This window comes from Symphodus melops, assembly GCF_947650265.1.
Source record: "Symphodus melops genome assembly, chromosome: 22".
In the NCBI taxonomy this organism is placed as follows: Eukaryota; Metazoa; Chordata; class Actinopteri; order Labriformes; family Labridae; genus Symphodus; species Symphodus melops.
In genome coordinates, this window is record NC_136712.1 from 17,389,535 (window position 1) to 17,503,475 (window position 113,941).

General features: G+C 42.7%; 7 protein-coding genes across 8 annotated transcripts; 3 read left to right on the forward strand and 4 right to left on the reverse strand.

Annotated features, from left to right (window-relative positions):
* Positions 1-983: 983 nt before the first annotated feature.
* On the reverse strand, positions 984-10,106 carry LOC306818021 (uncharacterized protein). 2 transcript variants are annotated; one of them, XR_013778117.1, is made up of 7 exons: positions 9,740-10,106; positions 8,848-9,074; positions 8,690-8,759; positions 8,455-8,545; positions 6,937-7,046; positions 3,588-4,255; positions 984-1,054 (listed from the first exon to the last, which is right to left on the reverse strand). XR_013778117.1 is itself a non-coding variant. In XM_079335357.1 (6 exons), exons 1-6 carry the CDS (start codon positions 9,879-9,881, stop codon positions 3,873-3,875), a joined length of 1,023 nt encoding a protein of 340 aa, XP_079191483.1. In that variant the 5' UTR covers positions 9,882-10,106; the 3' UTR covers positions 2,355-3,872. The 2 variants fall into 2 exon arrangements, 1 of the variants encoding a protein (XP_079191483.1); XM_079335357.1 differs by lacking the exon at positions 984-1,054 and having other exon boundaries at positions 2,355-4,255.
* Positions 10,107-41,053: 30,947 nt separating this feature from the next.
* cmah (cytidine monophospho-N-acetylneuraminic acid hydroxylase) lies at positions 41,054-54,587 on the forward strand. The gene is made up of 15 exons (XM_079335034.1): positions 41,054-41,063; positions 41,258-41,468; positions 43,335-43,426; positions 44,216-44,325; positions 44,503-44,693; positions 45,821-45,901; positions 46,010-46,076; positions 46,185-46,266; positions 46,676-46,813; positions 47,830-47,965; positions 48,128-48,271; positions 49,008-49,182; positions 51,841-51,957; positions 52,084-52,199; positions 53,954-54,587. Exons 2-15 carry the CDS (start codon positions 41,263-41,265, stop codon positions 54,069-54,071), a joined length of 1,773 nt encoding a protein of 590 aa, XP_079191160.1. The 5' UTR covers positions 41,054-41,063; positions 41,258-41,262; the 3' UTR covers positions 54,072-54,587.
* A 957-nt stretch (positions 54,588-55,544) lies between these two features.
* On the forward strand, positions 55,545-58,879 carry glipr1a (GLI pathogenesis-related 1a). The gene is made up of 5 exons (XM_079335214.1): positions 55,545-55,851; positions 56,665-56,898; positions 56,979-57,097; positions 57,343-57,407; positions 58,728-58,879. The coding sequence occupies exons 1-5, from the start codon at positions 55,681-55,683 to the stop codon at positions 58,862-58,864; spliced, it is 726 nt and encodes a 241-aa protein (XP_079191340.1). The 5' UTR covers positions 55,545-55,680; the 3' UTR covers positions 58,865-58,879.
* A 2,628-nt stretch (positions 58,880-61,507) lies between these two features.
* On the reverse strand, positions 61,508-66,593 carry krr1 (KRR1 small subunit processome component homolog). Its single transcript, XM_079335819.1, has 10 exons — positions 66,450-66,593; positions 65,559-65,734; positions 65,199-65,333; positions 64,895-65,020; positions 64,383-64,466; positions 63,674-63,730; positions 62,935-63,105; positions 62,620-62,697; positions 62,135-62,231; positions 61,508-61,981 (listed from the first exon to the last, which is right to left on the reverse strand). The coding sequence occupies exons 1-10, from the start codon at positions 66,523-66,525 to the stop codon at positions 61,836-61,838; spliced, it is 1,146 nt and encodes a 381-aa protein (XP_079191945.1). The 5' UTR covers positions 66,526-66,593; the 3' UTR covers positions 61,508-61,835.
* A 2,105-nt stretch (positions 66,594-68,698) lies between these two features.
* On the reverse strand, positions 68,699-73,746 carry LOC306818140 (NXPE family member 3-like; the record flags this gene model as incomplete). Its single annotated transcript, XM_079335515.1, is given in 8 exon segments — positions 68,699-68,843; positions 69,056-69,620; positions 69,698-69,862; positions 69,865-69,878; positions 70,164-70,459; positions 72,257-72,323; positions 72,325-72,615; positions 73,730-73,746. Coding segments are annotated over 8 exon segments (1,560 nt in total).
* Positions 73,747-76,009: 2,263 nt separating this feature from the next.
* Positions 76,010-88,820, reverse strand: LOC306817848 (uncharacterized protein). Its single transcript, XM_079335047.1, has 19 exons — positions 88,672-88,820; positions 88,533-88,588; positions 88,396-88,456; positions 87,066-87,220; positions 86,919-86,983; positions 86,714-86,807; positions 85,710-85,973; positions 84,840-85,133; positions 84,427-84,678; positions 83,108-83,413; positions 81,652-81,773; positions 80,628-80,847; positions 80,383-80,538; positions 79,059-79,249; positions 78,666-78,817; positions 78,323-78,580; positions 77,428-77,581; positions 76,468-76,600; positions 76,010-76,150 (listed from the first exon to the last, which is right to left on the reverse strand). Exons 1-19 carry the CDS (start codon positions 88,701-88,703, stop codon positions 76,026-76,028), a joined length of 3,090 nt encoding a protein of 1,029 aa, XP_079191173.1. The 5' UTR covers positions 88,704-88,820; the 3' UTR covers positions 76,010-76,025.
* Positions 88,821-89,931: 1,111 nt separating this feature from the next.
* Positions 89,932-101,597, forward strand: LOC306818279 (cAMP-regulated D2 protein). The gene is made up of 8 exons (XM_079335773.1): positions 89,932-90,847; positions 91,477-91,678; positions 91,997-92,130; positions 92,393-92,520; positions 92,792-92,910; positions 93,483-93,623; positions 94,200-94,372; positions 100,433-101,597. The coding sequence occupies exons 1-8, from the start codon at positions 90,362-90,364 to the stop codon at positions 100,883-100,885; spliced, it is 1,836 nt and encodes a 611-aa protein (XP_079191899.1). The 5' UTR covers positions 89,932-90,361; the 3' UTR covers positions 100,886-101,597.
* The last annotated feature ends 12,344 nt before the right edge of the window (positions 101,598-113,941 follow it).

The window sequence follows — 113,941 nt, forward strand, 5'->3', positions numbered from 1 at the left end:
AAAATACAGCAGCATAGAAATTGTGTCTTCCATATGTTGCTTTGTCCTTCAAACTGAATTCAACTCTTAGTTGGCATGAATGTTTGTTTTTTGTTTTTTTTAATCTCATGTTAGCTTTGATGTATTTCATTTATTCTTTGCACAACACTGGCTCACAGTATTTGACAGTAGAGGTGGTATCATTAGTCTCATCTTATTAACACATTTGTTTTAAAAGACATGCAGACAAACAGCATCACTTTTTTTTTGGTTTTATTTTCTACTGAGGCCGAGCAGAGTTTTCTCACTCAACCGCTGCATGAAAGTCACAACATGAAACACAGACAGGGTAAGAGCTGATAGAAAAAACATTTACATATCACATTAAGGCAAAGACGTGTGGTTTTTAATGTGTGGCAACACATTTAGAGTGGAAAGAAGAAAAACAGGAAGTGAACGCAAACGCCCTGCAGAGTCGAAGGTTCAAATATCATCATGAATAAGGCAATGATTCGTGGGCATGCTTTCAATTTGACCATAATCATTATAAATGAGTGGGAGGGGCTCAGTCTGTAGGGACTTGGGTGGGTAACCAGGGTCGCAGGTTAAAGTCCAGGCGTGGACCAAAAGTATGGATGAGGGCACTTTCCGAGAACTGCTGAGGTGCCCTCGAGCAAGGCAGTGAACACCTACCAGCTCTGACAAACAGTCAGTTCAGCCCCTCTCATGCTGACATATCCACAGGTCCTGTTTGTGCATGTGTGAGCGTAAACCAGAATCGACCTCAGGGAACATTAAGTATGCTTTCCTGCAGCGGCCAAACTGTTACAATTATTACACTTTTAACAACATTTTATGACATTTATGCTGAGACTAAAACGATCCAAGTCAATAGAAGACCTGAACTCATCTGTCACATGATTTAAATGAATGTACGTAGCTTGTGCTGTTGAAACCATCCTTACACTTGAGGACATTTCTCTATCTGCTTTAGCAGTAGCTGATGCTGCATGTCTGACCCAACCAAAGACAAAGCCTCCTCACCATTTCATGTCATCATTTAAAAAGGGTCCTCCTGAAACAAAAAGGCAAAATCACAACCGGTTACCTTCAGTAATATAAGTACCCCCCTAAAAAAAAAAAACATACAAAAAAACCATCTACATATAAGCGTGAAACAATAAACGGAAGCAGTTTGTGAGTTTTGTGTTGATCTCATGATTGTCAGTCTCTTTTCGTATGAATCAACATCACGAGGTCTCGAAGTGGAGACAAAGAAAAATGATAATTAATTAGACACGCATGCATAGTCGTGTTTGGATGTAAAACCGTGCCAGAAGTTCGAACGTCTACAATATATATTTGAATATTCTGTAGACTCATCCCATCCCACAGCATTAGTATAAGTAATCATATAAGTATGAGGAAAAATGTAAGACTTTAATGGATGGATGTTGTCATGAAATGATATTCTTCTCTGGTTTACTCGATTAGACAAAAGAGAAGCAGTGTGGGTGAAAACGGTAGCACATTTCCTCCACACAGGCAGACCCTTAAAAAAACCCTTTTCAATCCAAATATTCATTTTTCATCAATGGTTGTCTTCCATGCACTGTGTCCAGGTATATCCATATACTGCTTTTCCTGTTGCAGGTTGCACGAGGGCTGGAGCACATCCCAGCTTTCACTGGCCGAGAGGCGGGATCAAACCCTGGACTGTTAGCCCAGCCAATCACAGGGCTCAAAAACACACTCACGTTCAATTTAGAGTAACCGAGCACGTCTTTGGACCGTGGGAGGAAGTTTGAGTAGAGAGAGAGAACCCAGACATGCACGTGGAGAACATGCTCCACACCGAAAAGCTCATGCCCGATTTGATTTGAACCAGGAACCTTCAGACTGTGGGCCAACAGTGCTAACCTCAATTCAATTAAAAGAAAAACCCTGCACCACAGATCCAGGTAAGTTTTGTCAAACTATCTCCATTAGTCGTTTAACTGCATGAGACAAATGGACAGTAGTGAGTCTGAGTTCAACTGTGTTTGACAAGTTATTTGTAAAGGCAATAGGCAGGTGACTGTAGCCCACTCTAAAGGCAGAATGAGTAGAATTTATGGCTAAACGCAGGAACAAATGGCACCATTTAAAGTTAAAAGCTTCAGAGGTGAAAGTGAAGAGAGAGACTTGCTGCTGTTAGCGAGAGGGGAAAAAATCAAACCTCTTATCTCGTCATTACACAAAACATGAGCGCCTCACACCTTCTACCTTTTATGTAGTGTGTATATATATATATATATATATATATATATATATATATATATATATATATATATATATATATATATATATATATATATATATATATATACTTTAAATGTTTGGACTCAGCATGACAGCAGGTGCAACCCAAAACGATAAATAGTATTGTCAAAAACAGAGAAGATTAAAATGTTAGAAAAAGTGTGGTCTGAACTTTATGGGCTCTATTTTCATGTCAGCACAAAGTCGAATGCAGCTTAGGCCTTGTTATATGTAAATGTGCTTTAGGGACTTCAAGTCAGCGTACAGACTGACGTGTCCCCATTAGAGGGGGACATGTCGGGGTGGGGGGATCCCAGCTGTCACTGGGTCAGTCAATGACAGGGCTGACATATAGAGACAGCCAGCTAGACTCCCCCCTCACTTAAACAGCCTGTCTTTGGACTGTGTGGGGAAACTGAAGCACGGGGGGAATGTATGTAATATATGAAAGGGAATTGAACCAGGAACCTTCTAGCTGTGAGGCAATAGCCGTAACCTCTGCGTGTCCAGATAAGTCAAATCCTGTGGAAGTTTAACTGCTAGAGAGCAATGGAACATGAATTTCCTCCTTAGAGATTGATATAGTCAGTCTTCTCTTTGTTATGTTGACATGTGAACCCCTGTGGACAGATAAATAACCAATATGTTCACAGAGACACCACCTCCCACTCATGTCCTGGTGTTAATGAAAACACAATGGGTGGTGATAATTCAAGACCACTTGCACGTTTCTTCAAACCTGTCAGGAGATGATAAGTGAAGAGGAGGAGGACAAATACGATCATAAACATTAAGTCTGAAGCCCCACGTGATAAGTCCAACACCTGCCAACCTGTAACAGGTTCAATAAGCCCAACGAGGTGATCACACTCTGAGGTCATCAGCTGCTGTTTCCACGTCTGGATGTGAGCACACTCACAGAAGAGGGGCGGCGTTCGTAGCCAGTTACTAATCACAAACACGAACAAGTGTTCGTGCAGCAGCCAGCCAATCGACCTCCACAAATACATACAACGCACAAGGAACCACATAGTCAGGGCTAGAGGGAAAGAGCTGCACAATTCAGGGAGCACAACTTCTCCCAAACTCTTATGAAACACTCCTCCATCATCAGGAAGTAGATCCGACAATAATTAAAGGTGTGTATTCCAATAAGAGTGTTTCTGCAGCAAGATGGGAACCAAATAACACAAATCTCAAAACAAAATCAAAAATGGCTCCTGTCTTAGAAATAGATTGAAAGTCAGTATGTGGAGAGTGGACACAGTTTTTAAGGGCGCTCTGTTCAGCTTCGTTCACTGACGTACCGGGTCGAGAGGAGTGGAGGATGTTCATCTCTTCACCTGGAGTTAGCCCTCTCCCTCACATCTGCAAACTGAACCTGTACGTGCAACAACAGCAGACAGCAGTGGATATGTCCTGCGTGAAACATACTTTGTGCTGCATCATGAAAATAGAGCCCGTCGTCTTTCTGTTAGAGAGCATCATCTAAATGCAATATGTGCTCTGATGTGAATGCAAAAAGCCTTTTAGAGCGAAAGCTTTTCTGATAATAAATAATCACAATAATCTGTCTGTACAGTGTGCTGAGTTCATTCGGGCCTGTTGCGTCTCCTGAGGCCCGACGCCGCCTGCTCCGCGCCGATCTCCTCAATGTTTGTCTCACACGAGCTCTCTAACGAAGGCATCAGCTCCGACTCCTCCGACTCTTCCTCCCCATCTTCTTCTGCACCTCCGTCTTTTCCAACGTCCTCCTCTTCCCCTTCAGGCTTCTCCGGGCCGAGCTCCTTCATCGCCTCCCCTTCTGTTGCAGCTTCATCGTCCGCTTCCAAACGCTTTTCGTAGGCTTTCCCATGAGCCTCCGCTGCTCCTCCGCAGGTCTGCTCGTCTACCAGAGAGGCGTCTGCTGTCACCGAGCTTTCTCTGGCTCCGAGCGACTCAATGAGCTCGTCCAGATTACGCCCGCAGGATGCCTCTGAAAGTCAGAAAAAACAACTCCATATAGATAATCAACAGGGAATAAAGGCGTAACATCTCTACTACATGACAGACTGGCGAGATCAACTTTTACAAAAGCTTTTGGTTCGAGGACTTTTATTTTGACGTGAGTTTGGCTGATGCTTCTTTGGAAGCAGCGTTGACCATATTTGGAAGATATAGAGGAGTGAGGAGTCCGCTCAGCCAGCACCAGCTCGGTCGCCAAGGTGCATCAATTATTTTACACAACCATTGAATTAATCTGGATGATTATTTTTCGATGGCTGAAAAAGGCTTTAAAAATGTACGACGTGAAAGATGAACAGCTCAGCTCCTCAGTGCGTCCAAAGGTTGTCAAACTCTTTCATCGTTTTTGGTAGCACACGCTTTAGAGCCACACGTGCTCCAGATCTACGGCCAAATTATCAACCCGAAGCTGCAAAAGCGAGGGACAAAAAAAAAAGGTCGAGAAACAGCTGTGAATGAAAACACTGACACAAAACAGAGGAGAGAGACGGTTTGTGCTTCACAGCGTTTACGCTCTTTAAAACAAACAAACGCAGCCTGCTCTGCTTTCTGTCTTCACCATATCTCCTGATACGCCTCTTTATCTGCTAATGGGACCACGGCTTACTAAACAAGCATCCTGCTCAGCTGAAGAAGACTTCTGAGCCCAGTCTAAAAGCTTTCCTGGGGTAATACATCAACTAAGACGTAGATTCTCTCTTTCTAATGTGAAAGCACTCAGGAGCCTCATTCACACACGTTTTTCACTCTGACCTCATCTGAAGTTTCTCCTGCCAGCTTTCAGAGTCAGAGCGAGCAGCGCGGTATGATGCGAGAGACGGACATGTACATTCATCAGTCAGTGACCAGAGGCCGTCTGCATGATGTTATGTGTTCGCCAGGTTGATGTTCTCCGCTCTTTGGTGATTGTGTTGAGCGACAGACGGCACTGATAGAGACGGATGTTTAAACAACCAGACCAGAAGGATTTCAGAAGCAGTCCTCCGGAGATTCACTACAAATGTTCAGGAATGCATCATTTGCAAATGGAACTTTAACTACCACACAATTAAAGACACTTTCACATTGGCTGCATGTTTGATCACAAAAAGTTAGATCTTCATCTTATTAAAATAAAAAGGCCAGAAGTCAAGATCCTCTATGAGCAATGTTCTTTAAGTTTACTCATTAAAATCTGTGTGGAATTTATTTCCATGATTAAAAGAGAATAAAGAGCTCGTATGCATAAAGATGCTTTTTCCCTCTCGATTGTAAACACTCACTCTGCAGTGAAGTAACTCTCACACACTACAGAGAGGACGACAGCCTCTGATTTGAAGCCACTCTGCAGCTTTTCATTTGAACAGCGAGGCAGTGAGGTTCAATCGGAAATTGCACCCAAAGAGAGGACGATGGAAAGCTACAGGAAATGTGAAATAAACGGCCTGATGTCAGACGAGAGTAAGCGGTTATTCTGCTAATGAGCTGAGTGCAGTGGAACATTGTGTACATAAAGCACCGATTGTCAAGATGACCAACAAAGGAGGAGGAGGGGCGGAGTCTGCACAAAACAGAAAAAACACGAGCAGACGGTTAAACTTCTTTCATCCTGACTCAAACAGGAAGGTTTAAAAAGAAACGTACCGCAGTATATACGTGTATATATTTAGTGATAAACTGTGGCACTGTGTAGTGCAGCTCCAGTCTGTGCACGTGTCCATTCAAGGCAAACACATCAGCAGCAGGTGGACTGTGTTGGTTTTACACAATGACTCATTTCAGCGACGTGAACGACTGCACATTCAGAGCGCAAAACAACCCGCCGGATACAAAAGGAGTGTCAGTGTGCACAAGTCGTTAATCAGCCTAATGTTTGACCCAAGTCGCCCCCACACTTTAAATTAAAATAAAACCCATCAAACCAAAGAAAGATGCAAAGATTGTTTTTCTCCTGTTAAAGTTTAGTTTGAAGCCACATGGACACCTTTGTTTTGTAAGCTCAAACCAGGCGATAACAACACACTACATCACAGCCTGCACAGAAAATGGCCAATCACAATAAAATATGGGCGGGGCTACTGATATCAGCTTTGTCAACATCCATCATGGAGGAGAAACTCGTCGGCCCCGTCTGGTCAGGGTTACGAACGTCCAGGTCGAGAGCTGCTGCTAATACCACAACATGATTCCTTTACATTACAATATTTACTTTTAATAACGAAGCTATTAAAGGCGACATCCTTCTCATGTTGTCATATCAGGTCTCTAATTTAAAATACAACGTTGTGGTAAAGGTGTATTGGGAACGTTGCAGCTGTTCTTCTTTTTGAAAATTAGACTTCCACCACATTCATCAGATTAAAATGAGATGCAAACACTTTTCTTTACATGGATCTCAATGTGGCTGCGTTGGTAAAAATTCAAATGTTGGTTTATCACGACACGCAATACTGATGGCACGCCGACACGTTGTGCAAGTCGCGGCAGCAGCTTGAATCGCGGCTGCTCCTGGTCTGTTAGAACACTGTATGTTTGAGTGGCTGTGTAACAGAGTCACAGACAGACCACGGTGCAGCAGAGTGAATAGAGTTCATGCATTCATCAAGTTTGAGGGAAATATAGAACATGATTCAGTCAAAAGTGTGAACACGGTCAAAGAATGGATGTGCCTACCGTTGAGGTTGAGGGGCGGACAGTCCATTCCTCTCTTCTTCATCAGGTAGCGGATGGTCTGAAGTTGAGACATGATCTCGTTCTTCTGGTCCTGAGCCACTGACTTCACGCTGCAGAGAGAAGACGCACAAGTAGTGACAACACCGCCTCTTAGCAGGTGCTTAGCTTACCTGTCTGACTGCTGGTTAGGTTTTTGTTTCAAGTAGAGCCAGATCAATTATCACCCGATATCATGTCGGGATCGGCTGATTTCATCACAGATATTAGAAGACTTATTTACCAATTAAATAGCATTACATTTACGTTTCATTATATAACACTAGCAGTTCTCTTTTATCAGCCGATGGCACGAACCAGCCTGATCAAACTCCAGAGAGTCAAGCAATGACGCAAATACATGCACAGTTATTTGATAACTGCACTTGGTATCAACACATTAAAAGTGTCCATTTAAATCCACGTCGTTACAGATTTCATTGATTGGCTGATATATCTGTATCAGTAACTTGTAATGGTGCCATGTACGATATGAAACATAATTGTTGCTATTTAATGTATTGCACCAGAGTTAGCTTAGAGCTAGCTTACATCTGCAGTCCCTCTGCGATGTCGGTCAAACCAGCATGTCGCACCAAAATATTCTGTCCTCCCGACATGTTGCTCCAGCTGAGGAGGACAGTTGGGATCATTTACCCAATGGGGTAAATGTTTTTGCAATTATTTCTAAACCATGTAAGTTCAGGGCAATATTGTTCGCCAGCTAATCAGCGTAGCCTTCGACGTGGTCGACGGGATGGGACGATATGGTGCTGTCCTCGATATGTGGCTGTTGTTTGGTTGGCTGAAAATCATTCTGCCGGTGATCGAAGGAAATATGCTGGAAGAGTGACGTGGCGTTTTCTGATCGTTGGCAGTTATTGATTCATCGATCTGTATAGAATCTAAAGCACGGGGGGAGTTAGTCTGATAGAGGAGGAGGATTTTGGATAAAGGTTCAAGGGGACAGGGAAAAGGACGGGTTTGTCTTCATACCAGCAGGTGACTAACTAATAGCAAGTCTATTTCTCACAACTGAAAAAAACTCACAATTATTCTCTAACTACACACGTCAACCTACCGGCCTGATTGTCTTAAACTTCAAGCCCCTTGCTCTTTATTTTCTCCTTCAGCTTGAGAAAGGAAACAGACTTGACAAGAAGGAAATGAAGTGAAGGAAAGGTTGAACACACTTATTAGAGGAAGTGACGAAGTATGAAAGGAAATATGAAATATAAATTAAATTCTCTCGTTTTCTGACTACTCAAAGTGTTTCTACACCGCAGCTCTCTTCCACACATTCACACACTGATGGCAGAGGCCTGACAGTGACCTGATTTGAACTGCAGGCCTGACAGAGCAGAAGCGACAGCGACAGGTGAGAACAGGTGAGCGAGCTTCATCTTGCACGATTGTTTACACAAAGTAGAAAAGCCGCGGTCCACAGAGTGCGTGTGACGCCTGGCCGTGATTATGACTCACCAGTTAGTGAGCGGGTCGAGCTGCGTGAGGATGGAGTTCAGCATCCTCTCCGTCTGCGCTAACCTTTGTTCCAGCTCGTTCAACTGGTTTTCTGCACACACACACACACACACGAAAGAAAACCAAACACACGAAGAAAAACAACCACCCGTGAATTACTCTCTGTAACCAAATACATGTCTGACCAAAGAACACACACATGCAAACACAAAACTCCTGTGCATGCTATACACACCTGCCTCCACTGACTTTTTGGCTCCTTTTGTGATTTTGATCTTCTGTGCTTGGTCATCCGAGGACTTGATCTGTATGAGGCATGAACACACATTTTGCACATCATGTTGGCCCTTGAAACTATTCAATTCTGTCTATGTGTTTTGTGTCTTTAAATACCTTCAAAAACTTGTAAGCTGCAAACACTCCCACCCCGATGGCATAGAGAGGCATCAGTGTGAACACGTAGCCTTTGTTGTTGTTGTTGTTGGATTTGTACTTGTCGTTCTTCAGCTCTTGTTCCATCAGCTTCTTCATCTGCTGCATGTTCTCAGGGCTCTGAGGGGAACCAGGGGCGTTCGCGTTGATGGACTGATCTCTCACTGCGCCCGGACCCGGACCTGCTGCTGTGAACACACAATACCACGGCGGGACAGGCGGTGAGGAATCCTGGAGATAAAAACTCAACCTGGATAAAAGCTTTCTCAGAGCTTCACATGAGCTGAATGTGAAATCTCCCTGAAGAGCGTATTCACACTTGTCCCTCACAGCACAAGTTTCCCTTGTCAGAAGGTCTCAGGAGACGAGACAGGGAGCGACAAATGTGCAACAATCCGAGATGACGACAGAGCCAGAGTGCAGCAATAAACTCACACGAAATATGATCCTCCACCTTCAAAACAGCTCCCTCGGCTTTAGTACAAAATCTACAAATACAGATAGTAGTAGTAGTAGTTCTTAGTGCAGGTTAAAGGAAAGTAAACCTCTAAAAGTGAATGTTGCAAGAAGCTGCAGATGTAACTGTGACTGACCTGCATTATAAAAGTAGCATTCATATTGTGTAGATTGAGGTCTATTAGAGAAACATGTGCACACTAGATGAGTTTATATCGCGATAATAAATTGCTTTACGTATACTGGTGGAGAGGTCTTAAAGCAAAACCTCTTATCGTGTGTAAAATAGCACGAGCGCTCAGTAAAGAGGCGCTCGAGGCGCAACGAGCAGGCGCAGTGGACGCGTGTCGCTGCGTGACGCGTCCTTTTTAGGTGACAGTGAAGTTTTTTTTGTTACCTTTACGGCCGTAGCGAGGGTCAAATCTGGACTCCTTCGTCCCGGACCCACCGCCGACACCAAACATCCTGGGCAGGACGATAAACGTGAAGAGCACGGCCGTGAAAGCCAGGCCGATTTGATGAGATGTTGACAAAACCATCGTCTCGTGAGCACACAGCAGCAAGAGCGCGAGGAGGCCAACAAATGTGCTGCGCGTGAAGGCTGAAGAGTCCGGATACGGAGGTTCGAGCTACAAATACAAGGTAAACAACGTTATAGTAGCGAGCTGTATGTCGCCTCTCCTGTCTCCTCCTCAAACAGCTGTGCAGAACTGCGCCGCAGTGACGTCACTAACCGGGACTTCTGGTGTGGACCCTTTCAAAATAAAGCCATCAAACGTCGTCTTTCATGTATCTTGTTTGGCTGTGAGTTTAGCATACAAAATGAATACAAATAAAATAAAGAATCATAACAACTATAATAACAGCTATAATCATTATACTAGTATTATTATTTTATTTTCTTGCTTGTTTTGTGTGTTATTATTTTCTCCTTTGTATGGTTATGTTATTGTAGTGTGTGTGTGTGTGTGTGTGTGTGTGTGGGGGGGGGGGGGGGGTGGGGGTGGGGGTGGGGAGGGGTGTGTGTGAGTGTTGACATCAAGAAAAAAATCCTTAATTTCCTTAATGACCATTGTATGTCATGATACCTATTGAATTAATAAAGAGATATATTGAAATAATAATCCTAATAATAGTTGCCAATACTGTTTCTACTACAGACTGTATACAAATATTTGTTACAGTAAATAGTTATAGTAATTTTTGTTACGATGATCAACATAATACTCAGCTGTGGGATTGTGTCTGCCTGTCACTCCTAAAAAGTGTTTTCATGTATTTAAATTAGTTGTTTTATATGCTCTTAATTTCTGTTGTTAATTGGTGTGTTTTGTTTTAATGCTTGCTGTAAATCATGTTTGATTTAAACACTAAACATATAAAGATAACCTGAGTTTCTCTAATAAAATAAGATTTATTGCATTAATCTTGCAAGGTGAAATTCAGTTTATACACCTGTTAATGAACACGCTACATAGGCTGAAACTTACACACGTGGAGTCAGTATTGGAGAAGTGTCTGAGTGAGGGAGCTCTCCTGGGTTGTGTGTGTGTTTGTGTTTGTGTGTGTGTGTGTGAGTGTGTGAGTGTGTGTGTGTGTGTGTGTGTGTGTGTGTGTGTGTGCGTGCATGTGCATGTGTTCGTGTGCACTTCTGCAGTGCCCAGCAACATAAGAGGCACTTCTCGTTCCAATTTCCAAACTTGACCCACCCGCACCAGGACTTGAACCCGGCGGCAATCTGATCATTTAAAAACATATTTGAGAAAATGGCGGAAAAGTAGAATATAAACTGAATTCGTGAAATGGACATTTAGCTTGTATGGCACTTTTCTTCCATCCATCCATCTTTCCATATAATATCCATCCATCCACCTTTTTCTTAGTGTTTATCTTGGCTACTTTCAAACTATATTCTATTGACTTATATCAGATCTTATTTGAGATAGTTCTGTATTTTTGTCAAGTCAAATTCGTAAAAGATGAACACATTAGCCTGCTTGATTTCAGTGACATAGTTTTCTAAGTAGGGACTTTAATGATTCTAATGGATTACCATGTTCTGCTTTCTTGAGGGAAGAAAAACAAACATTTTAGCTCAATTTGGACCCTTGAGTGTAATTTTGGAAGCAGTGGCTTCTCCTAATGTCCTCTAATGTGGGAGGTTGTGGTGATCACACCCATTTGTGAATGCTAGAGACAACATCATATATCCCTTCCATCATATTTAACAAAACTAACAAGCAGCTGATGGAGATATTGTACCTTTGGTCATGTCAGGAAGTGGCCTTGGCTTTAAGTGTGGACATATAAAAATACCAAATTAATGAGCACTAACAGACCACAAGCATCACAAATACAATGGAGTACAATGGAACACTTACCATCTAGACGCTGATGAAGAAGACACAGGGATTGTGTGGTTTCTTATTTCATATAATTCATAACTTGTGTGTTGTTGTTTTCCTTTGTTCGTGGGTTCGGTTCCTGGCAAATCAAGAGAACCACCTCAGGTTACCGTCCTGCTCTGTGTCTATTCAAGCTGGCTCAAGTGAAGAAGAAACCCTCTCTGTGCTAATCATGTCCTGTGCAAATATTTGTCATACACTCATTTTGTTTATTCATAGAAAGTTAGATGAGAAGTTCAGTTTAGTCTCCTAAATAACCCCCTCAGTGAGAATGAGTGAGCTGTGCTAGCAGGCTTTACAAATGTGATAACAATAAACATGTCCAAACTGTATTGTTTATTCTTACAAAAGGTGTAAGAGGAATCAAAGTTTTACAGACGTAAGGCTGTACGCAAAGTGGCGACCTTTGGGAGTCTTTTAATTGTTGCTATCATCGTTCTGCTCCCCTTTAAAATATGATTCTTTCTCTACCGTAGGCGTCGTTCCTTCCTGCTGCTGTTCGTGTAACCCTCCACCTCCCCATCACCGCTATCTTCAGCAGCAGAATCATCCATCAATTCTTCATCCGACTCGGTCTTATCAAATCATCAGTTTCACCACCCCCAGTGTCCGGACTCCATGGGGGGATCTGTCCTAATGACGCTGAGAATTTCATTCTCCAAACTCATCATCCACCCCATAGAGTCCAAGAGCCAAAGACTTTCTGTCAAGTCACATTTTTCATATTGTCACTGTAATAATTTCTTAAGATCACTTGTCTCTAATGATTGAACTGTATTGTTTTACACCCCCCCCCCTCCCCCCTTCATGTCCTTGCAGCCCTGTGCTGCGATCACATTTTCAAGAAACTGTTGGTTTCTGATCTCACTTCTGCCTCCGTCATCAATTTCCTGCAGCAAGATAAACTGCTGTCACCTCTTTATTAGGAGTCTGCTAGTGACAGTTAGGTGACGACTATAGGTCACATCTGAAAGAGTGAGAGAGAGGTGAGGAGGGAGAAGGACGTGAAACTCAAAATATCCCACAGAGAAAAAAAGTTAGTAAAATCTTTTATATCAACGGGTCATTACAAACTGTAAATTCATATGATGTCACACTATTAAAACTGAGCCCGCTTCTATAAAACAAAAATTTTAACGTCACAGGTGAGACAAATGATAATGAGGTGCTATAATAAAATTGAATGCAAAACTGAGAAGAACTAACACAGCCTCATTTTAAAGTCATGATGACAATGTGGCAGAATCTAATTCAGATTAATTGTATATTTACTATACAATTTATTATTAAAGCTGTTGAAAGATCCCAGACCAACAGCTGAAAGCTCGGCTGACACTTTTACCCCCTCACAGGAGAATTTCCACTCAAGCTGAGTTCAGGCTGAACTTAGCTAATCACAAGAGTCTTATTTTAACTTTCGTAAACCTTATCATAAAAAGTTGATATATGTATTACATGCATAATGTGTACTTATAATATTGTAAGGAGTGTCATAATATTATGTGTTAGAATAGTTGGCGGTCATAAAACCGCTTGTGGAAGTGCAGGCTGTAAAACTTATTGGAGGTACTGGACTGCTCACATAGTGGGGTGCGTAGAAGTGCCCTGTTAGAGATAAGGGAGTGTCCTGCAGCTGCATGAGAAACACACAGATAACCATATATGTCTTGTTTATACTCCATTCTTTTTGAAGTAGCCCAAAATGTAAACTGAAACTGTCATGACGAAGATGTTGAGAGTAAACCATAGTATATAGGAGGGAAGCACAAGCTTCTCTCTGCTTCGGTCTTCCTTTTTGGGACTTGACTTTTGATCTACACTTGTTCTGCACCTGTGATCAATTGACTTATATTCTCTTTTATTTAGCTCTAGTCACTCATTGTGAGAATAGCACTCTTTTGTAGGATTTGTATTATTTTGTAATCTCTGTATTTCATCAATTGTGTTATAAAAGTCACATATATTGACTTCTCACCTGTGCGCCGACGTGAGTGGCCGCACTTTCTAGTAGCTCCGTCCCTGTCGTACTTGTCTGATATGTTATTCGTTTGTTTTGGCTCTGTGCCAACTTCTACTTTTATAGTTTTTATAGTACTATACTATATAGTTTTTATAGTACACCTTCAGTGTATAACTTTATGTATCCTATGGATACTTTTTCGTGCCTTCGTGGAAATAGCAGCGGAAAACTCTCTTATTCAAGGGAAACGCTGCTCTCGCTCCGGTCAGCGGGACAAGCCGGCATTGTTCACCCGATACCAGAGGAGCTGAGGCGGCGGTATAGAGGCTGTAGAGCCGGGGCTCTGGTAAGGGCTAAGCTCGCGGCTAAGCGATGGAGGTACAAGCCCTCGGTTCCGGTGATAGTTATGGGGAACGTAAACTGTCTAACCAACAAGACAGACGAGCTGGCTGCTCTTGTGAGGAACAACCGGACATTTAGAGAGTGCAGTTTAATGTGCCTCACAGAAACCTGGCTGACTCAAAACACCCCAGACGCTAACGTGGATCTACCGGGCTTTACTACAGTGAGAGCGGACAGAGACACGAAACGCAGCGGCAAACGGAAAGGAGGAGGACTCGCGCTGTTACAACAGATGGTGCCACCATGGACATGTTACTGTGAAGGAGGCAACGTGCAGCAAAGACATCGAGCTGCTGGCGGTGGGTCTCCGTCCTTACTACATGCCGAGGGAATTTTCTCACGCGATCGTGGTCTGTGTTTACATTCCTCCCCGGGCACACGCCGAAACTGCGTGTGACGTCATCCACGCGACCACCTCAAGATTACAAACGCTGCACCCGGATGCTTTCATCGCCATCTCAGGGGACTTTAACCATGTTACTCTGAACTCCACACTACCGGACTTTCACCAGTTTGTAAGCTGTCCCACCAGGAAGAACAGGACAATAGACCTCCTGTATGCAAACGTGAAGGACGCCTACACTGCCACCCCGTTACCACTTCTGGGTAAGTCCGACCACAACCTGGTCCTACTAAAGCCACAGTACAAAACTATGATCCAGAGACAACCGATAACTACACGCACCTTCAGAAAGTGGTCTCCTGAGGCAGAGGAGGCGCTCAGAGACTGCTTTGAGACCACTGACTGGAGTGCCCTACAAGAGACCCATGGTGATGACATTGAGGGGGTCACACACTGCACAACTGACTACATGAACTTCTGTATGGACGTTGTGGTTCCCACTAAAACTGTGCGCTGCTTCCCGAATAACAAGCCCTGGATCACCAGCGATGTCAAGGAGATCCTTAACAGGAAGAAAAGGGCATTCAAGGAGGGAGACCAGGCAGAGCTGAAGCGGGTGCAGGGGGAACTCAAGGTCAGACTCCGAGAGGCAAAGGAGGAGTACAGAAGGAAGGTAGAACAGAAGCTGCAGCAGAACAACATGAGAGAGGTCTGGGAGGGCATGAAGACCATCACAGGCTGCAAAAAGAAAAACAACAACGCAGAAGACGGGGACCCTGAGAGAGCAAACCAGCTCAACTTGTTTTTCAACAGGTTCGACAGCCCCGTCGCTGCAGCGAGTGCCTGTCCCCCCAGCACCCCTCCACACACCCCCTCCCCCCCTCTCACTCCCCCCAACACCTCCACCAGAACAGATACAACCTCCAGTGACAATCCATCCCCCCTCCCCCCCAACATCACCAGAGACCAGGTGAGCAAGGAGCTGAAGAGACTCCACCCCAGGAAGGCAGCAGGCCCAGACAAGGTGTGTCCCAGGATGCTAAAGGCCTGCTCTGCTGAGCTGGGGGAGCCACTTCAGCACATCTTCAACATGAGCCTGCGGCTCGGGAAGGTTCCTGTGCTCTGGAAGACCTCGTGCCTCACCCCTGTCCCCAAGAAGAAGAACCCCAGTGAGCCAGGCGACTTCAGACCAATCGCTCTGACATCCCACGTTATGAAGACCTTTGAACGGCTGCTGCTCCAACACCTCAGACCCCAGGTACAACACGCACAGGATCCACTGCAGTTTGCATACCAGGCAAAGGTGGGCGTGGACGATGCCATCCTCTATCTTCTACACAGGGCTTACTCTCATCTGGACAAAGGGAGCAGCGTGATGAGAATCATGTTCTTTGATTTCTCAAGCGCTTTCGACACCATCCATCCCCTCCTACTGAGAGACAAGCTGACCGAGATGAGGGTGGACTCGCACCTGGTGAGGTGGATCACTGACTACCTCACAGAGAGACCACAGTACGTCAGACTGAAGGACTGCACATCTGACACTGTGGTCAGCAGCACCGGTGCACCACAGGGGACTGTGCTCTTCCCCGTCCTGTTCACCCTGTACACCTCGGACTTCCAGTATAACTCTGAGCTCTGCCACATGCAGAAATACTCGGACAACACTGCGATAGTTGCTTGTGTCAGGGATGGACAGGAGGAGGAGTACAGGAACCTGATCGAGGACTTTGTGACGTGGTGCAGTGACAACCATCTGCAGCTAAACACCTCCAAGACCAAGGAGATGGTGGTGGACTTCCGAAGGAAGAAACCACATCTAGAACCGGTTTCCATCGGCGGGGTCGACGTGGAGGTGGTCAGGACCTACGGGTAACTGGGGCTGCAGCTGGATGACAAGCTGGACTGGTCGCCTAACATGGACACTACCTGCAGTTAAGGAACCTTAGAAACAAAGTGCTGACCTTCTAGAAACTAGTTACATGTGCATGTACAGAGGTGTTTGAGCTTATGCCAGAGGTGTGAGTACAGTCGTTAAACAGTCAATGCAGGAATGTAAATTGGCTCACCAACTTAAAGGAGCAGTGATTTGCATTAAGTGTCCTAGACAATAACCTGAAACCAGGAGTGCTTAGGGTGATTATCATTGAGTACCCAACTATTGGGGAGCAGATTAGCATTAAGTGTTGAAGACAATAGAGTGAAACTTGACCTAATTAGGGTGATCATGTCAGCCATTACAGATGTAGCATAACACAACAGTAGGATGAAACCAGACATGATTAGGGTGATTATCTTTAAAGTGACCAGTGCTCAGTAAGGTGACTATCAATATGCATTAAAGTGTCCAGCTGGGGGCTGACTCTGAGGTCAGCAGTGCAGATGAGGAATGAGAAAAAGTGAAAAAAGAGTCCAGGGATCACCGTGCGCTTCTTCCCTGCCGTGACAGTGAAGTGTTATACAGTCTTATTGCCAGGGGGACGAAAGAGTTCTTGAGTCTGTCCGTGGAGCACGACTGTGACAGCAGTCTTTCGCTGAACATGCTCCTCTGCCCGGTGAAGGTGCTGTGCAGAGGGTGGTGTGTGTTGTCCATGATGGAGAGCATTTTTTCCAGAGACCTCCTCTCTACCACTGTCACCAGTGAGTCCAGCTCTGTACCCACCACAGAGCCGGCCCTCCTCACCAGTCTGTCCAGGCGTGCTGCGTCCCTCTTCTTGCAGCTTCCTCCCCAGCACACCACGGCGTAGAAGAGGACGCTAGACACCACAGACTGGTAGAACATCTGCAGCAGCTTTTTGCAGATGTTGAAGGACCCCAGCCTTCTCAGGAAGTACAGACGGCTCTGTCCCTTCCTGTTTACAGGTCTCTTTTAACCAGCACATGTTTTTCTCTCCTCACAGGTTATGTACATTATGCTATATAAGTTTTAAGTCTAATTGCTAATGCTAACTGCACATGTTTAACATATAATTATGTTTATTCTTAGTCACATAGGGGCTGCTAAATCTTGTTTGGGGGATTATTGTATACAGAGGGGGGGGGGGGGGGGGGTGTATTGTAACTAATGTCTTGTGTCCTGCCTGTCTGTATACTGCTACTGGATGCCTTGAATTTCCCTCGGGATCAATAAAGTATCTATCTATCTATCTATCTTATAATAAAATAAAAGGAAACTTTCCATTGTAAGGACTTTCCAACAAAAACCCTTTTCCTTTTAGATCTTATATTTTCCTCTTGTTGGACCTCGACGGACCAAAGGGATAGAGGACTAAGGTAAGAAGCTTTTTGTCCCCATTGTTCCAATACCAGAGAGGAGCCATAGACTGGGGAGGGACACTCCGCTTTACAGTGGTTAGGACCCACTAGGGTGTGAGAGACCCAAGGAGAGTCCCCTCCAGGTAACGGCTGCAAAGGACGCCTTTCCAGTATTAACAGCCTATGATCTGACCATACAGGGGAATGACTTCATAACTGTAATAACTCAATAACTTTAAAGGTATAAAAGCTGATTAAACTGTGTATTTCTTTAACTGCTCCTAATAACCAATAGTGATGTTCTAGCTCAAGGCAGCAGCGATATCTTTATGAAAGGCAGTTATTGGTCCTCCTGACGAGATTCACACTCGGCCCAGACCAAGCAATCAAAGTGAGGCAGAGTAGAGTTTTCAAGGTCAAGTAGTAAATAAGAGCAACAAACTACGATATTAAAATAATTAATAAGATTTTTCAAAATATAACACTGAATGTGACCTAAATGTCTCATCTCTCAATGAAAAATTGGCAGAATTCACCATTAATTTTCCCCAAAACAATACAGTAAAATCTGCAGAAAATCACTGGGGTAATAATCAGGGCCCTTGGGTACCAGGTTCCATTGAAAGATCTTTGAAACATCTTTTAGATTTTTCAAAGTAAAACACTGAAAGTCACCAAAATTTCATGTCTTATTGAAAATTTAGCAGAATTCACCTTTAATTTTCTCAAAAAATTATACAGTAAAATCTGCTGAAAACTAGAGGGCTAATAGTCAGATCCATCAGGTACAATGATCCACTGAAAGATCTGTGTCACCTTTAACAGATTTTATATTAAAACATTTCAATATGACCAAAATATCATATCTCTCCTTGAAATTTGAAATGAATTAAACTTGAAATATCTCTAAAACTGTTTAGAATAATACATATCTCTGTCAACAGCCATAATAATTGTTTTAATTCACTTTTTATTTTATTGTCATGTCATATTTCGAAAATACGCGGCCGTTCTCTGCTTTTTGAGCACTCCAAGTCCCTGAATAGACGCGCATCGTATTTGCTGGTTTGACCGACGTTTTGCAAATGACAGCTCACTTGACCGCAGTGTATTGAATGTGGAAATATACGCGTGAGAAATGTCAAGTGTGGCGCGTGGTGTGAGAATGGGTCAAATTGCGTGACGCTTGGCAGCTCTGAAGCTAGTATAATTTTACATCAGTAATCTAACAATTGAGATCACCTTTAGACATGTAAAGCCTTTAGAACATTAATAAGCACGTTAATAAGTGGTGTAAAAATAAGTAAAAGTATGCCACTGTTACTTTACAACTTCACCTAAGCACAAGTAAAATATCATTGTAAAAAAGTAAAAGCAAGAAATCCATCATACAAGCGGATTATTAAAATGTGTTTTGGTCTTAATGACAAATTACACAATTAAATGTATGTAAATATTGGACTGGCAAAGATTGAAATGCAATCAATGCAAATATGACTACAATGAGCAATATTATTCATGATGGTTTAATTATATTTCTATATTTAAATGTTCATATATATATATTTATATTTACATGTTGTGCTTCGGTTCTATATTCCTACACTGCTGTTTGTTGCTACAACGCTTTAATTTTCTCCATCGTGGGTCAAATAAAGGATTATAGAGGTTACTGCTTGGTCATTTGTTTCTTTTATTCAGGATTTTTGGAGGACAGTCTACATTTTTTTTTCTTTCTCTGCATTGAGACAAAGTATGCCAAATATGCCAGAAGAATACTTGATAAGAAGCAAAAAAAAAAACACACAAAAAAAACGAGTGTTATATTTTGCTGAAGCCAACTTAATTACTGCTGTATTCATGTACCTATTTTCCATTAAGTTTATAAAAACACACATAAGAGTATTCTTATTTATATCACCAAATCATCTCAATCATCTTTTGGCGACAACGTTAAATAAAGACAATATTTGTATTAGATTGGCTTTTATTTTGAAGACCATGAATCCCAAACGACTTCAGGTACATCCGCTTTTAAACCATGAAGAAAGACGCGACACCGCCCCCTAGCGTTGTTAGCAGTACTCTACAGCTTGCTTTGACACACGGTGGACCTGATACGACACTTCATTTATTTATTTTTAAACGTATTTCAACTTTTTTGGACAAAAAAGTGAAAGAAACATGCCTTGTTCTATTATAGGAGGAAGTGTCATGGAAATGTTTACTCCATGTGTACTATATGCGTTGTACAAAGGTCTCATATAATCTGTCATATACAATATACCTGAAATGTCTTAGAATACTACATGCACAGTCCATTGGGTGTTTTGTTTTCCATCATTTCTCACCATTTATTCTCTATTTCACACTCTGTACATGTGGGAAGAGTCACCCAGACTCTTTCTCACTCGATTCCATCTCCTTCTCAGCCTGGGGAGATGGTAGATAGTCATGTAGGGTCTTATTCTCACACGAGGAGATAGATCGTGCCCTGCCAGGTGGGCAGTGGCCCTATGTGGTGATGGGGAGTGCCCTGTGTAATATGATGGACATGTATAAGTATTCATGTTAGCCTTTCTTCAGGGCCTTTTTCTCTCATTCACCGGAGAAGAGAAGGGTCTTCGAATGCTGATATTGCCGTCAAATAAATGTTTACTGGCACCAGATCAATCTTGGGGTTCTTTTTTGAATAGATCTTCTTCACTCTTTATGCTCACTTTTTGGGAGGGAGTCTGATGCAGGAGTTAAGTCATGATTTTTTTTTTTATTATTGTTTTCCTTACTGGGAGCAGAGAGAGAGAGAGAGAGAGAGAGAGAGAGAGAGAGAGAGAGAGAGTACACTGAAACAGATGCATCTCTCTTTCAAAAAAACAAAAAAAAAAAAAAAAACCCCCATCAAAATAGAAATTTAAAAAAATAATTGAAATGATGAAATCTGAAAGTATGTTAAAAAAAATAATACAAAAAACAAAGACATTACTGGTGTTAAAAATGTTATGGGGGGAAAACGTTTTTTAAACACACTAAACTTATCAGCGCCGTTGTTGTGCACTTAACATTATACGGATAATAAATGTTTGAACTGGTCAGTAACTTGAATTTCTTTTTAAGATGACTATGAAAAAAAATTGTGATAAAATCGCAATCGTGAAACTGAAAAAAAACGTGATGTGATTTCCCCCCCCCCATATATCCCACTTCTAATGGTGTGTTATTTCTATTCCATCCTATATATTTCTTATATTGCATGTTTTATCTTCTTCCATTAAAGTTTACTATTCAATGGTAAACTTGGAGGTGAGAAGTTTTGCTCTACGTACTAGAATCAGTACAGTCAAATACCTTGGCAATAAAATAACATTGTCATCCCTGATATCTATAAGCTCGCTCTCTCTCTCTCTCTCTCTCTCTCTCTCTCTCTCTCTCTCGCTAACAAACACACACATTACCACACCTACAGGTAATAAAACACGACGAGTATAGCCAAAGACAGTAAGCAGCTCTGCTCTACATCAAATCAAATCTAAATCTCCAAGTTCCGTGCATTTGTCATTATCATTATTATTATTATTATTATTATTATTTCTTTCTTCTTTTTTTTCTTTTTTTTTTGCCGTTATAACGTTTTCATTTAGGGTCAAGAAGGGACACAGGAGCAGCAGGTACAGCCTGACTGACCGCTTACAAGAAACCCCCACTGCAATACAAGCGGACGACATCCTCTCCGTCCTTCAGTCTCTGCAGCTCAACATCTCCTGTTTGTTATTCCCGGGACAGAAGCGCATCTGTTGAGGTGAGTGCTTTAAACACGCAGTTAGAGGGTAATTTATTTAGAATTCATGAATTTAAAACGGAATCTGCTGGAGGGAATAATAAAGTAAATTCAAGCTCTATTAAATGTGTAAAGCTGATGAAGTGACAGTTTTATTGTAAATCAATTGTCTCAGACACAATATGATCAGGAGCTTATGTGTTTTAAACGTGCCTTTGAAATGATGACGAATCCTCATGAGGAGATAAAGTTGTGTTTTTTCTCAAACTGAAAATGAAGGAAGCCAAACCTCTACCTACACTGTTATTTAAAGTGTAGGAAGATTCCAATGGTATAAAAGTGAAAAACACACTCCCTACTCCCGTTTGTTACCCAGCGCCCAGCACTCCACCACGGCCATCAAGCTCCAGATGATACTCTCACTACTTCAACTGCACAACCAGTTCGTGCCTTGTGATACATTTTGTAATAGGGCGGGGGCCTCAAAATAAAATTCTGCTTTGGGCCCCAATTTGGCCAGCAGCGGCCCATGGATACGAAAACATATTACTAAACTTTATGTAAATTTAAAATAGCTCCACTTGTTTGAGCATTGTTCTTGTTTTTACCCGACCCCCGGATGATTAAAAAACAAGTCCCGGGAGGCGCAATTCACTTGAGATAAATCCCCTTTAAACTGCATGCTGGTGCGAGAATAAATTAACTATAATTTCTCATAATTAGTAGTGAAGGTCAACATTAACTGCAGTTTATATCAATTTAATTATATTTAATCAGAAAACAACCTCCACAATTACCACAGATGTATTCTACTATCAGTTTACCAAGGGTGTAGGGTGTTGATTTTGACATTGGTGTGGACATAGCCACACCAGAGGAGCTACAACCTGGCCGGGGTTCCTCTGGCACCCGATAAATAAAATATTGATGCTATGAGCAGTGACACAGCATGATTAAAATCTAGAAGAGAAGTAGTATTTACCTACTTTTAATATAACAACTAGCTAAAACTTCAAATTAAATTAACCACCGTGTCCTTATTCAAATTCACCTGCTGCTGTGACTCTCCACTCTCTGATAATGGGGACGGCTGTACCTGTGTTGCCTTTTCTGTCACCTGACAAAGTAATAAATTAATCGCCATTAAGAGTTTTTATTTGTTTCAAAGTCTGTAAATTATTTGTTTTAAAGTCTGTAAATTGGCCAGATGGCTGATTTCGTGTTTTTGATCGGCGAATTTTGAGCCTTTGGGACACTGTGACTGTGTCCCAAAGCCGCACCCCAATCTACCTTAGCGCTCCGCTAACTTTTAGCAAGAAACTAGTTTTTCCCTAAATCCACAACCGGATCGACCACTACAATATTGCCCGCCTGAGAGAGAAAGACACGGTAAACACTTCGGCCATCCCAGAAACCACCTTCTATGCTGTTTCCTGGACACCGGACTGACTTCAGCTACCTGGCAAAACTCACTCGCTTCTTCCAGACACCCATTCATCTCAGCGGGCCCACTCCAGCTACCCCATCTGCCCCACATGGCTCCACTCATCTCTCCACATAACTGTGACAGCTGTCTTCACAAATCCCAGAAGATCGTGGAGCTGGAGCAGCGCATCGCCAATCTGTACTGGATCAAGGATGAAGAAGCTCTCCTCGACTCCGTAGTTGTCACAGCTGCCGGCCCACCGGGAAATCCTGCCGATTTGGACTCCACCATCGCAGAGCCTGGTGCAGGCTCTACAGTCTTGCCCCCAGCTGAGCTGTCAGTCTTGGCAGCTCAGCCCCGAAATGATAACATAGCCACGGCAGCTACATCCAGGATGTCCTCAACAGCTCCAGCTTCACTTCCCCTTTCGGAAGACCCGTGGCTGCTGCTGGGGGCCAAGCCAAAATGGGCGAACAACAGCGCAAAGGCTACTTTTACCTTCAGTCCAAATCCGAGGCTCAGAGCTAACAGCTCCACTCCGAACCGAGAGCCATGGTCCACAGTACATGGCATAAGGAGAGAGGGGTCCAGCCTGACACTTGCTCCACCTGGTGAGCTCCAACTGGAGAACAGATACAGCATCCGGAGCGTTAAAGAATTCCCTCCGCTCCAGTCGGGATGCTGGCCTTCTGACTGATCTGCTGCCAGTAGCCCAAGGGGCTGGGGGTTCTGCTCCGGGTCCCTCGCTCAAGTTCACCACCTCCCTCTCCCGCCGCAAGCTCGTAAAGGAAGCTGCTCTCAGGGCAAGGGGTTTTTTTCTGCCGTAAAGGCTTACGTGAGGCCCTAGCTAATGCGGAGGGCGAGACCTCACCTCTGCCACCAGCCCCCACAGAGCAGCGGTGCTCGCCTCCTCGCCCACGTCCCTTGTTCCCCCCAACTACTGCCATAGTGGGTGACTCCATAACCAGGAACATTCGCTTTTTTAATTCCACCACCTTCTGTTGTCCAGGAGCAACCGTCAAAAGATTTAGAGATAAACTCCCAGAACTACTGCAATCTTTCCCGCTCTCAATAAAACGTCTGGTCGTGCACATCGGAACCAACAATGTGGTCCGGGGTCAGTCTGAGCTGCTAAAAAGAGATTTTAACAGTCTGTTCACTGTCCCGAAAAACTGTGGGATGTCCATATTCATCAGCGGCCCTCTCCCCACACTCGGCCTCGGAGCAGAGCGGTTCAGTCGGCTCCTCCATCTCCATTCCTGGCTCCAGGCCGCCTGCACTATCCACGGTTTTTACTTTATAGACAATTTTAACTTATTTTGGAACCGTCCCTCCTTTTATCGTCACGACGGACTTCACCTGAGGAAACTAGGTAGCCGTATGTTAGCCGCCAATTTACAGCACACTGTACACACCATAACACACACACGTTTAAGCTTTACTTCTCATAGCGACTCCCCCTACAGGCTCCAGCTGTCACTACCCTTAATAGATAATGACCTCTACTCGTCACTCCCCAGTCAAACTGTCCCAGCTCTCTCAACTGTGCCACTGGGTAGATGCAGCGAGCTTGTCATGCATGGTAGGGCAGACAAACCTAATCTACCGCTCAATCCACTCCCGCACCCTCAGCAGTCAGTCTACAGCTACCATCTCCAACCATTTCTCAAAAAATAACTAACTGTCCTCCCAACAAACAGGTAAATTGGTTCAATAATTTTCCTGCTAATTATATTCCCATTCTCCCCATCATTACTACCAGACCGCCCTGCCCCTCCATCAGAAAACAAAAACAAGTCAAACGATCCCCGCACAACCTCTCCCTACTCCCCCGCATCGCACAACACGGTACACAGCAGCAAATCCTCAAGCTTGCTCTCCATAACACTCGCTCCATCAACAACAAAGCAGTCATTCTGAATGATTTTATCATGGATAATAACCTGGACTTCCTCTGTATCACCGAAACCTCACAGCCTTCTGGATTATTTCTCACTCAACCAAGCCACCCCCTCTGGTTACAAATACATCGATCGACCCCGCCCCATTGGTAGAGGTGGCGGTGTTGCTTCCATTTTCAAGAGCCACCTCAAAGTTAACCCTATTTCCACTCCTCCTGTTGAATCATTCGAACACATTGCTTTCAAATTACTGTCCCCCAACCCCCTTGTAATCACTATAATCTACCGCCCCCCCAAGCCTAACCCTTCCTTCTTCTCTGACTTCTCTGACCTCATTACTCATCTATCAGCTATCTCTCTCTCAGTCTTACTTCTAGGCGACTTTAACTTCCACATCGACAACAAAAACTGCAAGCACGCCTCTGACTTCCTTGACCTCCTTGACTGTCTAAACCTTACACAACATGTCTGTCTTGATAGTTACGTAACAAGACAATCCGCCAAGACACAAGAGGGCGCTTGAGAGTAGCGCATGGACTAAACCACTACCATAACATCCCCCTTTCTCAGTACGTTATGAGCAATAACGTTACATCAAAATTATTTCATTTTATTATTATTAATGTAAACATTGCATCTTATTTATGTGTATTGTTACCAATTAGGGCTGTAATAACAAACTTCTTTCTTAGCTTGTAAATAGAACTACTTTTTTGGGACATTTTTTGGGCGTAACATTTCTTTTATCTTGAACCATGAACTAACTATGAAGGTGGGATAGACTACCTGTACCTTCAGCTGAGTGAGGGGATTATTCTGCCCCGGGCTAGTCACTCAGTGTTTGAGAGTACCTTCTACCTAGGGTCCTAGGGTCGTTCTGCAGGACAGAACCAAGGGTGTCCTCAGGGTCGGTCTTAGACCCTGTGAATGTGACGAGATGACTCCGATTGTGTCTCAGGAGTCCTCTGGGGGTCTGAACCAGGTACGACCGTGGTGTATCCACACTGGCTTTAACTGTCCCATTTTCTTTCATGTCTGTAATCCAAACCTGATTTCCTGGGTGTAGTCCAGAAAGGTCATGTGGTCGGTGTCTGCTATTGAACCATTTCCACTGCTTATCTCTCTCCCTCCGTTCTCTCTCTCTCAGTGTAGTGATGTCAGTCCACCCTGGTTTGAGGCAGGATGGAAGGATGGGCACTGTAGTGCAAAGTTTTCTTCCCATCATTAGCTCTGCAGGGCTGTGGCGGTTAGCAAGCGGAGTGGCACGATATGCCATGAGGGCAAGATAGGGGTCGCTCTCTTTCTGCAAAAGGTTTTTCACTGTTCTCACGGCTCGTTCAGCCTCGCCATTGCTCTGGGGAAATCTTGGACTGGAGGTGGTGTGGGCAAAGTCCCATTCATAAGCAAATTTTTGGAAGTGCTCTGATGAGAACTGTGGGCCATTGTCACTCCGAACCTCCACAGGAATGCCGTGTCTTGCATAGATGGACTTCATGTGTTCAATCACTGCAGTAGAAGTAGTGTGTGTGAGCTGGGCTACTTCTATGCATCTGCTGAAATAGTCCACTAACAGCAGGTACTTGCTGTTATGGCTGTTATTCCATTCAAAAAGATCAAGAGCTTTGCTCTCTCTCTGGACTTTGCTGTCTGTGCTTTTGGGTTGTAGAGTGCCAAGTTTGGTGGTCTGCTCAGTTCTGACTTGATCATGTCAAATGCTTTTTGTTGTGCTTCACCCCAGCACCACATGTTTTTAGCACTCAGTGGCTGTGTTTTCTCTGCGAGGTGAGAGAGGTATTTTCCCAAATGATTAACCATCCTTAGGAACCGCCTCACACCACTGACGTCTGTGGGTGCCTCCATGTTGCTGACTGCTTTCACTTTTTCTGGGTCTGCTTTCACTCCAGTACTGTCAATGATCTGTCCCTGAAACTTAATGGAGGTTTTTTGAGAACTCACATCTCTCGCTTTTCAGCGTCACTCCTGACTTTTCGAGCCGCTTCAGAACTGCCTCCAGTCGTGTCGTGTCCCGTATTGGGCCTGCTGGTAGCATGTGTCATTCTCGTTTGAAAGACTCAGCTTTGTTAGGTCGACACATACACCTCCTCTTCTGATCGCTTTGGAATCGGGACCATCCCAGCACACCAGTCAGTGGGCTGCTCCACTCTTGAAATGACCCTAGCTCCTCCATGCAAGCTAGTTCCTCTTTGACTTTAGGTAACAGGGGTAGTAGGACGCGTCGGGGGGTTGTCAGAGCAAATGGCTTGGCATCTTCTTTAAGCTCGATTCTATATTCCCCCTCCATTTTGCCTAAGCCACTGAACAGTTTTGGGAAACGCTGCTTCACTGCCTCTACTGATGTGAGTGACACTGCCTCCACTCTAGCCACCAACCCAAGAGCTACACTTGCTGGGCGACTAAGTAATCCCTGTATCAGATCTGCTACCACATACACTGCCTGTACTGTCGAGTTATTGGCTGTGCTTAGGTTAGCTGTGAACTTCCCTTTAACTGCAAGAGGTGACATGCCCGCCCCATACAGTTTCAGTTTAGTTGGCTGTAGTTGTGGTCTCTGTGCTAGAGTATTGTACAGCTTTTCAGGGAGGACAGTTACGTCTGCTCCTGTGTCCATCTTGAGCACACAGTCTAGATTGTTTACTTTGACAGTAGTAACCCATGCATCATCTGACTTACCTGAAGCCACTGAGCCTAACAATGCAACCTCACTCTCACTGTCATCGTCATTACCTGCAGCCTGGATTTCTCTCACTGCTCCTGACCTACACACTCGTGCATAGTGTCCTTTTTTCTTGCACTGATTGCAGAATACATCTCTGGCTGGGCAAATGTGTTTGCTGTGATAGGGTGCCTTACCACACCTGTTGCATTGTTGAGTGTCACGATTTGTGTTTCTCTCTTGGGCTTGTTTCATTGTCTTTGGTGGTTTATTGAATGTGTTAGTGAAAGTCTTCATTTTTGCTTTGACACTGTCCACGTTGCAGGGGTTTACTTGTCTGAAGTTAGTTTTCAGAAGATCCTGCTGCTTCTTCACAAGCTCGCTTTGGCAAATTTTCATGACTGCTTTATCCAGCGTAAGCTCAGCATCCATCTATAGTGACTCCGAGAGCCACTTGTCACTTATCCCGACCACGAGTCTGTCTCTGATCATTTCGCTGTGCAGGGCACCATAGCCACAGTGCTATGCCAGGGCATACAATGATGTGATGAAACTGTCTGCAGTTTCACCTATTTCTTGTTGTCTTTGGTTAAACTTTGCATGTTCAAAAATTACATTTCTTCTCACAACAAAATGTGCCTCCAAACTGGCTACCATCGTGTTGTAATCACTCGCCTCCTCATCTGTCAGGTCCAAGGAAGTTAGCACGTCCTCTGCTTCTTCTCCCATTGTGTAAATCAACGTGTTTACCTGGTTTTCTTCGGGCTGTAGCTCGAGCCCAGAAGCTATCCTGAATCGTTCGAACCGTTTGGTCCATTTCGGCCACTCTTCTGGCTTTTTGAAGTCAAATTTTGGTGGCGATGAGATCTGAAATGCCGTTGGTGGCGCTGCGACTGCTGCCATTCTGTGTCGCGATCGATGCTAACTGGCGCTATTATCGTGTTAGCTTTGGTTAGCTCGGCACTTACTGCGCTTGTTTCTTCAAGCTTACAATGCGAGTTCACTCCGGTCAGTAAGAGCAAGTCCTTCTTTTGTTCTGTCGCTCCCCCGGACCACTTCTGACACCATGTCTTGATAGTTGTAAGTGCCGATTACATGTAATCAATAAGACTGAGACGGCTCTGTGTGGAAGTGCTGGCAACCATTTATTTTCACCTCGTAACAAGACAATCCGCCAAGACACAAGAGGGCGCTCGAGAGTAGCGCATGGACTAAACCACTACCATAACAATGTCAACTTCCCCACCCACTCCCATGGCTACACCCTGGACCTAGTCTGCTCCACTGGTCTCACCATTCAGCAACTCACCAGCCTCAAGCTCCACATCTCCGACCACCTGGCCATAATTTTTGATATCCACCTTCCCACCCCCATCCCAAAAGTAAAACGCACCATATCCTTCAGGCACTCAGTACTACCTTAGCACCTACCTTAGCACCACCTAAAATCACAAAAACGCCAGCTTGAAAGACTTTATAAAAAATCCAGACTCACAGTTCATCTACAAGCATACATGGACCACCTTCAGCTTTACAAATCCGCCCTCATCCATGCCCGCTCCACCTACTACTCAAACCTCATCCACGCAGGCTCCAATAACCAAAAGGCTCTCTTTTCCACCTTTAGCAAACTGCTCAACCCCAGCGATAACACCTCAAACTCATCTACTGTAGACAAATGCAACTCCTTCCTCCGGTTCTTCCAAACAAAAATTGACTCCATCTACAACTCCCTACCCACGCCGCCCCCTTCCCATGTCCCCTCCCTGTCCTCCCTTCCTCTCCTCTCTCTAAATTTTCACCAATCTCCCAAGCCGATCGGATTAAAATCATCACATCCATGAAAACCTCCACTTGCATTTTAGACCCCATCCATCCTCCCTTGTTAGGCATGGCCTCCCCACTATCTCCCCATTTATCACATGAATCGTAAACTCCTCTCTTAGCTCCTCCACTGTCCCTCTGTCACTCAAATTGGCTACCATTACTCCCATCTTCAAAAAACCTGGACTCAATCCTGACGATCTCAATGACTTTCGGCCCATATCCAACCCCCCCTTCCTTTCTAAGATCCTTCAACGTGCTGTTGCCTCCCAAATCAAGACTCATCTCACCAACAACACCCTATATGAACAATTTCAATCTGGTTTCCGAACTCACCATAGTACCGAAACTGCCCTTCTCAAAGTCACCAATGATCTCCTCCTCTCCTCTGACTCTGGCCAACTCTCCATCCTCATCCTCCTCGACCTCACCGCCGCCTTCGACACAATTAACCATTCCATCCTGCTTTCCCGCCTAAAAACTCTTCTCCACATCACAGGCGACGCCTTCACCTGGCTGACTTCTTACCTCACAGACCGGAAACAGTTTATTTTTTATCAATAACTGCTCCTCCTCTACTGCCCCCTCTCCCAAAGTGTCCCTCAGGGTTCTGTGCTTGGCCCTCTCCTCTTAACCCTCTACCTCCTCCCCCTCGGTCAGATTATCCATCACCACGGCATCCAATTTCACTGCTACGCTGATGACATCCAAATTTACATATCCACCAAATCTTTTGACCCTCAAGCCCATTCCACCCTCTCAAACTGCCTTTCTGACATCAGCTTATGGTTGCAAACAAATTTTCTGAAACTAAACTGTACCAAATCTGACATTCTCATAATTGGTCCACATTCCCTCACCTCAACAGCCAAAGACTTCCGCTTATCCTTTAATAACTCCACCCTCTCACCTTCACCCCACTGCCGCAACCTCGGAGTCATCTTTGACAGTAAACTCTCCTTCTCCCAACACATCAAAGCAGTCACAAAATCAGCTTTCCATCACCTGAAGAACATCGCCCGCCTTCGCCCCTCCCTCACCTTCGCCCCTCCCTCACCTTCCCTGTAGCTGAAATCCTCATCCATGCCTTTATTACATCCCGCATCGACTACTGCAACAGCGTCCTATATGGCACAACCTCCAATCTCCTCAATAAATTACAGTACATCCAAAATTCTGCCGCCCGCCTCCTAACCCACACCCGTTCCCGTGACCACATCACCCCAGTCCTCCAGAACCTTCACTGGCTTCCAGTCCCTTACCGTATCAATTTCAAAATCCTCCTATTCACTCATAAAGCACTCCATAACCAGGCCCCCTCTTACCTTACAGACTTGCTCCACCCCTACACCCCATCCTGTACCCTCCGTTCCATCAATGCAAACCTCCTGACCGTCCCTAGGACCAGGCACAGCACCTGGGGGACAGAGCCTTCTCTGTTGCCGCCCCCTCCCTTTGGAACTCACTCCCACAACACATTTGTGACACTGTCGACCCTACCACCTTCAAGACTAAATTAAAAACACAGCTGTTCCACTCTGCCTTCAACCTTTCACCTCACTAATCTCTGTATCACGCATCACTTAGATAAACTTAACTATGTATGTATTTTTGCTCTTTCAACTGTTTGTTCTGTTTTCCTTGTTTGAACTATCCTGTATACTAGTATTTGTTTTTAACATGTAAAGTGTCTTTGAGTTTTTGAAAAGCGCTCCATAAATAAATGTATTATTATTATTATTATTAAGAGTGAGAAAACGCTTGGAAACAATGTTTTGCGTTTATTAGCGGTAGCCTGTGAGGGGTGGTCTATTTTCCTGAGGTAACTTACACTTTGTTTCATGAAACATTTTCTAATGTCTTCTTCCAACTTACTTTTCTTGCCCGACATCCTCAGAGTCGGACATGTGTTGCACCGCACACACACAGTTTCAACCTCTCGTCAACACTTACAAAGCCTGCACGCGAATCAACTTCGACAACCGACAGGGAGCTAAGCCAATCAAAAAACAGAGCTGTCTCAAAGATGCATTTTGGAGGCGGTGCCGAAGTGGGGAAAGATTTAACCCCTTATATGCCGCATGATGTGCTTTTTTCCCCTTTTTTTTCCCCCGTTTGAGATTGGTATGGACATGTCCTTACGGTCCATACGCAAATCTACGCCTATGCAGTTTACAGTATAAAAAAGAGCAATAAGGGTGGCGAGCAGGTGCTGTTACATTAAAATAGCTCAAATCAAATTACTTTTTGTCTACATGTTTCTATTTCTCTGTGCGTAAAGTTTCAAGTCCTGCTCTGCGTAATGGCACACTGTCTCCCTCTGGTGCGTCTATATCAGCGCTCACTCCCTTTCCGACGTTCAGTGGCGGATTTAATCATTTCCACTTAATCTGCATCAACTGGTCTACTGTACTGGTTTTCAACTGATGGTTCAGGACCCAAGTGCAGCCATTTTCAGTGGGAGCTGAACGTGTAGCCTATTGCGTCTTTTATATGAGCAAAACAATATGCATTGTCCTTTACGTTTGCCTTAATGCAAAAACAAATTAAGTAAAGTAGATAAATAGGTAAGTCATTTGATGTTATAAGAAAAGCGTCACAGTGTCAAACTCGCCACCACTGCACAGGTGATCATCAGTGAGCAGCAGGGGCCCCGGGCCAGGGGGTCGAGGGACGACTCAGGGCTTACCAGACAGGTGGGCACAGGGGCCTTGGACTGAACCCTCCGGTCGCAAGACGATCAACCCTGACCCTGAAGCCACACAGTACCTGCAGCCAAGGGCCAAACCCCCGACTCTCCAGCCGGGAGACGGCCGACCCTTTTTAAGCTCAAACACCTGCGTCAAACACTCTCACCATAGACACGCGTCGCTCGTCACAAACAGAAAGTAGTTTGTTGGGGGGATTAATATACTGTAGTTATAAGATCACTAAACGTCATACACATGATCCTGGTAGGAATGTAAAGCAGCTGTAGTAAGTGGTTGGGCGAGACTGTGTGGTTTTCTGTCACATTTGTTCCCAGCATGATCATCTGCCCACAAACAGACTGGTAAACAACAACGCCCAATCTTCTTCACAGTAATTTCCCTTGAACTCAGATGCTGCCAAACTGTTTTATTTAATAGATTTGCTTATGAAGGATATTTGGAGCAGCAAGAGAACGACTGGAACTTTAGTATCAGAAACAGTTTACAGTAATGTTGAAACAAAAGAGATGATTGACTTTAAACAGCAGGAGATTTGTCTGCTACAGGATAGGCACTTTAATACGTACATTTCTGAGGCGAGGCAGAATCATCACAAACTTAGTGTCAGTGTGTTCTTGACACGTTGAAGATCCAAAGTTATGTAAAACCAAGATTCTACATAAAAGGGCGTTACCACTGCATGAATCTGACTGTTTAAAAATATGGGTTCCCTTTATTTCATGAAGGAGTTGGTCGTGGGTCCTGAAGTTAGAAAGTTAAGAACCATTGGTCTATAATGTACCGTTCTAGGTTTCAGAAGGTTGATTGTAAAGCCTCCGTTATCTTCTCCTCTTATTTCGTTTTTTAAATAGGGACTGATGAAAATACAGAAGTAAATATGTCAGAGGCTGATTTCCATTTGTACTACGCTGGCAGGTTTGTGGTAAAGTTACATAAAACCGATAACATACAAAACCGATACAACAAGAATGACAACACAACAACTTATACTGTACCCTAGTTAACAGAGACACTTATATATACCAGTCTACAGAGTGGCTGTTTCATTTTGTTTAGTACGACCAAGTATAACGTGATCATTAGAATTAAAAGTGCATAAAGTGCTTAAGTGTTGGGAGTATTAAAGTGTCAAAGTGCTGTAGTAACTCCACACAGTGAGGACAGACCTTACAATGCTGGACTCTGCACTGGGATGTTTGTCTTTTGACAAACTTAATTAGAGTTAATTGCGAGTAAGTCACAAGAAAGTTTGTTTCTTGTAAGCCAGCGTGAGGCTTCTGTATAATGTTTCATTTCTCCTTTTTTTCTTTTTATGTCTCTTCATCTTTCTGTCTCCCTCCTTACCTCCTTTGTCTCTGTGTGTTTCTTTATTTCACCAACTCCACTCGCAAGAATCTGTTAGCTTGTGTTAATGACGTTATGGGACTTCGGTGCAGCGCTGTGTTGTCGGTATATTACTTTTATGAAAAATGTTAGAACTTTTGGCAGCTTGGACGACAACCTCATACCATTACGCTATGGGTCTGGGCCAACTGGCAGAGCTTCTTTCAGCAATCTGAAAGAACAAGCTGAAAGGAAGAATCTGAAACGGTTCAGACTGTTGAACTGGCTGGCTTATCTTCATGTATAACGTTTTTTTTTAATTTATTACCTTTTGGATGTCACAGGATAAACAACATTTAACTGGCCTATTGTCCTCGTCCCAGAACACTATCACCAGCAGCAAATTGATTCAGTGACTGAAGTTTGCCCTCCTTTCACTCTGTTACACGTGGACCTTATTCCAGTTGACTTATTATGTCACATACTCAATAACGAACAACATCCATGTATTTCAATGTGTTTAAAGGAAGAATGTGGGACTTTCTGATCCAGTAGATGTTGCCCTTGAGAACCAGCATGAAACCAAAACGTCTGTTCCTGCTACTGTTGTTTTTTCAAAATGCACATCTTAAATGCACATTATCTTGAGATGTTTTCTGTATTCACTGTAACAGTGTAAACAGTTTCACATGGACAAAAAATGCAGCATATATAGCATCAAAAAAATAAAATAAAATCACACACACACACACACACACACACACACCTGGATCTCAAAACCGCATAACTCTCCTCTAAGGCAAAAGACGCATAAAGTATGCACTTAGTAAGAACAGTTAGCAAGACACTAAGTATATGTACTTTTGCTCACAACTTTAAAATCAGACCACTTCATAAACCGCTGTTCAGTCTGTCTCCCAGCACGGCGGCTAACACATGAACTCAGCACGTTTTCCATGATCTACAAAAAATCTATCTATCTATCTATCTATCTATCTATCCATCCATCCATCCATCCATCCATCCATCCATCCATCCATCCATCCATCCATCCATCCATCCATCCATCCATCCATCCATCCATCAGGAACAGCGCTACCTCAATGCGCAGATGCAGCTCGTACAGTCACATTGGCCAAAGTGTATCATATTTGTATTTGAAAACACCTTAAACCCATTTAAACTGTTTCTGGTTCACTCGGCTACACATAGTTTCACGTGACACATAAATGCACACGGATAGAGCGTGATCTAAAGACACTTACACAACACCCAAATAAGCAGAGAGTAGGTGATGTTGTTCTTCTTTCCTCTTGTCTTTGGCTAAAACAGCTTTGTGCACAAGGCTGTCCCGGCCGTGGTATCGGTCTGTAATAAACTGAAAGTATGTTAAGGACCTTGGATATGTTACCTACACCCTGCATGTGTATCTCCCATACTGAATTACACTGAAGGGGTGTGGGCTGTCAAAGAATCATAAACATGTAGATAGTGTACAGAATAGAGCTATACATCGATACGATTTGCTCATAGACCTGGGCTGGGTGCCAAGCAGGGTACTTTGAAAACATGAAATGATCCGATTGTGGAATTGATTAATCAAAATGGCAGAGGAGCAAATAAGACAGTATTTCTGTGGAGCAAAAAACACAACTTTCCATGGGCGAATGAGCTTTATTCAAGCTTTGAGGTGGTGAATATGAAGTCTATTTACATGAATAATCTGTGCTGTGACATTAAGTCCATGAAAGATCCATGTTCTCCCTCTGGCCACTGAAGTCGGTCGATTCAATAATATTCCAGTACAAAACAGACTTTGTGAGATGTGTGATTCGCAAGAAATTGAAACTGAGTCCCATTTTATTTCATTTTTGTTGATGTGTTCAAACTGTGAAACGAAGACAGGATGTTCTGTTTAATCAGTTTGACTTTTATATTTTATTTATGTTTTATTTTTATTTTACAGGGACGGTGCATATTAAAAAGCATTTCTGTAAATATACCAGAGTTAGTCAAAACACTAATTTTCACCTGTTGTCCCCGGCCAGATTTTAAAAAGCCTCCCAAGAAAATAAAAAAATATTCCAACATTGCTTAAAGCTACAAATAGAAATAACATGGTGCTTACTTTTGCTTTCTTTCTTGGTAATAAGTATAGTCTAGCTAGTGCTGTGATCCTAGAACGTTTCAAGTTATGGCGTCATGTAAGCTCATGCAGGCTGTGCAAGCATGAGCAAGCGTGAGCAAGCGTCAGCGTGCCTCCTGTTGTGGAATTTTTCCCATTACCAAAGAGTGAAAATAAAGAGTGAGAAGATCTATTCAGAATACATTCTATACATTTCCATCACACTACACAGGGCACTCCCCCATCACGCCACATAGAGCCACTGCCCACCTGGCAGGGCATGATCTGTCCCCTAGTGTGAGAAAAGAGACTACATGACTATTTACCATCTCCCAAGGCTGAGAAGGAGATGGAGTCCAGTGAGGAAGAGCCTGGGTGACTCTTCCCACATGTACAAATGGTGAGAAACAGAATAAAGGGAACGAAATGATGGGAAACAAAACACCCGATAGGCTGTGCATGTAGTATTCTAAGGCATTTCAGATACATTTTATATGACAGATTCTATGAGACCTTCGTACAACGCATATAGTACACATGGAGTAAAATTTTCCATAACAATCCTCCCTTTTGATTAAATGTTAATCACACCATATGATACTTGGGAAAATTGTGTGCAGTCACAGTAAACCAAACATCCGTAATTACAATGACAATGACTTCAAGTCAAAACTTCATAAAGGTACAGCATATCAATATTTACGGATTATAGTCTTCTTCATCATCACTGTCGCTGCTGGACTCTCACAATTCTTAACAACAGGGGAAGTCATGGAAAGGAGTTGATGTTGAACAGTTTGGTTCTCTAGGTGCTGAACCCGAGCTCTGGTGCAGGAATAACACAACGAGATGAAACCAAAATCACTAGAACAACTCCAATAAACAGCAACTTTATCATAGAAGGAAGAAAGAGTCATTAAGAGGGATATTACCTCCTGCAATGGTACCCAAATATGTGCCTTTGGGGTCTTGATGAGTAATACAGACAGAAGGGTTAACAGAGAGGTTGAGACCATTATTATTATTATTTATTTATTTTTTTACATGTACACTGATTGAGATCGAATACAAAAAGCATTAGTCGGTGCAGTAAAGGTGTGACGATCACGAAGAACATAATAACTTCCGACCCATTCTTACCCCGGGGGTAAGATTGAAAGTCTGAGTAATTTCTTTTCCAGTGAAAAGGTTGAGTGTTGTTGCTTTTCCACAGTAGGAAAACGGAAGTGGAACTGAGGCGGGATAGGGAATCAGCAAGCCGTTAGAAGGAGTGGTATGGGGCAATAATCCAAATGCCAGGTATTGTCTGAGACGAAGTGACAAGGTCTCCCCCAAAGGGACAACCACAAGGGGAGGCACAAGATAGTCAAGGCAACGGCTCCAATGGTGGCCACACAGGAACGCTCTGAACACCTCAGAAGTTCCACAGCCACAGGGTCAAGTTTGGATGAAAAGTAGGCCACCGAGGGGAGTTTATCACCATCCATTTATAACAAGACAGAAGAGAGAAATCCTCCCTTTACATCCAACGTTTGAACAACAGGACAGGAGGGGTCAGGAAGACCCGAGGCAGGTGGCGACTGAGACAGGGCTTGTTTAAATCAGAATCAATTTTATTGGCCAGGTATGTTTAACACCCAGGGAATTTAATTCAGTAGACTGTGCTCTCTCTCTACAAAATAAACCTTAAACAATAACAATTAGCTAAAATATAAACAATTGCTCGAAGGAGCGCTCAGCTTCAGGAAGAAACATGCAGAGAGAAACTGTGAACTCTAAACAACTCTTCCTGAGGCTCCATCAAGGACACACAGATAGCAGCCACGTGGGAGCTCCAAAACAATGTTAGAGTCAGTCTGTCAGAGGATTGTTTGCACCATTGTTTTCCATAAACGTGGTCAAAGTCGTGAGACGCATGAGAGGTACAGTGTAAGTCAGTAAGTCGTCTCAACTCATAGATATATTTCAGTTCAAAAGGGGCCCATTGTACAGCTGTAACACGTGTCAGGATCATCATCATTATTTCTATGATGAAAAACCAGAAATGAAAGACGTAGCTGAAAATCTTTAGATTAGAAACCCTTTCTCTTATGGTTTCCCCAGAGGCAGATATAGGATAGATATATCTGCCACTGTATCTAATTTGGGTAGACAAAATAGATCTGTGATCTGTGATCACAGAATGAGTAGCCTCAAAATCAACCATAAATTTAACCAGTTTCCCAAAATTTCTATCATCGTAAACACAGGTAGGTTTTGAAATGCGGGAGAATCAAAATAACATAAGTACCCAAAATAAGTAAATAAACAAAAGTTCCTAAAAATAAGTAAATAAACATGTTTCTGGCAGGGGTTGTGTTTGTAACTCTAAGTGTGTTAAGGCCTCCTGTGTGTGTAACCTATGTGAATCAGTAGAAGCAGGCGCCGTTTCAGAGTGTAGCAGTGTGTGTGTGTGTGTGTGTGTGTGTGTGTGTGTGTGTGCGCGTGGTATCTCACGCCCCTGGGCAGGACCCTCAGCAAAAGGGTTGACGTCCGCACCTGGAGTCCCAACCTCCCGTCCGTCCCCACCAGTGGCTCCTCCTTCAGCTCCTCCTCGTGGCGGGCAAATGTCCCTTCAATGGCCAGGTCGCCGGCAGAAATAGCACACGTCAGAATGTCAGTCAAGGGCTCGGCCCCCTTCGCATCCGTGTCTTTGGGACAGGCCCTGGACATGGGTAGATCCACTGTCCATGGTGAGCCTAGCCTTATCCAACAGTGTCTCTCTTGTCTTTCTGCTCCCTTCTCGCTCATTCACCACGTCCTGAGCGTGTCTTTGGAGCTCTCCATACCTTACACCATGACACCATCTTATGTACAACATGCTTGTCTGCCCCGCAACTTCAGATAATCCATAATGTGGTTGCAGAGGAGGCCTGAGTGACGGTTAGAGGCTTCCGTCAGGCAATGCAGGAAATCAGCAGCTTGCTTCTCTGGGCTGCATAACACTCCTGATAGCGCTGGTGTCAGTGTTTCTGAAGAATTTGTCTCTCAGGTCTCGGGTCAGAGTAGCAACAGCAGCTTTGTATTCCAGTGTCTGTGTTATTCCAATCCGGATGCTTTGCTCTTTGGTCTGGAGCTGGCAGTGTTAGGGCTGTCATAACGTTGCGATGTTGAAGAACCGTCAGCTGGGCCCTGTTGACCACGGCGAGGAGGCTGGTCGTCTGGTTCCGGCCGGCCTGGTTCCAATGGCGGCAGGGACAGCGGCATGGGAGGGTAGGAGTCCAGGTCCGAGTCGCATGAGTTGCAATGGGGCATAAGGAGACAGGCGTGAGGTATCACTAGACCTATATGGAGGTGGGCTGAACTGTTTTTTTCTTCCAGTTACATTCCCACTTTACACTCGTCCCTCTGCCATTCTTTTACATGACCTTTTTTCTCTCTCTCTCCCTTTTGCAGCGAGTCTCAATGCAGTCTTCCACATTCTCGTGCATTTGCTATGACTCCCATATCTTTCCAAATCTTTCCTAACTTTCATCTTTACCTTTTTTTTTAATGTATTTATACTGTATTTATTATTTGTATTTTATTTATTATTTTAACTGATTTAAGCTCAACGAACTTCCCTCTGGAAATCCATATTCATTCATCCACTCATTCAGACATTCAAACATTTTTCACCGTATTTGTTTTTTGTTTTTTTTTCCTTTTTTGCTGTTTTTTCCCCCATAATATTACACACTGGACTGTCGGGGAAAGGCACATGACTTTTAGTGGATCCGGACCCCATCTTACAGTCAAGACGTCTCTTGCTGGCTTTCCTAATTTTATCGTGCCGAAATACTAAGGGCACTGACTGTCCACGAGAAAATTCCCACACTTTGAATTTTCCCTTGGAAAGTCCTGATTTCCTACTTTTATTGTGTCGAAATCATAAGGGCACTGAGTCTCCAAGAAAAATTCCCGATTCCCAAATTTTGTAGTGCTTGAAATACTAAGAGCACTTTGAATTTTCCTTTGGAAAGTCCTGATTTCCAGATTTTATAGTGCTTGAAATCGTAAGAGCACTCCCCGCTGAATACTACCTATTCAGCAATCAGTCTCTTTCCCGGAGAGTCTGTAATATAATCTGAATAGTATCTCACCCAGTATTCTCTCGGATCAAGTCCAGGCGGCCGTAGACACAGGAAACAAGATTCCGGCTCCCCTGTTCAAACAGGTGGACTGAGTTTTTTCTTTCCTCAGGCTGGCCAAGCACCGTTCACCCGTTTCCCTCGTGTAGCAGCTCGCTGGATCCTGCCGACAACGGCAAATTGTTGTGGAATTTTTCCCATTACCAAAGAGTGAAAATAAAGAGTGAGAAGATCTATTCAGAAAATAACCCCAAGATCGATCTGGTCTCAATGAACATTTATTCTAAGGCAAGATAAGCGTTCAAAGACCCTTCTCTCACTCGGTGAGGAGAGAAAGAGGCCCCGAGAAAAGGCAAACATGAATACTTATACATTTCCATCACATTACACAGATCACTCCCCATCACGCCACATAGAGACACTGCCCACCTGGCAGGGCACGATCTGTCCCCTAGTGTGAGAGAAGAGACTACATGACTATTTACCATCTCCCAAGGCTGAGAAGGAGATGGAGTCCAGTGAGAAAGAGCCTGGGTGACTCTTCCCACATGTACAAATGGTGAGAAACAGAATAAAGGGAACAAAATGATGGGAAACAAAACACCCGATAGGCTGTGCATGTAGTATTCTAAGACATTTCAGATACATTTTATATGACAGATTCTATGATACCTTCGTACAATGCATATAGTACACATGGAGTAAAATTTTCCATAACACTCCTTCATGCAAAATAATGGAAATAGCATATAGTGTACACAAGAGTGTGAGGTCACTCCACCCTATAGTGTCCCTAGAAGCCATGGCGGCCATTTCTGCTTTGGACACAGCTCCAGTATCAAAAGACCATCCCTGTGTCTGACATTAAACACCATTCACTTATCACATTGTAAACCATGTCTGGACATTAAGAAAACTTAAAACTTTGCAGAGGTTTTAGAATGGACACCCAACATCGCAGCAGTGGCTAAAAGTGTGTGAATTTTGCAATAACAGTTGGAAACCTCGATAATGGGAACCCATGTGACAGCACCCACCCTTGTTGCCCTGCTTATCGTCTCATGCATAATTCCTGTGAAAATCAAAGTTCGCCAGTGAAAGTCACTAAAAATCAATAGGAATGAGCTGTCTGTGAGTGAATAGAGAAAGTGGAAGAGCGTCAGACTCAAGACACGGGCAGACGTAATGATCGAGGGTGGGGTGGGGGAGGGGGGGCATTGGGCACATTGGGGCTAGCGTAACTTTTTTTTTCTCCTTTATATTATGAAAAATCCTTTTACAGTGTTTTTCAACCTTTATTTGGGTAATCTCAGTCTCTACTGACCAAAAATGTGAAATAAACCCATCCAGTCCTTCGTTTGTGGTCCATAGGTCTTAAAACACAGGGGAAACTGCTCTGTTTCAAATGTGCTCTACCTGTGATGTCATAGTGGGATTCTGGTGTAAAAAAAACAACAACAACCGGCCCTTGGGCAAAACTTTGGGCAGGTCTGCCATTTTTATTCTGGCTAGTTAAGGAGTAATTACATTTAAAGAGACGCACACACCAAACTGGACCTTTCTGAGAGAGCTGGTTTCTACAGGGTCACAAACCTCTGTTGCCAGGAGGAAGCAGGGCAAGATGTTGTAAAATAGAGTTCATTAACTGTGCAAAACATGTTGAACTAATCTTGTGTCTTTAGGTAAGATGACTTCTCAAAATGCGAAGACGTTGCTCACACTGGATGCTGAAGCGGTTGGCTCACTCAAAGAGGGAATCAATTTTAAGAAATGCCAAGAGGACGGGAAATGTTACATCATATACAAGAGCAACGACGGCTTCAGAGCATGCAAGAACCAATGCAAACACCAAGGAGGGTTATTCATCAAGGACATCGAAGACCTGGATGGCAGGTGGGTTATAAAGATATCTGTTGTTAAGGGATTGGAGCTTTTATCATGAAGAGCTGCCTGCTGATAGCTGACCAAAGGCTAAGTGATAAGGACTGTCAAAGTCAGACAAGTTGTTATTAGTTAGGTCGTTTTATGAAAAGCCTCAGAATCCATTGAGGTGCTGCACTTTACCTGAAGTGTTACCAGCCAAGCATGCCCATTTAAGAAACAGCTCTGACAGTTAGTTTGCTAGTTAGCTGTTGGCGAAATACAGAAAGAAACGATTCCCAAATACAGTTAACAGGACAGGAGCTTGGAAGGGACTCCATTACATTAATTCTAAAGCACCAGTATCTAACTTTTCCAACTTAAATTACCAGTTTCAAAGGTTGGTCTGATAGCACGATAATTTTCAACAGGTAGAATATGACGTCTCTCCCATGTCCACAGAGCGCCCCAGTCACCTGAATGCACTACATAATATTGGCAGCAGACCGCAGTCACTTTATAAGGATTGCATGCAGTTTTACAGATCTGAAGTTACACATTAGCCTTCAGCTAAAGACGAGCGAGTTCGCCTGTCTCTGTACTGTTTGATATCATGTCTGAGGCAAAGATGAAGATAAAGCCAAGAAAAGAAAAAGAAAGACTGACCGAGCCAGAAGCAGAGTGTACATCCTGGTTGATACTATTGGAAACAGATTGCGATGTAACATTAAGTTGTGCCGCATCGCTGTCTCGTTTTTAGCAGCGTTACTGGACTCAGCAAGTCATCAAGAATAATTTTGCGTAAGCGCTCAAATATTTTTGCTTTTGAACCAAGCATTAAGGTGGACAACCTGCTGCGTCTGGAACGTAAATATTTACATACTTCCACTCGAGGGAGCATCACATAAATCAGACGGTGTGAAACACTGAAGCAGAGATGAGCTATTTTGGCACATATTTTTGGACGCTATGCAACGGCATTGCCACTTCATAGTTTTGGTAATTGTGGACTCGATGTGTTAACTTTCCGCCATTGTTGTGCACAACGCTCCAAACAACCGCAGGATATCCAATGCTGATGTCATGCTTTGAGTAGTTAAAAGCAAGTATACTCAGGGGCTTAATTCATCACAATGTCTGTAAATTATATGAATGTCATTGTTGCCAGAATAGCCTTGATGGTTAGATTAAATAATGTATAAAGAAAATTTGTTGACTAAAATAGTCTTAAGCTAGGGCAGCTATGAATCAACTCATGGAATGGATACGTCGCTGAGAGACTAAAGATGGGCCTAATATCTTGTCAGACGCGTTGTCCAAAACAATACTGTGATGCGTAAAATAAGTTTGACCTTTTATTAACAAAAAGAAAATATAATCAACCTTATGATCAAGTGTCTTAACTCATAATCACAGTGACACAAACAATAGCATGAGAGATAGCGGTCGACAAAAAATATGGCGACCCAGCTCACCCTCTCTCTCTTCCCACAAGAACAAAACATGAACAGGTGAGTTAATAAATTCCACACCACCACTCACCCCGTAACCCTCCTACTAAATATGATACCACAATAAATGATATAAAACCTATAACCCAAAACATAACAGCCTTACAAATACTTCAAATATACTTCATGCTTCATGTGCTGCTTTAGCTCAGCTAGAGCAGGAGCACCATGAGCAGAAACTACAGTCCTTTTCTCACTGGTCACAGGTTCAACTCCTTAACCTGATGCTTTGAGGTGCAAGTTTTACACTATTCCTTCACATATTTCCTCTTCAAAATTGACAGATGTAAAAAATAAATAAATAAAAAAAACATTGATGCCAAAATATACTTTAATAAACAGCAACAAAAATATTTTTAAAGGACCTTTTTGTTTTCTGCCCTGACAGGACTGTTAAATGCACCAAACACAACTGGAAGTTGAATGTGTCATCAATGAAATATGTGAATCCACCGGACAGCTTTTTGCAGGACGAGCTTGGTGAGTTCATGCTTGCTTTAAACTCGCTTTAATGATCTGTGATTACAAGTTAAAAAAAACAACATCATTATGACTCCTTCATCGGTTAGTGCTGGGGCCCTAAACAGAAAAGTTCTTTGGTGGTTCTTTGAATCAGTTTTTCCACAAAGTTAGATAATATAACGTGGTAAAACAGTCCCTGTCTGCAGCTATATGTACTGTATATATCAGCTTCCCTGCCACAACTCTGACTGTTTGTTTTTTTCAATGAAGCCTTCCTGCTGGCTTCTCACAGGATCAGTCGAATAAACTATGGACACGTACCTAAAACGCCACTTCAGTAGACTCCAAACTGTCTATTTAAAGCCCAGGGTTAGTCTAGAAAAATCAGCACATTCAATGTCCTTCAAAATGTGTAATGTCTAGATGGAGATCCGTGTATCGATACACAAAGACATGTTTCAACATGATGGAGGCTTTGTGCTGAAATACCCTAAGCGTGACATCGTACATGGCCGTCGTGGAAATATGGTCTATTGCAACGCATCAGGCAGCTGTCAGCTAAATGAGTCATCTTTAATCTAAAATGTATAAACTGAGGGTCAAGGTTAAAAAAAATGCAGTTCCCTTTTAGTTTCATGTAGAGGAGCATTAACGCTTAATTAATGTACTAAATGTTTCTGTGGAAGCTGGGATGAAAAATGGCCTCTATGTGTTTGAGATTTACTGAGAAGTCTTCAAGTTCACATAGTTGATTTTTATATCTTATGTGGTGTTATTATACTACAATATAAGCTTTTTCACGCACAGAGGTGGAGATTTTGGATGATGGGGGACTTCAGCTGGTTGAATTGAGCCCTACGGACCCCTGGTTAGCTGACCCCCGAGATCCTCAGGAGCTCCAGGAAGGAGAAGTAAAAGTAAAGCCTGGTTGATAATATATTTCAAATAAAAGGCTGTTGAAATTGATGCATGAAACATGTGTGCAGTCATACCTGAAAATAACAACTGTTTGAAAAGCAAAATTTTGAATTATGGCACATTATTTGCCATTCTCAAGAGCCCTGCATTTTAATTTTTCTTATGATGACACACAGGTGACATTCATGGCCCATGCCTGCATGGAGTTTCAGCTGGGTCAGAAGCGATTCATGTGCGACCCATGGTTGATGGGTCCTGCATTCGCCCGAGGCTGGTGGCTTATCCATGAGCCCCCAGCAGACTGTCTGGACAGAATGTGTTCAGCTGATTTCATCTACATCAGTCACATGCACTCGGACCACCTCAGGTAAATTACATGTATATACTGTATGTTGTACTTTTATTTCCCCCAAAAAAACAGACAACCAGCACTTATACCTCCACTTATACTCCACAATATACAATTTAGCATTTATTGTGAAATTCATTTGGTGTGGATGCTGTACGTACTAGTAAGATAATAATATAAACATTTAAACATAATCCAGAATTTGATTATTTTCTGAAACATGGTCAAGGAGTGAAGACATGATCGATCTTTCTTTTTTTTTGGTGTATTTATCAAATTCAAAAAACAGGCACACACGCACCTGCCTGCACATGCACGTTTACAGTGCGTCCGCACTGAGCGTACCGATTGTTTTCAGTGGCTCAATGCAACGCGGCAAAACTTCCATTTTAATAAATTCAAGTCCTGCTATCACAACAGATGATCTACGTGTGGGAAGAGTTCTTATTGTACAGTCTTGCGACATACGTGAGGCGTACAGATTCAAATGGGCGGGAAACATACCTGCGCGCCTTGCATAACGTGCTGCATTGCTAGATCCCACAGCTCGAGTGTTGCCTAAACCCGCCCTACTAAGTTTCTGATTAACCTAGAGTAACGTTTATTACTCTAGGTTGAGAAAGACAGCTGCGTTACTTGCAAAACATTGGCAGATGAACTCGATGAAGTGCATTCACAACAAATTCCCACGTTTTTTTTTTTTTAATCACCACCTCATGCTGGAGATCCAGCACAGTGCCTGAATACTTCATGCCCTACAATGTGAATGTGGTATTTGTTTATTTAATGTCAGATGAGTACGTGATAATTGTGTATTGACTCAAAGAGAAGAGCAAATAAGCCATGTCACAGATAAAAGCACAGAGTAGGTCCTTATTTTGTTATTGGGATCGGCTTGAAGCCCTGAGTAAACCTCAATTTATCAACATCTAGTTATTTTGTTATTGGGATCGGCTTTACTGAGTAAACTGAGTAAACCTCAATTTATCAACATCTAATTATTTTGTTATCTAACTGCTATCACTTCATTTTCTGTCCTTAAATGGCCCTTTAACCTAAAGATATCAACTTGTGTGCTGCAGATAACAGTTTGTTAAAGAATGCAGAATGTCCTTGAGGGATCTATCCTTTCCTACCTTTTTTAGCTACCCCACACTGAAGGTCCTCTCAGACAGGAGGCCAGACATCCCCATTTTTGTCGGTGACACGTCAAGACCTGTCTTTTGGTGAGTAAAGAAATTGAGCTCTTTTAAATCCAGAACATCAACGACTATGAAGTCTTTCAAAGTGCATCTATTTTGTGACGTGGGCTTTCCTCTGTCTCGATGCAAAAGGGATTTGGAGCAAAGCAAAGTCAAGCTGACCAACATCAACGTCGTCCCTTTCGGTGTCTGGCAAAACGTGAGGCACATCTGGTTAATAAAAAGTGACAACATGAAAGAAAAATTAATTCAGAACTCTGATGACAAATATTCCAACTGACACTAACATGTCCCTTGATTCCATTAGATTGACGAGCACCTGAGATTTATGATCATGATGGACGGCGTACATCCTGAAATGGACACCTGCATCATTCTGGACTATAAAGGTACATGCGTCTCAGTGATTATTCTCTGACAATAATTATTTGAGTTCAACAGTGAAAACATTTATTTTAATCAATATTCTACATGCAAATCTTGTTTTTAGTGGTTGATGGATGTTGCCTTAAGGCTCCAGACCAATATATGTGACAATATTGTGATCTATGACAATTTCTTCACTCTTCTCAATGAAACCCCCTCCACCATGTTTCCCTAACACCATGTTTCCCTAGTCGGTCAACAAACCCCCCCAATGAGGAGAAAAGTCCATCCTATCTGTGTTTTACCTGCCCCCCTTCAGAAAATGTGTCCTCAAACAGGCCGTTTTGAGATGTTCCCTTTATGACATCACAAAGGGCAGTAGCCCCTCCCCCAGATGGCAGACATTCCTACAGCGAGGTGTTTTGATTTCAGGTCACATGATCCTGAACACCGTTGACTGCACCAGACCAAACGGGGGAAGGCTACCAAATAAAGTGGATCTAATGATGAGTGACTTTGCCGGGGGAGCATCTGGATTCCCCATGACCTTCAGCGGAGGGAAATACAATGGTGCGTTCCCTTTTTCATCTCACTGCACACAACAGTTTAGAAGTATCTGAGTCTATTATGGGGCTTTCACACACAATTGTTCAGAGTGAGCTGCATGCGTGGACACAAACAGCCAATTGTGTTACTCCGACTTCATATGGATGTTTTTCAGACAGTCCCTGAGTAAAAACTTGGCATGAAGTCAAGCCTTAGACTTTCTTTATTGTCATTCAAGCGTGAACTTTACATTGCAAATGTTTACCTATCAGCACAATACCATAATCCATGCAAACTATACAAACAACCAGGGATTTATTAGTGCACATAAAGAAACTGCTGACAGATTTTGTCTTTGAAACCTTGTTGGATGATCTGTGCATCAACAATTCTTCCCATGGCACCACACTGGGACTTCAATGCTCTTTTTCCCAAGTCACGAAACTTTCAAGAGAATTAGTGTGCCAGCCACCTTATACATATGCATTGGTATGTTACTTTAAGCTCTGCTAAAGTCCATGTTTATAAGATGCAGTTCTCACGCCTTATTAAATGTTATATCTGCAACAGAATTAAGCCTGATCTTTAATCGAGCACACCTTAATAGCAGATTTTTGGAAAAGCAAGATTACAGAGATTTTGATTCTTTTATTATAAAGTGTTACTGTTCACAACAAAGTCTTGAATTGATGTGACTGAGCAAATCCATTTATTTCTATTTTGTATACTTTATTAATCCCCAAAATAATTCTACACAAGGGTGTTTGGAAGTATTGTGCTGTTTGCCTGTGTGATGCCTTTGTTCCTCTTCATGGTTTGTCTATGCCCTGCAGTGCCAAGCAGGTGATATATACACGATGATATAGAAATCCTGTTTTCCTGTTAAACTACTGCAGGAACTGGAACATCCAGTTATCTTGCTGAACAATCAGATCTCTGTAACTATCAGACTGGAAGCCAGACATGTTTTGGAGCTGTGTTTTGAGAAGCAAATAGATTTGTACAATTCAATAAATCTACCTAGTATTTCTGTTTTTCAGACTCCTGGAAAGCAGGGTTCATTAAGAATGAAAGGAAGAAGCTGCTTAATTACAAAGCTCAGCTGGTGAAGTCCCTGGAGCCCAGGATCTACTGCCCGTTTGCTGGCTACTTTGTGGAGGCTCATCCATCCGACCGGTAAAGATTGTAAAGCTAGGGCGGGGCAGGATTAACAATCCAGGGAAAGGGTTGAAAAAGGCGCAGTTGATCCGCTGATAACTTTGACTCAATTGAGACTAAGAACAGAGTGAACATGCAGTTTTATTTATGCATCTTACCTGTGCGTGTTTGTGTGTACAGGTACATCAAAGATACCAATGAAAAAAACAAGTCAGAGGAGCTAAACGCCCTCATCAATAAAATCGCCCCAGAAATCAAGACATGGACTCCCAAGCCAGGCGCGGTGCTGGACCTCGGCCTCACTCTCAAAGACCCCACCAACAGGTAGACAACGCTTAAAGCACTCTGTGTGTTTAATCCAATACCTGACTGAGGTAGGGGGGGAACTGAACTGTTTTAATTTACGATAAATCACAAAACTCTGCGCACTCAAATCAGTGCAATGCAGTGTTCAAACAGCTGAGTTTAGGAACCATCCCTACAGTGCCGAGTGAAAACATAAATTAAAGATAAATAAAAAGAGGATTAGATAGATTGGAAAAAGCTGCATCCTTTAAATGGCACAGTACAGTTCTTATGAATTAGCCATTGACGACAAAATTGAGTTTTGTTCGACTTTATAAAGATGTTAAATTCTGCGTTGAAGTGTAGAAATAGTGGGACCGTATTGTGGTTTACTCACTGTTATGTGACAGGCCTTACTGCGTTACTTCTGCACTTCCAGGTTGTCTATAACTTTCAACCAATTTAATATCACACTGATTTAGAATCACAGACAACAACAACTATAAGCCATTAGAAGTCCTGGATTAAACGAGTCCCTTGATTGGCTGTGGCTCAGACGGTCGAGATGTGACCTCACGTGTAAAAGACTAGAAAAGCGCTATACATGCTGAACCCCATTTACCATTTACCTTGCAAATTGGATTTAAAGTGCCTTGGTTCAGCAAAAGTTTACTTGGAGAAGTCATGTTTGGATCTCTCAGCACTTTAAAAGATCTGTATGCACTTAATGTAACCTTATTCATGTTAATATTTCTATCACTACGCTAACAAACAGTGCGGCCATCACCGATCCCCCTGCCAGTGCAAAAATCTTCAAGGACAGCTGGGACTTCGACTTGTTTGTGGATGAACTGAACAGTGCCATCGGCAGTGAGATATTTAGACATCGAAGCTGGATCCAGTTTTATTACACCTGGGCAGGCTTTCAGAACTACAACCTTGTTGTGCGGGTAATTCAACTCAACAATTAAGATTCTCTCTGTTAGTCTGGGGCTGACATGGTGGTGTTTCCTTCGTTTTACACAGAAGCAGCGCTAAGTATGCACAAGTATTTCTATCTGTGGGGGCAGCAGGGGCGTGCACAGACAGTTTGGGTCCGGGGGCTCGAGTGAAAAAAGAGGTCTCTCATCCTATCCATAAACTGTATACCTTTGTTTCTCATTACACACAATCCACTTGTTTGAACTTGAAGAAGCGTTCATTTGGACATGTGGGAAGCAGACATATTGACTCGCAGAAACTGCTAAAAAAAAAAGTGTACTCAATGAGAAAAAAGAAAAATATAAGGCTCAGGAAATGATGCTCAAGGAAAATTAAAACAATATATTTTGGCATTTTTCTATTGTTAAGAAACTGAAAAGACAATGCAAAGTGAATACGGGCCCATATCAAAAGATAAAAGAAATGAATTGCGAAAGCTAACGTAGTAATGTTTTAGCATTTAAACACTTCCTGCTTAACATAAACTGTTTGAGTGTTGATGAGATAGGACAGGCCTATAATAAACAACTTCTGTTTTTGGTTATGACGTCCCTTCCCAAAATATCGAGTCTGTGTTTCTTGATTAAGAGCATTAAGAGCAGGGAACTCGTCAAACAAACCCCACCCAAAAAGTCTATATGTGCACATGCTTCTCTTTCTGCTCATTTCCTGTCACCTTTCCCCCCGTCTTGTTGTACTCCGTCAAACACAACAAAAGGCTTTAGGGTTTCGCCTTGTCATCCATTCATTATGCTTTAATGCATCATATTGAGCCCTTTGAATTTTACCAATGAAGTATACCTGCCACTCCCTCTCAATAACAAAAGACTGTTTTGATGGTCTCATACTGTACGTTGTTTATGTAGGCTAAAGGTTGAAACATTTCCAAAGCCAAAACCAATGCACACTTTACCTACATACAATGAATGTTTTTAGTGTGAGGAGACGAGAGCCGTTTCACATACTCTATGCACATTTGATAATACTGTACATACAGATCAATCAATCAATCAATCAATCAATCTTTATTTGTATAGCGTCAATTCATAACAGGTGTTATCTCGAGACACTTTACAAAAGCAGGTAAAGGACCTTACTGTTTGTCTGTTAACATTAACGAAAGAGCAGGTAACAAGACCAGGCTCATTGTTATGTTAGATAATCTCTCCAGACTTCACGTCGCTGTCAGATGGAAGGGGCCGAGTCCTCCTGTCAACGCAAACATGATTTCTACCATGTATATAATATTTGTTTAGCAAATAAGCCCCTCCCCCCCAAAGACAGGAACTTTACACACAAAGCCGAGGCTGTGGTATAACTTTTGCAGGTTTGCGATGCTTTAAGTGTTGGAAGAGTTAAAGTTGTATAACCTATGATTGAGCTCGAGGAAAAGTTGCAGATTATTTAAGTTATCAGAAGTCATCCTTCGGAGACGACTAAAGAAATAATCCACAGCAGTTTATCTGTTGAGTTGTGGAGATTTTGGTTTTTGAACAAAGTGATGGACTGACTGCTCAAACCATCTTTGCATCTCTCGTTCAGGTTGCTGATGAAATTATTCATTTGGTCAACTTTTGAAAATGTAAATGATTTCGCAGGCTGAGCTTTCTAATTCAGAAGCTTCTTCCTTTCATTCTTGATGAAACCTGCTTTCTAAGAGTCTGAAAAAAGGAGTCTGTTGGATTTTACAGAGCTCCATCTCTTTGATGACCAAAACGTAGGTCTTGATGTGTCACCAACATAAATGGGGACATCTGTCTTCCTGTCTGAGAGGACCTTCAGTGTTGGGATAGTAAAAAGATTGAGACGGTTAGCACAAAAGTTAATATCTGTACGTACATAAAATTCCCAAACCTTGATTACATTTTTTTGAAAGTAAAAATAAAGTGAAGTTGTGTAGATTGGTGTTAGTTCAGCATGATAGCTGGATAATCATTTGCATTTTAGACTATTTGCATCTTTTTCACCTGCTTGGAATAAACAAAGGGTTTATTTTTTTTCCAAGTTTGAAGGTCATGCAAAATGAACTGATTTGACTGTACAGCAACAATGGGCTGAGCATTAGGAGTGAAGCAAAAATATTTAGAGCTTCGCCTGCTGACTGGCGGCAGTACATGTCGTAAAACCCCGATTTCAGGATTTAACAGACCAGACATGGCTCAAACTCTAGTTCCAAAAAACTTATTGGATAACTTTTGTGTCAGGGTTGAAGTGACTGTCTCAACCTCACTTTAGATCAGTCTAGAAACAGGCGAAGAGGCGGAGCTGATCCACCTGGCGAGCAGCTACAATGCGCCCACCTGCTTCAAACCTAAAAATGCAAATCTCAAAATAATAAGGTGTAATAATATTAAAAATAGATGAACAATTTAAAAAAATAAACCCACCGCACAGTTTGTATTTATAAAGAAATGCTTGTTGTTGGTACCAAAACTAAGATGGCAGACGGAATTAATTTACGGTTTGTCTCTACTAAGTCCTCTCCATGTTTCCTTTCTGCTCATCTCTCTGGCTGCTCTCTTTAGAAGCGCTACCCCTGATTTCCTGGGTATTGAGCTTATCATTAACTTCAAAACTGTTATCAAGCTTCCTTATGCCAACGTGTTTAAACTACATGTTTATTCAAGATGATTGAGACAGATGACAACTTTGAACCCATCGCTAACGGCTATGACTACCTGGTGGACTTTATGGATCTGTCTTATCCCGCCAAGAGGCCTGACAGAGAGCACGCCTACTTGGAGGTAAGACATTGTCGAGAACTGCATTAAGTACACACATCATCATCATAAAGCCTTGTCATCGCAAACAATGATTAACTCAATGTTAATTTACACATGGCAATCTGACATCTTCTCTGTCTTTCACAGATTAAAAATAGAATCGGGGTGATGAGATCAGTGGTGCTGCACGGCCGTCTCTGGGACGACCTGTACATAGGCTTCCAGAACCGCATAAGCCGAGACCCGGATGTCTACCACCACAAGTACAAACACTTTATCTCATAGCTAATGCAATGAAATCTATAAATGTGAGCATTCAGAAGAGGACTGCATGGTGGTGTGGGCAGAGGTGCTGCTTGTCACCAGGCAAGGCAGGCAGCTGCTTGGGGCCCCCAACGACTGACAGACTTTACACCACAGCATTGCCTCAAATGTGCAATTTTTGCAATGATAGTAGGAAACCTCCCTATTGGGGCCCCATCACCATCTGACAGCACTTACTCTCAATGACTCACAACGCTCTTCCTCAGGCTTCAATCTTTCCCTTTCCCCCTCTTCATGCCTCGAACAGAACTTTGACATCTTTTTTTTTAAACCAGAGTGTCAATTATTGCTGTGAAAATAATAATGGACGCTGATTGGAGTGGCCCCCAATGAATGTTTGCCAAGGGCCAACAACAGACCCCAGAGGTGCCCCTGGGTGCGGTGGTTCGTGATGTTGCAAGGAGATTCTTGGTTCGCACAGGAGCCTTTCTGTGTGGAGTTTGCATGATCTCCATGTGCATATAGTTCTATGTGTGCGGAGTGCTCTTATACAAACGAAACCGATATAATAGACAAAACTATGCTCGGAATACAGCTATAAAATGAGGAAAATAGGAGTAATAAAGCAAGAATAAAAAAGTGTTATAAAATTTACAGCAAGCTCTCCAGATGCAGCACCTGTCACCTCGTTTCACTTGCCCACAGGATGACTCCAAAGATGATAAGAGATTCGAGGTATATAGTTAATTATTAATGGTAGATAATCTCCTTACAATACTGTACATCCATGAGCTGTCCTCCATGAAGTTGACATATTTGTCCATATTTTTCCAGGGATAACCAGCTTTCCTCTCATTTTAGGAGACAGGTAGTAGAGTTGGATGTGACTGGACTGGCCTGCCCTCCATTGAGGCAGTGTTGGTGGGGAGGGGTCCTTTCAATGAACAGCAATATATATATTTTTTAGAGGCAATAAAAGCAAGATCACCCCATGTCGGTGAGGTGGGCGGGTCAGTGGGATGAATGGAAGAAGACAGGCTTTGGGTGCGGGTGGGTGTGGTGATGTGCAGGAGTAAAGGTCTGGAGCAGAATCTTGACATCAATGCAAATCTTCACCGGGAGCAATTAAAGCTGCCAAAGGACAGGAGAGGCATGATTAATGAAAGGGGTTCTGGAGATGATGTGGTCTGCAAAGTTATGGACCGGTTTGTATGATTATGCACAACTCTCAGCTGTAACATAATCAAACCAGATATATATATATATATATATATATATATAGCAGGGGACGTATGACAGGGATATGAACCAGGAAGCTGTTAGGCAACAGCAACGAGCTGACCATTGCACCAACGTGCAACCCACTTAAAACAAACAAAATATATCAAATTAAAAATACAAGCAAAAAACGGACAGTATGATTGGTTAATACAAAAAAGGATGTCTGAAAGAAATGTGCTGGAGAAGCCAATTAAACCCAAAGGGGCTTGTCGAGTGGCTCTCTTAACGGGTAACACAGAAACAAGTCATTAAACTAGTCCAAGCTAATATAATATAGCTAACCGGAAAACATACTTAAAATGTAAAGAAAACACAACAAGTAAGACTAGACATTAAAGATGTCATATAGATTCAGCTTAATCAGTCTCATTAAAAATAATGGCGCACATACAGTATGAGAGATGGAGGCGAGTGGTACTGTGATTGTAAAGTTTTGCTTGTGTCCTAATATCAATATCTCGTCTGTTTCCAGGTTCTGGAACCACTTCCAGATAGAACTACCACTTCGCAAGCCAGACTGGGACCAGTTCCTGCAACAGGCTCCAGTAATTGAAGAGCCAGAGACACAGAGTTACTGTACACTTTCATGAAGATGATTGTTTCACATTTGAAGATCACGTTCCTGATTGTTTTAAGTCACCAATCAATTATTACAACGTCCCTGATAAGATTATACTCTGACAACACTAATGGAGTTTAAACTATAAAAGAAGGAAGATAAGAAAGTCAGTGGTGCCATCAAGTTTGTATTAACTGTGGAGTGCCATGCAACTGATGACAAATGTCTAATAGTATAAAATACAAGCTGGCTTCCTCCAATTTTAGTGTTGTAAAAATGACTTTAAAGTTGCTTATTATCCGTCTGTTGCAGCGAAAAAATCTGAACCAGTGATTTTAGAACTAAATTGGCCCCATGTGTCATCCACTTTAAAGTGAAAATGTGTAAATTTACAAACGAGAAGTTCAGTTAAAAAATGATAGGACTAAATCTTTATCAATTCTTCCCTCTTACACTTTTGATAATCCCAGTGGCATCTCCAGAGTCTGTCAGGGCCTGAAGCAAAAACTCCCAGGGGATCCCTCTAACAAGCGTTTATTACCATCAACACCACTACTGACTTTCATTTACAAACGTTTGAACCTGGGCTGCACGCCGAGAGGACTAACCTCCAAACATGCCATACTACAACATACTAACCACCACATTATCTGCGCCCCATATTAGACACTTTTCTTTTGTCATGAAGGGGGAAATGATTTTTTCATTTAATATATACACATATGTGGCATTGTATCTAATGTAACAGGAGAATATTTCAGGAAATGAAGTAAATTCAGTGGACCAATAAGCTGCCCCTGATGTTGGATGTATGTATGTGCACTTTGTGAGTAAGTAACTACATAGTCAAAGAAGATATTTAAAATCGGTTTGTAGAAGTTTAAGTTGCATGTTAAATTTATGTTCATTGGGGATCGGTTTTAATAACCTCAGTTATAAAGCACATTTAAAAATGATTGTTGACAAAGGGATATGGTGAACAAGTGCGGTTAAATTGGATGATCGCTGTATTTAAACTTGGGACACGGTGAATACGAGGTTATATCAGAGTACATTAGGTGGAGGAGCTGTATTTTGTTTTGAAAAATTATACACATTCACATTTTCCTTTTGTATTTGATGCACTTTAAAACAGTCAACCAAAGTCGACACTACACTGTGTAATGTGAGGGAGTTCAAGGGAGCAATATGTAACGGACGTCTTGTGTTTAAAATAGGTTCTGCAGTCCAAATTCAAAACACTGCAGAGACTTCTCATAATAAACTAAGACTTGAAATCAAATGCTTTGGTGTGTGTTTTTAATCAGTGTATTATTTTTGCATTACTTCTCCCTCCTTTGCCAATAGACCATGCTGTCTTTATCATTTGACATGAATTACATGGAGAAGAAGAAGGTAAACTTGCATTTTGGACTGCAGAAAAAATCATGTTAAACTGCAAATAGTGGGTTAGTGGGTTTAGTGGTAAAGAGTGAGAACTTCAACCAAACTTAAAAAAAAAAAAAAACACATTTCTAGCACATCCTGTTCCTCTTGAGGAGGCCACTTCCTTTAACAGTCTGATATATGTAGGTGGATTTAAAAAAAACAAACAACCTCAGGCTCTGTGTGGTCGCTTCAGGCAAATCATTCTTTGAATCATGGGCTGCATCTTGGAGGGGTTTCTGTGGGCCTGGGTTATCCTGGAGGCTGGCGTGTGTTCACTTACTCTGCCAGAAATAACAGACAGGAAGTTCATCGATGAATGTGTGAAGGAGCACAACAGGGCGCGGTCGTCTGTTAGTCCACCTGCAAGTAACATGTTGCATATGGTAGGACACTTAAAGTTCTAAAAAACGTGTTTTTTTTCTTGTGATGAATTGCAGAGAAAAATGAGCTCAGACACCTCAATGGAAAAAAGTTAAAGACGTTAACTTTTTCATTAAGTGATGTAATGTCACATAATCAATAGTAAATAATAAATATTCTTGTGTCAGCCTGTGACCGTTACAATATATGGGAATTACTTATGAAAAATAGTACAGCTGGGACTTTTGTTCGTTTGTTTTTCATTCTCTAGTTCCCTCAAATCATGCTGGCTTTGCTCTACAGTTCATGTGTATAATTGACTGAATATATTTCTGCGATTTCATCAATGAAATTATTATCATAGTCATTTACTCTTTATTGTTTCACCTGGTTTTATTGCTTTTCTTCCTGTCTTTACTGTCATTGTTTCCTTTTAAAAAGCCTCCTGTGTTGAGAACTAGCATGAATGCTAAAACATAACAATAAGCTTGTCTGTTGAGAAAAGTCACTGGGTCTTGTTCTTGGTGCACATGCTCTAATGTGACGTGGACATCACAGATAAGTGGACAAACCAAATGCAGGGAACAAAGAACAAGAGAATGAAAAACAAACGAACAAAAGTCTCAGCTGGACTATTTTTCAGTTACTTCCCACATATTGACGGTTGTAGCGTTAATAGTTCCCCTTTTGAACAGGATTGCAAATGCAAACACTATTTCTCAAAGCTTAGCAGGGGCTTATAGTGTATGGTGCCTTTATTACCACCACATGGATGTAATGCATATAGGCCACAGCAGCTATCTGTTTTAAAATGAAGTTTCTGCATCTTTTTTCAGACATGGGACGAGGACTTGGCCATTACAGCCCGAGACTGGGCACGACAGTGTGTGTTTGAGCACAACCGTGGCCGAGCGCACCCCTCCTTTTCCTCGGTAGGAGAGAACATATGGACGGGTTACCCACCATCATCTTTCGATGTGACGAGTGCAACGAAAAGTTGGGTGGATGAAAAACAACATTATGACTACAACAGCCAAGGCTGCACAAAAGTCTGTGGCCACTACACCCAGGTGTGAACGCTTCACTGTGTGTTCACGTTTCCTTCCTTTTGAGCATGCATTGCTTAATTTACCCCTTTCCTTGTCCCCAGGTTGTGTGGGCGAGCAGCTACAAGGTCGGATGTGCAGCCCATCTCTGCACAAACGGAGTTAGAGAATCTGGCTTTGGTCCTGTGGAAGGGGTCATTTTTGTGTGCAACTATGCTCCATCGTAAGTTTTATGCAATTTGACTATGAATTAAAAAAAACAATGTTGAAACTTAAGTTATAATTGGATCTCTTGGATCTATGTGACTGGATTTTTCCAAATATTAAGGATTTATGAAAACCGAGGCGTTTTGATGCAGGCAATTTCCAACTTATCACTAGAGTCATTGAGCACTAATTCAAATGAGCTGGCGAACTTGAAAGTGGCTCGTAAGAATCATTTAACTTGGATTATCGGTCTCTGTACAGGGGTAATGTGAACGGAAGGAAACCATATGAATCTACAGGAGCAGCCTGTGTGAACAATGTCTGCGGTGAGTATTCAGGCCCTTTATTGATGATCGATGGTGTTAAAAGTCCCCAATCTGTGTCCCGCTCTTTGGTTAAGCTTTACCTCTTACAGACAACTAGAACATTTGGCTTCTTCTGCCGGTTTAAATCGGAGCATAGTTTGTATCTTGGCCTTCTGGCACTAAAAAAACCCACTAAGTTGAGGAAGCCAAGCTGAAGTGCTCTGCCATGACGTGGAAGATGTTGTTACAATTCCATTTAAAGAACAATGATGGACACACACACACACACACACACACACACACACACACACACACACACACAAGAAGAGGAAAAACAATAGGCAATTGTAGTCTGTTGGGACCTTCGGAAAAATATCAATTGGCCCTCCACCCAGCGTTCTTCACCATCATGTCTGCGAGCCAACGCTTCAATTCAATTAAAAAAACTTCATTTGTCCCCGGAGGGCGTTTATAGGGAAAGAATCAAAGATAGAGAGTTACTCGCAAAGACAGGTCACGCTACACGATCCGCCCAGAAGATTCAAAGAACCAGACCAGACTCGTGACAAGAACCAGTATTGGGTCAGAAGCATTGGACGCATCGGATAGAATTAAAGACCTCACCTCACGCACTTAAAGATATTGACGATGATTTCGAACGCTGATCAGAACAGCCGCTGACGTTGTGCTTTGCTTCTGTGTACTGACGCAGCGCCGGCCTGATCAGACTGATCGCGGTTTGTTTGCTGACAAACAGTATAGTTACATCCTTTCTAAGTTCCTGCTTACTCTGTGATGTAAGTCACAAAGTGTTTGCTAAAGGACTTGGATCATTTCACAATAACTCATAAAGGTCTGACACACAGTACATTATTTTGGCACAACGGTTGGTATTGGTTTCTTAAAATGTAAAAGACAACAATTAGATGAGTAGTGATATCTGAACGCTGTGATGTTCATTGACTTTTATATAAATATGTTAATCTAAGACAAGGACAGTGCATTACACATTATGGCCCCTGTGTCCAGAGGGTTAATAAGATTAGCTTAGGTTAATGATAAGATGAAGATGTATGGGAAAGTGCATTTTAAGTCCTTAATAGGAAACAGATGTTTTTAATTGAGCGGTTAAATCCGAGTACTCTCCCTTTGCTCAGACTCTCCCAGGCTGAACCTCGGCACGGCTCCTTGATGCTGTTACTTCTTTGAAAATAAAAGGTTTTAGTCAAGTGTCTTCATCTACACACATCGTCCATCAACTGAGAAACTTCCCATCTCAGCCTCCAAAGCTGCAAACTATACAAATGCAGAACAACACTCACTGAATTCTTCCTTTTTTAGGCAACGATTGGACCTCTGTGAGCGGGGGATCAAACTATGGGGCTATCCTGGTGGTCCGGCCCATTGCCCTTATCCTCACCTTTGTCGCAGCGTATGCAGTCCGACACTTTTACCCCGATATCTTCTGCTATGAATAGACAACCTGAATCTTCTGAGGTGACCTGAATTTGTTGCGTCACATACTCAATAACAAACAACATCCATGTACTTCAGTGTGTTTAAAGGAAGAATGTGCCCTTGAGCACCAGCATGAAATCAAACCTCCGCCATAATGAAGCCTCCGCTCTCCTCAAGCAACACACCTCCAACACTTTACACACAAGGGGAGGAGCCAGCCGTCCCATCCACGTAAACATGATGTAAACACAGCCAGCGGGACTCGAGCTTCTTACTCGTTACAAACAGTTGTGACTAAGTTTGGTGGCAATGGTTAAAATTAGTTGGTGGTTTACATGTCGTTAATAGCTGCACTAACCAGTTTAAAACCTGTCAGAAGGTCTGAACTTCAGTTTTGAATAACATGAGTTTTAATAAATTGAGATGGGACACATTTTTGCCTCCAAACGTATTCAGGTTACTTTGTCCTGTTGTCTTACAGCAAACGTTATTTTCTCGTTGACGTGTGTCATCAAATTTCTGTAACGACTTAGTTCATGTGTCATGTTAATTCACTGCTCCTGATGTGTGTCAGACCTGATACAGTTCAGCTTTGTGTAGAGACCAAGAACAGCTTGGAGAGGGTCAGCAGCTCTTCCTGATGTCTGCAGGATGTTTGAAAACTCCTGGACGTCACAGATTAGTCTCGGTGGGTCAATGTGGCAACGACCCTGATAATGATCATGTCTTTTTGAACGTCTGCAGAGCCTTTGGAAGAGTCTGGCAGTTGTGTTTGAGCATGACACTGAACCTCAAGAGTGATGTTGAATCATGTCTGAATGAGTGGGCCTTCTCATCTGATGCATAAACTTTAATCAACATAAGCCATCTGAGTCTCAGGAGTCTTATTGTGTGGAGTCTTGATCATTTCCTCGACAACGTGCTAACAGTGAAATGTATTATTTAACAAACCTTCGTTAAGTTTCATCCTTTGGGAACAAATACTGTTCAGGCTAAATCAGAAATCTGAAACAACTCTCATACTGAGCACCTGCTGCTGGTCGCATCGCCATCAGAAGCACACACTCACAGCAGGACGTCGTGTGTGTGTGTGTGTGTGTGTGTGTGTATACAGACTGTGCCTACACTGCAAACTCCTGCACGCTAGCACAAGCTAACCACCTCTGCATCCACAGCTGAAAGCCACAAACAAGGTGCACTCTCGTTTCAGAATCAGCTTCATCTGGGTTACGTTTCACCGAACTGATTATATTTTATAATAATTTACACTTTATTAATCCCACGAGGGGAAATTCAGTTTTTACACTCTGTCTAACACACACATAGGCCGAGATACACACTCATGCACAAACAGGGTTCTAGTGACATGCATTAATGGAGAGGTCTCAGAGTGAGGGGGCTGCCCACAGCGAGCGCTCCAGAGCAGTTTTGGGGTTCGGTGCCTTGCTCAGGGGCACCTCGGCAGTGCTCAGGAAATGGACTGGCACCTCTCCAGTTACCAGACCAGTTTCCGGACTTGGTCCGTGCCGGGACTTGAACCGGCGACCCTCCGGTTCCCAACCCAAGTCCCTACAGACTGAGCTACTGCCGCCCCATTTTCTCTTCAGTTCTTTTCTTTTGCACATTTCAACAAGGAAATCCAAAGCATCATGACAGAGGAAAGAGAGAAAAGAAAAAAACATCACTGAAACAAACAACTCACAATCAGAGAGAAGAACCATGTGGCCATTTTTACTACGTCCTCAAGAACCCCGATTTGAATTTCACTCCTCAAAAAGTTGACTACATGCATATTTTTACGGTTGTACGCAAAACCAACTGTTATTAAAGTTATCTAACTGATCAGTCACTAATGTAAAACATGTAACTGAATTGTGAGATACTGATTTCTTATACCATGTTTTTCACACACAGTTGGACACCATGAACCACTCTGACCGTCCCGGACATTTTTACTCCCTTCAGATCACAGCTTTTAAGGACTCATCAAATCATTCACATTTAATTCAAAAACATTTAAATACAGTTGCAGTGCAGAGTTATAGTTAAAAAATAAATAGCTTCAAAGTTACAGAGCATGGTCCAGATATAAGGAGCATAGAAACTAAATGCTGCTTCTGTGTTTGGTTCTGGTGAAGCTCCTGTGAGGAGTGACGAGCTGGTAATTGAACAGACTGAAATTAGAACTGACCAACCTTTGTTAACCTTCAAAGGTGAACGAGTCCATTTTTTACAACATTATTGCTGCCATCGTTTTTTTTTTTATTATTGCCAGTCAACCTGAAAAACAACCTTTGGTTTACCATTTCCTAAGACACTAATTTGACATAGTTTAAAAATTAAACCACAGCAGGAAGTTTTTTTCCCCATTAAGGTCGAGTCCACTCGTACACGGGAACGTTTGAAAACATGCTGTGCACCGTTTTCTCCTTCGCTCCAGGTCACTGCTCTGATCACACACCAGACCAGACCTGTTCAGACTTTGGCTGTGTGATTATAAATTAGATTAAAACATTTCTGACAATCAACGATAACTGACTTGAAATCTGTCTGATGTTTTCAAGTCCCAAAAATACAACTTCACAATATAACTGGAAAATGTTTTCAAGGCCTCAAACAAGGAAGGAAAAGCTACAAAAACAATAAAAAAAAAAAGATCAAGGTTGGTAAAATATTTTTTTTTATTTTTACAATTTCCACTAATTCAGTCCAACCGCCTACAAATCAGTGTGTCTTAAGAAAGAAGAGGAAATGTACTTTGAAACATAAATATCCACCGTACACAGTCTGGATGACAGTTAGTAAAAGAGGAGCCTGCATGGACTCAGTCACTGGTGGTGTGTTCATCTTTAATGGCTGGAGATTGATCTTCAGACAGATGAATGAAAATGGGCAAGAAGTCCTCAGAACAAAAGGGTTCAATAAAAGTCCATGACCGTTCATGATCCGAGTCCCAGTCCAACAAACGCCGTCTCACAGGACGCGCGTCCGTTAGCCTTTCTTCTTCTTTTTTTTGTTTGTGGTGGCGCTGCTTGGTGGAGGAGCCGTGTTCACTGGTGGAGCTCCCAGTTTCTTTGTTTTGGCCTTTTTCACCTTTTCTTTGATGGCCTCGATGTCCAGCTTGCCTTCTGTCGGAGCTGTGAAAGAATCGAGCAGAACAAAGGGGTCATTCTGTGTACAGTTTGGGAAGTCTCTGTTTGTTCTTTGCTATCTATCAGGATCACTGTAAACTTCTCGCTTGCGAGATGAGCAAGGGATTATCTTATCTTATCTCCTTTTGTGTGTTTTACCTTTGACTGATTTCTTCAGTAACGGCTTCTCCTTAGGAGGAATGAAAGCTTTGTTCCGCTCTTCCTGTTTCTTAGTCAGAGCCTCAGCTTGTTTAACCTGAGAAAAAAAACAAAAACATATAGCATTAAAGGAGCTCATCTGGCTCCACATCTCCACGCTGCACTTCAACACGTTTTTGTCACTCTGTGCATTTCCTGCAAAACAGGTTTTCACTTGCAGGACGATGAAGACTACAAGTGAAGACCTGAATCTGAAAGTATCCACTGGAAAACTGCTCTCGACATTTAAATCCCATGTTGGTCAGGCTTTCGAGGGTTTTTGTCCTTTATGCAGAAGGATGGTGTAAAAGGAGTTTTCAAACTGCAGCAGGGTCAACTGTTTTTTTTTTTAAATAGCAAATCTCGATTTTACAAGTGAAGTAGTTTGGACGGCCATCTTAAAGTGTGGATGTAACTCCAGTGAGCGGAATCCACTCGGCCCTCACCTTAATCTCTTCCATCTTCTTCCTTCTCTTCACACTCTCACGCAGGAAGAACTCTCCGGTGGACAGCTCCTGGTCAACCTGCAGACATTCAATAAATGTTTCCAAACATGGACAATGTTTTCCTCAGTAAATTTACTTTAAGGCCAAACGATCAGAAAAGGCTTAAAAATATGTTTGTATTGTCTTAATATTCGTCATGCTACATAATGATGCCACACTTTAGCTCTACAGTAAATATCATGGGGTTGGTGTGTTTTTAACAGACAGTAAGTCGGTCCACAGTGTACTTCAGAAGAACAGTTCTTTAAAGCTGACCTTGCTCTCTGGCTGTGATGGAGGGAACGGCGTGTACTCCTTCTTCACGCTCTTCTTCTTCGGTTCCCTGCGCTTGGCCAGGTTCTTGTGGCGGAACTTGGGCAGGAAACGTTCCCAGCTTTGCACCCGAAGGTCGGGGTCTTTGGAGAGCTCCCGCTTGATCATCAGAGTCTGTGACCGACGGGGGCAAAGACAGGCTTATTTCTTTTTAACTGTATTTATCCCCGTGGGCGATAGAGCAGACACAGCGGAGCGCAGAAGCACCAAGCGGTCGGAAGAGCGCAAGAGGAGCGACACGCATACATTCATACGGCCTGACGCAGCAAGAGGAGCAGTTCGGAGTTAAGTGTCTTGCCCAAGGACACATCGAACATGCTGCTTGCTCGAGCTGGAGATCGAACCTTCGACCTCCCAGTTGAGAGACTCTACCAACTGCACCACAGCCGCCTCTACAAAGTGGGGCCATCTCATACAGACGGCTGCTGTAAAAATAAAATCCTACTTTAAGTTTGAGTGTCTGCGGTTAGGTCGTGCCCTCAGCTCCAGGTTCGAGCCAGCCGTGGCTTCAAACCCAGAGAGATTACATCTCAGTCAGGAGGTCGAGAACAAGGATGGAAAACATCATCGGGCACGATTACAATCTGTCCAAACATCTGTCTCTATCAAGCGGACACGCCTCATGTTTCAACACTTCTGACAGGCAGCGATGTGAAGCTGTGTGTTTGCAGCTCAAACATACCTTGATGTTGTAGATGGGATGAATGTTTTTCATCGTGTCCATCACCACTTTACGTACCTGAACGACAGGAGGAAAAAAATGGATGTGAAAAATGTTTGCTTGAGCTCGTTTTTCAGATTATTGAGGATTTTCATCATCAATTACTGAACCTGAAAAAATCATTTCATGGCAGCACATCAGTCTCCTTACACCTCCACTAGCTTGTTAGTCTATGTCCTTATCAGTCTCACTAAAACATTGATGAGACCCAGCTTCAACGCCTGCTGACAGATTAGCATACTGATCTAAAACATGCTTCAGGTTGTAATCAGTGAAGGAGTTAAAATGGCTTTGAATGAGATACCCAGTTATGTGAATATGAAATAAAAATAGACTGAAATTAATAATTATCCCCAACAAGCCTGTGAAAATAAAAACTAATTTCACGAGTTGAGTTTTAAAATGAACTTTTCAACAAACGATTTCACGTCATTTGGATCATTTCTCCGTCATATTTTTACATCTTATTTTTAACACTTTGTTTTGCTTTATGCTTACTTCTTGTTACTGCTGGTACCTGCATGTATTAAGGGCTGCACCCGCTCAGACAGTTATCAGTTTTTTTTCACCACCATCTGATCTGATCTGAACAGAGCTAGAATTAAATCTAAGGGGAAATAGAGATGCAAATCCCGCCCAGGGAGCTCGCTCACGCACACACACGCCTCACCTCTTTGAGGCCGTTGAAGGGCCCGAGGGCCGACACCGTGTTGCCCTGCACCATCACGTAACAGTTAGTCAACAACTCCAACGCCTGGGGAAAAGAGAGAGAGGGAACAAGGACAGATTTAACTGAAGGCTGGAACTTTTACTGTATTTAGACAGTCAAAACAGATATTTACAAACACTTATAAAAACACAAACACATTTTTCTTTACTGTTAAGCATCAAATCACAGTAAACCTTTTTTTGTTTGTTTTAAATCAATAAATATTAACATTTTTGTATTTGTGTCAGAATAAAGAGACAATTGTTTTTCTTATTACTTTCATCAAAGTCAGAAGTCACATATTCTCCTCTTTAGTTTAAATAATTCTTAGACACAGCCCTTATCGTGTCCCCTCACCCTTAAAGAAGTTTGTTTGGATTTAAATCGGCCCCCAAGATTACATTTCTCCTCCAAGGATGAACAAGGACGAAGAGATGAGGTATGAGCCGTTTTGGTTTCTAATTGGGACTCACTTTTAGGGTGGAGCCCTTGGGACCAATGAGCCGCTGCCTTCGCTTCACAAACCGCTCCCTGTTCCTCACCATGGTCCCAATTTTGATGATGTCACACGCCATGTCGTCCTGTAATATCCGCACAGCCTGGAGGACAAAAATGAAATTAAAAAAAATGTAAAAAGAAAGAAACAACCACCCGATCACCTCCAACAACCAGCTTCAGTTCCTCGTCACAAACTCAGCATGTTATATGAAGAATGTTCAGGGAGCTTGAATTATCCAGAGACGGAAAAAAAGCACATGTCGTGCATGAGATTATCACCTGTTCGAACGGTACACTCCTGGCAAGCAGCTTGATGAGATCTCTGGCTCTCACGATTGCGTACGGATCGAAGGTTTTCTTGGTGGTGCTCACCGTGATGCTTCCCTCAATCAGGTCCAGAGAGGCTTTGATGTGCTGAGAAGAAGATGAATAGATCCATGATACACGAGACGTGCACATCATCGTGCGAGCAATCACACGGTAGAGTTTGCAACTCGGCTTGATCATGCCAGAAAACACCGCTCTGACACAGAGAGACATTTACAGAGGACACACTGGATTGTATAAAATATCACACATAGCATGCAAACAGCATTTTTTGCTACTCCTCAAAAGTAAACATTGTCTCTGTGAACTCACTGCCTCTCCTAACGCCTTCTCCACAAGCGGCCAGCACTCCTTCAGGTAGGCTTCTCTGTATTTGGGGAAGAGGGTGGCGAAGCTGCTCTCCTCCAGCAGACCGCGGGGGTTATCATCTCTGCTGAAGGTGGGCTCTTTCCACCCATCGGGAACAGTCAGGAGTTCAGATTCATCCACTGTTAAAACACACAGAGAACATTTGAGTATCCGTTTCCATGATTCAGAACTTATTTACACTCAAGAGATATAAAATGACAGAACGATTACAGAATCACTTAAGAAACCACAACGCATTAAAAATAATTAAAGACAGATGGACACAAGGCAACAAAAGTCAAAGTGCAGAGATCTCTGAAGGCACTGACACACCAAGGAGATTAGTTTGCTGGTATCATTTACAGTAACAGTCCCACTCAGTGGAAATGTCCTTGGCCCAGGTTCATCCGTCAAAACACAAAGTGTCTGTATATTTACTTAGTACATAGTGAGGAGGGTCGACTCTTCCTTGTGAATAAATGAGTGGAGTGAAGATTTAAAAGAGGGTATATTTCTTATACCTGCACTACACCACTGATTACATCTTACTGAAATATGCACAGAGAAAGGTTAAAGACAAAAGTAAAAAGTATTTTGCAAAACACTGGATTTTATGTGCAACTTCACTGGTCGACACATGCAGAAAAAAAGCAAACATGTTGTCTCCGTCGCATGAACAGAAGAAGCTTTTCTCCTCTCACTGCACATGAGCGGCTCGCTGACTAGCTCAAAGCTAACACGTGTTGCTAACATGTAAACACGCCATTTATCCGCCAATGTTTAACTTCACGTCACAGTTTAGAGGTCGTCTGTTGTAAACAAACAACCATTAGCTCGACAGTGTCCGTGACGTACCCTGTTTCTTGGTCTTTTTGGACTTTTTTTCTGTCTGCGCCTCACTCATGCCGTCTCCCGTGGAGGAGGACGCCATCGTTGTTCAGGAGCGGAAGTGACGCAAATCTTCTTCTTCGTGCCTAATTGGCCGTCGATATCAATCGGAGCACTATCGCCGCCTACTGTTGTAGTATTCTTTTAGTAATTGGAGTTGGAGATGGCATGTTTCGACCATAGACTGTAAACCATAGACCAAGAAGTTGCATTGCTGTCATCGACTGGATTTACTGACCCTGCACATTTTTAAATCCTCTACAGACAATTAATCCTGTCCCCCTTTTACCTCACCGCAGACTATCGGCATGGGTTCCCATTTCAGTTTGGGACATCCAAAATAACTATGGCAGACTTGGACCCCCCACTGTCCTTATTTAAGTAATTCATTGTAAAAAAAAAAAAAGGTTAGAAGCAGAACACAAGGAATCTCCATGTAGGCCGACTGTATAAACTATATCTTGCAACACTTTAAAAGCTAAACATTTTTTAGAAGCTGTTCTTGGTTAATCTAAAAAATGAGAAAAAAGTGAGACATAGAATCTAGTCAGATATCGTGTAATAATAAACACTATGAAATCATCATGTGTGTGATCTTTTGTAAGATTTTAAAAGTATATAGTCTACTTGAAGATATTTGAAATCACATGCCCACTTGAGCTGCAGCCTCTTCACATGCTGATTGTTACATCAGCAGGTAAAGGGCCTTAGTGAGTGGATGCACCGGTGGAGCTGCTCACATGAAGAAAACACAACATGCATGTCTCACTTTGCACTGCCAAAAAACAGTCAGTGTGATGGATAGAAATGTCTGCACACAGATCATTCTGTTCTGCCCAACTATGAGTCAGAAATACTCTTCAAGTAGTGTTTGAAGAACATTTCTCCATTTTCTCCTCAGCTGAAGAAACTTTCAAGCCTGTTAAAACTCCTCTTCGTTTTACACCTTAGGCATCTTCTCAGAATTGTGTCACTAGTCCATGTGTGTGTGTTCCCACTGCTTCTCTCTCGTCTGAATACACTGGAGTGTCTCTCCGGAATTAATCAGCTCATATGGAATTAATAAGCTGGTCTCTCAACGCTATTGACAAGATCTTTTCTATAAGATCCACTGGACCGGGGGAGTCCACCTGCCCGGACGGAACGAACGCTGCTGGGTACGTGATGGATCCATGGAATACATGGAGAGTCGTGTGCCTGGGAGTGCTTCCGGTGGAAGATGTTGAGGACGTGTACATATTCGGCTTCATGTTCACCGGTCTAATGCTGATTGGCCTTAGCATAGTCCTGGTGTACCAAAAACATTCTGACCTGAGCGAGCCCAGGGAAGCCAGACACACACACATAAACATATGGACAGACGCACACTCATGCACACAGCGTCTTCCCTCCCCTCCCACCCTTGCACTGTGTTAAGGGTAATGTTTTTCCCTGCATTCAATCTCTGCCTCCCTCTGCAGGCATAGCATGAAGGTTTTTTCTGTAAAGCGTATATAAAGACATAGAGCATATTGTGATTATGTTGAGCTTTCCTTCAGATTGTCTCGACACTTTGAAGCTTTGTTCTTTCTACTTGCAAGAAGCATTAAACCAAACAGACATTGATTGACTCAAGAGCTTTTCTTTTGCATTGATAACAGACATTTCCAGCACAAAAGCTATTAAAAGTTGATCAGTTATGGAATTACATGACCTCAAAACAATATGTTGTGTAAAAGTGTATAAAGCAATGATACCTCGTTCAGACACCCCACCTCCTTCAAGGAGGAAATTAAACATGAACATTTGTTAATGTGGCAGAAGCAGCTCAGAATGTGGGGACTTGAGTTGTCCCAATGTGGGCCATGATATGGAAGTTGGTCTGGTAGTTGGAAAAGGTGCAAGGGCACTTCCCGAGAACTGCCAAGGTGCCTTTGAGCAAGGCACCGAACCCCAAACAGCTCTGGTCTGTCCCTGAGTAGCAGCTTGTAGCAGCTGTGTTCTTATCGCCTTGTCTTCATGAATTGAAAGTGCGTGCATGTTGTTCCCACCTCGCAAAGGTAATCGCCCACTAATCGCCCATAGATGCACAGCAGTCCATTGATTGGTTGAAAGAATCTTCACTTCCCGTGTGACAGCGGCGATAAAGGACAAACACAAAATGAGCCATGTTTAAATATCCTGTGGATTTGGAAAGAGTCATTCCAAGGCAGTTTTTTTTTTTTTTGCGACTACGATCAGCGTGTGGCAGCGTGTGGCAGCGTGTGGCAGCGTGTGGCAGCGTGTGGCAGCGTGTGGCAGCGTGTGGCAGCGTGTGGCAGCGTGTGGCAGCGTGTGGCAGCATGTGGCAGCGTGTAGCGTGTAGACCTCAGAGATGCAGACCTTCCTAGGAGTCATTGTTAACTGTGTCAAGTAATTGTTCTGTGTTGAACTTATTAGCTGTCTACACTAGGTCGCGAGTGTAAACAACACAATTTAAGCAAACAAGATTTAAAAAAACAAAACATTATGTAAAACGAGTCGCTGCAATCACTGCAAAAATCACTTTCATGATCAATAATGTTGCTTGAATTTTCTCAAACTCTCTCGTTGACCAAAGGCACATGTACTGGGCCTCTTGAGGGCAAACATAGGACAAGAGAACGTCAATCATATTCTTAATGATCGGAGGTTGTGGATGAAGGTTATGTGGCAGGTGGTGGGCCAGAGTCATCTCCCAGGCATCCACCAATCGAACATTAAGTCCTTTGAACACAGCTCTGAGCACCTTGTCCCGCTGAAGAGAGAACCAGTCACTGTTGGTTAACGTCTCATAAAGAGTCAAAGCTTTGAGGTTGGCGGTCCTGATGACCACCAGCGTGCCTGGAGCTCTGTTCAGCAGACGAATCACCGCCCTGCGGATGCTCTGAAGCCGCCTGATGTAGATCTCAACTGGGAAAGTGCTCAAGTGGGACCAGATGCCAATAACTACCACTGTGTTGGTGCCACCTCCCAACCCATCTATTTCATTGGCAATGTAGCGCAGCTCACTGATTTGAATAAGGGCAAACCGAAGAGGAAGACCGTGGGCACGGTACTTCACCAAGAAGTTTCTTTCATTGTCCCATATCATGAAAGGTCCGCTTTGCTTCGGATTGTCCCGGTTTATCTCCTTAGCATCTGAAAGTGTGACAGAAGGACCAAGTTAAGCTGTGATAAAATTAAACTGTTACCTGAAATCTCTGTGGATCAACTACCTGGTAGTAAAGCCTTGAAGTACTCAAACCACTGCCTGATGGTGGAGTCTCCATACAGGTGGACCACCTTTCCTTTCAGACACTGACTGATGGCAGAGGAGTTGTTGAATTGGTAAACTTTGGTGCCACCTAGTGATCTCCACACACCCTGGTAGTAATATCCAGAGGTGCAGACGTCCCACTGCCTTTATCAACTGTGAGTTGCCCTGAGAATGATTGATTATAATAAGCTTTGAGTTAATTTACACATGTAAAGGACAGTGGATAGAGCCGGAAATCAGGAGGAGAGAGGGTGTGGAACGACACGCAGGAAAGGAACCACAGATCGGATTCAAACCCGGGTCCGCACACTAACCAGTACACCACGCTTAATATCTTAAGACTTTATCTTTGGCGCCTGTATTTAAAAAGACAACATTTGTGTTCATAGTCATTACAAGCAGAACTATTCGCTCTGCTCTCTCACCTTTGGAAAAGTGTCTCCTCTTTGGCCTTGAGTCGGTCATCGAATCCTCCTTTCACGTGGCTCATTTTGGCATCACAGCTCAGCTTCTTTGGCTTGTAGCAGAACCACAGGTCGCCTGTGTGGAGGTCAGTGTAGTTGCACACTGTCTGGTTGGTTTGACGAAGGCAAACGTTACAGATGGTAGTTTCAGAGATTGAGCCTGAGCGGAAGAGGCTCTTGAAGAAAATCCGATCAGGCTTTTCTCTGGTCAGTCTGCGCAGAACTGTGACAGCCTCGTTGGGGTGAACAAGGATCACCTGACAAATCAGAGAGGCAGAGTTTTTACTCAGTCACATCATGTTTGCATCAGTTATTAAAAAAAACCCACTAATATTTCCACTACCTTATCGCATTATCATTAATTGTATTTGTTGATCAGAAGCATATTTAAGATAATCCCTTTATGCACCTCACAAACTTACAGAAACATTTACAGTGTTACAGCAGCAAAGCATAGCTGAAGAAAATCACATAGTGAAGAATTAAATTAGATTAAAAATATAAGAATGTAAAAAAATATGCATCAAAAAATAGTTCAAAAAGCCAGTAACTTTTTCTGATCTAGTTATTGCTACTACTCGGCTGGCAATTAGCCAACCAACAGAGGTGCTGTAAACTAGCGTTGTAGTCCAGAACACACTAACCCAAGACCATAGTGCTCCGAGGCCGAGACAAGACCACGGCCTAGTCAAGGCCGAGACCAGACATTTCACTGAAGATTCAATCGAGTCACTCACTCCCTGTGTAACTCTAGGTTGCGGCCGTTACCGGGAGATTAAAAAAAACAACAACATAAAAAACAAACAATGAATTTATTGAAATGATTTGTTCTTTCAGGAAAGACAGTTTTATTGCTGGTCAGGTTTATTTGTTTACCACAAAACAACTTCAGCTGACCAAAGTGCTTTACAGGAAGTGAAAAAAAAACAGAACCAAAGAAAAAAAAGAAAGACAATATACACATGTAGACTACAGAAATACACTCATACTTACATGTACAAGCATACAAACGGATACATACCTGGAATAAAATAGAAATAAAAAAGAATCTACTATAGTCTATTTCAGCTGGTTTCAAAGGTCAGGGAAAAAAGGTAAGTTTTGATTTGAATGAGTTTAATGAGTCAGTTTCTCTGATGAGGGGAGGCAGTTGGTTCCAAAGACGGGGGCCTGCCACCGAGAAGGCACGATCACCTCTTAGGTTTCACTGAGCTTGAGGGACTACAAGGAGGGGCTGTTTAGTGAGGGGGGGCGAGTACGGGGGTGATGTGCTTCCCAATCACAGTAATAACGTGGACAAATAGACAATAAGTGGTGGTCTCAATTCAAAACCTGCAGTCCGCCCAGTCTGAGACTGAGCAAAGACTGATGAAAAAAAGCTTTGGTTTCCGAGACGAGACCTTCAAAAGGTGGTCTCGAGACCAAGACTCAAGATGATTTTGAGTACTTGCAACACTAATGTAAACTAATGAGTAAAACTAAAACTCTAAAACGTCAAAGAATTGAAGGTAACGATCACTCTGTTTAATCACTTCAAACACAAATGTAGTGAGACGAATAGGAGCAGCAACACAAAATTAGGGAAGATGTACAGGGCTTAAAGAAGAATATCTGAAATTAATATTAAATTAGAATATGCAAATATATAACAGATGGCTTTATTTGCATAAATTCAATGGATTAAATGATGTTAAACTGAGCAAATCATTACTGTCATTACATGACTGTCTATTCAGCAACATTTTACCTTCATGGCAGGGTGGGTAATTTTCTAAAAACTAGCAGGATTTTGAAAGTAGCTTTCCCTCAGTGCTCCGTCTTCACTCACCTCCTCCCCTCTGTGCTCCCTCTAAAGCCACGCCCCCTCACTTACACACACACGAGTGCCGTCGCTCCAGAAGTGGACCTCAGCTCATCGCTTTCATTGACTACCTCATCTCGTGTTTCATTCAGCGACAAGTAAACACTAAACTTGATCAACATACATGTTTAAAACAAACGTTACTATTTTACTACAGTATGCAATAACATTTGAGTAAATGTGTGGACTTCACCTCAACCTGTGCGCTTCCTTCCCAGAGTAACGTGAATACAGCAGAGTAGGAGCCATTAAGGTGATCCTCGCCCGGTCACACCCGCTCCGAGTTTCGTATTTTGCAACGAGGGAAATAAGACGTCTCCTCCAGACTTCTTGGGCTTACCTTGGAAGTCATTTATTTGTATCATAACCTCCAGCTGGTCTCCTACATGCCACTGTCCTCTCCTGCCTGGAATGATGGTGAAGGTGCTGTGGGCGGGATCACTCGTCTGATTCAACGAAAGAGGAACTGGCAGAAGTGGAGTTTGAGGCCAAGCAATGGAGTCCAGTAAGAGGCGTTCCTCCAGAGCATCTGCAGGAGACAGGGAGCCAAAGCTGCAGAAGTCATGAAACTTGTGGATTCGAGGTTCCAATCTTAAGGTTGATGGTGGGGGAATTTTCTTTTTTGTTTAACCGGTAGGGGGATAAGAGAGAACGACATATCAGCGTCTTGTAATTTGACTAATAACAAACATTTGACACAGGGTCCACCTTGAACGTCTTCCCACTAAAACCAAGTCCTCACCTCCAGTAGGTTCTTTTTATATGGTCTGAAGATTGAGACAAGCACAGCCAGGACAAGAAAGACGATGCAGCCCTTCAGGAGGTTTTTAAAGAAACAACCACCATCATGATTGGTCCTCCTGCGTTACTGGATTGAAACACACACAAAACATCAAGGGTCTACATACTCTTTGTTAATCACAATTGTAAGAGTAAAATCAACAATGCACAACAAGAGGTGGAGCAGGTTTTGCTTATGTTTGTATTTGTGCAAGAGTGAAACAGGGATATGCAAATAACTTAGAAACATATGTTTATTAGGAGCTTTATTTATGCAGACATAACTTCAGTCTGTTCTTAATTGATTGCTATTGTGGCAAGGGGCACTAAGGTATGGTGCATAATAACCAAGAAACCAATCTAACTGAATTTCACCCCAGGAAATAAAAACCTTCACCTACACCTTCATCCATCAAAGGTAACACAGGTTCAACATGTGAGGTGTGGTTCCAAAAGAAAATGTAAATTATTGAAAACTTAGACTGGTTGTCTCTGTAAAAAAAAAAAAAAAGAGGGGGGGGAGTTTATTGTTTTAATGAGGAAAATCAATCAATGAAGAAAAACAGTTTTATTACAATGAAATCTATTTTATTCTAAAAATAACTCTTCCAATCAAAATGTAGTTTAAAATGGGAGGGGGAAAGTGAGCGGTGCCAGCAGAGGGGAGGAAGCCTGACATCTAATGATGTGTCCCAGGAGCGCAAGCTACTCAACACTCGTGAACTCACAGCAAACGGCAAGAGAGACGAAGGAGTTGAATGCAGTGCGCGTCAGGGAAGCTGACTAAAAAGTTATGAGAAAGACATTTATTCCTTCACACAAACCCACGTCGCTAACATTTACTTACTTATCCTTTGACTTTGCTGCTGCACTGCTGTGTATTTACAGATCAGGGCTGGTCATGTTTTGGCTTCTTTAATGTTCAGTTTGAGCACAGACAAAACTTTAAAGCCTTGTTAAAGGCTGAAATGTAACAAACTGAAATCAGAGGCGCTGCTTGTCAACCGGTAAGACAGGCAAGCACTTGGGGCCCCAGGCCAGTAGGGGGCCCCTTGAGGGCTGACAAACTTAAACCAAAGCAGTTCCTTCCATTTTGTTGCATTATCCACCAGTTATTACATTTTGGGTTATATCATATTTTTGTTATAACATTTGGAGTCGTTACATTTGGGGCTCTCACAAGCCTCATGAGGATAGTCATCAAGTCAAAGACAGAACAGGCAATTACTAGTCATACCTGCAGATCATAGCATGAAACAAATAAAAAAATCCACTGTGACTTTATCAACTGTTCACTTTCAGTAGAGCTGATTAATTCACTTTATTAGCCACTGCTGCAGCTTCCCCTTTAAATGGAATGATAAATACATGAAACCTGCAGGTTTAAAGCAGACTCACCTTGGAACAGATGTGCTGTAGTCCCGGGAGTAATCAGGTAACGCTCCAGTCGTGGTATCTGGCTTCTGTGCGCCTCCCTGACATCCAGACAGCCTTAGTAGCCTACAGTTTGTCTCAACACCCACCAACTATCAATCACCTGCCTCGAAACCTGCACGGAGCTTAAGTGAAGAATCAAAATCTAATGCATAGTATTATGTACATAAGGAAATATTACAGTGATGTGGGGGCTGCCGCTGCACTCTGACATCTCTCTATTGATGCATGTCCACAGGTCCTGCTTGTGCTTGTGTGTGATTCAATAAATACATTTTTAAGGTGTAAAACAAAATAATCACTTTATTCACCTCAACACAAAACACAGTTGTTGAAAGTTTGAATGGGTCACTTGTGTGTGGTTTATAAACCTAAGAAAACAAAGCAAAGAGCTGTACTGTTACTGGTATGCAGTATGGTATGGTATCACAGGTTATGTACATTATGCTATATTAGTTTTAAGTCTAACTGCTAATGCTAACTGCACAGGTTTAACATATAATTATGTTTACTCTTAGTCACATAGGGGCTGCTAAATCTTGTTTGGGGGATTATTGTATACAGGGGGGAGGGGGGACAGCGGGTGTGTATTGTAACTAATGTCTTGTGTCCTGCCTGTCTGTATACTGCTACTGGATGCCTTGAATTTCCCTCGGGATCAATAAAGTATCTATCTATCTATCATCTATCTATGCATGTAGACTTTATGATTCACATTCCCACACAGTATAATCAGAACACCCTTTAGGTGTGTTAATGTTGTTGGTAGGACAGATGTAAAGGAGACAAGTATGACACAACAACGCCCTATGAAATGGTCTTTCTTATGTCCATTGAACGGGCTACTATAGGCAAGTCTGCACCCTGTATACAGAAATGAGCTGCTTGGTTTAGAGTTCTCTGTTGACTGAGCAATGGGAAGCTGCTGACCTGCAATATGAACAAGAAAACAAAGTTTAGTGTGGGGTCTATAAATGTGCCGGCTGCTCCTGGACCAATGGCGTTTATGCAAGTGAGGGGCGTGGCTTTTGAGGGAGCACAGAGGGCAGGAGGTGGGTGAATACAGAGAATGGAGAGGATGCTATTTTTAAAATCATGCTACTATCGTTTTCGAAAAAATTACCTACCCTGCCTTTAATCTAACATGTAAAAGTTTCACCTCTTATAATTCAATTACAAAAGCAAAACAAAATAATCAAAAGGCATTATTTTTTTTAGATGCAACCGTTTAAACTCGCAGCCATGGTAAGAATCATTACATTTTTAGACAACGACTGGTGCTGTGGATCAGTTGGTACAGTCCATCGTGTCTCATCTGGAAGGTAGGGCGTTCGATTCCTCGCTCTTCCATCTACATGTCCGATGTGTCCTTGGGCATGACATTTAACCCCAAGTTGCTCCTGCTGCTTCACTGGTGGCGTATGAATGGGATTAGTTACTTCTAATGGTCACTTTACACAGCAGCTTCTGCCATCAGTGTGTGAATGTGTAGGTGTAACCTGCAGTGTGAAAGTACTTTGAGCATTTATCAATCCAGGATCAATAAAGAATCAATTTAGTGCATTCTTTGTGGCCAGATTCATCCTGACAACTATTGCAGTAAAGTTTTATTTATAATTAACGTCTGACGCAACAATTATTAATAAAAAGCATAAGAGTACTTTTCTAAAATGTCGTGCTGTATCATTGCGGTGAATTCACGATCAAACGATTCACTCGACACACCAACAGATGCTGTAGGAACTTTTTTATTGCAGTTGACGTTTTTCATAGTACGTCATGATGGCTTTAGTCGCACTCACTGAGAGCACAGTCATTCCCAAAAAGCCTATCGATCCAGCCACAACGAAGATGACCATTCTGTGCTCTGCGTCTGCAAAGAGATGGACACCAGTTATTGGATTCAACTCTGAATTAACTTTTAATAAACTCATCTCACACTGAAAAGTCAGTCGACTCCAAGAAGAAAATCCACATTCAATTAAACAGAATTGTGTGATTTCTTCTACTCTGACAGATCAGTAAAGGACTTGTACTCATTACCTTGAAAGGACTAAAAACAATATAACTTAAAGCACACAAATTGTATTATCTGTAAATCAAAATATAAAGTAGGAAATGTGTCTGTCAGGATGTTTAACCACACGTCTCCATAACCACCACATGCTGTTGCTTGATACATAAACTCACAGGAAGATGGTGCGACTCCTGTTTTGAGCCTCTCGTTGACCAGCAGAGGTCCAGCAGACACGACGGCAGACCGCTTCCTCGTTCTGTCACCCTGACTCACTGACCTCTTCCCGCGCGGCTCCCCGGTGCAGTTCTACAACCAGAAATCACTCGCTTATTTCCAGTCGTTTCAAAACTTGACTCATAGTCTAAGAGCGTGTTCACGATTGTTTTCTACCGTGCACGAGCATGATTGCTCCCCTGCTCGCTCTCCTCTCTCCCCCTGCTGGTCTGTGTTGGTAACATCGTACTGTACCCGACTACACTTGGGTATGTACTGTACGCAGTCAGATAGAGCAGGTGACAGTAACATGCACATAATGGGTTTGCAAATCCGCCAAACAGCAGAAAGAACAAGATGCAACCATGGCAACCACTTACAGGCCGAGTCCATCCTGCTAACTGTGGATGTTAATGTTATTTCTGAGACGCCAACAACGACCCTCTATCAGAGGACTCAGGGCCGCTAAGTTTGTGCTCACACTGATCAAATGAATCTGACTTCTGGGTCAAGCTTGCTCGGATCCGGACCCGAACCATGCTAACCCCCCAATACTCTGTTCGCCGCGGTTCGTCAGTGCCAAGGTTTTGCTCCGTTAGAGGGCAGGGCCCTGCCCCACTGGATCTGTTTCTGGATTGTGAGCGCAGCAGTACACACATCACAGGAGAACTACTAGATTGTCTGGTTGTCTTGACGGTACGCACAGTTAATTTTCATCGGGGTTGTGTGTGGGTAGTTCCAGAGAGAATCACTCCCATGATTACCCAGAAGCTCTTGACTTTTGTTAATGTTGTGATTGAGAGCCCCCCTGGCGGTGGAAATTACAAACTGTGTGTTCAAGTTAAATGTCAGATATTTCTGCAGATAATTGGTCCAGTAGTTTGTTGATTTACATTTTCCAACAAGGCTTCAAGTTTTACCTTTTTACAGTCCTCATCATGTCCGCATATGTTGGCCAGGCAGTGAATGTAGATAGGCAGCTGTTGGGGCATGGTGAACATCTGAACAGAAAATCTGCTCTGCTGGGCAGCGCCGTTTACAGAGAGCCAGTTCAGCGTGTGGTCAACGGGACAGCTGAGTACAAGAGAGGATAATGTTCAGTTTTAAGATGAAATGTGTACAGGTGTTACAGCTGTTCGGTCGACGCATGGCCAGAGTTTCTAACTAGTATTAAAAAGGGCACGATACTACATACCAACCTGCATATAGTTCTCATACATCAATGGATAGAAGCTGGCGTGCAATAATACAAGGTGTGCTGTAATGGGGACAAATTTCAGGAACAAACAGCGAACAGTGATCAGCAGAAATGCCCGGACAACGGCCAATAGACTTCCTTCCTCTTATTTTCTCGACTTTAATGTCTCCCACATTAGAGTGGCTGTGACCGCTTCAGAGACCATTCACCTACGACACGGAGGTGAGCTGCTCGGCTGTTTGTCTGACACTTGAAAAAGTTTGTCAAGCTAATACAGAGGCACCATGAGAAGCATTTCCCTGAAAAATAATACATGGACTCGTACAAAGATAATCCCTCTTACTCATCAATGTGGAAGTCTGTCGATCTTCCCTTTTTATTTTCTGTGTTTAGGACGTTTCTTGTCATTTAAGATGGTGAGCTGTGTATAGCTCACTGCTAACAGCCAACGAGCGTTTAGCAAGTTTTGTGGCGGTGTCAGTAAACAAATACGATTTGTTCTTTTAAAAAGTGTTCAATCTTTGGATACAAAAACTAACATGTACAGAGCGTCACATTGTCTCGACTTCCAACAAATAAATCCCTCACTCTTTCACTGCGACGCATTTTTCTCGTACCCGTCCTGAAGAAGTAGACCCTGGACGTCGTCCTCGGGGTCGGCGCTCTCAGTGGACCAGCACGAGTCCACCTGCAGCAGCACGTCTGAAGCAAAAGAGTTGTGCGTCTGCAGGGCCACCTGAAGGAACAGAGTGTCCTCGGGCTTCAGGCTGACGGTGTGCTTGTAGCTGTCGGTGTACGTGAGGTCAGTGAACAGGCTCATGTTCAGGCCCAGCTCCAGCGACGAGTTGAACTCCACCAGGGAGAGAGAGGAGCGCCTGCAAAGACAGAAACCACATGTACACGTTTCTGTCCATGCCTCTCGAACAAAGAGGAGAAAAATGATGAACATTTTCATCTCACCAGTTCAAGTCGACACCGACTTGAGTGTTACGAACATAGTGGCGGGGGTAGACGCACTTCCAGACGACTTTGAGATCCCTGCGGCTGATGCTGTACGTTTTATTCAAGGACACAGCCACAGTGTTGTGGTACTCGATGTGGGTTTTATTCACCTAAACACAAATGTACCCAACAGTCATACATCTCATAAGGACTGTGAGGCATGGTGGCGTCTGATGAGACTTTCAGCCAACAGCTATTATTTTTGAATCCTCAAAGTTTAGTTTAGTGAACCGACACCTTGCTGTGCCAGATATTGTAATCTGTTGTGTCTGAACTTGTGTGAAGTGGCGGCCTGCACAAATCTGTCAATCACTGAGCGAGAAACTCTCTTCCATCACATCAGTGGCTCACCCGCCTCTCACTGCCACATTCAGAGGATTTCCATGAGGTGCGGAAGTAGTAGAACATCTCGCTCTCCTCCATGGTGCAGCGACCGTCGTTCAGCTTCACGTCCACCGTCCCATCCAGGTAAGACGTCAGGTAAGGTTTTGCTATTCCTCCACTCACCTGTTTGTCCAGACACTGACTGAAAAGACCTTTCTCTGTTTAAAAAAAAAAAAAAAAAAAAAAAGAATATCAAAGCATTAATCACTCTTGACACTGACGGCGATTCATAAGGGGACTGTCACTGTTGAAGCATGCAATTCCTTTTAAATCCACTAGATGTTGCTCTTTGTAAACCTGACAGGGAACCTCCCACATGACCATTCTTTGATTTATTCTTCACCGTCTCTTTTTTATTGACTTTCACTTTGAAAAAAATAAGAACATAAAAACAGGATCAATATTTGAGGGGCGCACAAGATCTTTTTTTTCATTGCATCCTCCCTCAGTCCTCACTTTTAATTAACCCCAACCCTTTCTGTCCAATATGATGATAGAAGCTCCTTTGCTTGCTCATCCTACAACAACAAAATGAGCAGCTATTTTAAAACCTGAGACCAGGAGTACCTTTGGTTAACTTATTGCCGACTTCTAAAGCTTATACATAAGATTTCTACAGTGAGTTCATCATGTTTCTACAGGGGCTTAGAAGGACACTATATTGGCTCTTAAGCAGGCCTGAGTTTTTTCCTGGCTTCAGGTTCTTCTGCATGTTGGGACGGGGGCCAGGGAGGGGGATGCAATTAAGGCCTCGTTAAAGCACAAAAACAAGTTGAAAAGGGGCACCATAGTGCTTTTTATTTGTTGATGGTATTTAATGTTGCAGACTCATAACTCACACTGATGCTGTACTTTCCATCCACACAGCACGTTGTTGGATGCAACAGTGGGATTTGTGTTGTTTTAATCGAGTTCCTGTGACTGCCTTGGGGTTATTTTGTGTTATGTTTCGACACAACAGGATTCCCTGGTCACACGCTTTCAGGATGAAAATATGGTTTAAATGACAAAGTGTTGTTAACAACTGGCCTGCACATGTATGACCACAAAATGACTCAAATGCCATGAGTATGGGTCGTAGTAAACCAGGACAGTAGTTGGTCGTGCGACTCATGCACAGTTACTCGTGCATGGCGATGGACCGCGATGAGCATGTGTGAAAAATCTCATCAATGTGACTGTGGAACCCATTCTCAGCTGAAATAGTGTGTGACGGTGGCCTTAATTATACACACTCCTCCTTTAACTCTATGAATTGCACTAGATATGTTGTACTTTTTTTGTTTTTTACCATTGCAGTGTGGACTTGACACTGCATGAGGTTTGATCAAAGAGCTCACGTCGTAGTAGCCGTGTCTGCACACACACTTGTAGGAGCCCAGAGTGTTGATGCACAGAGATTTAGGGGGACATAAAGTGTGCTTAGGGGAGGCACACAGGTCTGGACCTGAAACACAACACAAAATAACGAGATAAACATGGAATATCTGTATCAAAACAGTGAAAGATTTTCAGCGTGTTTTCAGCATCACCTACCATTCCAGTGAATGGCGTCGTTGACTACAGTGAAGTTTGTTGCTTTCAGAGAGCTGAAGTAATTCAGCTGATCTTCTGCAGACAAAGGAACGTCTTCCTTGGTGTTGGAGGCATCAAAAGACACAAACAGAACCTCAGTTTTTTTCGGCTCGACCGCCGGTTCGAAGGTGATGATGTCAACAAGAGCCGGCCGAGGGAAGTCCTTCAAAAGATTCTGCAGCTGAAAGACGCACACATGAACACACAACGCTTCAAGAACAAGGACAAGACACCTGTGAAAATGTTACTGCATAAGAAGACAGTACCCCGAACACAAATGATTTATTTCACTGTAGAAGAAAAAGACAATATGTTAAAAATAAATCTCTATATGAAGAATTACAAGTAGAAGAAAAGACGGCTGAACGCAGTGTTGAAGGTACTTTGAAGGGCAGGCTGATTACTCAATATGAACTTTTATTTATTGTGACTTTAGTTGGTGCTCATGTGAGAAAGATTTGTTCAATGATATGATAAAACAAAGCAACACAACAGACATTGTCACAGCCTTTAAGCTTGTTATCTGTGACACCAGAAGGTATCATGTGAGCTCTCTAAAAGTAATGTTGCTCAGACATCACTGATGGACCTCTGTGTTCGTTGTTTGTTTGGTTGACTCGTTTCTGGGCGGGGAGCTGGTGTGTGTTTCCTCCAGCCAATGAGAGGCCCAGGTGAGATTGGGAGGGGATACAGGATAGGTCTGTCTTCACACTGTAAACAATAGGACATGGAGCGAGAAAGCCAGAGTACACCCGAGCCCTTCTAGAGAGGGGTGGTCAGACACAGCTCATTTACATATTTAAACAGCCTGTAACGTCTTTCTCCGTCTTTGGACAGTTGTAATGTTTAGATACTTAGAAAAGGATTAATTTAAGCAAAGATAATGAAACTGATTAATCCCTCACATCTCAGAAAAATTGCTCAGCACTGTTTTTTTGTAAACCAAAGTCCAATGACCAATTATTGTCAAAGAATTTTCTCTTACCTTTTTTTCGACAATCGCCACCATTTCAACTCTTGGCTCTGACGAGTTGTCCTTCAGCTCTTCAGGTAAAGACCAGGGCAGGACCATGGTGAGACCCGTGCTAGAGATGTCTATTTCCAGGTCTGTTAAAGACATAAATAGACATGCACAAATCGCTTCTTAAACTGTTCATACGAACGTTTGACGCACTGATCTGGGATTTATTAATATACTTTGATTCTGATATTCTTACTCAGTGAACCAAGTTAGAACTTCCTCAGAGCATGCATATGCACACATGATGGACCAGCTTTCTCAGAAAATGTTAACATACACTCTTCACTAAATACATCACACATTAAAAATACATTCAGTAAAATAATAGAAAAAGAATTAATAGAAAAGATTTAAAAATGTGAACCGGTTAAATGCATTGACTAAATGTATTCAATAACTACCTCAATAACAATACAATACAATGACTGAGCTCAGAGTCAGCCTCCAGTTGGACACTTTAATGCATATTGATAGTCACCTTACTGAGCACTGGTCACTTTAACAATAATCACCCTAATCATGTCTGGTTTCATCCTACTGTTGTGTTATGCTACATCTGTAATGGTTGACATGATCACCCTAATTAGGTCAAGTTTCACTCTATTGTCTCTGACACTTAATGCTAATCTGCTCCTCAATAGTTGGGTACTTTAACGGCAATCACCCTAATCACTCCTGGTTTCACCTTATTGTTTTGGACACTTAATCACTGCTCCTTTATGTTGCCGAGCACTATAATGGCCCAGTCTGCATCCCTGCATTGACTGTTTAATGACTGTACTCACACCTCTGGCACTACCTCAAACACCTCTGTACATGCACATGTAAGTTTCTAGAAGGTCAGCACTTTGTTTCTAAGGCTCTTTAACTGTTTACAGGTCTCTTTTAAATCAGCACATGTTTTTCCTCTCCTTCACAGGTTATGTACATTATGCTGCATAAGTTTACGTCTAATGCTAATGCTAACTGCACAGGTTTAACCTGTAATTATGTTTACTCTTAGTCACATAGGGGCTCCTAAATCTTGTTTGGGGGATTATTGTATACAGAGGGGGGGACAGCAGTTGTTTATTGTAACTAATGTCTTGTGTCCTGCCTGTCTGTATACTGCTACTGGATGCCTTGAATTTCCCTCCTGATCAATAAAGTATCTATCTATCTATCTATCTATCTATCTATAGACTATATGCCTTTATATCCTTATACTTCATTAATCTCAAATCTAACCATCACATTAAGGCCTCTACTAGACAAACCTTTCTGTCTGGTCATTTTCTGGTTTCTTGCTCTCTATAGTCTCTCTTTTTTAAAATCCCATTTGATTGAGCATTTGTTTCACTCACAATAACTATCTGAAGAAATACAGGCTGTTGTAATTAAACGCTCAGTGGATTGTCGTCTAACGGCTCCTTAGACTGACCTGGCAGAAGAGCAGTCTTAAAAAGAAACTCTGGGGATGAATGTGCTCCCACAAAACACAGCTGAGAGCGTTCAGACTCCCACTGTCCGTCACATTCCTCCCACACATCCAGGACGTACTTCCTCCCTTCCTCCAGCCCTGGGAGATGGAGCTCTGTGTTGGTCACTCTGCTGCTGCTGATGGTGGGGCCGTCCTCCAGAGAGAGCTCGTATAAGAAGTCCACGTCTCGCTGGCTCAAGGTGCTGGATAGCCACTGGACGGTGGAGTCGTTGGAGTGATACCTGAGCTGGGACACGCTGTGAGGTCCTGGATGATGCACACAGACACAGCAGGTGAAGAATCTGCATAAACGAAGATATACTCGTATTGTGCATCAATAAAAAAAAAAAAAAGGTCCTTTGAGGATCTTTTGGTTTGTGGCCTCTGGTGACGAAGCCTACAGCAAATCTTGTTTCTGATTTTGTCATAAGCATGTGATATTGCTTTCTAAAAAAGAAATCTCCTGCTCATACATTAACATTTAAGTTCTGTAGTACAAGTTCTGTAGTACGAGTAGATTTTGGTTTTTAACAGGACGGCCTCCTGCTGCTGCAAGCGCTAAAATTGGATGAAAAGCCAAAAGGATAAAAACAATTACGACTGTTTCAACCTCTTTAACCAGAGGAATGCTGCTGGTGTCCGCTTCTAAAATGACTGATCAAATCATGACTTTTTCCTAAACAAATAAGTTTGGATCAAGGCGGACACAAACAATGGTCTCTTCTCCTTCTTGGTAGAAAGGTCCACCAAGAAGTACAAGAGGAGGAAGCCCTGAGAGCAAAGCATTTAAAAACTCAATTTAATTACATACTTTAAACCCCCACACACTACCTCCGAATCAACTCGCTGACCTGATGATCTGTCCTCGTCCTTTATTAAATCAAAGTCATGCAGGAGTAATTTCAGTCAACACTACCGCTTATTGTCAAGTCCTCAACTGGCGAGTAGCTCGCACACAGAACGGCATGTTCCTCTTCTGAGGCACCTTTGGCCTGGGCATTGAAATATCTACAGGGTCGACGACATCTTCTCAAGGGATCTTTCTCCTGATCTGTAGCCAGGCTATTCCTCTCAACTGGAGGGGAAACAATGCGTTTCAGCACCATGGACAGCGCCTTAAATTTATCAATGCACAAACCAAAAAAAAAAAAAGAGCCCACCTGCATCTGTACAGGATCTGTAACAGGATGTAGGTCAACAAGCATTCTGGTCATTTCTGCTCAAAGTCAAAGTAACAAAAGGTGAATTATAATTTCATCATCGGGGCTGTTTCACGTCACCTGTGTGAGTTTGGATCGTCCTGCTACTCATGATGACACTGTCTCCACATAGCGCCTCCACCTTGGTTTGGTACCGCTGGCAGGGCTGCAGCCCCCCCACAGTGAAGTCCATGCGGAGTGTGGTGCCCTGCAGTGCCCCCTGGTGGTAAACTCTGAACATGGAGATGGACGAGCTGTTACTCACTCGCCAGCTCAGGGTGTAGTTGTCAGAACCAAACGCCGTCTGACGTAAGGTCTGAATGCTGGAGTGACCTGAGGAGCAGAGAGAGGATTAAAGTCATAACGACATCGTTTACAGTGAACTAAAAGAAGAAGAAAAAACAAACATTAAAAATTGTTTAAAGACCATCGAGCTGCTCGTTTTCTTCTTCATTATTCATGAGAAACCATGTACTTCATACCCCTCGGCTTACCAGAGTTACCGTCATTTCTGACCATCATGCTGTAGCTGGACTCCGTCCCTGCCTGACAAACGGCCTGCAGGCCAAACGTCACCCTGCTGCAGGGCTCCAGGTAAGACATGGTCAACTTAAAGTTGTCCTTTTTGTGCCACAGGGGCACCTTCTTTGTGATGTGGTTGGTACTGTTAAGGAAGAAGGTGGTGACTAAAAAGAGGGAGAAATTGCCATCCTCAGGAAAGTCCCAGGACAAAGATATGCTGCGGCTGTTCCACAATGAAACCTTGAAGTCTCTGGGGATGTCGGGGTCTGGTGGGTGAGAATGACAAACGTAAGTTCCCCACATATAAGTATGACAAGTTGAACAGCTTCTTTGTCTACAAGTGGAAAATAGGAGAGAGAGGGGAATGACATGCAGGAAAGGAGCCGCGGGTTGGACTTGAACCTGGTCCGCCCACTTGGACGTACAAAGCCTCCATAAATGGGGAGCGACCCAACCGCAAGGCCATCTGCGCCACGTTCAGAACTTTTGAGTAGTACTGAGATAACTTTCATGCAGTAATATGAGGATAATCCTGATCCCAGGGCTGGATTACAGGAACAACATGTTTTTAAACTGGACTTGTTTGGTAGTTTTTGTTCTTAAATTGCTGATTGTTTCCATGACAACGTAGGTTAAGTACACATGAGGGTTGTAGGGGAAAAAAAAAAAAGGATTTGTGCTGATGAAAAACAGCTGTAAGGACTTTAACAATGGGTGGATCTCAGCCCCCCTGTGGACTAAGTAAACAGTATGAAGTCCCTTTGAGACCCTAAAGGTCTGTGTCTGTTTGAACTAGAAGAAGTTCAGGACGTCTGGTAATCTGTTAAACCATGATTGGTTACCTGTAATAGTAGAGAGGCAGGTGGAGGACTGAGAGCCGGCCATGTCCACACAGGCCACATACGGGTGGCATGAGTGCAGCGCTGTGAAGTGGTAGTTGCTGTCGGTGGATGTGTTCGTGCTGAGGGTCTGATAGGAACCCAGTTCAGCGTGGTACAGGGTCACAGTGCGGCTGCTGCCGACAGCTCGGCTGTTCTCCACCCAGGACACGATCAGAGAGGAGGGGGTCCTGGACTCCAGCTTGACGGGGAGACGCCTTGTGTGACCTAGAAGGAGAAAAGTCATTGTTTCAGTCATACTGGGTGTTCAAGTGAATTATCAGTGAAAGCATAATATTCAAGACTACATTTAAAACATCTTATTTGCATAATGTGCTCAGATTTATATTTAATTTGACTTTCTTGATGTCACCAAAGACAAAAGGCCCAAATAAATCCACAGAAGTTTTACATCAGCAGAGAAATTATTTAAACTGATTTAAAAGGATTGCTACTCAAGGAGGCGTGAGATGCTGCTAACAGCTGCCACACTGTTGTTGTACATGATAAAAACATCAGGTAAATTATACTTTGATACATCAGCTCATTTGTAAACTCAAAGTTCGTTTTCGTCGGGGTTGGGGGAGGTAGCAGAGAGAATCACTCCCATGATATCCTGCCATTTTTTTATGTTTTGATTGAGAGCCCCCTGGTGGTGGAATTTACATAATGTGCCTTTAACAGGTGGCAGCACAATTTACAGCGTTTCTGCCAAACAACGAGCAGCCACACATAAAAAACTAATAAAGATATATAATTATAAAACACTCAAAGACACAAAATAAAAAATGTTAAAACAGTTTGTGAAGATCAGACTTCACAAACGTCTCCATGTCTCTTCAAAGAGAGCCAATGAGACTAGCTTCATTTTCTACCGTCTCTAAGGAAAAATAAGTTAGACACTCAACATGGATAGAATATTACTTTATTGATCCCCAATGGGGAAATTCGGGATGCAATACTCTTACCTATAGCGAGGAAGAAGTGTTCATCCTGGTGGAAGAATACTGTTCCATGTTCACACGCAAACACCTCGTCTGAAGTCAACATATTCAGGGTGCTCTGCAGAAGGAACCAAGCAGTTTTAAAGTGGACAACAGCAACATGTACCATCTGTAAGCTCCAACACGACCATCCATCTGTATTAGAACTGTATTTAAACATCATAGTTACTTTCGTGAAACTTGTCGGTTTCTTCACTGGTTGCTCTTTGCCTCTGATTTCAGTGAACCGGGTACCTTAAAGGAAGTCAAAAACATTTAACTATCAAACTATTGCTGCATGATGGGTTAGAAATATTGAGATGTTAAAGATGCTTACTTGGGACTATTTTGAAAGTCCACGACTGAACGGAGCCTCCGTACTGAAGTGTTAGTTTCGTTTCTACAGCCGGAGACACGGTCAGGGAGGTTAATTTACCGGCCCGGTCGATGGATTTGACTGATGTTTCATTCAGCCATACGTTTCCATTCTGCCTAAAGGAGTAGAAAACAATGAAGCCTCTGTTAACCTAATGTTGTCCCAAACATCCAAATCTCCTCCACAGATCTGTGTGTTAATGCTGCGCTATAGAACATCACATGCACGAATAACAATGTGACTGTGATTCAATTTAACTGACTGATGGATGACTAATAATATTTGGAAGATCAGTTTAGACTGATCGTCTTGTACTTTTTGTTCAGGGTTTTAAGATGAGTTTTAGTTCGTCTGCTTTAGAGAAATGTTACGGCGGCACCCATAAACACAGAATACATGCTGATGCCTTTGTTTTGTTAGACTGCACATTATTGGTGGGGAAAAAAACATCGCTTTACGTAAAAATCAATATTCTTACCTTCTGAGAGTTTAAATCCTTCATTCATTCAGTACTAAGGTTAATTCTTTAACTAAGTAGAAAGCCAAATTGAACAGCAGGAAATTCAGCCAGGCTCTCAGATGTCTGGAGCAGATCCTGAGGTCTGGACTTATTCAAAATAGACTTTGAATCATGAATCCAGAATTCTTTGAATGCAAAATAGATTCTGAATAAAACCGTGAGACACCCAATGATTCCCAGCTCTATTGCATAGTGTGCACACGTGTGATGGACCCCGGGGGATAGTGGCCAGTGGTGACTGACTGACTGGGGGGTTGCAAATTAGCCACAACTAGAAATCTGTATTCATGGACTTTAATTGTATTAAGCATATGAAGCACTGTTCATTGTAGGTGTCCTTGTTAAATGAATAATGAACTCCCCACATCATCTGCTGGGGTCACTAAAGGTCTATTGTTAAACTTTGCACATACTTATGGTGAGAGATTTTAGTTTCATGCTTAGCTTGGATGTCCCCTCAATTGGGGAACATGTGAAAGAAGGAAGGAAGGATGGATAGATAGATACTTTATTAATCCCCCCACAGATTTGAGTAAACTCATGTCTGAGTAGCTCATACTTTTACAATCATTAAGAGTTATCATGTATAAAAGACTTAAATTGCATGCTTTTTAAATAATGACATTTATCAGGAATATATAAGGATTCATAAGATATATGCATGTTTTGTTAAACTATGTGTCCAGACTTGTTAACACTAAAATGATATTTTGCTGATGGAGTTAGACAATAGAAGACGAACACATGAAAACGTGTCTTTATCCTGCTTACCTCTCCAGAACATTGTCTTTGGCCACCCAGCATAAAGAGAAGGAAATGTCGTCGCTTCGTCCTGAAGAAAAACAGTTTTTCTTTAAAAGTATCTACATCTGTAAAGGCTAGCATGTCTGACTCTTTCAGCTACTCACCAAACGAAATCAAAAGATGCAGCAGTATTAAGATTAAAGAAAACATTGAGGAATTCCTGAAATGATAACAGGTTATTAATTCACTGAGGTCAAATGAAAAATGAGCTTTAAAACCAAATGTCACGTCAATTTTTCTTACATTTTCTTTGAAATTCCGCCAAAGAAGAGCATGTTGAGTTGGGTTTTTTTTTTTAGCGTCAACGCTAGGCTGGAGGTGACATGCTCCTAATGAGAGACAGGTGTGTGCTGCGTTCAGGGACCTGCATAGAGTCACGAAGTGCCTGGACAGCCCTTTTATTTACTTATAGGCCATCATTTTATGATCTAACACGGTGACTCTTCTTTGTTTGTGCTAATAAAGTGTACAATATACCATTTGAACATCGTGCCTTCATGCATCATTATCTAAAGACTGTGATTACTACTTATATAAGGTCATATCCAAAGTACACTTGTTTTGATTGGGGTGGCCTATAGGGCACTGACATATGCAGGAGTGGCATTAAGTTCGGTGGTCCATACCAAAGACTGTAAATATGATCAAAGCCTGATTGACACCACCCATCTGATACTGCAGAGAAGTCATGGTGTATTGTGTGTTTCGAAGTGTAAAATTTAAACACCTTCAGATCTTATATTTCAAAATTTGAGACAATCATAGACCCTAATGACAGTGACAGCCCTGGAACAGTGTTACAGTGTTGTCATAGACAAACCTTGGCAATGAAATGGTTTATTGATGTTAAGTTCTGTGTGACTCAGAGAGAAGGTCAGGGATTACAGTAGCTCAGTCCATGGAGACTTGGGTTGGGAAATGAAGGTTCAAGTCCCAGTGAGCTCTGAAGTCAGCCGTATGCACCACCTCCTGTATGTCAGGCCTATATGTGTGTGTGAGTAGCATGTCTCCCATAACAGAGGGTCAACCCAAGTGAAAAGGATTACATTTAAAAAAGGTTTAATACTAGTTATAAGAGTTTCCATTAAAAGAAGATACCATTCAAAATAAGATAAATGTGGCAGTAAGGGAATGTGCACGTTAGACTGTGAGACAGACACAAAACTCTTTCAACAGGATTTTATTCGTTTACATTGTCCTTACAGTGTTTTGTAATGTGACACCTTAAAATAAAACTTTGTCCTTTAGAGTCTTTACACAGATTTGTTTTAAGATATAAAGTGAGATGTGTCATGTCCCTCTCAGACTGATTCATTTTTAGGTCTTCCACAGTCAGTTTGGATACAGTTTCCGATTTTTATATTATCTTTAGACAATAAATGAAACAAAAGAAAAGTTAAATTATTTTATTTGTTTTTGTCTTTTTGTGCATCTTCCACTCCCATGACTACTCGATTCTTCTGCATGTTGTACTGCAGAAGGCCTGCAGGTGGCGACGTAAAGCTTGATGACGTTTGCAGGTGAAATTTTGAGTCGCGCAGTTTTTTTAAAATGTATTTTTACAAACTTAAGTCACTGAAAAATAATAACTGGAGGATAAAACTCACATTTTCCTCCATTATGAAGCTTATTTTTTTTATAACGTATCCTCATATACCTTCTGTGTGTGACACTGATTAAATTATGGTAAGGACAGACGACTTGTCCTCTATTAGTCGTCCTGCATCACTGTCTCTTTTCAGGGTCTACTGGACGGCACTTAGCAGTCACACAGAGAAGCTTTTGTCTGATAAATCTAAACAAGCAAAGAGCCAAATTGGAGTCACATGTATGCACAGTTTCAGGCTGCAACCCGTCTACCTCTGTTTTATTCCATACAAATCATGATCTGAGCAGCAGAGTCTGTGGGAGTGTGAGAGTATTCTAGCACAATATGGAGAGGTGGCTCTGTTTTCTGCTGCTGTGCACACTAAGTTTAGTGCCTGCCTCCGGAGAAGAGACGAAAAATGATGATGACATCGACCTTGTCAGCTTTTTGAGAAGTATCTACTCCGGGCTAGTGGTGAGAGACGAGCCGTTCATCATCAACAGAGACTTTGAGATAAACTCCCTGAAGGAGCTGGGACGCCCCGCAGACTTCTCCATCACAGAGCAGACCAAGGATGAACCCGTCAAACAGGATACAAACGCAGCTCCTGGACCTGTGGTGTTAACTAAAGATGGACAGATCAAGGGGGTCACGGTGGATAAGAGCCATATTTTCTATGGAGTACCGTTTGCAGACCCTCCAGTTGGGGCTTATCGCTGGAAGGCCCCCAGACCTGTGAGTCCTTGGAAAGGGGTTTATGATGCGTCCTTTCCCAGGGCAGCATGCATGCAGGCCTGCAGTGGACCAATCGCAGAGGAGTGTTCACGGATAGTAAGTTACAACTTTCCTCATACACAAGTGTGGGAATATTTCATTTCCTGGCAAAAGACTTTAAGCTTGTGTTGCTTTAGCACAGAGGATTGTAAGATGAAAACAGTTTAAGGACCCTGTAGGGCCCCATTTCCTAGAGCTGAGAGATACTTTGTCGATTTTGGTGACCCCTTTGGACAAAGTGCCACCTGTTATCTCTTTGATTATCTTGTGTGCAGGTGTCAGTTGTGATTCAGCCAGGACAGCAGCACCCCTGGCAAAGAATAACGTTAATTTAAATTGTTTTCATTGAACCTTTCAGAATATGAGTTCATACTTGTTCTTACCGAAATAGTTTTTCATACATTTCCCAGTATACTGTTCATGTTGTCTGTGGAGAGAAGCTTTGCATGATTTAGACCAACCGGACAAATATTAAATATTTCCTCCAACATCAAAAAAAAGTTTAGGATCATTTTTGTCTCTGCAGAGTCTTACAAAGCTAACCTCAGTTTCAGTTGATTTGTGTTAAATAGACGTCCTCATTGAAGGTAATTATTCCAGAACAACGAGAAATTCAACAATAAAGCAAACCAACGTTGTTTTTGACCAAAAGATGTCATGACTAGTTTGTCTTTTGTCTTGGAAAGGTGAGTGAGGACTGTCTCTACCTGAACATCTTCGTCCCTCTGGATGTGGACTTCAGCGCTCCTCTGAGGAGCGCGCTGCCTGTCATGGTGTGGATCCATGGCGGGGATTTCATCGCTGGTTCTGCCTCCAAGCCGCTGTATGATGGACGCTTCATCAGTAACTTCACACACACGGTTGTTGTTAGCATGGAGTACAGACTAGGTAAGAAGCTCTAATTCAGGCATTATTGTCTTTATTTATGGACTCGTATGTTTGCTGGCTTGGTGCATAACAATCAGGCATCCTGTGGAAATCTTTAATCATAGAATTAAAATAAAAGTGTGTTTGTTGTTGGAGTGCATTTGTGCATGTGTGTGAGGCTTGATGATGTGCGGGTATTATTATTTTCAGTGACTGAACCTGTTGGTAATTACTCCGGCAATTTCCGGCAACACTGAAAACAGAGGCACGGAGGAAAATGAATGTCTGGTTGGAGTAAATGATGTTTTTCTGATAATGTGAATTCGTGCATGATTTAAGGTGCCTTTGGGTTCCTGGTGTCGGGGAAAGACTCTCACACCTCAGCTGTGGGAAATTATGGGATCTTGGACCAGCAGGCGGCGCTCCTTTGGGTCCAACAAAACATCGCAGGATTTGGAGGAGATCCCAGCAAGGTGTACACACACACACACACACACACACACGCGCGCGCACACGCACACGCGCACGCACGCACGCACAAAACTGAAAACACAAAATGTTTATCACACAACTCTTACCAACATTTGAGACTCAGAATATTTTCCTGCTAAGGTCATATGAATGATCCACCCACATATGTCAACAGTTGTAAAGCAATAAAATGAGTAGCTGTAAAGTTGTTTCACAAAATTCTGCATCCATTTCTTGTGACATATATGTTTTTGTTTTTTACAGGTGACGATATTTGGGGAGAGTGCAGGTGCTCAGTCGGTGAGTCTTCACCTGATGATACAGAGCAGTAAACCTCTTTTTAAAAAGGCGGCGCTGCAGAGTCTGCCCTTCTCCATCCCTCTCAAGTCCAGGTGAGAATTATTGATGGTAAAGGACTTGAGCTTATATTGCGTCTTTCTCCCACTGAGTCACAGCTGCCCCAGTCCTGTCCTACTGATTTGTGCCTTTTGCTAATTTTACAGACTCAAAATGCAGATATGAGAACGAGCTTTCCTCTTTAACTTTCTGACAATCAGAAGGATGTGTTTTCTTGAATCCAAAGCTCATGGGGATGTTTCTGCTTACAGTCACAGACAACCTCAATCTGAACTGTTATCCCGTCTTTATTCCACTCTGTCCCAGACACGACGCCCTGAAGCTGGGAAAAGACTTCGCCAAACAGACCAACTGCTCCGTGAGCGACATCGTCTGCCTGCTGTCTCTCTCTCCACAGGCCGTCCTGGCCGCCCAGATGAAAACAAGTAGGGCGCCACAAACACCAGCCCACACTCACCAAATTTAGAGCAGCGCTCGGGGCTGCCCACACACTTACATAAGAAGGCAGATATAGTATGCTTCTCGAAAAGATGATGAAAAAGATCATTTTTACCCTGAGCTGTGACTTACAGGAAAACAAAGTAATTACACCTTCAGGGCCACTACACCTCAGATTTCATTAGAGGGATTTTTTTGCCTTGTGGCAGAAAACAAGTATCTGCAGGGTTGACGCTGCTATTGATCAGAATCACTGACTCATGATATCACCATCAGCTGCAGTTCTCAGTCTGAAATCTGTGGATATTGGAGACAAAAATGTCGATTCTAGTGGGTTTCAAATCCCCTTCAGTCAGGGTCTCTCTGTGTGGAGTTTGAATGTTAGGCTAATTGGGGACTCTAATATCGGCTACAGACCTGATAAAAAAACACAAAAAATAAATATAGATATTTTTTATGATTATTTTTTTTTATAATTTTGTTTGTTTTTATTTTTTATTTTTATTTTGTGTAAATCAGACGGTTTCACCGACTGATGTGATGTGTTTTTTGATTTCAGGTTCCAAGATCGTGAACCCGTTCAGGTTTCTGGAGGTTTTCGAAACGTGGGGTCCTCACATCGACGGCGAGTTCATAAAAGAACAAGCTGTGACCGCCTTCGTGAAGGGCCACTGGCACAAGGAGAAGCAAGTGCTGCTGGGTAAGAAACAAAAGCAGAGACAGTAAACTCACTATTCTTCATATGACTGTCAGTAACAGTGGTACAAATTACTTAGAATAATGATGTCATATGATTAAGTATTGTGAACCCAGTTGTCCACTCTTCCTCCACTGCTCAGATGACTACTTTTCAAACTGCTGTCCAGATTTTGACATTAAACATTTACAGATTTATATTTTAAAAAAGGCTTGGCCTGAGGTGGAGAAGGAAGTGAACCACAGATCTCACAGTAAATATTTCAGTGAGAGATCAACCAGAACACCTTTTCCATGTCTTCAGAAGTGAGTATTAGCAAAGAATATAAAGCAACACCAGGAGCCCATTGATGTGAAGATCCTTACACAGCTAAAGGCGATGTTAGAAACTCTGAGTAAAGTGCTTCTCTTGGAAACTGAGCAGCTTCGTGAATCCAGGTGAAAGCTGCCCTCCTATCACTTTTGGTGCAAACTGCCTGAAGTCATAACCAGAAGTCCACATGCAGAGGAGAAATACAAGACGAAAGGTTGTGTAAATGAGTAACAAGAGGGCTGCAGACTGACGGTTTCTGTCCTGCAGGCACGACCGCAGAGGAAGGGGTGATCTTTGTGTATGGCGTCTTCAACAAGCCGGTGTCTGCAATAGAGAGCACAGTGTACATCACAGCCATCTTTAAACAACACGCTCTGCGGATCCTGCACAAGTACCTGCCTCTGTACAGGGACGCTGACCGCAGGAACATGCTGGCTCAGGTAAGAGGAGGTCAAACCACAGTCAGTGTCACAATGATTCTGTCTAGCCCCGCCCCTCTTACATCCAACTGTCACGACGTGGGTCGTGATGATTGGTTGGGTCCCATCATTAAATCTGTTGTGTCTGTCGAGATTTCCTAATCTGACACAGTGACATCGAAACAGACAAAATGATCGTGCAGTCTGACTGTGACATAAGTTGATCTGAATTTGGAGACATTTTTGAGGGTCTGTTGGGGCCCAAGGCAACCATTCATTGGGGGCCCCTCCAACCAGTATCCATTATTATTTTCACAGCAATAATGCATGCAACACTTAGCAGAGCATTGAGAGTGAATGCTGTCAAATGGGGCCACATTAGGGAGGTTTCCTACTGTCGTTACAAAATGTGCACATATAAGGCAACGCTGTGGTTTAAAGTTGGTCGGTCGTTGGTGAGGCCCCCTAATAGCCTGGGGCCCCAAGCAGTTGCCTGCCTTGCCTGTTGACAAGCAGCTCCTCTGGTTAGGTGACACTAACAGAAGTATTAATCTCCTGCTGTGACGGACATGTCAGAAAGTTCTGCTCAGGAAGGTTTCAAGGCTTCTTTGAAAACTTGCTGGTCAAATTGCTTCAATATAATGACACAAAACTGTTGGAAAAAATCTTGGCGCTGCAGGAGGTTGGGAAGTGAAAACTTCTGGACACATTTAGTATTCAGTCACAGCGTACAGAGCAGGAGGGAGGCTGTGGAGTCGCACCTCCTGCAACTCTTCATAAAGGGCATTTCTCCACAGGACTGTCGAAGGAGGTCAGCACAAATGTCAAGCTGCAACGTTGCAGTCAGCCTTGTTTAAGAGCACAGGAGAGGGTTTTTCTATCATGAAAAGCAGGACCCAAAGCTTCCCCTCAAACACTTGTTAAAACCTTCCTGTAAACTGCGGATTCAAAAACAATGTAATGCAAAGTAAAGTAAAAAAGAATAACTATGAAAAGCCATTTGGGAGGCTTACAGAACGCTCTAATTAAAGCTCAGAGAGCTTTAGAGAGAAATAAAAAGGCGAAGTAAGGGAGGCGAGCTGCTGTTGATCAGCAAATTATATATAATTAAGTCTTTCATTTGACGTAGCTTTGTCTTTACATTAGAGGCTCTCTGGTGGCCGTCAAGAAACTGTCATCCAGTTTTTCACACGCTTATTTTTAGACAGCAGCCTCTTGTTTGTGAGACGCTATCTGTGTTTAAATAAGTGAGAGAAGTGTAAAGAAATAAGGCAGCGTCTTCACGATAACCTGCACTTTAAGAGCTTAATTTATCTCCCTACATTATTAGACTAAAAGTAGACACGCACACACACACTTTGCATCAATAAACACCCATTCAGGGACTTAGAGAGGCAGGCAGTCATGCATGGATCGATGTCTCACCCAGCCGGAGCTCAGCGTGAAGCGAGGACTCAGCTGTCTCCGCTGCACCCTCCAGCTTCTCCACGTCTAATGAGTCTGATGGGGAATTCAAAACAGTCTTTCTTTTTTGAAAAAAAACAACAAAAAACAACCCAACCACGTTTGATCAGATAAGCTAAGGACAAACTTTATCAACATTCAGCAGACATATTGCTCCTTTTCTTCTCAAACACAGCTCCTGGTTCTGTCCTACAGAGGGAGCTAAAACTCCAGTGTTTCTTCAGATTCTTACTTTTCCATTTCTCCTCTGTCATTTCTGTTTGTGAAACGTGTGGACCGACTGGAGTCCGAGCGCGTCTGTTTGTGATGCAGTCTTTGCCAGAACAATGCAGTGAGGGAGGGCAGGCTGCTTCTGGGAAGGTAGTGCTGGATCTGTCAAGTCACTACAAGCAAGCAAGTGAATATCTTTAACAATATTACTGACCAATACAAAGGCGACAAACCCGACTAAGGTCCAAATGGCAAAATGATTAAGTCTAAATCTGATTGGTTGAAAAATTTTGGAAATCCAGGTCCCGATTTTCCAAGGAGGAGTTTGTGGTGGCTCCTAATATGAGATGAGTTGTGAACCACTGATCTAAGGTTCCACTAAATCTGTGATGAGCTTTGTGCAGAAAAACATTAACACAATAATACACAGAGAGATATTTACACGAGTGTCAAGTTAAAATTCACGTGGAAGCCAGTAGGCTGCAGCTGGAGCAGCTCAACATAAGTTTGTCCATATTTTGTGTGTGCAGTGTCTATAACAGCTTTTGTGATTCACATTGCCCATGCCTGCACTTCAACAGACTCAAGCAAGATCCTCTGCTGTAGTATCTCAACACAATTACATGCATGTCTATTTTTGTCTATTGAGTCTTTTTAGGCTATGGTTTTTCATTTGCAGTGTGTTTACAGCTTTGTGTTGAGCTGTGAGTTTGTAGCTGTGGAGGCGGAGTAGTTCAAGATGACACAGAAAGAAGAAGAAGAAGAAGAAGCCCTCCAAGCAGGTTTTTTTCCCTCTCAGGATTGTTGATGCAAAGTGCGAGATGGAGACCTCCGGGTGCTGCAGGGGGTCACGAGGTGACTCTCTTGGACATATTTAGCATTCAGTCACAGTTCATGGAGCAGTAGGGAGACTGTGGAGTCACAACTGTAGCCTAACCTCCCACACACACACACACCTCCTGCATCTCTTCATGAAGGGCATTTCTCCAGAGAACTGAGCGGGTCAGCAGAAATGTCAAGCAGTCAGTAAGATGTGGAGAGCTCAGTGTCCAGCCTTTTGTCCCGTTTAAAGGTTTGTTCTGTGTGTCTCCCCTCTTTTACACAAACCCTGTACCTAATTTATCAGATAACCTAAAAATACCACTTTATGTGGACGGATATGAAGCTGCTAAAAAGCTTCTGGCCGACGTTTAATGTGTCAAAACTGGTTCACAAAAGTCACAGAGCAACACACTGACTGTTCGTTAACAAAAAAAAGACAAACTGTTGTATTGACTTTGAGAAAAATTGCAAAAAAAACATTTGCTTCTGCTATATTGACAAATAATAAACATCAGAAGCCAACAGTGAGATGTGTAAATCCACTCTGTTTGACGCTGTGTTTTCACTTTGAGTGGACATCATTTGTATTTGTTAATTTGCTTTCATAACAGTTGGATTGCATGGCATGATAACAATGTGACCCAACAGCAAACACAGCTCTTATAGGTTAACCAAACGACATGCTGTAGAAGCAGATTTTAATTTCAGATTGTAAAGAATGACCTGACCTTTTGGTTGATATGTAACCATCTGTATCTCCAACATTTCCCTCATGAGGTTTTGATCTCAGTTTCAACTGTTTCAAGGCTCATTCCTAACAGTAATAGATTTTTTGTTAAATTATCTTCCCATTATGAAAAAGGGGTCACATATTCTCCTCCTCTACAACCAGTTTAAATCAGTCTCAGAGATCCCCAAAAACATGTGTGTGACGTGTGTTGTTGTAAATCCACTCTGATCCTGTATTTGATCATGTCTATAAACCCCTCTATTTCAGCTCTGCTCAGAACAGGCTGTTTCTGTTTCTGTAGCTTTAAATATGTAAATGAGCTGTGTCTGACCACGCCCCCTCTCTGGAAGGGCTCGGGTGGCTCAGGCTTTCTCTTTCCAAGTCCTATTGTTTACGATGAGAAGGCAGACTCAGAGGGCAGAACACCTAGCTGTGGGAGTGTCACCCACCTGGGGGAGGGGCTACTGCCCTTTGTGATGTCATGAAGGGAACATCTCCAAACGGCCTGTTTGAGCACACATTTTCTGAAAAATTGCAACAGGCAGAAGACGGAGAGGATGAACTTTTCTCATACTTAGGGGGTTTGTAGGCAGACAAGAGACGCACACTAGCATTAGAAAAACAGTGAAGTTTTGTACAATATGACCTTTAAAGTATTGCATGTTCTTGTGATTGAGAAACATCTGTCCCACGATGGTGTCTCAAACAGGACAGCAGTAGTTCAAATTATTTCGTGTTCAGTCAGAATATGTGCCTGTGCATGTCTCCATTTTAACATGAAACAGAAATATACAGTATGTGCGTGAGGAAGTGAATGTGTGTCCATCACTCCCTCACTCAGCCCGTGTGTGTTCAGGTGTCAGACCTGCAGCTGTGTGGGCGCAGCTTGTGTGCAGCTGAAAAAGACACACTGGTTTCCAGGTAACAGGCTCCTTCATTTTTCTTTTCACTTCCTTTTAGCCAAGAGGGAACAATCGTTCTTCAGCTGCTCTGCCCCAGCCCGTCTCTTTGTAGATATCACGCTAATGAGGTTTATTCTCTTTCTCTTCTAAACGCACAAAAACACAGAACCAGGAGGATGCAGTGGAAAGCCTTATCCTCCAACAGTGTGTCACTGTTTCACCTTGCAAAGCAGCTCGTACTCCAAAAATCGTTGTCCAAAGCATTTACAACAATACTGTATATCCGCCACAGCTAAAAGTCTCACAGCTTGGTAAGCTCCTGTACACAGTTCACCTGTTCTGAGAAGAAATCACCCACTTCACATTAAGTTTGAGCTGTTACCCTCAGGTCGTCGTTTCAGAGCTCCTGTGAGACAAAGTAAAAGACTACAGCAGGTAGCCCTTTGGTTGCCCTTTTTGCAATTTCCTAACTTGGTAGGAATTACATGTTGGTATTAGCTCTTGACTGATTTGACTGTTATGTCTGATATTGCTTCATATTGTGTTTGGATTTTATTACTGTTTCAATTTAGATTTTGTCGTGATGTTACCTTGTGTTTCTGGGCTTCTGTTAGCTCCTGCTGAAGAGCAAATTTTCCCCTTGTGACATAAAAACAAATCTGAATCAGTTTATAGACTACACCAGCTTTGTGTTGAACTAGACTGAAATAAATGATTGTAAAAAAATTTCATGTTGTGCACAGCGAGGCACACTGTTGCCCGAACATGTCATTTTATTTCAGTCATTTTTTGTTTGACACGCTACAAGCAGAATACCCGTAGTGTCTAAGACTCCCCACTGATAGAAGATATTATAAACAGTTTTAATGGGACCATTTACTTACAGGTCTCTTGTATAATTCGATTCAGGGTAAGACTTTTTATGTGTTATTATCGTACCATGAAATACTTTAAAAAAGGAGGGATTTAGAAATAACAGACTTGAGGCCAACACAAAACCTGTAAAAAAAACCCATGACATTGAAAAACCATTGAGGGACCTTTGTGTGATAATGTGCGGGATCGAAAAAGAGAGCGTGTCAGTGTTTTCAGGAGATGAGGAAATGTATTTATACACTGTATTTGAAAAACAGCACGAAGAAAAGAACATCCTTTGTAAGGCCACTATTGCAGTTTGTATGCTGTGAGTCACATCAGTTTATGAAGGGCAACCATGAAAAAATGACAACAAAGGCGCATGAGGCTCAAATTATCGTCCTGGCTGGCACAAGCAGCGTGGTGAGCCTCTGTTTTATATCAGGGTAGTATGCATATTGTGGCAATGCAAAATACTGATGCCAAGCTGGAGCTGGAAATGTTGCATTTAAATTAGATTAGAGAGGCAGCGCATGCCTGACCATTAATCAACCTGATTATTGCACTGGATGAATGGTGAACGCTAAGCTTTGTCATGTGACACAAACAAACGTCGTACCAGGCATACTAGCTGCTGAGACCATTTTCATATTCCTGAATTATTCTTCCTTACAGGAAAAATCCTTAAAAAAATCATATGTGCTGTATGTGTGAACATAACAACCAAAGTTCTCGTTCAGACTACACTCGAGTTTCTCCTGCCACGCAACAGGAAGTCAGAGAGAGCTGATGTAAGAACGCAGCTCGATATTCTCTGGAAAATTTCCCACAAGTCCTTTTTTTAAATCACGTCAAATCCTCATACAGAAAGTCGAGGGTTCAATCCCCAGCTCCTGCAGCCACATGTCCGATGTGTCCTCGGGAAAGACACTTAACCCCTAGCTGCTCCCACTGCTTCATTGGTGGCGTATAAGTGAGCATGAATGGAATTAGTTCACACTTTACACATCAGTGTAGAGGCTGTCAAGCTAATCTGCACGCCTGGCTGAAAATGGTCATTTTGTGTAACCAGGTGTTTGTCTTTCTCCCCTCTCCCAGATTGTCACAGACTACGTCTTCCTGTGTCCTTCCAGGAGGGCAGCGCGGGCAGCTACAGCAGCGGGAAGCGAGGTGTGGACGTACGTGTTCGACCATGTGGCCTCAGATCATCGCGTGTGGTCAGGTCTGACTTTCTGCTATCAGCACGTCTGCCACGGCGCCGAGCTGCCTTTTCTCTTCCACTCTGCCTCGGTTGCCAACTTCACGCTGTCGTCTCCCGAGAAGCTGCTGTCCAATCGGATGCTGTGTTACTGGGGCGCCTTCGCTCACACTGGTGACCCTTCCTCGCGGGTCCAACAGTCGACTTTCTGCCGGGAGCAGCGTCTTCCCGTTTGGCCACGCTACTCTGACACAAGCGGCTGGCTGACGATGAACCTGACAGTTCGTTCACACGCGCAAGTCGGAACCAGGAACCACGTCTGCGACTTCTGGGACCACCTGGGAATCTATTAGTGAGGGACAGGATGATGGGAGGGGGCGTTCTGGAGGGGATTTGTCCGTCCCAGCCTACAACCTCTTGTAACTCTGCCTCCCCATCAGACTCTGTATTCTCTTGTTGCTCTTCTATGTAAAGAGCCCGAGGGTCATTTCAATTTGTTATGAGAAGGAAGCGTCACATTTTGAAGCGTTACGCCAGATGCCACATTTGATGAGTTTGAAATGAGAACAAGGCTGGCACAGACACCATGAACCTGAGGCTGCTTTCAGAAATAATAAAAACTAGTGACAACCATCTTTTGTACACTTTTAAGTATCTACCAAGCGGCAACCTCCGGTGAAGCCATGACATGCAGCTTCTCGAGTGTCGACTTGGGGCTGACCGCAGAAGCACCATTAGTCACATACACATCCTTTCTTACAGCAGAAATCGTTTACAGCCTGGTACAGAAACTAAAGTACTGTTGGTCTGATTAGCTCATGTCCAGATCTGCAAACACTGGAGGGGAGTGATTTCTTCTTTCATATTTCTTTTATGATGATTTTATAAAGGAGGAGAGTTATGCACAATAAGGCCTGACGCTCACTTGGACTTTACGTAGCTTGTGAAGACGAGAGGCTTCAAACTTAAAGTTAGAAATTTGACTGAAGGTTAGGGTGAGACAGCCGGTCCAGCGTGGGAACAAAAAGAAGCCTGAACTAACAGAAGGGCAGTAATAATATTACTTTTACTAGTAACGAGTAATGTAACAAATTAGTAACTTAATTCCAGTAATAACATAACATTACCCACACATTAAATAACCTTACTGTTGTTGTTGTTGTTGTTGTTATCGCCCCACCAGTTATTTAAAATGAAACAATCCCCAGGTTCATTTCCTCATGCATGTCAGCCAAACAGGAAGGTAGCTCGCTTCATGGCTTTTTTTTGTGGCTGTTGGGCTTGTTTTGCCGGTTGTTGTCACACATACCTGGCAACCCTGGCTCGCTTGGAAGATGGGAGCACACGATCACATTCAGCAGCTGGAAATATTCCCGTTACTCTAATTTCGTCGAGAGGGAAGATGACAAGAAAATTATACCCTCGGACTCTTTCTACGGCAGAAAACACGACCTGGAACCTCCTTAAGCACTTACAATGACAACACAACCATGTGAAGCTGATGGTAATAAACCCCACCAACGAAAAGTTGGTAACAAAGTCATTATCACAAAGTCATAACAAGAGAAGTTTAACAATTTACTATTGGCAGGGAGTAAAAGCAAAGTAATGATATTACTTTTAAAAAGAATAAGCAGTAATAAAATCCTTTTTGAGTCAGTCAGTCAGTCAGTCAGTCAGTCAGTCACACACTCTCTCTCTCTCTCTATTATGAAATCATGTCTCATTGAATGTGTCCTTCACTAAAACTGTATTTGACGATCATGGGTTAAATGTTATAAAACACTTCAGTCTTCAAAGGGCTCTTCACACTGTTACCTTCCAGCAATAAAGAGGAGCAAAATTAATAACAATGATGTAACACTGAAGTGTTCGCTCCCCCCCCCCCCCCCCCATGGATATTAACCTTGAAAAGGACGAGGACAGATCCTTTGAATGCAAATGTTCATGGTCTTTTATAATCAAACTTTAATATCTCACCACTTCTCATCGCTGCTTTAATTAATGCACATTTAGCCTCCAAGCTTGAATAAAGACTTTGTGGTTATGGCTCTGTTATGTAGTAAAGACGAGTACTGTGGATTCTGGTTGTTCGGTGGAGCTTGACCTTCTGAAGCGCTCGAGCTACGTGAGTGTTGTCCATGGATCAATGAAAAGTCGACCTGTTTAACAGCTGATTGCACTCCTAATTGATGATTGCAGCTGTGGCTCAGTGGGTTGTCTCTCAACCGAAAGGTCGAGGGTTCGATCCCTGCTGCGTCCATGGGCAAGACACTTAACCTTTAATTGCTCATACTGCTTCATTGGGGCGTATACATGTGTATAGAGTTAATACTGATGGACACTTTACACAGCAGCCTCTGCCACCTGTGTGTATCCTGTTTAGTTTTAAGATGTCTCTCGGCACAGATGCCCTAGTGGTTACGTCACGCCCCAATGTACAGAGGCTATAATCCTCCTAGCGGGTGTCACAGGTTCATTTCCATTTCCCTCCCTTATCCACAGTCCTATCAAATAAAGGCAAAAAGCCCAGAAATACATCTTAAAACAAGACGTCTCCCTCTGAGTCACTGAGCTGGTTTGTGGTATTTTCTATTAATGACGTTTGCCATGCTGTTCGTGCCAACTGTGCCTATATTTTTATTATATACAAAGAACCCACCATCGATGCCTGTGTGTGTGGGAGAAGAGTTTTCAGCAAATAAAAAATACAAACAGTCAGACTTTGTTTTGCCTTCTGAGAGCTAAACAGATGCTACTAACATCAACAGCGTTGTCTTTCTCCAACACTTAATTCAAGGCCTGAACATCTCAACAACTGTTCATAGCTTTCATTCCTGTGGCCAGCGTGTGGAGGCTTGGAAGGTAAAAAGAGCCAAAGAAAGAAGCAGCTAACATTGAACACTCTGCTGAGGACACTATTTCAATCTCCAAAAACAGCAAACTTAATTTGGCAAAGACTGCGTGTTAACATGGACAGAGCATCAGCCAGGATTAAAGCCAAAAGAAGCAGGTGTGATTTTTCTATAACCAACTCTGTTGCTTTGTCCGCCATACTTGTGTTATTCTATTTGTGTGTTAGCACGCCTCTGTGAGCTGGATGGAGACAACGCAGCTGAACTAAATAACACCCACATTAAGGCACAATATTCCGCGTTTTACAGTTGATTCAATTTACATATTCAAATTCCCGGATTCAGTCCGTGTTTTTCACACCATGGCTCCCTAAAGTAACATACGCAGTCTTGGACTCAAGTCGAAGTCAGTCCAAGACAAGTTGTAGGTCCTTTAAGATGTTGTCATGTCATCAATACCATGACTGAAGTCGAAGTCATGTGACTCGAGTCCACACCCGTTGTCAGGATTCAATCAAAGGATGACTCATCAAGTGCTGTGAGGCTCGTTTCCTCAGCCGCGTGTTTTTTTTCCCACACTTGAACTTGGAGAGAAACTTTCAGCAGTCCAGTCACACGCTCGTTCCTCTGACCTCTCGACCTCCCAGTCGTCTCACCATAACACCTCGAGAAACCTCTGACACAAAGTCTACTGCGGACTGTTCTGTTTATACTGGCAATTAAAAAAAAAAAAAACACAATACACACATGCATTGTATTGGCTGTTTACACACACTTATTGATTGGTGGAGTCTGACATGTGGGGCGCGTGGAGTCCACCTCATTATCTCTGCAGACATTCACTTTGCTGTCATGTGGTATCAAACACAGCCAGTGCTGCGAGCGAGCTGTCTGAGACGGCCGCACAGCTAATCAATTTCTGTTCATCCTCGCTCCATGCCCACTGGACGCTCCCCCCCCCTCCCCCCATTAAATCCTGCTGCTTGTTATAATGACAACTGATAAGAGAAAGACTGAGTGAGAGCAAGCAAAGAGAGACAACCCTCACTGCTGCCCGCATCATTTCAGAAAGGTTATGGGATCAATGTCTGGCTGTCTCTCTCCGGCTCTAAATCACGGCTGCTGGCTTTGCATGGATGCATTTCAATAAAATCTGATTAGAGGCGCTGCGGCCGCAATTAAAAAATCAAATGACAGCTCCATGTTGCTGCTCAAGCCAGCACAGATCTGTTGTACAGTGCACAACAACATATTTTTTTATTCTAAATTGGCCTCAGGCCAAAGCAAAGAGTTGCCCAGACAATATTGAATGTGTTGTTAGGTAGATATAAAGCTACAAGCTCAGGTTGGTTTGCTGCAGCTCAGCTTAAAACAACTCGCCGGGCTCTGTAACTTCCCGTTTAGACCTCGCCTGAGGAACTTCTTTTTGAGTCATCTTTGGGACCCTTGTGGACCCTTGCTGAACCTGTCCTGTACATGTGTGAGTTTCCAAAGAGAAAAATCAGATGCACCACTCACGAGTGTTGTAGGACTCAAGACTGGTCTTGAGACCTCAGACTGGGTGGATATTAAATCAAGACCAGTCAAGACCACTACTGACAGGCTATTTTTCCATGTCACCCCTTCGAAGGAAAACACCGCTTTAAAAAAGAACAAATGACATCAATTTATTTATGATTAGATTTGAATCCCCGGTTATGGCTAAAAGCCTTCCTGGTCTTACAGTCTAAGTGACACACCCGCTGCACACACCAAGCTTGCCTTGGACTAGATCTCTAAATGTCTTGGGTCTTGCCTCGGTCTCGGAGCATGGTCACGGGTGTGTCTTGGTCTCTGCTGTCTCAGAACAACTCAGAATTATCAGCTGACTATTTCCTTAATGAATCCATTGTTGGTTTTGTCTGGAGTTTTGGGATAATGAATTAGTGTCTCTGAAGTCTGAGATGACGTTTGCAAATATTTCATTGTTTCTATATCCCGAAGTTGAAGTGGTTAGATCCAGTGAATGCAATCTGGAAAAATATGCAAACTGATCATTCAAGTCTCAAATTTTTTTTGGCAAAATATGACAATAATCAACTTTTTGGTGTCCGGAATTGCAGGATGTTTGGAATGAATCTATAAATGCTTAAATGACAACATGTCTGATTTCAAAATGTTGTATCTTTTCAGATAACATGTTTAATGCTTTTGGTTTTTTAAAATAGCAAGCTGGAGCTTTGATTTTGCATTTAGTGTTTGAAGACACATGGTGCAGTTTTTGCCTCTAATGAAGCACATTTAGTTTTCTCATTTTCTTTGCTCTTGGCTGCATGAAAGAAAAGCAGCAGCAGCACATATGCTGAGATTTGTCTCGACACGGCGAGGGCTCAGGGGCAGATATGAGAGCTGAGATGAGATTAAGACTGCTGTTGTTTATTTCCAAGCTTAAAAACAGAGCAGAAGGGCCTTTGGCAGAAATATCACATTATGTCTTCAGTTACAGTTTGGCTTTGAATCGCCCAAAGAGAGACGCTTTCTTCTGTTACATTTAAGAGCTGCAGGTAAATATCATTGAGGACGGAGTATTGCTCAAGGATCGTGCTCTGAGCAGCGTGGCTTCATCTTCAGCTGCACAGTATCGTCTTTCATTCTGTGGTGCTGCACATTTGGCAAACGTTTAAAGAAAGGCAAGAAGTCACGTAAACCTGAGCAAGTGCAGACTTTTCCCTCGGTGGTGCGACGATGTTTAAACTTCACCTCATGCTGTAGTAGTAAACGACCAGCCTCGAAACTTGCCCCAAGTGAAGGAGTTGAAGAATCACAAGTGAGGTTCGGATGGACTTGACTGTGTGTAATACGGTGGTTTCCTGTCTGTCGGATTTGCCGTTGGCAGTAATCTTTTGTTTACTCATGCTAGCTAAACGGAGTAAAGTAAATAATGCATTTAGCAGAGTGTGTAATTGCTTTTATTACCTCTGGGAGACTGAGCTTTATTCTTCTGATTACTTTCGAAACTTCTTTTTTGTCGTGGCCCACGAGCAAGGTTATGACACTACAAAGGAAACAGAACCTAAAACACCTAGAACACCTCCAGCGTGTAGCCTGCATGTTCTGAGCAGAATCTTCAGCACAAACACTGTTCATTGGGTTGTGTTGCATAAAATAATTTGAGCTAAGCTTTTGATTAAGTGTAGTGATGCTTAACATTTTGCTTGATGACAGAACGTGACTGAACCTTTGGATTACAGCACCGGAACATGAAGGGGCTGAATGATTTTGTTTTGAGAATCACTGATAGAATCAGTGCTGCGAATCAGTCAACCAAATACCAAGCCAAGGAAAAGATCAACTAAATTACACTACCCAGAAAGATCAGATGAAGAAGTCAGCAATTTCTCTGCACGTTAAATTACATCCAGAGAAGAAACTGACTTGAGGATCATTTCCATCAGGATATGTCACAGTGACTCTGCTTTCGCTGAAGTTTTCCCATTATTTTCTTACACCGCAGGGACACAAGACCCTGATTATACGTCCGTATAATCAAAGTCATGCCCCTCCATAGGGGTCTGAATAACAGTGGCACATGCACAGCAGGGCTACAGGCACACAGCCCCATTCAAGTCGCAATTAAAATTGAAAAAACACTTAATCAGCTGTTTTATTACTCTATGATACTGCATATAAATTGCTGCTTTTCAGAAGGACTCTGCTTTTGCTGACTCGCACGCCTCCGTCTCATTCTCTGGAGATTTACCATGAAATGGGAAAGCAGCAGTTGGGGCCTTTTAGTTTCCCTTCCCAACCCTGAACAGAACGGCTCCCACGAGCTATCAGGAGGTACACTGCAGCGCCATTTGGCCATAAATCACTAAAATTGTTGTAATTTTGAGGGAAGGCTGAATTTGTGGGCGGGAGAGGAGAGAGAGAGAGTCGAGCATTCAGGCTGCAGTTTGCTTTACTTTACTTTACTGTAACAATAATATTTCAGAGAATTTCATCTTTTACTGTGCTGAGCCAAACACCTAAAGCATCAACACAACATTGATGTGAGGAGTCCCGCGTGCCTTACAGCCTTAGAGCATGTTTGGCCTGGATTGATCTGATAGGAGCAGTTGTGTTTAGAAAAAAAGGAGGATAGTAAGCGAGGTAAAAAAAAAAAAAAGGAAGAGAGCTCTTTGAGATCAAGCTAATGCTGGCTGATGACAAAATGTGTCAAAGCCAAACAATAACCTGTAACACCTGAGTATTTGCATGATTCGAAACATACACATACACTCTGAGGGTGTTTGGCTGGAATCTGAACACAAGTTCAGATTCTCCATCCATCCATTTGCTTCCACTTATCCGAGGGCAGGTCGCTGTGGCAACAGGCGAAGTACACTAAGTCAGACTTCCCTCTTCCCAGAAATGTTTTCCAACTCCTCCTGTGGGAGGTGTTCCCAGGCAATCCCTCCAGAGAGCCCTGGGTCTACCCCGGGGTCTCCTCCCAGTTGGGTGCACCTGTAAACCCTCCAAAGAGAGGTGTGCAGGAGGATCCTAATTACACACTCAAACCACCTGAGTATCAGCTCGACTCCAATCTCCTGCATAATGTCTGACCTCTTCTAAGGCTGAGCCCAACCACCATTCGAGAGGAACTAATTTTAGCCATTTGTATCTGCAGTCTTACTATTTCAGTCACTTTCCTATAGCTCATGACCATAGCTGAAGGATGGAATGAAGATCCTCTGGTAAATCGAAAGCCCTCCTTTCAGGCTTAGCTCTCTCTTCACTCGGTCCAGAACAACACCCGCAATACTGCAGATGCTAAACTGAGTTGCCTGTCAATCTCATGATCCATTTTACTGTTTCTCGTGAACAAGACCCTAAGTTACAGTTCATAATTATCCAGAGTTTCAAACTCTAAAATATTGAAAACTATAACTTTACTTTATTTTTTCCAACTGTTTAGCCTTGTGCTTTCACTGTAATGGATTTTGTATATGACACATTAATGGAGGCTGGTAAGACGATTGCCTTTTGAAAATAATCTCGCTCCAGCGAGTAAACCTTCGGGTTATGCTGATTTTGGCGCCCCCTGTGGACAAAGCCGATCCTGTCCTGTTTAGGTCACAACAAGAATGGAAAACTTGTGGACATATTCATGGGTAAAAAAAATAAAAATAAATAATAATATTAAAGTGACTCAGGGCGACCTGGTGGTGCAGTGGTTGGTGCGCGTGTCCCTGTGTATCGAGGCTATTGTCCTCATGTGGGCAGCCCGGGTTCACGTCCAGCCAGCGGCCCCTTTCCCCACTCTCTCTCCCTGAATCCGTCTCTGTCCACTGTCCTTCCTCTATAATAAAGGCACAAAAATGTCCAAAAATAAATCTTAAAAAAAAAAAAGAAAAGTGACTCAAGGAAATGAGCTGACAGGAGCAACATAGATTAACCCTTTCATGCAAACAAACCTGATAACCAGCAAACGGCTGGGAGAGGACCTTTTAAGAGTCCACTGAGATGTAACAGGGACTTTAACGTGGCCTGGAGGTTATTAAGCTAATTAAGCTTTAGCGCAGGGACCAACAGAGCACAGTCTGTGGTTGATGTACGCAGCCATCGAGGCAGCTGTATTGCTTAAATTTATCGCTCCGTTCGTGAGACCAGAGCTGCGTCGCTGGCGACCGAGACGGTTCAAGGTGCACCTGTCTGCTCCTTAAGTTAACTGCTCCGCTCATCAGACACAGTCCCACAGGCCGGCGCCTTTATGGAGCCTGAAATAAAGTTAGTTTATGAGGCCGTTTCCTCTTTATGTGGAATAATCGTGTCAGTAAGCACTCGCAGCACTGCAGAATTTTAATACATGGTGTGAGCAGCTGCAGTCTGCTCCATCAAGTTGAATGAAATTGACCTGCAAGCGCTCGAGTCTGTCAGCGAGCGTTAGCTTATCATCCTGCAGTCCTCCCTGTGAAAAGGGGAGTGACTCATCAAGTGACCTGTAGTCAGAATGTGATGTCAACGCTTGTATGGATTCAGACATGTATATTCAAGACAGGTGTGACAAGCCTCAACAGGCAGGTCAGCATTTATCATCATTATAACAAATGTTTTTCTCTCGATTAGTTTAGGACTACAAATTAATTTCTGCAATATCAAGGTTTACAGATAGAAATCTGTGAAGGTGTGTTCAGATTGAAAGACAAATAAATATTCACCTTTTATAATTTATGGAAATTTGACTGCTGAGATGTTGTTGTCCAATTAGCTTAAAGGAGATATGTTGATCCATATTTAAATACATTTAAAGTTAATATATTTGAAGTCCATACTGCCAACTCACCAGGAAGCTTGCTCAAAGTTTCCTGCAGCTGCAAACAGAGCTGGCCAAGATGGCGGCTAAATTAACAGTTTGAGGCCGGAGCTGAAATGAGGGGTTAAACTGAGGCCAGTATCAGATAAATATGTAAGTTTTTGAGCTACACTTCATACAACGCTACTCAACAGGTGTCCTGAACTGACATAATCAATGGTAAAAGTGAGTGTGACAGATCTCCTTTAAATATTGGGTGGCTTTCTCGCTGCATGTCCTTTTGTTCACGGTGAGAAGGCAGACTCAGAGGGCAGAACAAACACCTAGCTGTGGGAGGGTCAACCACCTGGGGGAGGGGCTACTGCCCCTTTGTGATGTCATGAAGGGAAAATCTCAAAACGGCCTGAAAAGATTTTCTGAAAAGGGAAACAGGCAAAAAGACGAAGAGGATGGACTTTTCTCATAATTTGTAGACAGACGAGGTACATAAGTGTTAGAAACATAGTCAAAACTATTTTGCACAATATGTGACCTTTAAGACCTCCATCTGATGGCCGGGGATTGGAATGAGTAGTAGTCTCAATTATAAAGGGTATTGTCTTCTTTGAAAAAGAAAAAAAAATAGCCTCACTAATTCAACCTGCCCAAAGTCATTTTAGCTGCAGCATTGTTCTTTTAGATGACGTGACTGACAGTCATCCGTCCTCACCCACACAGAGCTGCTGCAGCACATAAAGAAATGATTGATGTCTTCATAAAAGCAGAACGTCGGCTGGACAGACGCTGTCCAATTAGCTGAGGGGGACTTGTAACTTTGTCCAATGACGACTCATTTTAAAAGAATAGAGTTGTCAAACTCTCCATATAAGTGAGATGAACAAGGTGTTCTAGCAACCACAGAACCCAGACAAGTCCTTTCAAGAAAAGCGTCTGTACCGGTCTGTAATTTTCTGTTTTTATTCTGGCAGTGTTTTCATGATTCACTTTTACAGATCCGGCCTTGGGGAAGGTCGTCTAATTACTTCCATCACAGCAGGAGGGACGCTGCCGTGTGCCGGAGATGAAACTGTCGTCACTCCCAGGAGGAAATGTGTGTGTGTGTGTGTGTGTGTGTTGGAGAGAGAGAGAGAGAGAGAGAGGGGAGGGAATGAGAGGACTATTTTGGCTTCATCCCAGCACTTGTTCCAGCACTTTCCGACCACGATTTGAAAACATAATTAACCTGAAATATTGTTGATCTGTTGGATGCAGGAGGAACCTTAGAGCTCACCTTTCTCTCTGCTTTTGTCTTGTTAAGAGTTTTATTCTACTTTAATACCTTATATTTAAAATGTTATGTAATTGACACAACCGAAGCCTTGGTGTGTCCCCCCTTTTTTTTTTTTTTTTTTAGATTTTTAAGCAGAGCCTTTTATTGGTCAGAAAGAGAAGGACGTGCAAAGTGTTCACCACGGAGGTTTGGATTTGTGTCTTGTTAACACAACTTTGATGCTGTCGGGGGACCAGGTTTTAAATATTGCAAAAGAAGGAAAAGTTCAAATAAGCAAAGCATAATTTAATATAGAACTGTTAAAACTGAATTGTTGCACTTAAATTGAATTGAATAAAACACGCTAATATCAGCTTGTAACTTATAAACGGGCAATATTAGATGTTTTTTTGAGGAAGTTCTTCATCCCAAAAGTAAAGTCTTTCGGTTTTCTTTCTCTAGTTTAATATGAGCTATTTTTTTTAAACTTTACTAAACTTTAAAGCAGAGAGAAACCTCTGTGTAACTTACTATTTACAGTTTAACTGAGACAAATACACAAACTGATGACTATACACCACGCTGAGGGATTTAACGAGTCTATAAAGTAGACATATCGGGAGGACAGCTTTCGCTTTGCTTTTGATCTGAAGACACACGGTTGCTTCTCAAGTTGCTAATTGGACTGTAAACAATGCAGCGCACGGAGAAGGAAGTCTTGGCTGTAAACCGTTTATGGAAAATACTTGGCTACACCGGAATAACTTAGAGGTTTGCCATCGTTCCCTGAGGTACATATAGTTCCTCTTGTTGATGTCTGATGAAGGGGAAGAGCCTGAAACGTTACAAATTCAATCAGAGCAGCTTCTGGTGTGCAGACTCAGTCTTTGGATGTTTTTTCTCCAGAAACCAGTCTTCAACTTTTCAGATGTGCATGCCCTCCGTCAATGACAGGGTCACAAGATGACACAGTCTGTGACCTACAATCATAAAGGAGTCAATGCATCCTGCAGAACTAAGATTTAGTAAGTGAGGAGAAATGGATGGCATGCAATCCCTTCCCTCTGACCTCCGTCGTCATGTATTTGAAAAATACAAGCGACTCTTCAATCGCGCTTTGTTTATCTCACAGTAATTAAAAAATAGTTAGGAACGGTTCTGAACACACATTAGTAAACGTCAAACCTTTTCTGCAGCAGCAACTCTTTTTTTAACCTTCTCTTACCCTAGGCTCTGAAAATATCCACGAGTGAATCTTTTTGATGTTTCACTTATGTTCTGCTTGGATATTTCATTCCTTTACGACTGTCCAAGCGGCCATTGCTCCCTATTCACTTTATGACAGTAAGGAATCAACTTGATGTGTCTGAGACTAAGAATAGACAATCTCTGTTGGATTTGTTATGTTGAAATTTTAGATAGTAAAAAAAAAAGTAAGTTTTCGTGATGCGTTTAAGTGCTGCTCAGACGTCTGAGGCTTCACATTGCCTTTGGATAAAGTATATTATAAGAAAAAGCCTGCAGAGATAAAATAAGAGACGATAACACTTGTTTTTTTAATTTTTAAAAAAAAATTTAATGTCCCTGTTTGGCGCTCACTCCCTGCACTGGATTGTGCAGCTGCCCACCGGCACACATAAATCTTTGTATCCCAGTGGTGAAGTATTGATTATTACTCCTGTCACGCTTCTGTATGATATATTATGGCCATTCTGAGCGTCAGGTCAGTAAATATGTCAGGGTGCTTTCAGCTGTTTAAAACCCTGAAATGGGACTGTTGGGCTCGCTTATATTGACAAAAGGCCAAATCGACAGCTGTTAACCAAAAACCAGCCAACAGTCTCAGGATGTTTCCCTCCAACTGCTCGCCTTTCTTTCCTCTTCTCGCCGTGAGCGTCTTTCACAACACATCACATTCCCGTGTCCGTGCTGCCTCAGCCAGCCTGCCTCTGTTTGTTGTGGTGCCCGGACACTCTGTGTGTGTGTGTGTGTGTGTGTGTGTGTGTGTGTGTGTGTGTGTGTGTGTGTGTGTGTGTGTGTGTGTGTGTGTGTGTGTGTGTGTGTGTGTGTGTGTGTGTGTGTGTGTGTGTGTGTGTGTGTGTGTGTGTGTGCGTGTGTGTGTGTGTGTTTGAGTGTGTCTCTCCAGGGTGGGTCTAAGTTTATTCAGACTTTCCCCCCGACTCTGTGAGCGATGGCTGAAACCAGAAAACTTGCAGGGCTGTCGACCTGTCATGCCACACACTCTCTCTCTCTCTCTCTTTAATGAGAAAAAAAACAGATTCTGTTGTCAGGAAATTCTGCTCTTATTTGTTCAAAAGAAATAACACTACTACATAAAATGTTTAAGTTATTATTTCACAACCTCGTGCACACGTATTAAAAAAAAAAAAGAAATAATGCAAGAGTAAAGAAAGAAGATGATTGGTTGCCTGGTATATTTAAAGAATACACTAACATCTACACAGATATAAGGAACAAAGTCTGACACCATCCCTGCTCTCTTCTGTCATCTTCCACTGAGCTAAAGAACAAACACAACAGTGCTGTCAGGCTGGAGCTGCTGGCAAACGTGTAATTCTTAGTCTCGCACGCACACACACACACGCACGCACACACGCAGGTTAGGAAGCATCTCCATGTTTAATAACGCATGTTGTGCTTCTGTTTCAAGGTCACACAGTGTATTAAGTAGCGTTTTTTTTACACTTCAGGTTTGTAATAAATCGGAGCGGTGAAGCTTTGAGCCGACGTGGGAATTCTCCAGCAAACCTTTTTAACATTTTTTATTTTTTTTTAAAGCTCATCTGAACTCCAGTTTCCTTCTTCGGAGCCGAGTGTCTGTTACTCGATTTCCTCGCTTCCTAATGAGTCTCAGATTATCGCTCAGAGCAGTAACATGTTGCATTGTATCATCAATAAATCATTACCTCATTAAATCTAACATATTATTAAGGGCTACAAACTTTTAAATAATTGCTTTGATCAGTGGTTGTTAATTATAATGAGGGAGGATCATTAAGGGGATTTCCTT

Bases quoted from the DNA above. Each gene is read 5' to 3' on its own strand.
- LOC306818021 (XM_079335357.1), bottom strand. From the start codon at position 9,881: ATGGTTTTGTCAACATCTCATCAAATCGGCCTGGCTTTCACGGCCGTG. The intron at 8,546-8,689 runs GTGTGTATAGCA...GTGTGTGTGCAG, and splicing joins CAAAAAGTCAGTGGAGGCAG to AAAACCAGTTGAACGAGCTG. The intron at 4,256-6,936 runs GTAGGCACATCC...TCTGACTTTCAG, and splicing joins TCCGCCCCTCAACCTCAACG to AGGCATCCTGCGGGCGTAAT.
- cmah (XM_079335034.1), top strand. From the start codon at position 41,263: ATGACTTCTCAAAATGCGAAGACGTTGCTCACACTGGATGCTGAAGCG. The intron at 41,469-43,334 runs GTGGGTTATAAA...CTGCCCTGACAG, and splicing joins ATCGAAGACCTGGATGGCAG to GACTGTTAAATGCACCAAAC. The intron at 46,077-46,184 runs GTGAGGCACATC...TGATTCCATTAG, and splicing joins CTTTCGGTGTCTGGCAAAAC to ATTGACGAGCACCTGAGATT.
- glipr1a (XM_079335214.1), top strand. From the start codon at position 55,681: ATGGGCTGCATCTTGGAGGGGTTTCTGTGGGCCTGGGTTATCCTGGAG. The intron at 55,852-56,664 runs GTAGGACACTTA...ATCTTTTTTCAG, and splicing joins CAAGTAACATGTTGCATATG to ACATGGGACGAGGACTTGGC. The intron at 57,098-57,342 runs GTAAGTTTTATG...GTCTCTGTACAG, and splicing joins GTGTGCAACTATGCTCCATC to GGGTAATGTGAACGGAAGGA.
- krr1 (XM_079335819.1), bottom strand. From the start codon at position 66,525: ATGGCGTCCTCCTCCACGGGAGACGGCATGAGTGAGGCGCAGACAGAA. The intron at 63,731-64,382 runs GTGAGGCGTGTG...CCTGTCGTTCAG, and splicing joins CCTTCAACGGCCTCAAAGAG to GTACGTAAAGTGGTGATGGA. The intron at 62,698-62,934 runs GTCAGCTTTAAA...GAATGTCTGCAG, and splicing joins CATCACAGCCAGAGAGCAAG to GTTGACCAGGAGCTGTCCAC.
- LOC306817848 (XM_079335047.1), bottom strand. From the start codon at position 88,703: ATGCTCTTCTTTGGCGGAATTTCAAAGAAAAT. The intron at 85,974-86,713 runs GTAAGAGTATTG...TTCTCCTTCTAG, and splicing joins ACACTTCTTCCTCGCTATAG to GTCACACAAGGCGTCTCCCC. The intron at 79,250-80,382 runs GTAAAAAACAAA...TTTTTTAAACAG, and splicing joins GTCAAGTCCACACTGCAATG to AGAAAGGTCTTTTCAGTCAG.
- LOC306818279 (XM_079335773.1), top strand. From the start codon at position 90,362: ATGGAGAGGTGGCTCTGTTTTCTGCTGCTGTGCACACTAAGTTTAGTG. The intron at 92,131-92,392 runs GTGTACACACAC...TGTTTTTTACAG, and splicing joins TTGGAGGAGATCCCAGCAAG to GTGACGATATTTGGGGAGAG. The intron at 93,624-94,199 runs GTAAGAAACAAA...TCTGTCCTGCAG, and splicing joins GGAGAAGCAAGTGCTGCTGG to GCACGACCGCAGAGGAAGGG.